This window comes from Trachurus trachurus (genome assembly GCF_905171665.1).
Source record: "Trachurus trachurus genome assembly, chromosome: 20".
NCBI lineage: Eukaryota > Metazoa > Chordata > Actinopteri > Carangiformes > Carangidae > Trachurus > Trachurus trachurus.
Window position 1 is genome coordinate 23,080,516 of NC_139911.1, and position 121,896 is coordinate 23,202,411.

At 42.2% G+C, this 121,896-nt stretch overlaps 3 protein-coding genes and 1 pseudogene across 4 annotated transcripts; 3 read left to right on the forward strand and 1 right to left on the reverse strand.

Moving 5' to 3' along the window:
* Positions 1-45,987: 45,987 nt before the first annotated feature.
* Positions 45,988-64,693, reverse strand: eci2 (enoyl-CoA delta isomerase 2). The gene is made up of 11 exons (XM_083995396.1): positions 64,464-64,693; positions 62,519-62,580; positions 55,061-55,164; positions 54,435-54,533; positions 52,120-52,311; positions 51,246-51,315; positions 50,528-50,627; positions 50,192-50,312; positions 49,951-50,040; positions 47,761-47,904; positions 45,988-47,148 (listed from the first exon to the last, which is right to left on the reverse strand). Exons 1-11 carry the CDS (start codon positions 64,517-64,519, stop codon positions 46,993-46,995), a joined length of 1,194 nt encoding a protein of 397 aa, XP_083851522.1. The 5' UTR covers positions 64,520-64,693; the 3' UTR covers positions 45,988-46,992.
* Positions 64,694-64,876: 183 nt separating this feature from the next.
* Positions 64,877-75,432, forward strand: rheb (Ras homolog, mTORC1 binding; the record flags this gene model as incomplete). The annotated part of the gene is made up of 8 exons (XM_083995346.1): positions 64,877-64,946; positions 66,392-66,463; positions 66,552-66,619; positions 67,173-67,255; positions 67,725-67,781; positions 70,425-70,472; positions 72,252-72,333; positions 75,340-75,432. Exons 1-8 carry the CDS (start codon positions 64,895-64,897, stop codon positions 75,430-75,432), a joined length of 555 nt encoding a protein of 184 aa, XP_083851472.1. The 5' UTR covers positions 64,877-64,894.
* Positions 75,433-79,094: 3,662 nt separating this feature from the next.
* On the forward strand, positions 79,095-81,976 carry crygn2 (crystallin, gamma N2; the record flags this gene model as incomplete). Its single annotated transcript, XM_083995348.1, has 5 exons — positions 79,095-79,115; positions 80,124-80,215; positions 80,526-80,682; positions 81,221-81,366; positions 81,841-81,976. The coding sequence occupies 5 exons, from the start codon at positions 79,095-79,097 to the stop codon at positions 81,974-81,976; spliced, it is 552 nt and encodes a 183-aa protein (XP_083851474.1).
* Positions 81,977-89,991: 8,015 nt separating this feature from the next.
* On the forward strand, positions 89,992-112,860 carry LOC311003902 (protein NLRC3-like; annotated as a pseudogene). The gene is made up of 8 exons: positions 89,992-90,119; positions 95,094-95,317; positions 95,527-97,351; positions 98,264-98,437; positions 99,382-99,558; positions 100,303-100,476; positions 112,513-112,703; positions 112,839-112,860. The product of its transcript is annotated as a protein NLRC3-like (transcript).
* Positions 112,861-121,896: the final 9,036 nt, after the last annotated feature.

Below are 121,896 nucleotides of genomic sequence, written 5' to 3' on the forward strand. Positions count from 1 at the left end.
CCTCTGCAGCTGGCAGTGTTTACATCAGCACGTGTGCAGCTATGACGTAAACGAGAAAAACAATCACGGTTGCAGTGTCCACACGCACCCGGTGAAACCAACCCCGGCCCAAAACCCCACCCTGGACTCCGGTTTCAAAAAACCACGGTTTCAGGGTTCCAAAAGCACGGTTGCGTGTGGACAGGACATACAACCGGGAACATATGTTCACGGTTTCAAAAATACCCGGGCTCGTGTGGACTAGGCCTCAGAGAAATGATTAATGTTTCACCTGTGTAGATCCACCTGAGGACCTGCAAGCTGCCAGGAGACGCTGGTCCAGAGCTTTCACAGTGTGTCTGGGAGTCTTCTATCTTCTGACACTGGCCACCATCTTTATTCGCTGTGAGGAGTTTTATTCATTAATCTTATGTGTTATTTCCCCATAAATACTACTTGACACTTCATGCATTTCTTAAAGTCTGACTTGACATCTTGATGCGTTTCCTGTTTACAGATACTATCTTGGTTAACGAGTGGCTGAGGGGCTGGAGCTTGTGACCAAGACTGACATGACACCAATCACGACATGACTCCTGTCATTTATGAATGCTAATGACAGTTGTTGTTAAGTGACAATATGCAGAGTTGACATTGTTTGAGATGTCTTTGTTATGACAACTTGACATAAACCAAGACAACATAACTTGTTATTAACATAACACAATAGACCAAATTGTCAAACTTTAAAAAAAACTGTTTAGCTGTCAGGGTGTGGGGAAACAGGACCCAAATGCAGACACAGGGAGGTGGCGAAGCAACGAAAACTATTTATTTAAAAAAATCAAACATAAAACAACACAGGAATCCAAAGTCCAAATGATGGGGAAAACACAAAGTATCAACTAAAAAGTCAACAGGCCTAAGTCCTCATAAAAAGTAGCAAAGGAAATAATTACAACACAAAAAGGAAAACCAAGGACTCACAGGGAACGTGGAACAACACATGGAACAAGACAGCACGAGGACGAGGACGATGACAAATGAACCAACATGAGACAAGGGAAAACACAGAGGTTATATACAGACACACACACGAGGAAACGAGACACAGGTGGTGCAATTAGACACAGGTGAGACACATGAGGTAATCAAGCAGGAGGGAGAACACAGGAAGACAAGAGAAGGAACTTCAAAATAAAACAGGAAACAACTCAACACAAAGAAACAGACACCAAGACCAGACACAGAGACACAGACCATGACATTAGCTTTATATCTTAAAGCAGAATTAAGCGGAATGTTTGTGTTAATATAAGTCTTAAATAGTTGTATCTTCCGACAGCAATCACTTCTATAGAGTGTTTGGTCTGAAACACGGGTCTGTCAGTCACTCTGCTCTGCTGTAAGCTGAGGAGAAAACTTTCCTTGTATCCTACAAGTTTTATCCAATGAGGAGAGAGAACGGCATAAAGGGGCGGTCCTCTCTGTGTGTGCAGCCAAGGGATGCGCGTGAATGTGGTAACGTAGGGACGAGGGCGGGGACTGATAACTACATCGGCTGACAGGAAGTTTGCCAAAACCACCGGATCGCTTACTTCTGCTTTAACATGACATTAAACTGTCATATGTGGTTGGTTTTGACATAGGCTTTCACAAGACCATTAGAATTGTGTCATGAATGTTGTCCTTTTCATTAAGATGTCATAAAGTGTAATTACATAGTCATGAGTGTTTCAAGTGGAACAATCTGAACTTTTTATTAAGATGTCATTAAGTGTGCACATGCTTCTCCGGCTCTCCAGTGTGACTTCAGGTTTGCATGTGCTACACTTTGGATTTTGGGCTTACCTGTGTCTCCTTTCTTGTGCAGTCACCTGTGAGCCTCCAGTGCCCCTGTGTCTCTGGACAATAAACACTCTTGAAAGACTATCTTGTCTCGCGGCCGTTTTTGGGGTCCAAACTCTAAATTCTAACAGCCTACAGTAACAACCGCAACAAAAACACGTCCCGTCACCTGTAATCTCTTGTTTATGACGGATACGACTACACAAATATACACATTGTAACATTGTATACTATAAATAACGTTGCATTATGGAGGGAATTTGGATTCAGTTGTTACTTTAAATCCACTGAGACCAAAGGCTGGCCTGACAGCAGGGACGACTGTCAGAGCAGAGGAGCTGATCTGGTCATCATAAACAGCCAGGATGAACAGGTCAGTGTGTGTGTGTTAATGTATGATTGTTGATTATAACTGTAAACCTGTATACTTTAGCTAGTCAGGTCTCAGACTGCTCTGCTGGTGTTTACTGTGTAGGCTTTTAGCTCTTTCATGTTTTGTACATACATGTAGACTTTCTTCACATTTGAAGAGAGAAAAAAGTCTTGTCAAGAAATGCATAAAGAATTCAAGAAGATATTAGGTTGTTAGGTTGGTAGGTTGGTAGGTAGGTAGCAGAAAAACTAAATGATCTTGTCTCTTGTCAACTGTCAGGAGTTTGTCACAAAGCTCAACACTGGGGAGTCCTGGATTGGCCTTAGACCAGTCTTGAAAAACCAGGGATATAGATGGGAATGGGTGGATGGATCACCACTCACACAAACGTGAGGCTGTTTTTGTTTCTGTTGCTTTTTTTCCTGATGCATCTGTGATCACATTTATGATGTGAAGCCTCCAGAGCTAGTTCAGGCAGACAACTCTAGCTGCACCTATCCCGATCAGCTGATCAGTGACATGCTCTCCTCATCCAAATAGGGCGGGCTACTTAAACCCCCCAGCTTACCTTACCTTACCTTATTATTATCCTTTTATTTTTGAAAAGATTCATTTCAAATAAGTAGTAAATTAGGATTAACTATTTGTCTAATGACGTGGACATCATCAAGTGGCTATAATTCTGACAAATGTCATGTAATTGCTTCACTTGACTGTTCTGGTTGTAAATTATATTATAGATATAAATATATTTGCTATATACTCATTAAAAAATATACACTTTCGTGCAGATTAGCTGTAATTTGTAGGGCCAGATGAGGATTTGATGAACTGATTTTATTTTAATCGGTGACAAATAAGTTGAAGCAAATAGAAGACGGGCTTCTACGTATATATTTACATTATGTTTGGGGTTGAACAAATCTTTTTACTGAGTACTCTCAAAAAACTACTTTTCTCTACAGCAGATAGGGCTTGGCGCTTGTCGACCTATTTCTTGGTCTACAGATGAATTCGGCGAGTGATTTGTGAATTCCACCATCTTGTGGTGGCGCTTTTGCTGCAGTGACATCAGTGTCAATCATTTTATTATTCTGTCATTGTAAACAACTCTCTACAATGACAGCATCATGAATACCTGGACTGACGATGTTAGACAGTGGCCTCCGGTAACTGATGAAGGTATCTTTAATGAATACAGATATGAATTTAGAAATGAATCATTTCTTTGAGTAATAAGCAGGAAAGATTAGAGTAATAGGGAGATTAAATACTGTGTAATATATCATACGTTACATGTTCTGACGTTAGCAAGCTAGCAGCGTGACATTTAATCATTATGGACAGGCTGTGTGACTAAAAAGAACAACACATTACCCAGGGGGCAAAAGGTTTGACACCAGTAATTATATCTAGGAACTTCAAGGATTAAAACCTGGGTGGACAACCCGGTCAACTAGCTGCTGGAAAGCTACAGAGGGCCAAAACCCCTTTCTTGGGTCATTTTGCTGGCAAAATTATGTAAATGGCTATGTAAGATAGCCTTTCTACTAGCTACTGGAAAGCTACAGGCTGTCTCCAAACAATGCAACACCTATTGTGAAAAACGACATGTTAACTGGCATGATCAGAAAACATTACAACAACAACTATTTCTGGTCTCCCCAAAAACAGATAGAGAAGACCATTGGCCACAGCAAGTGGGGCTTTTGAGATAGAAAGGCTAGCTTGGACTCAAATGGAAGCTTATGAATTAAGGAAGTTTTCTAATAATTTTCATGAGAATTTGTCAGGCGAACAGTACTTTTTTTTGGTCTTTTTTGGGATGTTGTGGGATATCTTAAAATCGAGTTGCAACAAACTGACTCTTTATGCCATTGTAGTACCTAAATATTTGCATTTACATAATTTCGCCAGCAAAATGACCCAAGAAGAGGGGTTTTGCCCCCCTATAGCTTTCCAGCAGCTAGTTGACCAGGTTGTCCACCCAGGTTTTAATCCTTGAAGTTCCTAGATATCATTTCTGGTGTCAAACCTTTTACAACGCTCCGTGTCTGTTTTCCAAAAAACTAGGATTTTGCCCCCTGGGTACGTGTTGTGTGGTTTTGTATTGATCACCTGGCCTCCGATGACCAGGAAAACTGCAGTTACAGGTCTCTGTTTTGCCATATGGTCGTCTATACCATATGTTAGCTGTTGCAGTGTATTATGGGATCTGTAGTTTGTGTCGTGTCAGCACTGTACGAGGGGTCATCAATAATCGAAATGTGAAATATTCTCGCAGGCCACATAAAATTGGCCCCCGAGCCTTGAGTTCGACATGTGTTGTCTATTTGAAAGGTTTTAATAATAAAATGTAATAGTCCTTCACTTAGAAATGTGGAGCATGAATGTCTGAATCACATGTCATCACAATCCCCCAATAATTATTGAGATATTTAAGTTTCAGTTTGCAAATAATGAAGCCATTATCTGCTGCAATCTGTAGAAAGCCCTTGGGATTCTGGATCATGTCAACCATCTAATTTAGACCAGTTGTGTTTGTGCTGCTCCGCTCTCACTGTTCATGTGTTGAAGTGTCTCTGTCCATGTTCCCTGCATGAGTGAAGGGAGAGTGTATCTGAATGCAGCGGGAGGTCGTGTGTGTCCACACGCAGCGCAGCAGTGATTTCCAGGGATATGAGCACATTTTCTGCTTCATAGCTGCGAGCGCTGCCACAGCGGAAACGGCCCGATTGGATTTAAAACCTCAAACATTTTATGAGTCCACAAAGTCGGTCTCAGTTTCAAGCCCGATGGAGGAGCTCAACGTTTTGCTGTCTTCGAGACGCCACGGGTAAGAAAAGAGAGACCCACCGAGCTCCCGTCAGCACAGGGATCACATGAGCAGCTTTAACTGGAACCAGGGTTTGTTCTGCTTCTCAGCTTTGGGTCTGAATTAAATGTTTCCACATCGGTAAGCTCTTTTTCTGTATATGAGCTCTAATAAAACACTGAAATACTTCAGCCAAGGGTTAGATAAGCAGAGTTTTTATAGCTGTGTCTGGGTACACAGAGTATACACAAGAAACTCTAAAAATAAGAGGCTGTCAGACCAGACCTACTAAAATCAGACCAACAGGCTGAAGGTGAAGGATGTGAAGGTCTGTCCAAGTCTTAGACTTGGTCCTCTGTACGGTAGTTCTCTGAATAATAAAAACACAAACAGTCAGCAGACAGCAATCTTTGGCTTAGAGGAAACGCATACGTCCAATTCACTGGCCTCCACCGACCCATAAAACACCGACCTGGACCTCCTGAGGAAAAAGAGACAGCTCTGTCCCTTCAGGTAGAGGACATCTGTGCTTAGGGACAGGTCCAGGAACTGTCCAGGTGCACAACCTCATATGCTGACTGGCTACAGAGTGGGCCTAGACCTCCAAAATAATAAAATCATAATATTGGACCTATGAAAATGTTGACTTGATGACAGCAATAAAAAGAGATTATTCATACTTGTGCTTATTATAACGCTGCTGTCCACATCTGGATCCAGAGTTTGTTTCATTCAGATCCAGACTAATAACTTAGGATTCACTGAGAATTATTACAGTAGGCTACATATGGACAAAACATGTCTTTTTCAACTGGCCTGGCTTACACATGATGCTACTCAGCCAATCGCTGAGACTTAAGTCAGAGAGTAAAACACACGGGAGAGAGAATAATTGTGTGAGTGGCACATCAGAGGGTCAAGTTTACTTTCCACGTGCACATCAAGGTATTTATAAGTGTAGCTACATCATCTCAGTGTCCTTCATTGGCTGACGAGTGGACCTAGACCTCTGAAAGCCCTTTGACCTCCTCCAAGACCTGCTTGGTCTTGGAGGAGGTCAGAAGGAGGCAGTTCTTCTTGCTCCATTCATTGAAGACCATTGTCAGATCCCTGTTCTCCTCTTCTTGTGTTGTTGTACTTGAAGTCTCTTGGAAACAGAGAGTCAGATCAGCGGTCCTCTGTGGAACCCCAGTGCTGCTCACCACTGTCCCAGAGACACAGTTACCCAGCCTGTTGGACTGTGGACATCTTGTCCAATCCAGGATTTGAAAAAGGGGTCCTCATCCCTTTGAGCTTGTCTTGAAGAATGGCGACTGAATTGTGTTAAAGACCCTCTCCCGTGAAAATCGTGTTTTTTGAGCTTTTCACATGTTCTTGTGGCATTTTTCTTGTGTTAGAGCACATATCAGCAGAAAAGGAAGTGCAAAATTGAATTTCTGAGTTTTTCTGCCTTCAAACTGCTGTGAACCAATAGCAGACGCAAACTGGCAGTTTCAGGGAGACTGGAGCTGACGTGTCACAGCTCCAGGGGAGTATAACAGGTATAGCTCGCCTGGTAGAGCAGCTTGCACTGTGAGCAAGGACTATATTCCAGTCTGGGATCGAATCCCAGTGTGGAGTTTTACGCTAAATGCGCTGAATCTGTAATTGTACAATGTCCAGCTGTCAGCAAGCGGGGGGTGGGGTGCGAGGAGGTGGCTGGGCGGGTGCAGAGCAGCGCAGTCTCCGCCCACCCTCCAGAGGTGCATTGCTAATGAGCTGGTTTTAAAATGACCGAAAAGGGTCGCGGGAGTGGGACTTTAAATGCACATGAAATTACATGATATGCACTGTAACAGCCTACCTCATCAAAGAAATGGTAAATGGTCTGTATTTATATAGCGCTTTACTATACCTGAACGATACCCAAAGCGCTTTTACAGTACATCACATTCACCCATTCACACACTGATGGCGGAAGCTACGATGCAAGGCGCGAACCACGACCCATCAGGAGCAAGGTGGGTAATGTGTCTTGCCCAAGGACACTACGGCAGCAACCTGGACAGAGCGGGATTCGAACCTCTAACCCTCTGATCATTGGACGACCCGCTCGACCACCCGAGCCACTGCCGCAAGAATGGGACTGGTGGAGTATAGACACTACAGTTTCATTCCACTCCAATAGGTTCCTTGTTGGCAAACTGTTGAATTAGAATCAGAATCACATTTATTTGCCATGTATCTGCAGACATACAAGGGATTTGACTCGGTTGTAAACACACACACATACAGAATGAGGACAGCAACAACTGAGCAATTGAACACATACAAGTAAAAATATCATTAAGTAGTAAGTGTCCGGTGGAATAAAGGTGGTCAATTGGTAATGCAAATAAACAGTGAGGTCGTAGTGCAATAAAATAAATCATAAATACTATACAAATATATGTATATTATATATTTTATATTATTTACAGCAGGGTTGTATTGCAATATCTACAGCAGGAAGGATATGGCTGTGACAGTGGAACATGAAATGATTCAACGATTAAGAAGTGGGTGGTCTGATATCAGTTGGTTACTGATGATGTATGACAGATTCAGGTGTTCAACAGAGCCATGGCCTGTGGGAGGAAACAGTTAATAGTGCAGGTTGAACCTGTATGGTCAGAGGATAGAGAAGCAGAAATGGGTGGTGGCAGGGTCATGTCTACCGCAGCCTTGGACACACACCATGCTGTAGGAGAAGCTGCATCTGTAGCAGTGGGACAGGGAACAAGTGAGATCACATCAGTTCTGTAGAACAGGTTGAACTCCACATCACCTGCCGTGGCCTGGCCTTTCTTCTCCTCATAGCCAATGACGGGCTTCATCCTCTTCTCCATCTCTCTGGCGGTGCTGTGCTGAGCACTGTGGCCACAGAGGAAGGTGACTAATGACGAAAAGAGAGTATTTCTGTCCAGTCTTCCTGGAACTTGTCAGAAAAAGGTCCAGTAGCTTTTACACTGATGCATAATGTAAGTGAGGCAGATTCCTGCGTCAGTCCAGCAGCTCTGAGGCCTCTCTGTCCCTCACACCTTCATTTAAACATGCTTCCTCCCCTCGTCAGAAAAAGCTCTGATGCATTATGTAGATGAGATGAATGTTTTGGGATGTCACTTCTAGCTTAATGTGATTTTACATCAAAGCTGATCTGAGAGCTGCTGGTTGACCAGCACAGAGCAGATGAGTTGACAGGGAGTACGTGTTTTCTTCAAGCAGTACCACAGACAGGACCGGCCTGTATTTGCCCTTGTGTGGCTTTATAACACCTTATGGCAACATGTGGTTTACCCATTACACTGACTGTTGTCCATTAACCATAGAACAGAACAGTGTCATGTGTGGAATCTTAGAGAAGAGAAATGCTCAACTCTAGTCACACTTGGTTTTGCAGCCATATGTGCACATAGAATAGGTGCACAGTGATTATTAAGATGGGACAAAACAGTTTTTCAAAGAAATCCTTTTCTTATTATTTTACTTATGAAACCTTTGTATAGATGGTATGCACATGAAGTCACGGTACTCAGAAGTCACTGTAGAACGCTCACTGAGTGGCAAAAAGACGAGGCAGAGCCGCCAAAGTTTTAAATTGACGAAAGTAACGAGGCGATTTTCTCTGAGCACATACCAGTCTGACATGTCTAACTTGTCAACATGTACAGAACTGCAAAACATTGTGAGGTTTCACGTGTAGGGGACTATTTCGCTTATTATTTCTGTTAGCCATGCTAGGTTTAGTTTATATGGCGCACAGATGTAGAATTGTATATTATGATTTATGCATCTGCAGAAATGTCATATTCATGATTATATTATTTTGTTTATTTTCCTTTTAGTTTCACACTTTACTTAAGCAATAAATCTGGCAGAAGCAATACCCAGAGTCTTGTTTGGAGTGTATAGCTGCCTGTCAATACATGCATGGAACGCATTGAGGACAGAACAAGCACTGTGTGGGCTGCACCACCTTGTGCCGTGCCTGCACCGGTACGAAAATTGGGCCCTTAATTAATTAATTTCTACAGTGTTTGTATCACATTACATCTCTTTATTCTACAGGTTCTACAGTCACTCAGTTCAATTGGCTAGAAAGTCCGCTATAATCACTTGTAGGACTGTACATTGTTCTAATAAAATGAAATTATATTTTTCTCCTGATGAGTCTTTTGGTTATGTGTACAATATTATATTTTCTATCCAAAAACCAGGCAGATATATTTTGTCCCAGAGTTTTAGATGACAGTAACTCCCACCTGACAACTAGGTCCATGTCCACAAAACTGGCCATTTAGTGTCCACCTATATATTCCTTGTGTGTCCACTTATAGACAGTGACAACTCAGGCATCAATAACAACTAGTATGTGTCCACAAAATGACAATGATGACCCACAGGGGTCCATTTAAAGACAAACTGACCCTAAAGTGTCCACAATAAGACAGAACCAACCTCAGGTGTCCATATAGGGTTGGTAAAGATGTGTCCATGTGGAGACAGCTGTCCACGCAGAGTTGACAGACTCTGATGAGGAGTTGCTCAGTGACTTTCTCCACCTCCCACTCCGTCATGTTGGAGTTATTGGGGAGAAATCAGGTCAGGGCGTTTTTTGCTAAATTAAAACCCGTGATCCTAGAAAATCTGAGGAAATATTTATGCTTCATATCATGTATCAAACCAGAGCTTCAGCAGGACCGCAGGGTTTCTTAATGGCTTCAGTTCATTTCAGTTCATGCTGTGAACTTATGTCGTCCTGTTAGTGCTGCGCCTTCAGGCTGCAGTATAGAAAGATGTGAGCCTCCATCACACTCCTCCTTTCTCTCCTACTCCTGCTTCTTTGCTCTTTCTCTCTTCTTTTCCTCATCTCCTCTCAACACCTCTCCCCCTCTTTCCCTGGTTGACACTCATCCCCTCCCTCTCTCCACTCATTTTGTATGTAGGTCAAATAGCTGTGTTAAATGTAAATGTCCCTCATGCATATCAGAGCAGGCAGACATACGGAAATACAGGGACTGAATGAGAAATCAAATCAAAAACACCTCCAGCCACTTCAAAAGTTGGGCCCGTGTGTGTGTGTGTGTGTGTGTGTGTGTGTGTGTGTGTGTGTGTGTGTGTGTGTGTGTGTGTGTGTGTGTGTGTGTGTGTGTCCTGGTGTGACCTGGTGGAGGCTGCAGTCATCTGTAGAGTCCATGTGAACCTGTTGAAACAGCTCAGCGGCTTTAATGAAGGAGTGTGGGGGTGGGAAGCCAGCGGGTTTACATCTACTGAGGTCACTCAGGTGCAACTAGGCACAGGTGTCACACCAGGACAAACACACTGTCATTAACAACTTAGAACTGATCAGTGAGTCTAAACTTTAACCACACCATTTGAATTTAAAGGGACATTGTGTAGGAATTACTCCCATCAAGGTAAATACAGAGACTGCTTGCTGAAAAACTGCCCCAGAAGGCAACACACATCAGCTGTTTTGCATGAATTTCCCTCTAAAACAACTCTGTCTGGTAACGTTGTGTTATTATCTCATAGCGTGGTGAATGTGCAGGTCACAACTTGTCCCCCAGAGCATTGTGGAGTTGTTGGATTGTGTATTTGATGAGTTTGATGAGGGAAACCAATAAATCCCATTAGCCTCCATATCGTAGCTCTGAGCAGCTCGCGGCTCTGCTCCGCCGTTGTAAAAGTAGGTTGCACCGACAAATAAAGGCAATGAACCTACTGCTATGACTATAGGGATTATGGTAATGGGACAATTTGTCAAAATCTTGAACTATCCCTTTAATCATATTCTTTATGTTGCATTCACATGGATAAACAAGTGGTCCATCAGCCATGAGGTAAAATGATACACACGTGACAATAGGCACATTTCCACTGCGTGAGTTCCTGGTGAAGAGAGTAGGGTAGGAACTTTTTTGGAGGCTTTCTCCTGGCGTCACATCCCGCTTTGGGTACTATGACCAATCAGCACCAAGTTTTTCTAACCAAGGAAAAGTTCCTGGAGATGGTCCTTCCTGAAGCTACAGGTAGATCAGAGACGTGTTGAACTGGAGACCATTAAATGTCTCCCTGACCAGTGGTAGGAGTTCAAAATGCAACACAGGAAGTCAAAGCATCACAGCATCAATAGATGTGGATTGTGCTCACCTGTGTTCTCGTGGGCAGTAGCCTACAAACAAAACGGGGGTAGATTAATAAAAATCCACTTGTCAGGGTAACCACGGCAACATGCATTGAACTCTGTAACCCTGACTGGACGTATGGCTGTAGAGAGACTGTGACAGGGAGGCCAACATCCTAATGAGGTGCTGCACCAACACGGTCCCTCATGAAGGTGATCAGGAATCATTTGATGGACTATAACGGGACATTCACACTAATAACTGATCTACAGCTCTTTGATGCATCCTCACATTAAACTGTTGCTGTTTGAACATGTGGTGTTCTTAATGAGGATGTCTCTTCATGACATCTGAGGGATTCATTGAGGATTGATGTGTGTGGGATAGTAGACTGGTGAGCTCCCAGTTTAACCAGTGTGTTAATGGAAAGTGAAACGCTTTGATCACGCTTCGATACCGGCTCCGAATCAAATCACAATGCACTGAAGTGAGTCGGTGAGTCACGGCTCCCTGTGTGCGCCTCAGGAGGAGGAGGAGGAGGAGGAGGGAGAAGAAGGAGCACCTGCTGTCTGAGGAGGCTGATTCCCCTCAGTAGCGGGTCAGTGGGTTTGAGGGTCCAGACTCTCTCTGAATCTCAATGAGGTCTCTCAAGGAACCTGAGATGACCGCCGGCTCCTTTCGCTGCTGCTGCTCTACTTCTTTTTTCTCCTTCTATTAACCAGCAGGTGACTGTGAGGACCAGTGCAGGCCACGCCTCCACACCCAGCAGGAGATCTGTGCTGTCAATCAAAGACATCAGAAGCACAAACTCACAGTCTGTCATGGTGTCAGTTGCACAAAGAAATTTCCCTTAAAGCCTAACTTAAAACTTACTTTAACCCTCCTGTTGTCCCCCTGGGTCAGGGAAGGAAGGAAGGAAGGACGAAGGGAAAGTAGGATGGAAGGAATGACAGAGGGAAAGATGGAAGGAAAGAAGGAAGGTAAGATAGAAGGAGGGAGGGAACAGATTGGGTTAATTGGGTCAAAAAGGAAGGAAGAAGTAAGGACGAAGGGAAGGAAAGAAGAAAGGAAGGGAAGGAAAATGAAAGAAAGAAAGGTGGAGGGAGAGAACAGATTCATTCAAGGAAGGAAGGAAGGACAAAGGGAAGGAATGAAGGAAGGGAATAAGGATTGTGGAAAGAAGGAAGGGGAAAAGGAAGGAAAGAAAGATGGAGGGAGGGAACAAATCAGGTCAGTTGGATCAAAATAGGAAGGAAGTAAGGACAAAGGGGAGAAAGGAAGGAAGGGAATGAGGGTTGTGGAAAGAAGGAAGGATGGTGGAAGGGAACAGATTGGGTCAATTTGACCTATAAGGACAACAGGAGGGTACATGAACATCCTAGGCTTCTCCTTAAGATTTCCTTAAAATGATCACTAAGTATTTAAGATTTGAGGTAAAGTTTAAGGGTAAAGCCTGTTACACAGAAGACTAACATGATAACTGAAATAAAGGGAGAGGATGAACATCTACATCAATAACAATTGGAAGAACTTGATGGACCCTCAACAACTAGGAATCAGTTTGGCTCAAATCTGAGATCTGAGTCAGTATTCACTCTAAAAGTCTAACTTGCTAATGTAGGAGAAAATCCATAGAAACAATGAGCATGACAGTGTTAACTTTAAGACTCATTGTTAGAGGGGGGGAGCCTCAGAAAGAAGGATTGCTGGTTGAACTATAGGGAAGAGAATGATCAGGACTCCTCCTCTGGAGATTATGAATGTTCAGACTGAGTTTCACCTTTGTATGTCTCTGTCCTATAAGACCCGACTGCAACTCCACACAGACAAACTTAAGAAACTGAGGTGGTCTTCTCTTCGCCCTGGTCGCTAATTAAACCCTGGTGATTCTGGTTTTAAATGTCAGGTGAGGACAAGCGTGAGGCTGTGATATCACCATCCTCCTCCTCCCGAGTCCCCGGCTGATCTCTGGGTACATTTACATTCCAGCGGTGCAGCAGCCTCTGTGCACTCATCTGAATGTAAATGTGGAGGTGATTGCAGAGCAAGCAGAGTCTCTGGTGGGAGGGGGATCTCTGCGACGTCTTGTCCTCAGCAGGGTCACCCAAAACCTGTCTGAAAACAAAACCAGCACCAGCTCTGCACAGGAAACCAGGGGAAGACAGAAAGACAGATGGTTTAAAAGATTGTTGAAAATCCCAACACAACAGGTAGTTTTAGAAATGATTCACTGTTTATCACGTGAATAGAACGATTCATGGATATGAATATGGTTTTTGGACAAAATGAGACATCAGAAGATGGTGAACAAAAATCATCAAAAGTTTCAATCAAACACTTTTTTTTGACATTTTACAAGCTGAATCAGACGATTTATCAGTAACAACACTATAAGTCTCAGCCATTTAAAGGGATAGTTCAGTTTTTTTTAAGTGGGGTTGTACTGTATGAGGTACAAATGGCTACTAATATCTGCAGTAGAGAGGTCTATTTTTCTATTTACAGTTTTAATTACATTTGATTACATTTACATATGTTGTTGTTTTTTATTTAACACAATTGTTATTTATTTTTTATATTTTTTAAACGCTGTATTTATTGTTAAATTATTTATATTAGGCTATTTTATTCAATCATTATTGACATTAATTCCATCTTATTTCTTGTTTTGGTATTTTCCCGTTTTATTGATTATACAACATTTCTAAATGTATTTTTTTCTACTTTCAGGTTTTATGTTGTGTTGAAATCTGGACTGTGGTTCACACCCCATGAATAATTAGCGTCATTACAGCACCTGCTGGGAACCTGTTGTCTCGTGTTTTCATCTCAAAAACAGCAAAAAAATATTTCCTCTCAATGACTTCATGTCTTTTATTTTCCCTCCTCCTCCTCCTCCCTCCTCCTCCTCCTCCTCCTCCTCCTGCCCAGTGCCCTGGTTTGAGGTGTGAAGGCCATTTCAGGTGAATCCAACTCTGTTTTGTTTTCCTGCTGAGAAGTTTCATCCCCTGCCTCCATTAAACAGTGGAGGAACTCAACCTAGAAATGCATCGATCTGATTGGTTCTTTAGGTGAGCTGCCCTGGTGTTACAGAATTGGAAGAAAACATCTCTCTCCTCGGCTAACCTCCTGTAGCGGCCGGTGGACTGAGCCCACATCCATACAGAGAGACCTGACTGCTGAACGCAGAGTCAGCTCAGGACAGACGTGGAGGAGAAGTCACCTCAGATCACTGCAGACTCACACAGCACAAAACACTGAAAACTTTTCTCTCAAGTTTTAGACTGCAGCTCCTCATTCAAACATGACATGGGCTTTCCACACTGCCTCCCCCCTCTTTTACATGTGATCATCGTCATGATCAGATCCAATCACCAAACACTCACATCTCTTTTCTTCTCTTATTTTGCACATGGCAATACAATCTTAGTGATAAACACAAATAAAGTCTCCTGAATGGGTTGATGTTCCCTGAACGCCTCACATCCATGTAATGCTATAGCTGCAGTGCACATCCTCAGGGGCCCAACATACGGGGTTTTGGGGCAACGACAGTGCATAGTCTAGTGCAGGGGTGTCAAACGTGTGGCCCGGGGGCCAAAACCGGCCCGCCAGAGGGTCCAATCCGGCCCGCAGGATGAATTTACCAGATGTAAAAATTACACAGAAGACAGAAGAGGCATTATGTTGTTGAAATTCCATGTATTTTTGTATTTTTCTCAAGAAATTTCAGGTTGGTCATAATATGTTTTGTAATAGGATAGTTCCTTAATGTAAACATCTTAACTCATTGAGTGCCAACCACTTATTTCTCGTTTTTCGTTCCCATGCGTTGAGTGCCAAAAACAAGATTTCTCGTTTTTTGCTTTTTTTTAAATTATGAAACTAGACACTTTAACACACCTTGGGCCGGATTTACTAAAGGTTTGCGTGTATTAAAACGTGTGCAAACGTGATTGCACGCGCAAACACATGTGGAACCTGATCTACTAACCGGACGCACCGAGGATTGCGTCCCTCACACGGGCAGAATAGCACGTGCAATCCATTTAGCGTGTTTGCCTTGATGAATATGTAAATATGGGCGTTTCAGCCAGAACGTGCAGAATACTGGGAGGAGTAGATGCAAATCAATTTATTTAGCGTGTGCAATGTGATTTACCAAACCAGGAAGAGATTGCGGTGGCTGTTTTTGCGTCTTTATTCACCACGTCTGAAAACCATGTACTAACTGATACAACTTTGCCAAAACGTATGTGTTTATTGGTTTGATACCTGTCAGAGCCCCGTGATCTTACATCTCTGCATTTCCTCACATCTGGGTAATTCTGTAACAGTTTTTCAGCCGTGTTAAAAGTCATTTACGCGCCTGCAGTGCGCTCCTCTCCTCTCCTCTCCTCTCCTCTCCTCTCCTCTCCAGTACCTGGCTGCTCAGCTCCGTCTCTCAGTCCCAGTCCCGGACTGAGACACGTCACCGCTGCCTTCACCCGTCTTTGATCCCTCTGGTCAGTGGTCAGAGCATTTAGATCCGTGTGTCCCACCTGAGCTCTCTATTAATCCACTCGATCATGGGCGGCACACACATATTATAGGTGCGTGATTGTCGCTGCAGCGGCTGCCTGTTCGTCACTATATGACGAGTTGGGCCCTGTAGCGATTTGTGTTTATTTATCTAAACAGAGCGCGAGAGAGATGAACACACATGCTGTCATTATGCATCGGATCAAATGTCATTCTGTCCCTTCGTCCGTCCAGCTCTCTGTCCACTCTCTCCATGGCGGAAACGATTACCACGCGCAAAACCCTCATTTACATATTGCGGTTTGCACGTGTTGTCATTTAGCGGGTTACTCTTAGTAGATCACCTGTTTTGCGTGCACTAACCAAACTCGCAATATTATAGCGGGCGCAAACAATATAGCGCCCGCTATCTGGGATTTTAGTAAATCCGGCCCCTTATGTGTAAATTTGGGGACTCTACGACGAGCAAAACTGAAATAGATGACGATCAAAGTATCATGACAGCTCACGATCTGGAAGTTTTTATCATAACTCGGCTTTTGCAAACGGAGTTCTGCATGTGGATGCAGCAGCTGCTCCGCTCTCACCCGCAAGGCTCCAGCAGCTCGGAGCCGAACCAGGAAGCTCTCAGCCGACAGTCCCGCCTGGTCTTCATCTCGAGCAACACCGTGTCCTCCCCAAGGTCCTCCCGCGGTAAAATGTGATGGTCTCTGGGCCAAAGCAGACCGGCATCACCGACCCGTACCACAGAAGGACCGCAACCACCGGTGGGACCGGTGTTCCCGACCTGCTGTGGCCGAGAGACCATCACATTCCGCGGCGAGAGGCTGTGCCACGGCACGGTGCGTCTGTGTTATGGCTGTTTAGTGCCCCCCCCCCCCCGATGGTGGATTTGTGAATAGAACAACAATTGTTGTATATATTTATCTTACACGAGCCCTTTGATCCAGAAATGCGAGTGTCAGAAGAGCGACAGGGCACCTTTCATAAAAGACGATCTCCTTTTCTAGAAAAAAAGCAGGGATTTTGGTGAAACCCAGCCATGTTTAGCTTGACTTTTCTCAGGAACAGAGGCACGTAGAAACAAACTGTTTGTGGCCATTTGAAGCATAAAGTTTCACCTTTCAAATGAGCCACAGTATGTGTTGGTGGCAATAATATAGAATACGCTGTGGCTCTACAAAAATCGTCAAAAATGGTCTAAATTGGCGGTACACTTGACTAAAACTTTGGAAAAGGGCACGGCACTCAATGAGTTAATAATGCGCTTCTTTGCACTAAAACAAAGAGAAAAGTTTAGTTTAGATTATTTATAGGATATTATGCTATTATTTCACCAGTCTGGCTCACTTGTCAAATTGCACTTAATTTGGCCCCTGAACTAAAATGAGTTTGACACCTCTGGTCTAGTGTCCTTATGGGTAGTTGGGTTTGTAGTTGTCGTGGAAACATATGTGGATATAGGGGCCACAAGGGGCCCCTTTTTCCCTTGGGGACTCTAAGATTTGCCTGGTTTGCCTATCCTAATATTTCAGGCTCCAGCTTCACCCACTCATGACAGCAGAATGTGCAGCTCTCTGATTGGTCAGTTTTAGGTTTCAGACCAGAACTTGTAAAATATTAAGTTTGTTCTTTTTGTCTTGTTTACTTTTCTCTTGGTTTTTCTTTTTCTTTTCTTTTTTACAGTTTCTCCTCTTCCTGTCCTCCGCTGCAGCTCCTGTTATTTCAACACAGTAAAAACAAAGTCCTCCCTCACTCTCCCTCCGTCCATCCCACTCTCTCTCTCTCTCTCTCTTCTAAGATTGACAACTCCCTACCTCTCTCGTCCACCTCTCACCTCTGTCTGTCTTTACCTTTTCCTCCCTTCTCTCTCCTTCAGTCATCCATCCATCAAACATCTGCTTTTTCTGTTTTCACCTCCTCCACCTTCTGCTGAACTCCACTGCTCGCCTCTGTCCTCTCCTCCCTAACCCTTCTTATGTGCTCTCAACTAATTTCACTCCTCCCTTCTTCTCCCTTTCCTTTTCTCTTCTATTGCTTCTGTCTCGCCTCTTCCCTCCTTCTGTTTTCTCCTGGAATATCCTCTCCCACCTTTCATTTTATCATCCCAATTCCTTTTTGTCTCATCCCTCTTCTTTATTCCCTTTCATTCCTCCTCTCCACCTCCCATCGCTTCACTTGCTTACTCCTTTCCTTTCCTCATTCTCTTTTCAGCTTTCAACTTTCTCTCATTCCTTTCTCTTTCCTCTTCTCCTCCCTTGTCCCCTCTGCCTCTCCTCTCCTACATCCTCTGCTGTCCGTGATCTTCTCTCTCTGCATGAGACGAGAAGAAAGAGGAGGAGGGATGATAAAGAACGAAAGAAAAAAACGAGTGCAGCTCCATCATCTATTTCGCCACCTGCTCGCCCTTTAAATCAAACTCCACCTGCAGACAAACAGAGGAAACGGTTTATTACCTCAGAGACAGAAGAGAGCTGAAGAAAGACGTATAAAGTGATGGAGGGAGGACAGAGAGATGGAGAGGGAGAGAGAGAGGAGGAAGCAGAACAGCAGCAGGCAACTTCTTCTCCCATCATGAACCTGTTCACCTCTTCCTGCTCCTCTGTCTCAACATTAATAAACTTTAAACTTCAATATTCTCAGCTCATATTAATGTTTCATTCTCAGCACGTCAGAGCAGCAGATACTGTTGCTCTGCTTTTTACTGAACTCATGAAGTTGGAGACTAGAGAGAATGTTCAGGTTCAAATCAATGAAATAAAGACCTGTCTCCAGGATCTGACAGGTCAAACATCACAGTAGAGGTCAGAGGTCAACTCATTCATGCTATTAATCATGTTTATATACATAACTCATTTTCAGCTACAACTTTTACAGATTTTCTTTTTGCTGGTAGATGTGGGCAGAGCAACTTTACCTGATACCATACACCTTAAAGGGATAGTTCACCCAAAATTGTCTTCGTAACAAAAAGACACACCAAAAACATCCAAATACCTCCATGCTGCTCGTATGTAATGTCTGTCTTGTATTGAAGCCCCGAAATGCGAAATTGTCCCGAAAAAAATTAAATAAGTCTATTTTTCAAGCTTGTTTGTAGCGGAAGCTTCTCGAAGCTCCTCTTCCCGGTTCGTCAAATTTGGACGAACTGGGAGAGCTGAAGAGGAGCTTCCGCTACAAACAAGCTATGCTCCTCCTTCTAGCAGATACCAAGGTGCTCTCAGGCCAGATGGGTAATGTAATCCCTCCAGCAAGTTTGCGGTCTACCCTGAGACCTCCTCTTGGTTGGATGTACCTGGAGACATCCAACTGAAATTGATTGATTCAACATTGAGAAGTAGAAGTAGTAGGTCTCCTCAGGTTCCTCAGCTTGTCTCCACAGCTGAGCCCAGACCCCTGTGGAGGAAAATCCTATCTGTGATGTCCCCTACATCAGATACTTCAACTTCCTCACTTGGGGCAACAGCTCACCCCCACCCAGACCAACAGTCCATGATGCACCAGCTGAGAACCATGGACTCAAACAGCTTCACATTAAACTATCACTTCACTCATCAAATTCACTTGTCCAGGTAAAGTGGTTGTGTAATGACTCACTCATTCCCTTCTCCTACTCACAAGCCAGAGAGTTCAGTGTGGAGTACAAAGCACGATGGTATTGTCTGCAGAAGACCCTTTCAGGATGCTTCATAGTTGATTTCATACATTTCCCAGCATGCATTGCACTATGGTTATATTTTTGCAGAAATCTACTTTATTCTTAGCTGAAGAAATGATGACTGATACGTGCCAGTTTTTTGGACTCTCAGACAGTGGTGTGGCTCCAGATGTACACTTGCCCACTGACCAGAAGGTTGGTGGTTCGATCCTCAGCTCCTCCAGGTATGTAGGGGAGGCCGGCGATGGTTGTAACACCTTTTCTCTTAGCTCCCATAACTAGCAGGGTGTTCATGGTAGGGCTCCCAAATTTTGACACAGAGTCCCCTCATTTGTTCTCTACAAATAGCAATGCCTTAAACTTCTCAAAGTGTTACCACATAATTCACTATTGATGTCAAATGTAAGGAGTGCCACTGTTACAACCTACCCAACTAGGTTGTAACACAACCTAGGGTCAATTTTAACAGTGAGATTAAAAACTAAAAACTGAGACCAAACCAAAAACACATGCATCTATGTAAGTTTATTGTGCATGTTCCAACACTAAAGCATCTTCCAATGGTTCAGTATGAACAAAAAGAACTCATCACTGATGGTTTAATGAAGAACAGTGACAGTGTTGTGGATCCTAACATTAGAAAGCTGTCTTCTGCAGTGAATGCTGAACATGTATGAATGGAGACCTTCACCAGGAGGTCAGAAGCAGCTCATATTCCATATCTAATTCCAGGAAATGGTGAAACTTAATAAAATAACAAAGATAAAAGGTGTTACAACCATCTCCACCCCTATCAGCCATTGTTTGACTAGCTGTACCAGCATGGTGGTTTGAAATAAACATTGATGAAATGACTCATATTTCACCTAAAAACCTGCTCTTTCATCTTATACAAGTAACCTGATTCAAACTTCTCCGGTATTGATATTAGTCAAAATTTTGACTTGGTCCAAAATATTAGTTTCTGACCTAAAAAATGTTTTTGGGCTGTAAAACCTACACACTTACTGACACAGCCATGTAAATTCACATGCAGTGTCAGGGAGTGAGTGGGTACACATTGATCATACATAACTCTAATGTTATCCCTTATTGGTCAAAGTGATGCTGCTGTTACAACCATTACCGGTCTCCCCTATAAGAAGATGCACGGCCACCATCTTCCATCAGTCTGCTCTCTCCCTCAGAGCATTATGCCTACAGTGCATGTTCGACTAAAATAACCAGAATTTGCTCAGTTTTGACAGATTTTCAAACGGTTCGCTAGATACAGTTATGATACTGCACATTCAAAACTACGAAAACATTTTAATCATGTACTTTTCCATGAAAGTAACACTATAGTAACATTATGCTAATCGTCAAAGTAATAGATATGGCCATAGTTAGTTAAGTTAAAGGGATAGTTCACCCAAAATTCAAATTTCATTATCTACTCACCCTCATGTCGACTAAGGGCTGGGAGAAGTCCTCCGTGGCTTCTCTGAGTTACAGGGGGTCTCGGCGCAGCACTGCATGTCCATATGACGGTTGAGAACGGAGCTCGCTTTTCTTTGTCCAAAAAGACTCACCAAAAAACATCCAAATACCTCCATAGTGCTCGTCTGTAATGTCCCTCTTGTATTGAAGCCCCAACAGGAGAAATTGTTCCGAAAAAAAAAAAATAAGTCTATGTTTTAAGCTTGTTTGTAGCGGAAGCTCCCAGTGTTGCTCTGCCGGAATCTCGCGCGATTTGCGGAGCCGTGAACTGGGTGTCAGTGCAAATCGTGCGAGATTTGGACGGACCAGGAAGAGCAGTGCTGGAAGCTTCCGCTACAAACAAGCTTAAAACATATACTTTTTTTTTTTTTTTGAACAATTTCTCATGTTGGGGCTTCAATACAAGAGGGACATTACAGACGAGCAGTGTGGAGGTATTTGGATGCTCTTTCCTGCTTCCCTCTGAAGCACTCGGATACACGAGGATTACTTCAACACGTGCCTACCTCATGATACGGCACTTCCACATCCTCTAGAACAAGTATCCAGCATTTTAAACATATTTAAAATGCAGAGCGGAGAAAGCCCCGCAGCTCCATCACAGGCAGGTGGAGTTAACACAGCGTCTGCAGGTTGAGGAGAAGTGGGTTCAACAAAGTGTGAAGAGGCTGGAAATAATTACGACACGACGAGAAACCTCCAGTCTGATGCTTCAAACAGGTTCAAACATAAACACTCTTCCAAGCCAACGCTTTTAACCAGTGAAGCTGTTCCGACAGATATTCCCAGCGGACACGAACGCAGCATTATCTGGTTGTGTGCTTCTTTGCTTTGAACCTGTTCACCCTCTGCTCTCCCCGCAGCATCCCGCCTCTCTGAGGGCCGCTCTGTACATTAGTGTTGATCTATGAGGTTATGTGTGGATGTTATGGAGGAAACGGTCCGTGTCGGAGCTGTACACGCCGTACCGGGCGCAGGCAGGAAAACAACATCTCCCCTGTAAGCTGTCCTACATAAAGTCACTGATGAACTTCACCTGAACTCGTCGTGTTGTGTTTAAGCGCTCACCTAGCAGCCCGCCGAGACAAACAGCCCATGATCGGCCACAGCGTTTACATAGGGACGTTTATCAACTCAGTAATTACTAGAAATTGATTTCCACAGGAGCGCTCCTGTCTCACTCCAATTCCAACTCATGATCCTTTGCTGCCACGGTTTCCTGTCACTCCCTCTGACTAAGCAAAAGAAAAAATGGTTGAGTTGTACATCAGTGGTCTGATCCTAACTCTCTCAGAACTTAGTTTTTCTCCAGATGAGGGGTCACCAACTATACTTGTTGAAGGGCCAGAATTTTTCTAGACAGACACCTTGGGGGCCGGACATTCAAACAAAATGAAATTAAATTCATATTTTGGCCTGATAATTTAGGTTTTCAATATTTTAATTTTCTTTTTTTTAGCCTTTGTCAGTCAGGCTCCAATCACCACCACAGTCGGCAACCAGGAGTGATTTAGATATTTTGACTCCATATTTGTGCTGGGCGTGCCCATCACCGACTCACAACGCCCAGGTTACGGACAAAACAATGAATACAATCAACATCATCAGAGAAAATTCAATACACAGCATTAATGGAGAATTCCGGCCATTTTTGACCCCTAAATCGTTTTCCTGATGGTCACCCAGTGACCAGAATTATAAGGCTACGAAAACCAAACAAATTTTATAGCATAGCAATTATACACTTTTACAAATTCATATTCATGGGTAGTATATTCAGATTTTGCAAATAAACCTTGTCAATTATTACACACTGGACCTCAACTGAAAAAAACAACATAGATTAAAATATATTTATCAGAAACAGGTCATCATGAGGAGCAAATTCTGGCCATTTTTGATCCCTAAATCGTTGTCCTGATGGTCCCCCAGTGTTGGGGGGAGAAAAAAATGCTAAAATTGATGCAGGCAAACCAGAGTTACACCATGGCTACCCACAAAGTTTATACCGTTTAGCCTATATGAGTTCGGTGGTGTCTCGTATTTGATTCAAGTCATGCACTGTGACAGTTCACTATGCCTCTGATGGATCATGTGCCCTGGCTACTTGGCCACAGGGATATCCCTTTGGTTGAATGGTCAGTGCACATGACTCTTCCTGGGAGACTAGGGTTCAAACCCCGCCCACACCCTCCTTTGTCCTGCCACATTCCATAGATATATGATTGTTTTTTGAGTGTTTGTTGTGGTTGAAAGAATTGCCCCCATAGGTTAGTGTTGTCGCTATCCCTAGCGCCGGGTAGCCATGGTGTAACTCCGGTTTGCCTGCATCAATTTTAGTCGCGTTTTTGCTCCCTCAACACTGGGTGACCATCAGGACAACGATTTAGGGGTCAAAAATGACCGGAATTCTCCTTTAAGCTCCTCACGATGACCTGTTTCTGATAAATATATTTAATGCTGCGTTCATAACAACTCGGAGGTCGGGATTCCCAACTCAGAAATTTCCGACTTCCGACATCATTGCGTTCACACTGCAGGAACTCGGAAGGAAAAAAAGATACCTGAAGGAAGTTTGGCGTATTGTGGCTCATAGCTGAATATGAAAAATAAATGCAGCAGTAAATTATATTTATTTTGGAGGAGAGGAGACGCCGCAGATGAGTGCACATGTTATAGCCTTGATAACAGTTGAATGTTATTTCCGTCACATACGAGGACCACAATTTCACACCATACAACAATCACAGCTTAATATAAACGTATTTCATATAGGCTACTGCAATAATACACAAAAATATGCATTAAAACCTCAACAAATAACTTAAATGTCTAAATTCTAACCGTTTAAGACAAGGGCTGCCATGTTTTGATGTTGTCGTGACGTCAAGCCGGAAAGTCGGAGCTCTGATATGATACCCAAGTTCCCGACCTGTAATTTCCGAGTTCGACGCCGTTCAATTCATTTTTTACAACTCGGAGCTCGTTTTTTTCCGGCTTCCGAGTTGTCTTGAACGCAGCATTAATCTATGTTGTTGTTTTCAGTTGTTTAATGGTCCAGTGTGTAATAATTGACAAGGTTTATTGGCAAAATCTGAGTATTCTACCCATGAATATGTATTTGTATAAGTGTATAATCGCTATAAAATAAAATTTGTTTGGTTTTCGTAGCCTTATACGGCAGGGGTCACCGCCATGTTTGTACGGCAGCCAGAATGGATAATCCAGCCAACCAGAGAGCAGGTTTCAAGAGTTCTGTGTTCATAAATAAACCAATGAAGAAGGTGGCGAAAGGAAAGAAGAAGGAGGAAACAGCAGACATAGAATCTTCACCTCATCGCTCCATGCTCCTGAAATACTCAGCTCAGCTGTTTCTATTGGATTCTCTTTAAGAAAATTGTTTTTACAGACTAATGGTTTTTGCCAAAAATAATTTCATAAAAAAGGTAGGAAGAAGAAGAGCAGTCAGATAATAGAAGATGGACAGATGCAGAAGATGAGGACAGGAAAGCCACTCAGAGAGGTCTTCAGTTGGGCGTTTGGAAACCGTGGTGACCTCTGACCTCTGAAGGCCAGCATCTCTCCTGGTGACCATCCATCAGCAGCTAATGGAGATCTCAGCTAATGGAGGATGAAGACAAATGACTTATCTTGGTCTTGTTTGCTCATTTTCGGTTTCTCCTCTTACTTCCTGCCTCTCTTTTCTTTCCCCTACTTCTCCTCCCTGCTCTCTTCTTTTTGTCATTTCCTCTCTTTTTCTCTCTTTCTCCATCTTCTCTGTCCACTTTTTTTCTGCTTTTCTATTTTCCTCCAAACTGCTGCTTTTTTCTTTCTACATGTTTCCCTTGTTCTCTTCCCACGCTCCTCCATCTTCATCATCTTTGACTTTATTTTCCCTCCTGTGTTTGTCTTTATTCTCCTGTGATTACCTTTTTGATGTGTTTATTTTAAATGTCTGGTATTTTTCAGTCAATGTGCTGGAAACTTTCCTCGTAATTTTCTCATTTGATGAAAAAGGATCTGGTGTTTAGCTGATAATTACCAGGATGTTTCCAACACAGTCTGGTCCTGATTACTGAAATGGAGAACATGTTAGTTTCTGTGGTCATTAGGTTGCACTTGGTATATTTGAGTTTGTAAGAAAATGTCAATACGAAGCTCAAGGAAGACTATCACTCTGTTGTTTCTATTCACAATTCTTACATTCTCTCCCTCTATCACTCTACTTCTTCTAATCAGTAGACTTCATGGTGTTTGGCAACCAATCAGATCACTATGATCTCAAACAGCCAATTGTGTCATTCCTGTCATACTCTCATTTCAGAATATTTGCTGCAGACAGTTGTACTCACCATGCATCACATTTGCATCAAAGTTAAAGGGATAGTTCACCCAAAATTGAAATTTCACTCATTATCTACTCACCCTCATGTGGACTAAGGGCTGGGAGAAGTTTCAGAGTCCTCCGTGGCTTCTCTGAGTTACAGGGGGTCTCGGCGTAGCAGTGCATGTCCATATAACGGTTGCAAATAACTGTCTTCGTAACAAAAAGACACACCAAAAAACATCCAAATACCTCCATGCTGCTCGTATGTAATGTCCGTCTTGTATTGAAGCCCCGAAATGCGAAATTGTCCTGAAAAAAAATAAGTCTATGTTTCAAGCTTCTTTTGTAGCGGAAGCTTCTCGAAGCTCCTCTTCCTGGTTCGTCAAATTTGGATGAACTGGGAAGAGGACAGACCCTGGTTCGTCCAAATTTGACGAACCGGGAAGAGGAGCTTCCGCTACAAACAAGCTTAAAAATAGACTTATTTAATTTTTTTCGGGACAATTTTGCATTTCGGGGCTTCAATACAAGACAGACATTACATACGAGCAGCATGGAGGTATTTGGATGTTTTTTGGTGTGTCTTTTTGTTACGAAGACAGTTGGTATCCATTTGCAACCGTTATATGGACATGCACTGCTACGCCGAGACCCCCTGTAACTCAGAGAAGCCACGGAGGACTCTGAAACTTCTCCCAGCCCTTAATCGACATGAGGATGAGTAGATAATGAGTGAAATTTCAATTTTGGGTGAACTATCCCTTTAAGCGATTCAGTAGTTGGGTACTTACAATACACCAGACCAGCTGCAGTGTGGTCCAGTATGTGGATGTGTCTTGGATTCAGTGATCTCCATCTGCTCCAGTGCAGTGACTCCTTCTGATAGCTCTGTTCTGACTGACACATGTTTTCAGGTGCTCTGCATTCCTTGTCAGACCTATAACAGGATGAACAGTAATGAAGTACATTTATTTATAATATTTTCATAATCAATAGCAGAATGTAAAGACTTTACTGTGAGCTCATCCTTGGCTGGAGCCTGATGAGCCTGGTTCATGTAGAACTTCCTCACCTGGTTGTCTGATTACCTCAGGCTGCTTCCTTCACCAGCTGATTGTCATTTGACTAACTGTCTCCCTGTGTTGTATGTGATGTGATGTTCTTAGCCCTGATGAAGGCCATGTATGGCCTAAACATGTTGGCTTATCTTATCTGTTCTATTATGAACTATAGCATTTTGATTAAAGCTTTTTTAGCCTTGGAGTTTAGGATTCACATATTTTTGATTCAGCTTATCCAAAGAACACCTTCTCACTCTTTAAACGCTGCTGCCCTCCTATTTTTGTTCTTTTATTCCCATGTAGTAGCCTAGAAATCTAGACGCACCCTAGCAGCAGCAAATATATTTGCTCCGTAGGTGGGTCTAGAAACGAGCCATAGGAACCGTTTGTGTTTACCAATCACAGCGCTCTATCTGTTTAGAGAGTCGTTGAGCGGGCTTAACGCGATGACGACATGATGAATGAAAACATTTTTGGCAAGACGTCCGTCTTGCGCCGGTCCAAGAATTTCACCATGCGCGCTGAGGCTCATGGTAAATGTAGGAAACACTTCACTTTCCAAAACTCCTCCTTGTCCCTTTAAACCAACACTAAGGAACTTTTCAACCTTCATAAAATATTTTCATAACTTTTGTGATGATACATCGACTTACAACAAGTTGAATGACACCTCTGTCATGGCCTGAGGGGGTCTGTATCTCTTTCTCTGGCACTAAGCAGCTTTGAGGAGCATGGTAGGAACCCTGCTCTCACTTAAGTTTCACTTTCACTTTTGCGAGTCACAACAAGGAGGGAACAGGCAAAACGGCACTTTAGCAATGGATTATGTTTGTGTTTTCACTTTGAAATGATCCACTGGAAACAGAAACTTCGTTTTGATGTCTTCTGTTAATTTTAATGCAGGATAATTACAGGGCTTCACGCTAGTGTTCATGGGAAATGGAGTCTTCCTTCAGGCAAAACACTACCGCTTTGGTCCACAGGCGCCGCCAAACTCAACCAAAACTGAAAGTTCTTTAGTAGGGGAGAGTGGGGTAATGTGAGACACCGGGTAATGTGAGACACCCCCTGTATCTAGAAAACGGAACACATTTTTGGTCATCTGACCATTATGTTTTCAAGCCCCTTCCATTTCCCCATGGTTATGAAGGAGAGGACCTCATGATGCTGTGGAAAGCATGTTTTTTTCACAAAAATATGATTTTTGCATGTAAAAGTAAATTTTCTTGCTGTCAACTTAATCAACTGTTGTGCCAAAGCAAATTGATCCAGGTAGAAAAACTTATATGATACATGATGATGAACTACCAACACATAAAACCATGTGATGATGCTGGCTGAAAATTAGCCTGAATTTCTAAGAGAGGTCGTTTTTTCTAAAATGGGGGTGTTGGGGTAAAGTGAGACAAATGCTGCGGGGTAAAGTGAGACCATGGATGTGTTATAATAAATCCAAGAGTGAGACACTGTGAGCACACCACACACAAAGATTTACACTAGAATCTCGTCCCCCAAGCCAGAAATCTTGCGTGATCAAACATGATCTGTAGCCACACTGATTTGTTATGCTGTGTGCTCTTCAGTCAGCTCACTTCTTTATTGGTTACATTCAATTTTAGTCACATTCCACTTTGTCGGCTCCCCCCACATAAAAGAGGACTTTTGATCAAAATGGTCACCATTGTCGGGGCCTACAATCTGACCCCCAGACTATCTAACTGGTTCTATCTGTCATTTGAATGTTAATTAAGACATTTTGTGTTGTATTTGATTTTGTTCTTGAGTCACTTTGTGTTGAGAAAAAAAAAGTGCTTAATGGACCAATCCCCATGATTCTGTTACTAGTCTGACATTAGTTCTGGGAAGTGTGGTTGTCAAGCTAGCTGTCAGGACTCTAACTGTTACAACATGTGTGGATCAGTTTACCCCATTGATTTCTCTGGTTTGTCTCAGTTTACCCCTGACCTGGGGTAAAGTGAGACACAAGACCACTTTTTTTAAAACAATCATATTTTCACTGCCCTTCGTCCTAAATACATTCTGATCATTTCCATTGCTAGGAAACATCCTGAATTAATGGGAAATGTGTAAATGTTACTGATAAATCATTTTAGCTCGCTTAGAGGGGAGCAAATGTAAAAAGTGTCTCACTTTACCCCACTCTCCCCTACTGCTTTAAAGCTTCAGTTGGTAAGTTGATGAAAGTGAAAGTAAACTCCACGACTTGGTCGGAAATTTCAAGACAATACACCGTCAGGTCCCTTATGAACCTCTGCCAAGTACCCCACACACACACAGACACAATGGCACACACACACACAAAGTAGCCATAAACGCAACCACAGAAGACAAGTCTTTTTGACAAAAGAAAATAATGATGTTGTGATCCATCAAATGAACTTCTGACATAACAATGGATGACTGCATGACCCAGACGAACGCCATCAACTCTCCCAACACCAACACCAGTTCTCCTCCAGTCATTTGACCAGTCAATGGAGCCATCTCCAGCTAGTCCTGTATATCGTCAGCTGATGTAGTTCTCCAGACCCCCACACTGTAAAAGTCATGGTCCATGAACTCACAACACCTCCAGCCCTCACATTACATCATTATGCATCTCATGGCAAACATAGTTCATTTGTGTTACTGTTTGCGTTGATAAAGTTCATCTCTAGAAATGACCGTTCTAATTTTGATGTGCTGCCTTCAGAGGCAAAAATAGTAATAATAAAAAACTGTTAGAAAATAACAAAATTTTCTTTTTTCTCAATTCTTGAGCAATCATCACCCCCCATGATTATTTCACAGCAGAGTGTTTGGTTCATTGTTCCTCTGGGTATTTGGCTTCTCTGCAACACAGAAAATAACAAGCCTTAAAAAATGTATGTAGAGTAAGTAATTATTATTATAATAATATGCAAGTACCTGTGTTACATTTACTTGTCAGGCTATAAATAAACCAAGAATATTTGCTATCAATATTCCAAGAAACTGCCTGATGATTATATAAAAACCATTACTTAACCACCATTTTTTATTATCAGATAGTAGATAAATATTTTGTCATTATCAGACAATAAGTAAATGGAATGATCTGCCGAACTGGGAAGACATGTTGGAAACAGTTCTGCACCAAAGCAACTGCTCGTGTTTTCCATCAAAAGGCGTCTGTAGCTCTCACTGACTGGTGGGGATTCTCCGGCATTATGCAGATACATACAGATAACTTTATTTATCCCCGAAGGGCAATTCAGTTTCTACTGTCCACCTCATACAATCATTCACACAACATGCATGATATGGCCTATGGGAACGAGTGCAGGTAAAATAATACAGGAGATGGGATAAAACACAGAGTACAGGCTAAAATAACAAAAGAAGAAAGAAGAAAAAATACTGCCCAGACTAGATAAATACAATCATATATAATAAGAAATGGAGAGACAATAAACCAAAAAATAAAAATAAAAAAAGAAGGATCAGATTACTTTGAGCAGGATATGTGACAACGTCCCAACGGCATTAATGCAAATTTATTATCCAGAATCTGTGAGAGATGTGTGAACAAAATTAAGAAAAACATTGTTGTGATAATTGATGAAATAAAGGAAAATAACAAGAAGACTGTTAAGATGAATTAACTTACAGTGGCATAGTACGAGTCTCTGGACATGGAGAACTGGTTGGAACTGGAGCGGCTGTCATTTCACTTTTTTACTTTACAGTCTAATCACAGAGCTGTTAAATAGTAATAGTCTGATTGGAGATGTCTATCATTTTTAACAGTAAGAATAACTTTATAATTCACCATCTGCAAACGCAGCATCCACCTCAGTGAATGCAGGAATTTCTATTGCGTAAAAGTGATACCCTTGTTTCTTTTAAGTGTAATATAAATTGAATTTCTTACCAACAATCCTCGTTCACTTTCCTCCTCTGTTTTGTTTGTTCTTTTCGGTGGAAATGAAAAATGAATGTATTCTCAACTGTGGACTATCCAGAGGACGGTGTTGTAGAAGTTGTCTGAAGGTTTGCACTTACTGCAGGATGTGTGTTTTTCACCTCTGAATGGTTTCTGTTGTTCTTGGACCTGTGTGGACGTCACGAAGGGTGAAGCGTGGTGACCTGCTCCAAGAAGCTGAAGACAGATATGGACAAAGACTGGTAAATTTCACAAGCAAAATAATACTGACACTTATGAATGAACTCATGAATGCACATTAATTTGAAAGATGAGAACACAATCTCATTGTCAGTACAGCTCCACATAGCTGAAACAACCGTCATAATATTGACACAGATGTGGAAAGTCAAAGAAAAAGGATTGTTCCACTCTCCAGGCTTTGTTGACTAGTGTTCTTAATGAGGTTTCTAACTGTAACAAGACATCTATGATACTATAGATGCATTAAATTAGAAAATTAGAAAATGGCTCAGTCTGGCAAACGCTATCGCTGAAAAATGTTCAATATTAGTACTAATTTAATACCTAAATTACAATACATGCTATGGTACAATTCCAATCACAGGCATTATTAGGTCTTTGTCCATTCATGCATTGGCTAACTGACAATTATGGGATTTACTCATAGCAACCCCCCATGCTCAGTATACAGTAAAATCATTACTATCCCTCCATAAAAGTATCAAGGTTTAAAGGCATAGTTCAACATTTTGGCAAATTGGCCCATTACGGAGTTGTTTTAGAGGCAAATTCAGAGACTGCTTGCTGAAAAACTGCCCCTGAAGGCAACACGCATCAGCGGTTTTGCATGAATTTACCTCCGTAGCGTAGCTCTGAGCAGCTCACGGCTCTGCTCTGCCATTCTAAAAATAGCTTGCACCGACAAATAAAGCTAACAAACCTACTGCTGTGACTATAGCGATTATGGCAATGGGCCAATTTGCCAAAATGTTGAACTATCCCTTTAATGCTCAACATTATACCTGACAGAACAAACAGACCATGACACAAAGGGACTTCTATCAGACATGGTGGTGGGTCTGTTATGCCACACTGACATTTCCTGATGATGTTACCAGCCAGCTGATTTTTAAGACTTTTTTTTTTGACAAGTTCTTGGTGGAAGGTGCAAAGACGCAAACGCAGTTTGTCCTGGTGTGATGTGGACTAAACCATCATGTGAGTAATATATGCAGGCAGCTTTACAGTAATGAGCCTTGTAAATGAACAAATGCATGTGAACACCACACCTCTCACAAAGTGAGGACCACCCAACCTTTTCTGCACAGGATGCAGTAATAAGGTGGTTAGAGGATCTGCAGTGATGTGGTAAAACAGTAGCTCGCATCGAGAGCCTGTAGAGTTGCAGGCAGAGCAGTGTGTGTAGAACATATCTTAAGCGACTTGTAGTTTTTCCAGTGGTAAACAGCGGTCTCGGAGTTGCAGTTGGTTTTGCTAGTTTTTCTCTCGCCTTTCCTCGCTTTGCTCACTTCGACAGACACACACAGACACAGACACACACAGACACACGACACTTGCCACACATTCATCATGGATCAGCGGCCGGCCGGCCGCCGGAGTCGGCTTTTTAGCGCCCGCGAAGCGTTCGAGCTGATTACCGGCGCGTCGGACGAGGAGTCCGCCCAGTCGTCGGGTCCGGATTCGGGCGACAGTGGAGAAGAAGCGGATTTCATTGAAGGGATCGATCGCTGTCATGATATGTAAGTATATTCATGGAATTGTTTTTGTTTTAGGGAAAACTCGAAATAATTACACATAATTATCATTCTCGTGATGGATTACGGTAGATCTAACACACCGTGTAACCTCTGTGTGCAGTGTTGATCATGCTGAGGAGGAGGAGGTGGAGGAGGAGGAGGTCCCCTGCTCCTCTGAAGCACCCTGTGCCCCAGATGGAGGCAGAGGAAGAGGAAAGAGACGAGCCTCAGCACAGAGAGGTTGCAGAGGGAGAGGAAGGAGTCACACTCCAGCAAGAGGCCGCAGCAGTCACTCCAGTTCAGAGACTGATGGAGCTGGCTGGAAAACAGAAGAGGAGCCTGATAGTCTGCCACATCCCCCACCGCATTTCATCCCTAAAAGAAATCCGGGTGTGCAGCCACCTCTGGGATGTGACAGTCCATCTCCATCTGACCTGTTTAGGTTGTACTTTGACCGGGCTGCCATCAAAACACTGTGAGCTCACAGAACCAGAGCTGTATCAGTACATTGGGCTGACCCTGTACATGGGGATTGTGAAGCTACCAAAGCTCAGGGATTTTTGGCGGACCACCTCAATTTTCAATGTGCCCTATCCTCAGAGAGTCATGTCCAGAGACCGGTTTCATATGAGTGACCCTGCCGAAGATGTCTCCAATGACAGGAGAAAAGGCACAGATGAGTATGACTGCCTACACAGAGTACGCCCCCTGTATGACAGTTTACGTGTAGCCTGCAAAGCTGTGTACCACCCCCAGCAAAACCTCTCCGTGGATGAGCGCATGGTAGCCACCAAAGCCCGGATTGCCCTGAAGCAATACATCAAGAACAAACCCACAAGATGGGGGATCAAACTTTTTGTGTTGTCTGACAACACAGGCTACACTGTGGATTTTAACATCTACACAGGGAGGTCCACTCTGCAGAATGGGAAGGGGCTGTCATTCGACGCTGTGATGTTACTCATCAACAAGAGCTTCCTGGGATCTGGTTATCACATTTATTGTGATAATTTCTACACCAGCCCAGCACTCTTCCACCACCTTCACCTTCACCACAATGCTCTGTGTGATTGTAGACAGGAACTGTCACCAGTCCTACCACAGCTCCACAGGTGCTATTGAGCAGTAGGCTAATGCTGGAATTGCACCTTTGTAAATAATGTATAACGTATGTAATGTATAAACGATTGTATTTCAATATATATATTATAAAAAAAAAAAAGATCATTCATCTGTTCTTATGTTGCCTTTTTGCATATTGTTTATTTCTCTATATATTTTTGCCTGATTGTATAGATAATTTGATATAAAAATGTGTTCATCTGTTCTGAAATGTGTTCATCTGTTCTGAAGTTTCAGCACAGGAAAAAAACGATTTTAATTTTTTTTTATTTGCACTTTTTATAGATGAATGTGGTTCTTATACAAAGATCTTTTATATGCTGAAAAGTATCTGGCACACATAGAGATTTGAATCCAGTATTGTAAATTATTTATTTAGATTTTTATCCTGTCTTTTTGCCAATTGTCCACAATGTGCATTTTATTTTCGTTTTTATAATATTGTATAAAAAGGAGTGTATCTCAAAAAGTTGGTTATGTACACACTCAAAATAAATTTTCTATGGTTTGAAATGATTTTGTTCAACTTTTTTACATTTACAATTTTGAGGGATAGAACTAATTAAAGACAATTAAATGAAAAAAGGTGCAATACAAAGGGATGCTGGGTTTATTGCCTTATTATCAAATCTGATCCATGGTTTTTCACAGATGTGTGAAGTTATTGTGATTAATGATTCTTTCTAAATGATCACATACCTACTGTTACATACAACACATTACTGTACAGCCATTTGGCAGATTAAATGGAGAGGTGATCTTCACATACAAAGGATGAGGTAAGGACAGTAAATAATTCAAACAAATATTGGTTTAAGTCAATGGTGTTTGAGAGCTTTGGGCTGTGTTCAGCCCCAGTGGGAGGTTTGGGAAGCTCCCCCTCCACAAACTAAAGCCCCAGAGGCTAACTGAAGATAACCAGATTGTTACCATTGTTGCATCAGGTAACTGGTTCAGTCGCATGATAAACAGACACAGAGACAAATATCTGACTTACAGAATAGAATGTTTTCCAGCTGAACCAAGAACATTTTTTTGGTAACACGTCACCTCTATCAATAGAATTAAAATATCGGTCTTTCAATTTCATTGTAAAGTTATTTGTAGCTGACTAACTTTACAACTTTATGCAGGGTGAGTTTTATAGATTCTTTTCCCAGTGGATCCATAAGAGACCAATAAAGTTACTACCAGACTGCAAAAAGACGACTATGAAATGTGATGTGCAAATGGTTTCCTCTCTGATTAATGTTGTTTAGGCCTAAACGTTACAACCAGCTCTCCTGAAAAGAATGAACAACCGTTTTTTTAAAATGTGAACACTGCTGAGAGCGGTTCAATGTAGGTGAGAGGTTTAAGGTTGAGACACAGTCGATCAAATGGAGTTAAAATTCAATGAGATTCAAGTTAATGACAACTGAAAAGTCTTATAAACACAGAAGACCTTTCCATTAGAAATGCTCCTTTAGAAACCCTGTTGAGGGTTGTACCTCCTCCCTGGGGTGACTCTTGTTAGGATGTCATCAATTCAAAAAGTATTAACTCAAAAGGAGAAAAATATTATTAACAATAATCACACAGAACAAGAAATGTTGCTCCTGCTCTACAAGAACATGCTGACTGGGTTTGGGGCCCAGATTCTTGGCAGTAAAGGAAATGACTTCATCCACACAGTCAGATCTAGATTTGGTAGAACTGGTTCAAGTCTTCATTTAGCACATGTTGTAATATCATAATAGCAAAGAGTAAATGTATAAGAAAGAGTGAACAGTAGAGCACTGAAGACCTTTCTCTGACAGATGGCGGGTCATCAGGGCGATGTCACGGCGACTGATGGATGATTGGTCCCTTCAGGGAGCGCCCATCATTCGGCTCATGTGACTGGCTCCTTGACAGTTTGAGGGAAATCTCTCCGCTCTGCTGATCTACAGTTACACCCAAACCGCGGGAGAGAGAAGGAATTAATTTGTTAGTTGAAACGTCAGCTCTTCCCATCACTGTCTAAGTGGATTCCAGGAAGAAATTCCACATGAAGAAACTCATCCAAATTAAAAAAGCTTACCTCTGTAGAATGTATCTGTGTTTGTCAGCACAATGAATACACTGAACATTAGCAGGAGTTCACGTGCAGGCAGAGACCGACAAGCACATTTACTGAAGAACCTCTGTATCTGTCACACAGAACATCTGGTTAGGCTTCTTTGGGAACTGTTGATTGGCCCACCAGCAACCAGGTAGCAACATCTACACTTACCTCTTTAGAAGTTAAAGGGATAGTTAAACATTTTGGCAAATTTGCCCATAGCCATAATCAAGAACAAAGAGTAGACGGTCGCGCACATCCAGTTCAATAGGTGCTGGCCTCAAAAATGTGGACATGAAAAGCGAAAAAAGGAGACCGCACACATCAGCTCCCTTATGTGCAGATTTATTAGCACATCAGTAGTGTTAGTCTGATGAAGAGCTATGAGCTCGAAACGTTACTACTACTGATGTGCTAATAAATCTGCACATAAGGGAGCTGATGTGTGCGGTCTCCTTTTTTCGCTTTTCATGCCCATTGCCATAATCACAAACGTCATAGCAGTAGGTTTGTCAGCTTTATTTGTTGGTGCAAGCTATTTTTAGAACGGCGGAGCAGAGCCGTGAGCTGCTCAGAGCTACACTACGGAGGCTAATGGGATTTCTTGGTTTCCCTCATCGAACTCATCAAATACACAATCCAACAACTCCAAAACGCTCTGGTGGACAAGTTGTGACCTGCACATTCACCACGCTATGAGATAATAACAAAACGTTACCAGACAGAGTTGTTTTAGAGGGAAATTCATGCAAAACAGCTGATGTGTGTTACTGTCAGCTGGGGCAGTTTTCCGGCAAGCAGTCTCTGAATTTACCTCTAAAACAACTGTTATTATCTCATAGTGTGGTGAATGTGCAGGTCACAACTTGTCCACCAGAGCGTTTTGGAGTTGTTGGATTGTGTATTTGATGAGTTTGATGAGGGAAACCAAGAAATCCCATTAGCCTCCGTAGCGTAGCTCTGAGCAGCTCACGGCTCTGCTCAGCCGTTCTAAAAACAGCTTGCACCGACACATAAAAGTAACGAACCTACTGCTATGACTATAGGGATTATGGCAATGGGCCAATTTGCCAAAATGTTGAACTATCCCTTTAACAAGCAGTCATACCAGACTTTTTGAGAGTTTTCAACTTCAAAAGTCACAGTTGGGAATTGGACAACAGGTCCAAAGTTCATCAGTTTTAGTGTCCTCTGGAAACACTTGATGGAGATGAAAATGTGTTTTTGAACTTACATGTTTTGTCTAAATTCACAGTAAAAAGTTGAGTTCTCAGAACCACTGGGTGTTGGACTGATTCAAAAGTGAACAGCTTGGACCTGGACAAGATGATGATGAAAATCCTATGGAGTTGCAAGGCTCTCCTGGTACAGTGCAGAAGAATGTACCACACAGGATTAGCCCCAACTCCAATGGCTTCTCTCATTGTCCTACCACAATAAGATTTAAGATTTTTTTTTATTTTATTTTTTTTTAAAGATTTTTAAGATTTAATTTATTTGCACAATTTAACAAGAAAGAAAAACAGCATAAACAGTAAACCAGATGTGCAGGTGAGATTAAAGGAGCAGTATCGCAAATACAGCAGTAATAGCATAAAATAAGATGAAATATGCAAAAGATGGGTCGGGGGGAGTCATAACTAAATTTACAAAGAAAATCGCCAACAGTATAGTGTCCGTGGGGCAAATGCAGAATTTGTCTTTGTTATGATCCAAGCCGGCCCGGCGCTTGCTGCGTTCAATTACACTCGGAACTCGCAAATCCGACCTCCGAACCGGAAAAATGCAACAGTAAATTGTAATGTAGCAGTGTCAGGCTGCTTACAGTCACTGAATCGCTCGGTAGAACACTTTGTCTCCACGTCCCTGTGTCTTTCTTCAGCTGTTCCCTCAGCGTTATTAAGGAGGAGGAAGTTGCAGTTGCTGTTGTTGTCGTTGTTGTGGTTGTGCGCGACGTAGAGCTGCCGCTTCCACTAGCGAGTTTTCTTTTTCCCGCGATTGCACGTCCATTCAGCCTGGTGAGGGAGGAGGGGGGGGCGGGGGGGGCGGGGGGGGGGGGGGGACTAAACGAGGCTGCTCTCTCTATCAGATATAAACAAGTGGGCAGCTGTCAGAGAAACTCCGCCTGGCTCCATCTAGTGGCCGAATTAAGAATTTGGATTTGCGATAATGCTCCTTTAAAGAAACCCAGAGGGGTTTATAAGAGAAATCTCACCTCATAGAAACAGAGATGAATATTCCCCCAAAATCACCATAAAAGACAGATGTTACCATCAGATGTTGCTGTGATTGTTGAATTGAAGGGGGAACTTACCTATTTTCATGTTGTCAAGAGGTTTCACTGAGGTTAGAGCAGTTTGTTACAGACCACAGATACAACTTAAAGGGATACTTCACCCACTGTCATGCCAATGAAGGATTGAGAGAACTTTCAGAGTTATCAAAACGCTTTTGGAGTTCCAGGGGGGATCTGGCTGGCAACAGATTTTCATACAATGGCGGCGGATAGAGTTCACTTTTTCAAAATATATTTTGGCTTTTTGCCTTTATTTGATTACACACAGTAGAGATAGACAGGAAAGGGGGAGGCAGAGAGATGGGGAATGACATGCAGGAAAGGTCTGCCCGACGCGGGATTCGAACCGGGGCCACCTGCGGTGAGGACTGTAGCCTCTACATGGGGTCTCCTCTTCACCCACTGCGCCCCAGAGAGTTTACTTTTAAAATCGTCCAAAAACACACACTAGGAAACATCCAAATACCTCCATACTGCTCATCTGTACTGACCCAAGTGTCCTGAAGCCGCCACATGAAAAAGTTGTTCGGAAGTTGTTAGAGTGCCTATCATTGTAAACACAGAACACATCCGTTGCTAGCTGGACCCCCCTTGGAACTCCAAAAGCGTTGTGATAACTACAAAAGTTCTCCCAACCCTTCGTTCACATGACAGTGAGGAGAAAATTGGTGAATTACCGATTTTGGGTGAAGTATCCCTTTAATGAAGACTATAGTCTTAAGTAAGGATTTGTCAGAAGACCACACAATGCTGCCTAGATGGAAACGTATTTCAAATGTATCTGTTCCTGACAAATGAAGCATAACAGCAGCTTCTAGTGCTGACCTTGGACCAAAGGGGATCAGTATCTGCTTTAGCAGGACGTAAACCCGGATGTCAAAACCCACCTCCACCCAGCCACCTTCTAACATGCTGCTGTATGGAACCTAGCACTTTCACGTTTCCTCTGAGATACATTTAAAAAACAGTGGTCTGGGATATAAATGTAATTTATAGGAGAGGGTGTTGATCCCTGACTGACTGTTGAAGTTTGAGACTCCAAACTTTAAACTTCACAGATGAGCTTTAGATTACCCACAGAGAGGTGGGACACTGATTTATGTTTTAGAACCGCGGCTCCTTGTCGGACACAGATGTCCAAGGTCTGATGTTTATACTGTAGTTTACAGCAGGACTCAGTCCACCTCAAGTCAACATCACTGCGATGTTAAGTAATTACAAATCCTGTCTATGAAACGGAAACAAGGATTTGCCTCAAACACCAACCACAGAGATTTAAAAGCAATTTTTGAAAGATTTGTAGACACATTTCCAGGGTAAAACCATTTTGCTATGAAGATAAAGGAAAACCTTAAAGGGATAGTTCACCCAAAATTGAAATTGCACTTATTATACTCACCCCCATGTGGACTAAGGGCTGGAAGAAGTTTCAGAGTCCTCCGTGGCTTCTCTGAGTTACAGGGGGTCTCGGTGTAGCAGTGCATGTCCATATAACGGTTGCACATGGATACCAACTGTCTTCGTAACAAAAAGACACACCAAAAAACATCCAAATACCTCCATGCTGCTCGTATGTAATGTCCGTCTTGTATTGAAGCCCCGAAATGCGAAATTGTCCCGAAAAAAATTAAATAAGTCTATATTTCAAGCTTGTTTGTAGCAGAAGCTCCTCTTCCCGGTTCGTCAAATTTGGACGAACCAGGGTCCATCCTCTTCCCAGTTCATCCAAATTTGACGAACCGGGAAGAGAAGCTTCCGCTACAAAACAAGCTTGAAATATAGACTAATTTAATTTTTTTCGGGACAATTTCGCATTTCGGGGCTTCAACACTCCTGTTTTCATAACTGTATTTTATTGTGTTGTATTGATGTTTGGTGTGTTTTTTTGTTACGAAGACAGTTGGTATCCATTTGCAACCGTTATATGGACATGCACTGCTACGCTGAGACCCCCTGTAACTCAGAGAAGCCACGGAGGACTCTGAAACTTCTTCCAGCCCTTTGTCCACCTGAGGGTGAGTAGATAATGAGTGAAATTTCAATTTTGGGTGAACTATCCCTTTAAAGGCAATTTTTGAAAGATTTGTGGACACATTTTCATGGTAAAACAATTTTTGCTATGAAGATGAAGGAAAACTTTAACTGTCGCACAAAAACGTTGAATTAACAAAAGAAATAAATCAGGAGAGATAAAGTATGTAGAAAGAAGGACCTGCAGAAGCCAGGTGTAAAAAGCTCAGAGGGCGTAGGTGGAGGAAGCCAAAGAAAAGCGATGTGACTGATGGGTCAAAGAACCGGAGGAAGGAAGGGGATGAGCGGATGGTGAAAGTGCAGACTTGGCAGCTGAGTTTTTTCCAGACACCTGTCTAGGATTTCATCTGAAGGCTGCGTTGGGCCACACACTGACTGACAGACAGCACACAGACCACATCCACAACACTCTCCTCCGCTCTCTTTACTAATATTTAACGGAACTGGAGGCGTACGTGATCGAACTCTGACAGAGTAATTATTCCCCAAACTGTAATCTCAGAAAATGTTCCGCCTGGATTGAAAACGCTATTCTACAGGAATATATTACATTTCTCCCTCTGAAGACACACTATTGGATCAGGCTGAGCAGCTGCTTTTGCTCATGTGCTCCTCGAGAGGTTGAGAAATTAATAAAAACATGTTTAACATGTAAATGTTTCATCGTAAACTTTTCCAACCTGATGCATAAAGACACAGGAATGTGCCCCACAGCTGCAGATCACTTTAAAATCAAAATTATCTCATGACTTTTCATTCTGATGTTCCCCTCAGGAGCTGGTGGAGACCAAACACAGAGCTACGGTGAAGGAACACTGGGCTGAGATTCACCAGGTGACACAAACACCACCACATATGGAGGAGATTGTTGCTGTGAGAGACGGCCTGGTCTGACCTGATGTAGCTATAGCTGCAGCAGATGAGCCACAGCAACACAGATTAGGAGAACCAAGGTCAACAGCATCTCACCTGGACTTTGTTTGCTAACATTAGAACCAGGGATGGACTGGCTGTAGGGCAATATGGGCAAATGCCACAACAGCTGTGTAGTGATGCGGCTGCGGCGAGGCAGGTGGCTGCTTGAAGATGCAGCTGTGCTGATGTGGCTGCATTAAAAAAAAAGAAGAAAATCCCACTATTGGACATCAATGCATTTTCTTGTCTTATTATGATCACTGCTATGTGTATACAAGCTCTGGAAAAAAATTAAGAGACCACTTCAAAATGATCAGTTCCTCTGGTTTTACTATTCATAGCTATGTGTTTGAGTAAAATTAACACTTTTGTTTCATTCTATAACCTACTGACAAATTCTCTCCCAAACAAAATTGGTGGAATAATCCCAATTTGTAATCGCAGCGCTGTTTTTTTTATTTATTTATAATCTTTCTTCCTCATTAAATATGATTTGGTTCAGGTGATCAGCTAAGTAGAGTGAGGTGTGCTTGTGTTGGAGTTCAATAGACACTGGAATCGATGGCTGCCACATGTAGAGAAGCTGATTTATTAACAACATTTTGGAGTGGTCTCTTTATTTTTTCCAGAGCTGAAGAGTTCATTTGCAAAAGCAGATAAGTGCCATTTTGAAAAGTTGAGGCTTTGTAATTATTCTTTGCATAGTGTTGTTTTCAATAAAACTTTTTTTTTTTTTGAGATACTGTATGTCTGTTTTGTTACATCTCAAAGTCACTCAACTTTGGTTTGACTGATATCACCTTATGTACATAAAAAATAAAAAATGAAGACTGTAGAATTTTTTAAAAACAGAGTTATCTGCTTTTGCAAATAAACTCTGTGTAATGTGTGGCCTGGCCTCTTTTTGGTGCCAGTCCATCACCGATTAGAACATACCGTATACATTGTATAATGATGATGAAGTAACAAGCAAACAGAAAGATAGACAACAGAGGTATAAGATGTCCTACATCTTACATTACATGTGTCTCTCAACAACAGTCCAAAGTCAATCCAGACTCCTGCCAATCACAGTCCCAGCTTTCTGAAGCAGCTGGTCCAATCGTGTTCGTGTTCAGCTGCTGCTCCATCAGACTGCAGCATGAAGCAGTTCACTAACCTCCACTGACTGATAAAACATGTGCAGTGTTTGACTGCAGAAGTCAGAGGACCTGGACCTCCTGAGGACCTGTCCCTTCAGGTAGAGGACATCTGTTCAGGGACCAGTCCAGGTTACTGTCCAGCTGCACATCCAGGTATTATGTGCACTGCCTGTGACTGTGATTTCAGGCAGTCAGTCCTCCCCTATAGCAGTAGGTTCATTACCTTTAATTGTCGGTGTATGTTGTTTTCAGATTGGCAGGAGAGAGATGGAGGCGCACGGTATTTCCACGTTCCCCTCAATCCAACAACTCCAAAACGCTCTTGTGGACAAGTTGTGACCTGCACATTCACCACGCTATGAGATAATAATGGAACGTTTTGAGACAGAGTTGTTTTCGATGCAAATGCAGCCGGAACTACATTTCAGACACGGCTGATGGGCGGAGTGATTGCAAAGCAAGTAGTTCAAGTAGTTCGGAGGCTCTCTGCCTTCCACCTAGCGTCTCTTAGCGGAAAGCATCCTTATAAGATCAGCACCGCCCCGGTGTCTCAGATCTCGTCTCGGTGGCACCACGACACAAACAGGCCCCATAACCTGTAATCTCTTATTATCTCGTATATGATAAATAACATTATCCACGGCTCCATGGATTGATTTCTCACCAGCTTCGTTGTTAACACGTGCACATGGAGGAAAGAGGGTTAGCAAAACAGTAGAAAAGAGACCGGACGTAGTTTCCCCTTTAAGTCTAAAGTTGGAACAGACATTAGTTAGACTCAGTGGCGGACTGGCACCAAAAAGAGGCCCTGGCAATTTTGACAGAGAGAGGCCACATTGCCTTCTCAGGTCATCTCAGGTCAAACAATTGTTTGTTGTTACACAACAAACAATTAATCCACACTCAAACCGACGCAACAATAATGTTAACTGTACAACAATAATGTTAACTGTACTCTACAAGCTATTATACAAGGTATAGCCTACAACAGATATGACAGGCAACCTTGTGTGTGTGTGCGTGCGCGTGTAAGAAAGAGAGGGGGAGAGAGAGAGAAAACTTTAAAACCTGCTAAGTTAACTGTTAGCTACCGTAGCTTAGGCGTTGGTTTCCGTCAGGTAAAAGCTGCCGTTTATTCCTCAAATGAAGTTAAAAAAGTTGTTGAGCCTCTCCGGTAGTGTTATCCATCACTGCAGTTGAAATACCCGCTAAACTGCTGGACGCAAAATCCGAGGGGGCGTCTGTTTGTTTACAATTCACGAAGGCAACGTAAACGTACGTGACGCTCACACTTGGAGTTACGCAATGAGGCAACGTCGCCTCCCTTAGCGTACTAGTCTGGGGGAACATACTGCGCATACACACCGTACGGGCAGGAGAGACAGAGCAGCTCTGTGCCTACATACAATGAGACGGCGAGTGGCTTCTACAGCCGCTGCCTGGCCGGAGTTAAATCATGAGTCCCCTGACCGCACGTCCCTGCTTGAGAGCTGTGTGTGCGTGATTGAATGAGTGAGACAACCTACAGTAACCCCCCCTCTCCGCCCCTTAGAATACGTTTTAATGTTGAAACATGTTAAGAGTTAGTTTTGTGTTAGTCCATGGCATAATTTCCGGCCGCCTATTAACGCAGCCGCTCCGCTTTATTTATTTAGCCTATTCATTATTTATTTATTTGCGGCCGCGGCCGCCTATTGATGCAGCCGCTCCGCTCCAGGCGGCCGCAGTGGCATTTGCCCACATTGCCCAATGGCCAGTCCGTCCCTGGTTAGACTTAATAGCCAAACCTCAAAAGCTTATTGTTCTAAACAAGCTTATAGTAAAATTCAAAGTTAGGCTCATGGTAAATGTAGTATGAAAACACTTCGCTTTCCAAAACTCCTTGTTGTCCCTTTAAGGCTAAGGTAGTTTGCTAAAAAAGTAACTTAGGGGCTAACGTTGGGATCTCGCTGTGTCTGACTTTCCAGTGAAGTCAGTTCTAACTGCTTGGGACATTTATCGTTTCATTACATTATATAAATATGACTTGACAGGGTAAGTTGTTCCCTGATTCTTAACTGAGGCCTCAGAGATGGATCTGCTCTGGGAATGGTCGGTGAAACCTTTGTTTTCTTCCTGCAGACACACAGTTGGAGGAGAAGCTCAGTGTTGTTTGTCAAAGCAGCGACACAGACAGTCACTGGTTTCTATCTTATTTCCACTTCCAGTCCAGCTCCAGGCGGGGAGCTGAGAGGAAATTTATTCGTCCGGGGTTTATGTCCAGTCCTCTGGGGGCGGCTGCAGACCCCAACACAATTCAGACCAAAGAGGAAAAAGAAAAGCTTGGTGACGTCTCTCATAAATAAATAAGAGCTAAAAGGCCTCCGCAGACCCCGCTGGGGTAGAAGTTTAGGACAGCATTGTTAAATTTGACAACAATGGAATTTAAGTACGGCGACCTGCGGGGGCCACAACTCACAGAGACGGAGCATCCTGCTTCCTGCACAGGCTGCAGAGCAGAGCAGAGCGAGGTCAGACGGACTGAGTGAAACAATCTGGACAGAATGAAGTCTTAAAGTAGGCCGACTGGAAGTTTTATACTGTATGAGGTGATTAAAATGCCACAGTGGCCAATCAAATGCATCTAAACACACATTCCTTTACCTTTACTCTTCATCTGTGAAGTTCGCAGATGAAGCGTAAGGACAGTTTAAAAGACAAAATGAATTACAGAGACAAAACGGACGGAGTGAAGGATTAAACTATCAGCCTCTGTGGATGTCCTGACTCTCAGTAAATCAGTTTCCTTCATAATGCCAGACTGCTCCATTAATACAGAGCAGTGCTGTAAATGGGATGGATGAGTGGGGGCAGCTGTTCCAGTCTATCATAGGGAAGGTGAGTGCTGCCACCTGGTGGATGAGCACATTCAGTCACCTCCACAGGCTCCACGACTGCTGGCTGGTTAAATATTAATGGATTGTACACGTTATATCATATGGTCTGTACAATAAACATCACTTGTGTAATCTGGTTTATTTACAATAGTATTTTAGTTTCTTTGTGTGTTTGTTGTAGTCTTTTCATAACTATTCATACCTCAAATTCCTCTTCCTAATTTTATAAAATATTGCGATTGCATTCACTTTCCCAACCACAGGAAGCTCGGCTCAGCTACCATCAAAACAAACCTGGTCATGCAATAAACCAGAAGGTTAAAGGGATAGTTCACCCAAAATTGAAATTTCACTCACCCCCATGTCGACTAAGGGTTGGGAGAAGTTTCAGAGTCATCTGTGCCTTTTTGGAGTTATGGGGGGCTCCGCGCAGCACTGCATTGCCATATGATGGTGGCGAACGGGGCTCACTTTTCTTCGTCAGTTCCCCAGTTCAAGGCTCTGCCTGCTACAAACAAGCTTAAAATATAGACTTATTTAATTTTTTTCGTAACAATTTCTCATGTCGGGGCTTCAATACAAGAGGGACATTACAGACGAGCAGTATGGGGGTATTTGGATGTTTTTGGTGTGTCTTTTTGGACCAAGAAAAGTGAGCCCCGTTCGCCACCGTCATATGGACATGCAGTGCTGCGCAGAGCCCCGCTGTAACTCAGAGAAGCCACGGAGGACTCTGAAACTTCTCCCAACCCTTCGTCGACATGGGGGTGGGTGAGTAGAAAATTAGTGAAATTTGAATTTTGGGTGAACTATCCCTTTAATGAGAACCCGAAGCTACCAACACTAAAGCTTCATTTCAAACCAGTTTTAGGCAAACACATTCAAGTCCTGCAAGTTCAACTGAAAACAGACCTGAATATGTTTGAGGAATTTACAATTGAAATGAGAAACAAACTGACAAGACTCAAGTATATAAACTGTGACTTTGCTAAAATAACTGTTGTATCCCCTTGCAGTCATATCCAGAATACTGATTTTATCTTAATGCAAGAAGTGGAGAGCGGGCTACATCCCACATGTTCCACAGCTGAACTAGAACAAGAACTCTGTCTTCTTGATGACCCATTAGTAACACAATCTACTACTGCCACCTGCGGGCTGCAGCCAGCTACAGAAACAACACACAATTGTGATTACTGTAATAAGCTGCACAATCCACAACAGCTCCACTTAAATAGAAACAAAAACCAAATCACAAGGAAGTCACTGCACAGCACAGACAATATCTGACCATAGATGTCAATCAACCTGATGGAGAATCTCTAAAAGCAAACATTTTGGCTGGGGAAAATGGTTAAAATATGAATTTTAAAAAGTAATTTTTATTAATGTGTTTTAATTCTTAATCAGAAGAAAGCAAGACATTATACCATTATATTTGAGTTAGTGTATTAGGGTTATGATAAATTGTTAATGCAGTAATACAATCTTGGAATATTCAATGTTGATGATGACAGGTTAAAGTCTTGCATCAGATGATTAATACAAACTTCTTTTATAGGTCGAAGAAATCTGTGTACATTTTTGAATTTCATACAAACTAAACATTTGAAAAGAGAACCCACCACTCTAAAAATGACAAATTCTGCTTTTATTGACCAAAGAGAGAAGACAATGACAAGCAGAATAACAGCTTTGCCTGTAAAGATTTTAAGATTTTACAAAGTGTTTAAGGCACTTTAACAAAACTGCAGTACTCTACAATCTGAATCATTAATGTGTCCACTTACATAGGAATACAACACAACATTAGATCATGATTCGAGTTCACCATTAGTATCTGAAATAATCTCTATACAGTGAAGGCAGGTCAGGCATTCAGCTCAGCGATGATGTGGCTGTTTTGATGAAATCAAACCCACAGCTTATACATGCAAACCTGCTGAGTCCTATAACCACTAAGTGCATTTATAAATGTGTTAGCACGCTAACATTAGCAGTGAAGATGAACTCCAGCTGAGGCTGATGGGAATGTCATTACATCTTCAGAAGTCAGAAAGCAGAGAACTGGATGAATTCAAATGAGACCTGATGGTGGAGCCAGAGGAAAAGTCAGAGTTCATCCTCAGGGGACCATGAGCAGCTGCTGAAAGCTTTCAGTCCAAGGTAAAGTGGAGGAGGCATCAACATGGAGCTGCTAACACTGCAAATTATACAGTTAGTTCATGGTCCAAGTCTCTGCATGGATCCAGACTGGGACCCAGCAACTGTCTCTACGGCACTGAACCTGAAGACAGAAGCAGAATCTTTCTTTTTCATCATCAATCATCCTTTTAGATGTTTGTCTGGCTTTTTAGGCCTTCATTGTGATAGACTGGGATATTTAATGTGCTTCATATCCTCTGAAATCACTCGTTTGTGTTGATTAACGACAAACAAGCTCCTTGTAATAAAACCTGTGGTGAAGAGTTATCCTGGAGGTAAGTTCACTGTGGGATGTCCAGCCCTGATCCTGGAGGACTGACCTTACAACATTGGACAGTGAATCATTAGTCCTCAGTTGTTCATGTCAGAAACACACACACACACACACACACACACACACACAAACACACACACATCCTGCCTCCCTCCCTCAGAGCTTGGCCTTGGCTTGGAAGAAGCTCATGATGGCACTGAAACACTCGTCTGACATCCAGCGTCCGATCAGACACTCCACCTCGGCGTCGTTGACGGCGTAGAGACGCTCCTTCTCCACCGAGCGGATCAGCTGCTTGGAGAACGCCAGAGACTGACACAGACAAGAGGCAGGACATTACATTCTAATTCATCTATGGGTTTACATGCTGTCATTTAAAGTCTTGCCAATAAGCACAACTGAACTGAAAAGGATTTTCCCATCCATGATTTTTCCCTGCTAGGAAGGCACATGATTAAAGGGATAGTTCAACATTTTGGCAAACTGGCCCATTGCTATAATCCCTATAGTCATAGCAGTAGGTTTGTTACCTTTAATTGTCGGTCCAAGCTATTTTTAGAATGGCTGAGCAGAGCCGTGAGCTGCTCAGAGCTACGCTACGGAGGCTCATGGGATTTCTTGGTTTCCCTCATCAAACTCATCAAATACACAATCCAACAACTCCAAAAACGCTCTGGTGGACAAGTTGTGACCTGCACATTCACCACGCTGAAATAATAATGGAACGTTTCCAAGGTAAATACAGAGACTGCTTGATGAAAAACTGTCCCTGAAGGCAACGCGCATCAGCGGTTGTTTCTATGGCACGCAACAGGGTGAAATCATGGGCACTGGTGCACTGTGTGTTACTGTGTACTACAGACAATTACAGGAGGTAGGGGTGTGTGTGTGTGTGTGTGTGTGTGTGTGTGTGTGTGTGTTTACATTGGGTGGCAGCTTGGCGTAGGCCTTCAGTCTGGTCCAGACCTCTGACTGGAAGCTGTTGTCAGGGAAGACCTCGGTGACCAGCCCCAGGTCACAGGCCTGAGCCGCCGTCACCTTCTTGTTAAACAACAGCATCTCACTGGCCTGGACAGAGACAGAGACACAGAGAGACAGGGAGAGAGACAGAGAGAAACAGAGGACAAACATGAGACGAGATGACTCCAGTTCAAGCACTTCCAGGTTCAATTCAGACGTTCATCAGCTCACAGCAGGGGACGGTTCATCTACATTTCTGTCATTCAGGCCAAGAGTAAAGCTTGTTTGCCTCCTTGTCTGTCAACCTGTCAGCAGCTTTCTGACCATTCTCTGCTCACTGTCACACATGGCCAGAGTGTTGCCAAGTCTAGGAAACCACTCAAGCTGCAGCTGTGGTTAACGAAGAAGACAATGATGAAGAAGCAAAAGAGGACAAAGGCGTAGAAGACAGGAGATGATGAAAAAGAAGCAGAGTGAGGAGAGGAGGAACATCAGAGATGTAGAAAAACAACAAGTAGAAGAAGAAAACAAAAAAAAGCTGATGTAGGAAGTGTCGAAGAAGAACAATAACAAGATAGATGATGAAGTAGGAACAGAAAACAAGGAAGATGCAAACAACCTGTGTGTGTGTGTACTTGTACACCTATATACCGTAAAACACCAAATAAGGGCCCGGGCGTTTATTTGCTTAAATCGCTCAAATCAACCGGCGTTTATTAGGGACCTGCGTTTATTTGGGACCTGCGTTTATTAATAGTGTTCAACCTGGACCTCCTTCTGGGGAAAGAGGCTTCACTCCGTGGCGGCGGTGGAATGATACGTGCGTTTCTCAAGGCATTACTGTAAATACGGCCAGGGCGGACTCGTTCTCGGTCTCGCTGACCTCCGTGGTCCTGGCACAGGTAGGCTACCAGGAGACTGAGACCCCCCGTCATGTCGGTCCTCCGCCCTTCTTGATCCGCCGCAAGTTGCAAAAACCCTGCGGACGCCCAGTCTCTCCACTCCTCTCTCACACTTCAGCACCTGTGTTGGCTTGCTCCACCGTCCTTTTTTTAAATTATTATTATTTAAAACGAGGAGCGAGCCGAGCCGACACGGTGCAGCCCAGGACAGGTGCTGAAGTGCGGATGAGAGGAGTGGACAGACCGGGCAGGAGCAACCAGCTGACGTCTCGTCAGTCCTCGGCCGTCTTTAACGTCACGAGACACCCGCTATATTTGCATAGAATATTTTTTGACAACCAGAAAAACAATGTTTGACCCGGCGTTTATTTGGGATGGGCGTTTAATATAAAAAATATTTTGCTACACCCGGCGGTTAATTGGGACCGGCGGCAATTTGGGACTCGGCCCTTATTTGAAGTTTTACGGTATGTGAGGACTAGTTTGACTTTGAAACCAGTGAGGACATTTTGGGAAAGTGAGGACATTTTGGCTGGTCCTCACTTACTCAGAGGGTTAAGACTTTAGGTTATAATTAGGTTTAAATTAGGTTCAGAGTGATGGTTAAGGTTAGGCATTTGTTTTGGATGGTTAAAGGACAATTCTGGGCAAATTCAACTCGGGGGTGTATTTTCCTAACATTTTAGGTCTAAAAGAAGGAATCTGAAGATTTTCAGTTTAATTGCTCCTGTTTTGCGGTAGTTCGCTCGGTGTATTTACATGCAGTCGGAAGCTCCCGTTTGTGTCATAAACACAGGAAACATTTTTTTTCCACAGACAGCGTCAGGTGGCTACTCAAACATGCACCGAGAAGTTTATTTACTTCAAGCAAGTCAAGAGTTGATATTCCTGCGTTTATGACACAAACGGGAGCTTTCGACTGCACGTAAACACACAGAGTGCGTCAACTTGGGTCTCACGCGAAACTTTGAATTCGATCTAGTTTTATAAACTTCTTGGTGCATGTTTAAGTAGCCATCTGACGCTGTCTGTGGAAAAAAATTGCAGCTTTGAGGGATGTAAACAGCCTAAGCAGGAGCAACTGAACTGAAAATCTTCAGATTCCTTCTTTTAGACCTGAAATGATAGGAAAATACAGCCCCGAGTTGAATTTGCCCAGAATTGTCCTTTAAGGGGCTAGGGAATACATTATGTAAATGAGTGTCCTCACAACGACTGCTGTACAAACATGTGTGTGTATGTGTGTGTGTACCTTGGCAGCTCCCATCATCTTGGGGAAAGTGTAGGAGGAGCAGCCTTCAGCGCTCTGCCCCAGCTGACTGAACGGAGTGTGGAAGGTAGCCTGAGACAGAGACAGAGAGGTGGAGTCAACTACAGCACAGCAACCATCTCCTCTGTGTGTGTGTCCATGTGTCTCTGTGGCTAGGAGACATTAATTAGTCATCAAACAACATATACTGTACTTTGAATGCTAGTTTGAGAGTTCACCCTACCCCCTCTGTGGCATAGACCAGGTCGAAGAGTCCCAGCACGGTGACGGAGACTCCTACAGCTGGTCCATTCACCACGGCGACCAGTGGCTTTGGGAAGTCGATGTAGGCCCTGATGTACTTCCTGTGGAGAGGAGACAGAGGGAATGAACAGAGTCCAGAGACCAAAGCTCTGTCCTGGCTTTCTCCTGATTATCTAGCAGCTCGGAATCTCATGCAGGGGAGAAAATGAACTGACACCTGTGATCGTTTCTCAGGTGGAGTGAATTATAAACAATAGTTTTATTTCATGAAATACTCCAAAATGTTGAATGAGTGAGCTGATGAGCTGCTGGTCACCTGAGCAGCTCTCCACCACGTCTGGCCATGTCCTCCACACCACCGTCTTGCATCTGGAAGTTGGTCAGGTCGTTTCCACTGCAGTAGAAGTCACCAGCTCCTGCAGCCAACAGCCAACAGTGTGTGTGTGTGTGAGAACATTTGAAAATGTAACCAGCTGCATTCACTGGAATATTCCTTTAGATAGAATCAAATCTCTACTCTATCTGAAGGAGTTTTCCACACAGTGAGTCATAATATATTTTACATAGTTTTATAAAACACACTTTTATAATGTACTTGAGTAGGTTCATTACCTTTAATTGTCAGTGCAAGCTGGTTTTAGATCAGCGGGGCAGAGACGTGAGCTCTGCGCGGCACTTTAGCCTTTCCCTCATCAAACTAAACCCACAATCCAACAAATCCAAGTTGTGACCTGCACATTTACCACAAATTTGGACACCACATGTCCAGATTTTTCCCTGTTAAAAGGGTTTTCTATGGAGTTTTTCCTCAGTGGATGTGAGGGTCTAAGGGCAGAGGATGTTGTTATGATGCCATATAAAGCCCTTTGAGACAAACTGTTAAAATGTTAAAAATGGGCTATCCAAATAAAATTGCCTTGCCACAGAGTTCCAACCTGTTTTCCTCCAGTTCGTCAACAAGGGAAAAAAGGACAAACAACACACAATCTGCCTGCAGCAACTGAAGGGCTGTGTGTGTGTGTGTGTGTGTTTACCAGTAAATACAGTGAGGACTGAATCATCTTTAGCTGCCTGCTCCAGGGCTGCGATAAGTTCATTGTACATCTGAGACAGAAAAAAAGAGACATGAGAGAGAGGCCAGTGTCAGCATTCAGGGAGTGAGGATGTGTTAGGTACCTGTAGAAATGGCCAATATACTAAAAACCTAACACCACTAAACAGCAAAGTGATCAGCATGAAGGATTCCATCACTGGCAAATCAAGAAATGTTGTTTTCATGATCAAATGTCCATGTGGAAAACTCTACTAACTAAATCAAAGAGGTGGCAATGTTGAGTTTACCAGGAAAAGAAAAGAAGCATTTTGATTTTCCATTTAAAACGTTTATTTCCTAGTGGCATGAGTGAAGATTTCTCAATTTATGACTTTATATACCGTAGTGTTCTTTTGTTCCTTATTATCTTTGCAAACAGTGGTTTTAGTGCAGTGCTTTCTGTAACGTGCTTATTGATGACCCTGATGAAGGCTATACGCCGGAACACGTTGGGGTTTTTTTTTAGCTACAAGTGTATATATAGATAAATATAAATATAAATAGATCCAGCTGATCCCAGATCTGCTGTACAGGTCTAGGATCAGCTGCTCACTGCTGTTTCACTGTCTAGAATTCCTGCCTTGCTGTTGTACTGTACCACCTGTCACTCAGACTGGTTTCAGGTTACGTCCCTGTTGATCCAGTCAGAACATATCCACCATTTGTGAGAAAAGTTGTCATATCTGCTGTGTGCAGTCTTAAGAGATGGATACAGTGTTGGACACATAATGAAATGTATATTCTAAACTATTCCGAACCTTTGTTAACATGACTTCCTGTCACTTCCAAATAATAAAAGATGTACAGACACACACCTCGGTTGTGATGGCATTCTTCTTGGCTGGACGGTTCATTTTGATGGTGGTGATGTTTTCCTCTGTGGTGACCAGCAGTGTCTTGTACGTGGCCCCGCTCCCGGCCGGCACCGCAGCCACCTCGGCCGAGCTCACACCTTCTGCCTCCAGCAGGGAACCAATCAGGTCGCAGTACTGCTGCCTGGCTTCCTCCTGAGGGACACCGACACGTACAGTGGATTTCTACACATTGTTTTTGTTGTGTTGTTGTTGAACTGATACCATCACTCACGGGTGAAGCCCCAGCCCGGCCCGGCCCGATTAATTGGACGTTTCAGCTATAATCATCATATTTTGATTAAATGATGAAGTTAAATATGAATTTCTCCTATTTAATGAGACTTGATGCACAGGTGCAGTTACAGACCTCAGACCTTATCTGAGCACTTTTAATGGCTCGGCCATTGGTATGTCTTGATTTACAAGGGTATCCTTGAGATGATTCCATTTTATTCATCATCTCTTTTAATCCTGAATAATACACAAAAACTCAAAATCTTTATTTCTTGTCAAAATGTCTCATTTCTGGTCAAAACTAATCTCTTTCCACTTAAAATAAGATTCATCACCTAAAAATTAACTTGTTTTTAGATCATTTTCACTTTTTTTCAGTTTTTTGTGCTTGTAATAAGGAAAAAAAAAAAACTTGCCCCACTATCAGATTATTTCAAGTGAAAACATGCTTGAAAGAAGTCAAAAGTGTCTAAAAACGTCTAAAAAAGAGTTCTTCATTGGTTATTATTTATTTTTAAATGCATTCACTTTAATTTTCCTTTATATTTAAAACAATTTATGATTCCTTATAGTACACAATACAGTCTTAGACATACAGATCATCTCTTTTTCCTTATTCCCAGAATATTTAAGGAATCTGGTCGTCGCTCATTTCAGTTTAAAGCTCCGTCTGACTGGAACAGTCTCCCATGCCAGCTTAGGGCTTCCACTTCTCTATCTAGCTTCAAAGCATCACTTCTAATTCATTTGCAAACTCCCTGTTCTTGTTTCTGATGATGTTTATTATTTATTTATTTATTATTATTATTTCCTATTACTTATCTTTCCTCTCTCTCATGCAAACTGTAAAAAAAAGAAAAAAAAAGAAAAATAATTCTTTCTTTGTGTGTGCGATTCTCTTATCTGATCTGATTATTTATTTAGGCTACTTAATTTTTATGATATCACAAATTGACTATTATTCCGATATCTGGTCGTTTGTGGATTAGCTGGGGTTAGGAGAGCTTTGTCTTGCGTGTGTGTGTGTGTGTGTGTCTGTGTGTGTGTATGTATGTAAGTCCTGCATTGTGTTACAATGTATTTGTTTTTCTTTTTATTTCTTTACCTGACATTGTATCATTGTATCTTTTTGTGGAAGGACCCCCTCGAAAATGAGATGATTCATCTCAAGGGGCTATCCTGAATAAATAAATTCAAATAAATAAATTCAAATTCAAATTCAATAACAAACTACTTTTGAATGTGATGAGTCTTATTTTAAGTATAATGAGATTTGTTTTGACTAGAAATGACATTTTGACTAGAAATAAGACAAATATTCTTGGTAAGATTTTGAGTTTTTGCAGTGTAGAGCCTACAGTCTCCGCTCTCAGGACTTTTTACATTTTACTGTTCCTAAGGTCAGAACAGAAATGGAGAAGAAAGCTTTTAGATTTTCTGCTGTAACTACATGGAAAATTTTGCAGTCAGAGCTCAAACTCTCAAAGTCTGGCATCACTGAATGTATTCAAGTCCATGTTAAAGCCCATTGTATCCAGGCTTCAGGAGTTCAAATGTTTTATTTGAGTGAAAATGTTTTATTTCTAACTAATTTTGGAAATGTTTGTATTTTTTATAACTATGTTTCATGTGATCATGTGTTGAAACTGTTTGTCACTTTATGTGCTGCCATTCTTGGCCAGGTCTCTCTTGCAAAAGAGATCTTGGATCTCAATGGGACAAACCTGGTTAAATAAAGGTAGAAGAATGGCATTGGTGTGTATACTTTGTTTCCTTTCAATATTAAGTTTATTTAGAAAATTGTTAGAAGCACCTTTTGGGTTGTTAAATTGATCATTTTGTTTTTTGAAGTGACTGAGCAGCACGATGCAGCTGCAGCATTACTTTCAGGGCCTTCCCTTGGTTCCAGATGGGGCCAAGTTGTAACTAATGATGAGTAATATTGTGAATATTTTAGGGTGGACCTCTCTTTCCAGCTCTTATCAGCTCATCCAGGTTCTGCTAAACATCTCACACTGATGACAACAGCAACAAACCATTACCTGTGATATGGAGCCCAGGGACTTCCACGCATCCCATTTGACCTTGTTGACAAAGTCCAGCATGCCTGGTTTGGGGGTGTTGCAGGGACCCTGGGTGGCCTGGAGAGATGGGGGGGGGGGGGGGGGGGGGGGGTAATCTGCATCAGTAACCATCTTATTTGACTTTTAGTTGTCAGTGCAGAGTACAGTAGATCATCGGAGATTAGTGGGCACATAATCATCATCCATTTCTGTAGATATTTGCTGTGTTGATTGGTGCGATTCAGAGTTGGTCTCAGATCAGTCAAACCCGGTGGGATCATGGAAAACAACCATGTGAATGCAATTTACTTCCTTTATCCTTGATGGATGGATGGATGGATGGATGGATGGATGGATGGATGGATGGATAGAAAGATGGATGGATGGATGGATGGATGGAAAGATAGATGGATGGGTGGACGGACAGATGGATGGATGACTAAACTCAATATCCACCTATATGTGTTTTACAACAGGAAGTGAATGTTTTTAACCACTGTTGACACTTCCATAGAAATAAATAACAGCTTTACAGTGAACTACAGTGAGTTGCAACACTGGAGGACATTCCCTGTAACAGCTGGAACATCTGGAGAATCTCCCACCTGTTTGAAGAGAGCGTAGATCTGTAGCTTGACGTCGTTGCCTGGGTCGTTCTTCAGCGCCGACATCTTGGACTTTGCCTGATCAAACTGCTCCACAGTCGCACCTGCAGAGATTCTAATAATATCACTACTGATGATCTGCAGCTCAACACCTCCATCACTGGGAATGCTCAATAACCTCTGGATCATACATCACATGAATTAGATTGGTTGCTTGTGTTTAGGTTTGGGACTATTGTATGAATTTAGGTGTGTTCGTAGGGCCAGCAGAAACCATCATCTGCTGTTCCACTAAACTCACCTCCTCCAACCAGCAGGTGACAGTTATATATTCCCCATTCTGAGTTACAGTGTTGAATAATAGCGTGTTTTTACACAACTTTATGATGGCACAGTTAAGTTAACATTTGACCTTCAGCCATGCTCCGAGGTCTTTCCTCTTGTTGGTCCTGCACATATACTGTAGGTCACCGTGATTGGGTAGGTGGTTTTAGCAAAGATAAATAGCCTTAGGTTGGGTCATGTTTTACATCATCTTCTTTTTCTGTCTCTCTTTTATATAATCTCCATAAACTATTTTAACTGCTTCTTTCTATTGGACAATTTCTCTCAAATATAATTTGAATTGATGAATATGTAGTTTGTTTTGTAATTAAATGCTGACCATCAGTATTGACATTTCAGCCTTTTTGGTTTATCTTAATCCAAGTCCAACTGAAAGAAAAAGACTTACGATTACACCCCTAGATATACTGTCCACCTGTTATCAGAGGTGGGTAGAGTAGCCAAAAATTGTACTCAAGTAAGAGTATAGTTACTTTAGAATAATGTTACTCAAGTAAAAGTAAAAAGTAGCCATTCAAACATTTACTTGAGTAAGAGTAGAAAGTACTTGGTGAAAAAGCTACTCAAGTACTGAGTAACTGCTGAGTAACCTCTGATTTGTTCGTTTAATGATCAGCGTGTAAATGTAGGCCTAATCAAATACACAGAAATATAATAGCAATGAAAAAATCCAGATATTGCCAAAGAACAACATTTAACAAGACAAAAGCCTAAATGACATTCTTTTTTTTTTTTTTACAAAGTAACATAAATGAAGACAAATTCAACCACAATAACTTACATAGGCCTATCTATGAAAGATCTATGAACTGTCCATAAGCTCTTTGTGTGGGTGTGGTGTCTGATGTGTGTCTATCTGTGACTGTGTGTGTGTGTGTGTGTATGTGTGTGTGTGTGTGGGGGGGTCCTATGATTGGTTCTAGTGAAACCAAAGTCACATGACCACACCCCCGAAACTGGAGGGGTGGTCATGTGACTAGGAGTCACATGTCTCCAGGTGTGTATGGGGTTTAAACTTCCTGGGGAGGAGGAAGATGACTGAGAACCTTCACGGACATTATCCACTATTAACCACAACGACATACCAGGGCTGACGTCATCCTAATCATTTACTAGCCGCAGTTTCTCAAATTTGAGGCGGACTGGCCGCCCTGTTTACCGCGGAGATTTTGATTTTGTGTGCAGTCATGTGACTGTCTGGCTCTGTCTGATTGGTTACACGGAGGCAAACGTCGCGAGTGGCTACATCTGATTGGTGAAACGCAGTCATGTGACAGAGGCTCAGAAGTATCTCCATTAAAACATAAACAGACAGATCGCACATTGGATCAATAAGAAAAAGTAGTGAGTAGCGACCGGAATGAAGCTCAATGTAACGGAGCAAAAGTACCGCTTCTTCTGAAGAAATGTACTCAAGTAAAGTAACAAGTATGCTGCATTGAAACTACTCTTAGAAGTACAATTTATCCAAAAAGTTACTCAAGTAAATGTAACGGAGTAAATGTAGCGCGTTACTACCCACCTCTGCCTGTTATACAAAATGCGCCAAAAAGAAAGAAAAAAAAAACTACGAAAATAAACTTTTTATGCTTTTGGATGAAATCAAAACTACTGAGAAAACTTGCCCAAGAGTGATGTTTTTGGTATGTATTTTGGTCTAACTTCCTGCTTTGCTTGAGAGCAGACGCTTCACTCCTTTGCTCTCCGCTTCACTCTCTCTTTTTTTTCCCATTGCAGTCTTTTCCTTTTGAAATTTATTTGTATTTTTTCCTGGATACCTACATATCACTGGGAGCCTAATTTATGATAGTTACTGGAGGCAACGACTGTTTTTTAAACTGTTTTACCCTGCGAGTGTGGCTTATCAGCAGCACAACCCGGCACTGTTGTGACCGGGATTGAGGAGCTCAGCTAACAGAAGCTAATTAGCAGCAAGATGCCTCCTTTTTCCACGGAGGACTACCACAAACTGGTCCAGAAGATAGCAGTACTGGAAACAAAAATGCATCGGCTCGAAGTGAACGTGGAGATAAATGGACAATATGGAAATGATACTACTCTGCCGATATTCCAAAACAGTGAAAGGGAGCAGGCTAACACAAGGCTAACGGGCACAACCAAGGCACGGCCGGAGCCAGGTGTAAATGGGAGTAAATCAAACAGTCCTCCCTGGAACTCTCTTGGTGCAAAGCCAAAGCACCACAAAATACCTCCCTCAAACATGGGAAGACGGTTATCGGCAGAACTCAGCACCCGGAGATGGATTACGACACCGAGTTGCCTGCATTGCCATCACACAGGACTGTCTCCTCAACCCCAAAACCACGGAGAAAACAACCACGGACCAAGGCTACGAGCAAACTGCCCTAAGACACAGGGATTCTACTTGTGAACAGATATGCTCCACTTTCACAGGACCCAGACTCCCCAAAAGAAGGCTCATCTCCCAGGACCAGAGAAAGGTATGAGGCTAAATCTGATGCTAAAGGGCTACAGAGAGAGCTAATTACTGGGCCTCAAACTGTGATAGTGGGTGACGGAGCTGTGAATGACATAAAACGCTTTTGCAGCAAGAACACCACCAAGGTACTGTGTTTTCCCAATGACATGGTGTCTGATGTCTCAAAAAAGATCCTGAAGATTGTTGCTGAGCATCCAACATTGAAATCGCTCATCATACACACAGGAGCCCTTGATGTTGTGAAGCAACAATCAGAGCTATTAAAACGAGACTTCATGGAACTGATAAACAAAGTTCAGTGTTTAAATACTGAGGTGTTTTTCAGTGGACCTCTGCCAACAGTTCGGCGAGGAGATGAGAGATTCAGCAGGCTGATGATGCTGAACAGATGGCTTAAAGATACATGTACTGCTCAATCACTGAACTTTATTGACAACTTCAACATCTTTTGGGAACGCAGGCACCTCTTTAAGGCAGATGGATTTAGCCTTAACAAGTCAGGAGTACAGCTGCTAAGTGCCAACATCTTTTACTTTTTGCGTCAGGCACCAGCAGTCCCTGTCAAGGACAAGACACAAGACAATCCAAAGCAACAGATAAGACGGCGCTCTGGTGAGGGCGCTGAGTTAAGGATTGACAACGGAGGACAGCAGACTCAGAAAGAACCTGCAACGTCATCATCTGCACCCCAGCAAGTGGATTATACACCAGCCCCAACAGCGTCATCATCTGCACCCCAGCAAGTGGATTATCCACCAGCCCCATCAACACAACACAAGGAGTCTCCCTTAGCCCCAAAAGGGGAGTCTCCCCCGGCCCCAACAGGAGACTCCAAACATTCAACCCCCCGGACCACATCCAGCCACCAAGTCTCTTCTTCATCTAGTCCTGACTCCCCATTTCTGGATTTCCCTGACAGGATGAAGAGCTTCATCACTACTGGAATCCAACTAACACCACGCCAGGGTCTCATATTTTCCCCCATTAACCCCCCACATCGTCCACCCCCTCCCATTCCACCGCATCAGAAACAACCCTCGACCAAAAGCAACCGAGCCCCCCCACCTCCTCTGAATCATCATATCATTGAGTCTGAATGATATGTGACGGGTCCAGGCTGCAATACTGATATCAAGAATGTTCTTTCCCAGGAAAAGTCAGGACCCTATGGAGTTCAGGCAGCTTTCTCAATCCCTGTGGTGACGGGTAACAGAAAAGTGATCAAACTGGTGAGAAATAAAAAGGGTTCAATTAAATCTACCAATCTAGTGAGTATAGCTTGTCAGCCTCGAAACTCACCAGTGTCTCCTGTTATCTCCACAAGGTTAGCTCTACTTAGCCTAATATCAGATCACCAGCCAACAAATCCTTGTTAGTAAATGACATCATTATGACCTATAATCTAGATTTCTTACTTCTTAGTGAAACATGGCTGACTGAATGTAGCTGTGCTACCATTCTCAATGAGGCTGCACCAACAAATTTCAGGTTTATGAATAAGTGTCGAAGTGGTAAGAAAGGCGGGGGAGTTGCTGCCATTTTCAAATCTGTATTTCAGTGCAAGCAAACTATATTTGGTGATTTTAGCTCTTTTGAATATCTCTGTTTTTTAGTAAAGGGGGATCCAAAAGTTCTCTTCCTAATTATTTACAGACCACCAAGATACCCAGGAAAATTATTTGATGAGTTTGCCGAACTGCTGTCAGTTATCTGCACTGACAACAACTTTTTTTTATCATAACAGGGGATTTTAACATTCACATAGACAATAACATGGACACAAATGCCAAAGAACTTTGCTCTCTTCTTGACACTTTTGGCCTCTCCCAACATGTGAAAGGGCCCACACACACCTGAGGCCACACTCTGGATCTGGTTATCTGTAGAGGTGTTGACATTACTTCTGTTGATATCAAGGACTTGGCTCTTTCTGATCATTTGTGTGTGTTCTTTGACTTACAGATAACTCCGAACATGCAGTTACCCTCTGTATCTGTTAGGAAAAGGTTCATAAATGAGAATACCAGTGTTAAGTTTATGGAGGCTATAGTCATGTCACCAACTGTGAGTGCAGAGACAGTTCATGAACTCCTGGATAATTTCAACTGCAAAATCTCATATGTCATTGATACCATTGCACCTTTTAAAACTAAGATGACCTTGGCCAGACAGAGAACACCATGGAGGAACACTTTGATGGTAAAGGCTCTGAAAACAGAATGCAGGAAAGCTGAGCGTAAATGGAGAAAAACTAAACTTCAAATCCACAATGACCTCTACAAACAAAGTCTTTGTAATTTTAACCATGGGTTATTCAAGGCTAGACAGCAACACTTTAATGAAATGATTAATAAGAACATCAACAACACTCGTGCTCTGTTTGCTATGGTTGATAAGCTTACAACCCCCCCAAAAGAGATAGCTTCAGAACTCAGAACTCTTTTCCACAGAAAAATGCAATGAATTTGCTTACTTTTTCAATGAAAAAATCAAATCTATAAGGCTAAATATCAACACAAATCAGCAAAATAATACAATGATGCAATCCCTAAAATCACCTAGGTATAAATCAACTGTAATGTCAGAGTTTAATACAGTTGACCAAAAAACCTTAGAAGAAACAGTTCAGCATCTGAAAACATCGACATGTTGTCTTGACACAATACCATCTGACTTTTTTAAAACTATTATAAGCTCTGTCCAAACAGATCTGCAGCAAATAATAAATTGCTCACTTCAATCAGGCACGTTTCCTAAACCCCTGAAAGTAGCTGCCATCAAGCCACTCTTAAAAAAGAGAACATTGGATACTACCATTTTAACCAATTACAGACCCATCTCAAATCTTCCCTTTATAGCCAAGATCATTGAGAAAGTGGTTTTTAATCAACTCAGCAACTTCTTGAACTCCAGTGAACTCTTTGACAAATTTCAATCAGGCTTCCGACCTCACCACAGTACAGAAACAGCTCTTATTAGAGTGTTAAATGACATAAGGCTGAACACTGACTCAGGCAAGGTGTCAGTTCTGGTCCTGTTGGATCTCAGTGCTGCGTTTGACACTGTGGATCACAGTATACTGCTGGACAGGTTGGAAACCTGGGCAGGACTCAGCGGGACAGTCCTAAAATGGTTCAGGTCCTACTTAGAGGAACGGAGTTATTTTGTGACCATTGGTAGTTATCAATCCGATCGAGTGGCTATGACATGTGGAGTTCCTCAGGGGTCAGTCCTCGGACCCCTTCTGTTTAACCTGTATATGCTGCCTTTGGGTCAAATTCTACAGAACTCTAATGTCAACTATCATAGTTATGCAGATGACACAGATATATCTCGCACTGTCTCCAGATGATTGCAGTCCAATAGAGTCATTATGTCACTGTTTAGAGCAAGTCAAAAATTGGATGAGCCAAAATTTCCTTCAGTTAAATCAAGAAAAAACTGAGGTCATTGTTTTTGGAAATAAAGAGAAGAGGGTTGCTGTCAGTAAACACCTTGAGTCACTGTCTTTAGAAACTAAAGACCAAGTCCGAAACCTTGGCGTGCTGATAGACTCAGATCTGACCTTCAACAGCCATATCAAATCAGTCACCAAATCAGCCTTTTATCAACTTAAGAACATATCCAGAATTAAGGGTTTTATGTCCCAAACTGATCAGGAGAAGCCGATGCTTTTATCTCCAGTAGACTAGACTACTGTAACGGTCTTCTGACTGGTCTCCCCCAAAAAAGCATCAAACAGCTGCAGCTCATTCAGAACGCTGCAGCTCGAGTTTTAACCAGAACAAAGAGATCAGATCACATCACCCCGGTTCTTAAGACCTTACATTGGCTCCCAGTCAGCTACAGAATAGATTTTAAAGTTCTGCTACTGGTTTACAAATCACTGAATGGTTTAGGTCCAGAATACATGAATGACATGTTAGTAGAGTATAAACCCAGTAGAGCTCTGAGATCTACTGACTCAGGTCAGATAGTGGAGCTCAGAGTTCAGACCAGACATGGTGAAGCAGCATTTAGCTGTTATGCTGCTCACAAGTGGAACAAACTACTAGCAGAACTGAGATCAGCCCCAACTGTAAGCACTTTTAAATCCAGGTTAAAAACATTTCTCTTTTCACGTGCTTATAGCTGAGAACTTAAAACTTTATCTATTTTCTTTTACTTTTATTTGCTCTTGCTTTTAACTCTGTTTTTAGTGTTTTGTTTGTTTTTATTCTGTCTTATGCTTCTTTTTTTTAATGTTTTGTCTTTATGTAAAGCACATTGAGTTGCCTTGGTATGAAATGTGCTATATAAATAAAGATGCCTTGCCTTGCCTTGCCTTGCCTTGCAGACACACCTACACTCTTATTTTTTTTTCTATGCAAAACTTATATCAGCTTATGAAACATTCATTACATCCATACAGTTTGGGATCTTTTTTATCATTATTAATTTAGGGTTGAAAAATAGGTGAATTGTTTTCAGGTGGGATGAAAAATCACATGTTAAGAGCTAAACAGTTTTGGATCAGTGAATGACACATGCAGCTGTTGGATTTTCTTAATGACTCCCTCTGGTGTTGGAGATGTGACCAGTGTGACAGGATGCCCCGGTCTCTGCTAAAACATTTATTTTGCATCTGCATGGATCTGTGTTTGTTTACTCACCCATCATAGGAGAGGCTGTGGTGTGGAACTTCAGACTGGGAATCCTGGAGAATCTGACCAAGCTGGTGACCCACAAGGAAACATTCAGTGCAGTGACCTACAGAGAGACTGAGCTCAACCCTCCCATACATGAAGCCAACTACAAACTAAATCACTAGACATTATCATCCCCTTAGAATTGCTGCACTGTTGTGGCATGCAAAGGTTTAAACACCCCTGGGCAAAATTTCTGTTAATGTGAGCAGTTAAAGGGATAGTAGCATGTTTTTAAAGTGGGGTTGTATGATCTACAAATAGCCCCTTAGTACTTTAATTGAAGTAGAAGACTCTGCACTCCTCCCGTTAGCAACGCCAGCCCATAGCCCTGCCCAGAGATTTACAACATACATTGTTGACCCAAAGAAACGGCCTATTTACACGGCCTAAAAGAGGTTTTACCTGAAAAAAAAAAATAAACAGTTCCATTGTTTGCTATAATATAATTTTTTCCAGCCCTTCAAAGTGCAGGAAAAACACAGTTTTTATTTGGACCTAACCAACTCACGTATCCCTCCGCCCAGGGTTAGCGCCCGCCGATCAGCAGTTGGTTAGGTCCAAATAAAAACTGTGTTTTTCCTGCACTTTGAAGGGCTGGAAAAAATTATATTATAGCGAACAATGGAACTGTTTTTTTTTTTTTCCAGGTAAAACCTCTTTTAGGCCGTGAAAATAGGCCGTTTCTTTGGGTCCATTCACAACAATGTATGCTGTGGAGTGCAGAGAGTCTTCTACTGCAATTAAAGTAGGCTACTTAGGGACTATTTGTAGATCATACAACCCCACTTTAAAGAAATGCTACTATCCCTTTAAGCCAGTGGCATCCAAAAGGCATTAAGTTACACATGAAACAGTCTTTTTCAATATTTTAAATCAATATCAGTGTATTATTTTAGTTGTCTACAGTTTTAGAGTAAAAAAGGGAAACAAAGCAGCAGCCTATAAAGCCAATATGCACCGGCTTAAAGCAGCAGCCTGCAAAAGAATGGGCAGGCGACTTGAGCTTATAGGCTAATACATTTACTATGGCCAAACCTTTGCTGTGGACCCTTTTCCTTTTCGGTCAGTAAATGTAAAATATGAAAATATAGAAAAATTTGATCAAAATGTTCAAAATGTAATAATATGTCATGTGTAACTTTTTTTCATCTTCCTCTTGCTTCACTGTTCACATTAACAGACCAAGGGTGCCCAAACTTTTGCACTGTATAGCCTACATTCACATAGACATAGCAAGTATTACTGAATACCGATAATAATAATAATATTATAATAATATAATAATACTGTATCACTATCCTAGTTCAAGATGAGTGCCTTAACATTCACCTTTTTTTCATTTGTTTTTATTAGCCTATTTGTTCTAGTTTCTGGTTCCTCTGAGTCAGTCCAGTCAGGTAATGTCAGTGTCTCCACCTCTGGGAATATGGAGCAAAGGTCACAGCTAACCTTAGCCTACTTTAGCTGCTGTTGTTTAACAGACAGAGAGTTTTCTTCGATGAGGACATATCGGAGCAGTGTCTCAGTGGTCTCAGTACAATACAAACTGAAGGAAGGACTGAATTATGCAACTATCACCCTCATCATATAGTGTAGATGTTATTTCCCATTCATACTCGGACAGCCTGAGGCAGCCTTGTTAGCTTGTCTTACTGACACTGGTTTCGCAGCAGGTCAGGTGTAACAGACCGAGAACAGCAGAAGTTTACAGACTAACCCTCTGACAGACTCTACAGACTCTGTGTAGCTGCTAACAGAGCTAAACTAACCAACAGTTGGCCTGTAAATGTTGTAACCGAGTTTAAAAGCTCCACAACGTCAAAGTCAACGCCAACACCACCTATAATCTAAGTTAGCACCGAGACAGAAACGTGAATATTATCGGACATGAGGAGTTTTGTTGTCTCACCTTCTTAACTTGACACAAAGCCAAGGAGCGGAACGCTGCAGGGCGACGCCGGCCATTTAAACCCAGGACAAGAGGTCCAAAGTGCAGGGGACTGAAGAGCAGGAGGTCCGGAGAGAGGACGGACTGGGCCAGGGAAGGGTTAACTAGCTTTACTCCGAGCTAACAGAGAGCTGCTGTTTATACCGCTGCTCCCGCCCACTCTGCCGTCTTCCGCTCTCCTATTGGTCAACGTACAGAGTCCCGTGTCAGCGGTGCGTTCCTTTAAACCAATTGGAACGAACCCTGATAACGAAGGCCCGCCTCTGTGCGTGCGCGCAGCCAATCAGCACGAAGCGCTCCTTAACAATTCGGCGAGTCGGTGCTGCTTCGGGAAGCGATGATGCAGGAGCCCTGATGATGCTCGCCTCTGTCTGGATGCTCCAACTAAAACCATGCCGCTGCCAAAATCCCGGAAAATCGCAGTGTTGGGGTACAGATCGGTGGGTAAGTCCCCGTCACGTTACTTCCATAACATTAAGCAGGGTTTTGCCACGGTGCATGTCAGTCTGGAGTGGACCCACGCCATTACTATTAGTTGACATAAAGCTTTGTCCTTCAGGAATGTGTAGAGACTGTCCATCCTGGTGTTAGTCCATGTGAAACATGAAGACAGCATGGAGTGAGAGAGGGGCCGTTCCTCTCCCCACAGTATTGTAAATGATACAACAAACTTGAAGTCATCCCCACAGCCATAATTGGGTATAAGCAAGGATTGGTTATCTGACAGCCAATCAGATTGTGAGGCAGGTGTGGTCCTGATGCTGCGTCCTACAGCATGGCGCTATAAGGCCTTCGCATCATCATCTGATACTAATTTGGTGTAGGGTAGAAAGTAGTGTTTTGTTACACACGCACACACACACACACACACACACACACACACACACACACACACACACACACACACACACACACACACACACACACACACACACAGACACACAGAGAGAGAGAGAGAGAGAGAGAGAGAGAGAGAAACGAGGAGTCATGTAACCAAAAAGAGCTCCAAAGTAAAACAGCAGCATTTGAGCATTTACCTACATTCCTGAATGTAATTTATTAATTTTTTTAACATCTGCCTTTTCCTCCTCTAGGCCTATGAAGGGACCAATAAATAGCCTCATTAATAATGTTTAATAACAAACAATCTATATTCATATTTATTAAGCATGTTGATAACAATATTGTTATTTGTCCACTACTACTACTACTACTACTACTATAATAATAAATATTACATTCATTAATCATGTCAATTTCCTGCACCTGTCTTAGACGTCCAAAAAAGTGACCTAGCCGGACGTCCAAATGTTCAACTGCATATTGAGTCCAAGTTGGGCCATGATCGACGTCCAAATACTGGACCGTCGTGTAGACGTCTGATGGACATGATCTGCATGTCCATCAGACGTCTAATGTTTAGTGGGATATTTTGTTTTTGACCTTACTATATTTTGAAGAAGTACTCTTACTTTGAATCACCTTTGAATCAGTGAATGAATTGTGGTTGAAAAAGTGACAGGCCTGAAGAAAGGAGCCAAATCTCCAGAAAAAATATATTGACGCCGTCACATCATGTGTTAATGTGATATTAATACAGGCTTTCCTGTAGGCACAAGTTAGTAAATCATCAGTCAGGATCTGTAAATGTCAATACCTTTTAAACATAAAAATATAATGAATTGTGTAGTAGGATGCCAGTTCCCATAATTCAGCATCTGGAACAAAGATTTTATTCAGTCATTTATCAGATTAGATGAAGTGATTAGTCATCACAGAGCTGTGAACCGAAGGAAGCCCAGTCATGCTTTCACTCCCATTAATGCTGTTACTTATGTTGTATTACACACACAAAGAAACACACTTCACTGAACTGAGTGTTTTTGTAGGGAAGTCCTCTCTCACCATTCAGTTTGTGGAGGGGCAGTTTGTGGACTCCTATGACCCCACCATAGAGAACAGTAAGTCTGTGTTGTTACTGGTTCTTCACTGGGTTGGGAGGGGGTTGAATGTCACACACTCTAACGTGGTCCCTCTCTGTCCCCTCAGCCTTCACCAAGACGCTGACAGTGAACGGGCAGGAGTACAACCTGCAGCTGGTGGACACGGCCGGACAGGTGAGCTCTGGAACTTCTCTGTGGCTCTATTTGCTGCTGAAAGTGGGAAAAGATGCAGGTGACTCTGTGCAGCACCACACACGTCTCACTCACCTAAAGACAACCAAAGTGTCACTTATTATTCCTTTAATCCTGTCTACTGTCCACCTGCTCTCAAAGACACACCTGTCTTATACTCAACTCCTCACACACCCATCATACCTGCTCACTTATTACTGTCCTGTTTATTACAACAACGACAACAATTTTATTTATAAAGCACATTTTAACTCAATGTGCTTCACAAAAACAAAACAAAGCAGAACATTACAGAAGGAATACATGTAAAATACATATAAATGCACAAAAAGAAGGAAATGTTGCAAATTAAAAACTAAAAGCTTGTGAGAAAAGAAATGTTTTTAGTCTGCTTTTAAAAGAAGATACTGTTATTTCTTATCTGTCTCTGTACTTCTGTGTTTTTTGTTTTGTGGTTGATGCTGCAATTTCCACTGGAATCAGTAAAGTATTCTCCTGAATGATCTGTTGGTCTATTATTGATCTGTCTCTCTAGGATGAGTACTCCATCTTCCCTCAGAGTTACACCATCGACGTCGATGGTTACATCCTCATCTACTCTGTCACATCCTACAAAAGGTAACTCTTCCTGTCTTTTTCATTCCATTATATTTGTATTCCTCCACGCCAGCGGTAGTCAAAACAGAGCCAGACGTAACACCTTGAAGGAACTTGTTCAGACCTTGCAGAAACATTCATTAGGGCTCATGGATGAAGAAATAAGGCTTCCTGGCTTAAGGTCAAAGGTTAAGACCACAGCAACCTCACAAAACATGCTTTTGTCTTGTGAATTTTGCACAAATGTTCACATTGACTAAAAGACAGACTGATTAGATCTTAGTGGTCAAAGGTCAGTGGACAGTGTGACCTCACAAAAGACTTAAATTCTATAAATTACGCCAAAATGTGACATGAATGGTTAATATTTTATGACTCGCAATAAACTTGGTGAGGATTGTAGATGATTTTATTTTTGCTTCTTTCATCTTCATTCACTTTTGTCTGGACTAACAGTCGGTCAGTGTGTTGTTTTTATGCCTCTGTGTAGTTTCGAGGTGGTCAGAGTGATCCACGAGAAACTGCTGGACATGGTGGGAAACGTACAGTACGTACACACACACACACATTTTCTCTTGAATAAGCAGAGACAAAGGCCTAATGATGCGTTCATGACCCTTGCTACAACTCCATTTTAATGGAGCTTTAATTGTTATTTTTTCATCGTCTCAGTGGATAAAAGAAATCAAACCATAACTTTTACAGCTATAGCTCCCATAATGCATTGTGGATGTGAATAACATTTATTTAATAAGCATTTCTCAAGACCTGAGATGACAAGTGCTTCATAAGATACAAAATAATAAAACACATAAACCTCCATAATAACTAATGTATGGATAAAAATAAAGATAATACATTTTGCAGATCAGGTGAACCAGAGGTTCAGAGTCAGTGGATCACTGTGATACTGAAGGAAAGTTAAAGGGATAGTTCAACATTTTGGCAAATTGGCCATTGCCATAATCCCTATAGTCATAGCAGTAGGTTCGTTACCTTTATTTGTCGGTGCAAGCTATTTTTAGAACGGCCGAGCTGAGTGGTGAGCTGCTCAGAGCTACGCTACGGAGGCTAATGGGATTTCTTGGTTTCCTCATCAAACTCATCAAATACACAATCCAACAACTCCAAAACACTCAATTGACCCTTCGCCAACTCCTCCCACAAACGGCTATTGTCCAATCCTACGTTAGCAACCGTAACTATAGGCCTGGCAAGCTTTCCGCAGTGAGTCATGACGTTTGCTTTTGTGGACACATTTTGAGACTAGGACGAAAAACATTTGTTTGTAGAGGAGGATGTTGTTGTTGCTGCTGCTACTACGGCGGTGGCGGCGGCGGCAGCAATATAGAGATGTTCAGATACGAGCAGACTTTTATTTCGACTTGAGCAAGTGTAAATATGGGGATAACCATATGTTCACCTCCGAAATGACAGCTGTACTTTTACCGCGTTTACCTGGGCTTTCAGGCGAGGGATCCTCCAGGCAGGGACTGCTTTCACTGACTGATACAGCGGTGGGAGAAAACAAAACAGCAGCGAAAGCTGTATGTGGTTCACAATCGCCCAAAAACTTGCAGTTTGACAACGTTTCATGACCAGTGAGATGACCTAAGTCTTGGTGGGTTGATAGACGGTAAAATGACCAGCCCTTACTGCTGCTCTGTACATTGTCCAGTTGTGTCGTTGAACAGATGTTTTATCCTCCTGCGCGAGTCACGTCACTGAAAACTATGAATGATCTTTGTGACTTCTTCTCTCTATTATCTCAGAACAGTTTATCCAGAAATTTTCTGATATTTCCTTTGAAATCGATACCAAATATTGCCAGGAGCATGGCTGGGAGTGAAAGCCTGCCCGGCGTAGCAACAGTAACCAATGGGGGAGGGGCTTACGTGAAGGGTCAATTTGTCCACCAGAGCATTTTGAAGTTGTTGTATTGTTGATGAGTTTGATGAGGAAACCAAGAAATCCCATTAGCCTCCGTAGTGTAGCTCTGAGCAGCTCACGGCTCTGCTCCGCCGTTCTAAAAATAGCTTGCACCGACAAATAAAGGTGACAAACCTACTGCTATGACTATAGGGCAGTGGTTCTCAAACTTTTTTCACCAAGTACCACCTCAGAAAATAGTTGGTTCTCCAAGTACCACCATAATGACCAGTATTAAAATACAGTAGCGTAGTAGGCCTAAGTATTCATTAAAAACAAGGCGGAGGTTTTATTTAACAAGTATATTTAATATTGTTGGCTACTGTAACTACACACAGTTTGAACAGTAACACTGTGTTCAAATATAGGAAAATAAAACTCTGTACTTAAATAATGAATCAAATCAAATTAATTGCACATGAAAGTGAAATAAACATTGTACTAAAATAAATATTAAAAGACAGTTCTTATAGGGATTATGGCAATGGGCCAATTTGCTAAAATGTTCCACAGCCTTTGTTCCTCCTCAAACATCCGTTCCTGGATGTTTGTTCATGAGATTTACAGATAGTGGAATTTACACTGAATCTGAAAATATGTTTCATGTCTGTGTGGTGAGATCTGATGACTCTGAGAAGGAGGAGGATTTGGAGCAAACTGCCTATGAGGTTAAATAATTAAAGATCCATTCATCTCTTACAGCTCATGAAGTTTCTCTGTGTCTGTCAGTTAGACTGTATTTGTAGAGCACTTTTCATGCAAACAATGTAACACAAAGAGCTTTACATAACAAAAGCTTTTGAAATGAACAAACAACGCCCACCTGTATACACACACCCATTAGCACACAAAACATTGCAGGTAAATAAAAACAATGCAAATATGACAGTAATAACATATGCAGGCACTGAAGACTGGAAAACAAAGATTACAGTGCAAGAGATGAAATAATGAAATACTAAAACAGAGGACATAGGGTTAGGTTAAAATGCTAAAAGAGAAGAGATGCTTGCAAGGTGTATAACCAGAAATAAAATAAAATAAAATAAATAAATAAAAGTAGGCTATTACTGTAAATGAAAACAGTCCAGAAAATGTCAGTAAAGCCAGTAAAACTGCATAATTTATAAGAAAAGAAATTCAAGAAAGAAAAGAGTCAGACATATTGTCATGAGTCGATCATTTATCTCCTGTCAGACTCAGCTCTGGCTTTAATACTGACTTCTCTCTCTCTCTCTCTCTCTCTCTCTCTCTCTCTCAGAGTACCAATTATCTTAGTTGGAAACAAGAAAGACTTGCACATGGAGAGGTGAGATACATACATACACACACACACACACACACACACACACACACACACACACACACACACACACACACACACACACATTTCAAAAGTACATGAGATTTTCCATCATACTCACCCACAGTAACAGTAACTAGGACTGTGTTGTTGTAGACTGTTTCCCATATTACAGTAAAAAAGAACTTGAACACATCATGTCGATATCAGACCAGCGTGCACACACAGAGTTCACACACATAGATGTGTGTAGGTGATGGGGGAGGTGGTGGAGGGTAAACATGAGGTGAAACATGTTCCTCGGATGATCCTTCAATTTGTACCACATCCATGACCCCTGGACGGAATTTAGATATCAGTTACTCCCAAAATATTTGTGATACATATACAGTAGGGCTGGGTCTTGACGAAACATGAAAATCACTTTTGACATGGGTTCCAAAAATTTTAACCCCTTCCTGGCCAGTTGTTTTTGCTGCAAAAACACAACATTTCTATGGGGCTTTAGGGCTGGTCTCATTTACAGAGTGATAAAAAGAGATATCCAAAATCCCCTCGGTGATTCTGACTCTAATATGTCAACAAAATAAAACAAGAATTTTGAAAGGGGCTTTATCCATTGTTCAGATTTCACTGGAAATGAGTGCAGATTTCATTAGATATCGCCTCATTTACATATTTAAACATAAAATTTGACAAAACTTGTAATGCAAAAAATATTTGTCTTAATGTAAGTGATAAACTTGGGAAGTTTCATGGTGATATCTGTTTTTTTTTTAACTTTAAAATACTTTTTTTTTTTAAACCATAGGCGGAGGTGGATATTTTTGTCCACTTGAAGGGTCATGGGTGTGGTTAAAATGCATTACGGGTCCAAAAAATGGACTTTCATTCTGAAATTCGGGACATCCAGCGTTTACCCAAAGATACACCTCCTTGCCAAAAAACAGGCCCCAGTGACCTTTCATTTGACCATGGGGAGTTGGGAAAGTGTGAGAGGTGGATAAAAATGTCCAGGGGTAACAGGAGGGTAGTATCAAAGGCCCATTAATGAGCCTCATTTTAAATAATCGAGACATAAGTCACTTATAATGAGGATTCAGATATCAGCCCTGATGATGATACATGTGATAAGTCTAGCAGCAACCACACCCATAGTTCCTGCATTAGTGTGTGTGTTAGTGTGTGTGTTAACAGGAGGATATTGCCTGTGTGGACAGTAAATGTCTAAAGTGTGTTTTTATGGGTGAAAAACACACACACACACACACACACTGCGGCAGTTTGATCTAAAGGCTAACACTGCAGCTCCAATTACTAGTGTGTGTGTGTGTGTGTGTGTGTGTGTGTGTGTGTGTGTGTGTGTGTGTGTGTGTGTGTGTGTGTGTGTGTGTGTGCTCAGAGATCCAATTAGAGCAGGAGAACAGGCTTTTACAGCAGGAATGTGTTTGAGGAGCGATGGAGAGTGAAGGAGGAGGAGAATGATGAGTGACCACAACATATGAGAGGATGAAAGTGAAAAGCTGAAAAGAAGGATGAGAGGATGGGAAACAGAGCAAAGAAAAGACAATGAAGGGAAGGAGAGGAGTGAAGGAGAGAAAAAGGGAGGAGGATGAAAACCATAGAGAGAGAGAAGAGACATGATATTCACACCGACATAAGAACTGGAACCCGATGTGAGCCAGACCACTTTTGTGAATTTGAGGATGTCAGGATCCAGATCACATTTGAACAGCAGGTGTAAACAGGAAGTGATGTCACATCTTTGACTCTCTTCCTCTGTAGGGTGATCAGCTTTGAGGAGGGGAAAGCTCTGGCCGAGTCGTGGAACGCTGCCTTCCTGGAGTCTTCAGCCAAAGAAAACCAGGTGAGGTCCAACAGGCTCAGCCCGGCCCCCTGCAGGCAGACAGCCTCACTGCAGCAGCTCTGACAGGAGACGCTGACTGACGGCCTGTCCCAGTATGCACACAATCACACTTGGGGCGGCACGGTGGCACAGTGGTTAGCACTGTTGCCTCACAGCAAGAAGGTCCTGGGTTCCTTTCTGTGTGGAGTTTGCATGTTCTCCCCGTGTCTGCGTGGGTTTCCTCCGGGTGCTCCGGTTTCCCCCACCACTAAAAACATGCCAGCTAGCCTGTCAGTGCCCTTGACCAAAGGCACTGGCTCATAATCTTTGTTGGTCCCCGGGTGCTGCACCGTGGCTGCCCACTGCTCCTCAGGGATGGGTTAAATGCAGAGTACTAGCTGTATATGGGACAAATAAAGTCTATTAGTTATACTTCAAAAATAAAGGACGGTGGAGCGAGCCAAGCTGTAGCCCAGGACAGGTGCTGAAGTGTGGGAGAGGAGGGAGAGACTGGCAACTTGCAGCGGATCAGGAAGGGTGGAGGTCAGCGAGACCGGGGGGGGGGGGGGGGGGTACGGTGGTTGACTCTGAACGCTCACCGGGCAGATCTCTCCAGTTACGGTGCGGTGCGTGTCGGGGGGGAGGGGGGCGGGACGAATCCGCCGTCCGGTCTCCTCCGCTCCGGTGTAACACCGGCACGGTGGCTGCAGTGTCACCGGCTGCGCATATCAGACTAAACAAAAATAAGGCTATAGCAACCTATAGCGGTCCTGAAGCGTGTACACGTGGGGGAGAGCCGGGTCGATTGATACACGGGACGATTGATACACAGCGATTTCCTCGAAAACCACACAAGCTTGAGCCGTCAGATTTTGTCACTATGTTCAGCACTCAACACCGACCAATCCTGGGAAAGCTTGTGAAATGACGTCACGCCATTCAAAAGTTATTAGCGCGAACCGGTTTTTGACTACGGAAAGTAAAATGTTAGGTGCGGTAGTTTTTTTGTGATCAAAAGTTGTATTGTGTGTTTAATGCAATAATAATATGACCTAACAACAGATGAATTCGTACATAAACAGGTCCTAAATTATGAAATGTCATAGTTTTGAAGTTTAGAGGCAAAACAGGTTTTATTGTCAGTAGTCGCTGCAGGGACGATTGATACAGCTGTTTCAAATGTCCCTCACGCCACCGTGCATAGTGATTGTGGTCACACTGCGCGATCAATATTAGATTAGATTAGAAAACTTTATTGATCCCCAAGGGGAAACTGCTTTGAAATATCTGTATATAAATCACGAAATTAATAGCCTAACTGTTTTGCAATGAACAACAACCGATTTGAATGAACAACATGTATTTTTAATAAACACCATATTTTTAATGTTCGTGTTTATGACGTGAATCAACAGATATTCAGCAAAGTGAGGGGAAAATGCCGAGGGAAAAATGACAATATGTTCAACTGTGTATCCATAAACATGACTTAGGGCAGGGAAATAAGTAAATTAAATGAAAATGCAGTTGTCCAACAACTCGTACAAAAGAAGAAAGGCGAGTTTAATCGAAATGCGGATCTTGATAATTGCGCACGGGACAAAAATATTTATTTGACCTATTTATATTGTGAGAAATTATGTGACATTTTGGCAATAACGAGTACACTAGTATGTTGTCCGATATGCTGCATAAAAACTAGAGTAATGTCAGTAGTTTCTGTTTAAAACATGCTGTTTCAACCGTCCCTCCTCTGTGTCTCAAACGACCCGCATAGGTGGGGCGTTTGAGACAAATGTCAACTTACGTTCAAAGTTATAAAACAGCGCGATCATCCAACATATGTGTTAAATTACACTTGTAACTAAGAGAATACACATGTGAGTTGTTGATCACATGATAAAAATGTTTGTGTAGGCCTACATAACGTCATCTTTGAAAAAGACGTTTAAATGAAAAGTGTATCAATCGACCCGGCTCTCCCTACACGAAAAAAAATGCACAGTGTACACGTGTACATATTTTCGTACACGTTCACATCCCTAATCTCTATTGATTATAACTTATGTAAATATTTTTGATCACGCTCTGTTTAATCCTATGCGTTTATCTTTTTTTTTTCTCACGGAGTTGGATTTACACATTTATGTTTTGAATCTTGCACATAGAGACACTTTTGGAGTAGATGAAACTCACTGTGATCCAGCAGCACTGTTTATTACGGTTGCTGTTCTGTGTGTGTTGGAGTTGTGCTAGTGTGCACAATGGCACTCAGATGACAGGCTTCACTTTTCCAGTTTGTCCTGAATTGCTTATAGGAAATATCCCTGCACGTTTGGCCACTTAATACATGCTGCACACTATGAGCAAATGTACGTTTTTTTGTTTTGTTTTTCCGCACCAATACAGAATAACAAGAATAGGACACATTAAAATACATTGACAATAGGTGCTAGCCGAGACAAGAGACCCAAAGGGCCTATACAAGGCCTCAGCTCAAGAAAAAAAAAACAATTACCAAAACAAGCAAACAATATGTATACCCATGTATACACAGACACACACAGACACACACACACACACACACACATGCATACATACTAGACAGTGAGAGTAGAAACACTACTCATCTTAAAAATAATATACTAAAAAATCACAATGCTAAGAATAATATTAATTAACGAGACAACTCAAATCACTCCAATATTAACATACAGTCACTTAGTAGAACATTTATAAGTCTACATTTGAGCACTGAAATAGACCTACACTTAGTAATTATATATGAGGTATAGAATTCCAGATTAAAGGACCTCTGAATTTAATACTAAACTGCCCTAATGTTGTACGAGAAAATTTACGATAAATATGATTAGCTTGTCTGGTTGGGTATGAGTGAATAGTGGAATTTGCAACAAAAAAGTCATTGAAAACAATAGGAAAAGATGCATTTGTAGTGCAATTAAACATACAAATACATATTTGATAAGTGTTACGTTCCACTGACTTTCTCCTCCTCCTCTTCAGACAGCGGTGGAGGTTTTCAGGAGGATGATCCTGGAGGTAGAGAAGATGGAGGCGGGTCAGCCCCCGAGTCGGACACCTTGCTCCATGATGTAGCTTCCATCCCGACCTCAACCCTCTCCGGCCCCGCCCCCCCAACACCCAACACCCACACCAGGAGGTCCAGGAGGTCCAGTTACTCTTAGCTTCCATGTTCGTCCTGATATTTACACCAAACTCAAGTGAAAAATGATCAGATTTAATGTTGATCTGCATTTTTTGGAAAACTAGAGCACAACTCCTCAGGTTTTCTGTTCATTATCCCAAAGAAACGCTGCCAACGCCTCATTGGAGATGTAGTTGTTAAATACCAACAGAGTAATCACTGTTTCATCTTTGTTCCACGAGATGGACAGAAAACCTCAGGAGCATGTTTTTCTCCCTGACCTCAGAGCTGATGTTTAAAACTGAACTGTGATCTGTAGACTTCCAAAACCTCAGCAGTGAGTCATGGAGGGAAGTCTGGTGGTGTCCGGTGGATGTACAGCGATGGTGTTTCAACTTTTACAACCTCTTGCTCCATGAAAACAAACAGGCAGCAGGAAGCAGCTTTGAAAGTTGACTTCAGTGGAATAAATACATTGAATTAATGATGAGCTGAATTTACTATAAGACTAGGGATGTCTTTTTTCACCACATTGGAATTGTGGGTAATTTGGGAAACAAATAAATTACTCTGTTACTAAATTAACAGATTTTTCAAAAGATGTTTGGGATAAAATATTTGCCTGTCACATTATCTGAATCTGAGACCAGAACCTATTTAGATGCAGCAAAACACAATGTATTTATTTATGAAATGTTGTCAATTATATATAAGATCCCACTGTATATTATTCAGATTCTTTAGGGTGGAATTGGATGTTGTAAATGCCTCTTCAGTGAAAATTTTATTTTAAAATGGATGAATTCTGTTTATATGATTAAATTATAATAATAATTATTATTATTATTATTATTATTATTATTATTATTATCATCAGGTATTGAGGTTACATTAGATGCATAGATGGTTTAAAGGGATAGTTCAACATTTTGGCAAATTGGCCCATTGCCACAATCGCTATAGTCATAGCAGTAGGTTCATTACCTTTAATTGTAGGTGTAAGCTATTTTCAGTACGGCGGAGCGCAGCAGCAGGCTGCTCAGAGCTACGCTATGGAGGCTAATGGAATTTCTTGGTTTCCCTCATTAAACTCATCAAATTCAACATCCCAAAACTCCACAGCGCTTTTGTAGACAAGTTGTGAGCTGCACAACCACCACGCTATGAGATAATGACGGAACGATACGAAACGGAGCCGTTTTCGAGGTAAATACAGGGTAAATACGGAGACTGCTTGCTGAAAAACTGTCCCTGAACGCAACGCGCATCAGCGGTTTTGTATGAATTTACCTCGAAAACGGCTCCGTTTCGTATCGTCCCGTCATTATCTCATAGCGTGGTGGTTGTGCAGCTCACAACTTGTCTACAAAAGCGCTGTGGAGTTTTGGGATTTTGTATTTGATGAGTTTGATGAGGGAAACCAAGAAATTCCCTTAGCCTCCATAGCGTAGCTCTGAGCAGCCTGCTGCTGCGCTCCGCTGTACTAAAAATAGCTTACACCTACAATTAAAGGTAACGAACCTACTGCTATGACTATAGCAATTATGGCAATGGGCCAATTTGCCAAAATGTTGAACTATCCCTTTAACAATTTCCTGACGTTGACAACACTGTCTGCTGCTCTCCCTCAACTGATCACTCTTCTATATTAAGAAAGAAAACACTTTTTATATGTAAAATAAAAAGAAAAAAAAGAAATGTTTCTGTTTTTATGATTGTTCTCATTAAAGCTGTGTTCTGTTGTTTGGCTAAAAACCTGCTCTGTGTTTTATTCAAACTGATAAAAACAAACACACAGAAAGTTCAGTTCATCTGGATCATGAATATTTTCATTATCATTTAATGTGACACTCAAAACTGCAGATACTCAGTTTACTCTTGTTAATTTTATTAGTTTTATCAACCAGTGATTTAATGGAGCAGCTCTATTGGCGCTACATCCAGTGTTGGTGGTGTTGTGCTCACCCAGACCAGCAGAGGGCAGCATCAGCCCAGCAGACAGAGGTGTGTAGTCACCAACATCTCTCCATTTTTACTGGCTATTAGGATCTTTATAAGGTGACAGGTCTCATTGATCTATAGGTGTTGACCCCCTCCAAAGGGTCACCAGGTGAATCTGAGGGGTTATCAGAAGAATCAGATGTCAGCCTCCTTTCCTCCCATGAATCATCTCAGATCTAGTCCAGACCCATTGGCCTGCCCTGAACCATCTGACTGGGTTCAACATGGTTAAAGCAGCTAGGTCCTATAATAAGTTCATGGTCAAAATAAAACCCTGTTCTTGTCCAGTTTTATTTTGAAGTCCCATGTCTTGTCTTCCTATCCTCTCCCGCTGTGATTACCCCGTGTGTCTCAGCTGTGTTGATTGTCCCGCCCGTATCTTGTTTCTCCTTTGTGTATGTTACCTCAGTGTTTTCCCATTGTCCTTGGTTTGATCTAGATTCCGTCTGAACTGGGGACTGGACCCAAAAGCAGACACCAACATGGAAACCAGTAAGGTGGAACGAAAAAATAATGTATTAAACTTGCAGGGAGAAAAAGAACTTGCAGATGAAACGGAGCAGGGAACGAACGTAGAGAAAATGAGACACAGGTGTAATCAACAAAGGTGAGACACATGAGGTGACAGGAGGGAGAGGACAAGATGAGACAACACATGGAACTTCAAAACAAAACAGGACATGGACAGGGAACAGGAGACAAACCATGACAGTAATGAACTGACAGAGGATCAATGATCTGATCACAGATCAGTCCCAGGAAGCACTTGACCCTTTTGTAACTTGAAGTACATTTGGCCAATAATATTTCAGTACATTTTTTTTTGATGATGCCATGTTTGACAACTTGAGTAAAATATCTGAGTTATTTTTTCCACCACTTGGGACATGAAATATTCTGTAGTCTGGATGTATAGTTCCTATTCATGGGGAAAACAAAAGCTGTGACACCTTCAGTTAGCGTGTGAGGGTTTAAGCTCATTAATTTCTTCTCTTCCTGTCTTGAATATTCTTGTGTTGAATCTCAAGTTTTAATAAAGCTATAAAATCAAATGTATGATTTCCTCTTTCCTATAGGCAATGCAAGGCTTCTTTATTTATATAGCGCATTTCATACCAAGGCAACTCAATGTGCTTTACATTAAGACATAACATTTAAAAAGAACAGCATAAAACAAAAAATAAAAATAAAAAACAAATTGTTAACATTAAACACTATAGGCTATAGGAAATGTAGTGTATGTTGTATATGAGAACACTGACTCTCAGAGCTCTGTAGGCGTCCCTCACTGTCTCTATAGAAGCGTGGTATGTGCAATATCATTGACCCTGCAAAGTTCAGGCCAAGCACATTCTATTGAGACACGCATACACAGACACGCGCACACACACATACACACACACACAGCAGAATCAGCAGACGCATCGGGATGAAGGGAAAGCGTTGAGGCAGCAGAAACCTTTGAAGCCCGTCTTTTGTCTGCCGGGCCTGGACCTCACCCCTCGCTCGTCCCTCACTCGACCCCTGGCGTATATATTGGGGTGTCCAACTTTTTCTCGGTTACACTGTGTGTGTGGTTGTAGGCCAGGTTGGAAAACATCCAGTGGGCAAAATGTCACAGTATTCTGGAAAGGTGAGTAGGATGGTAGTGGCTGTAGGAGGCTGCTGGTGAACGCAGCAGGATTTGAATGTTTAAAATGTAAAGATTAGAATGTGGATGTTTGGCTAACCCTGTGGTAAATCTGATACAGATCCGAGCTACTGGAAAACATGTTATTTAATTCTCAAAGTTAAATCTTTATGGGTATAACTGTATAACTGACCTTAAAATATTGTTGGTTGATAAAACTAACCACTGGAAGGTTTATTCACACAAGGTTAGGATTCATTTAGGAAATGGAACCAACCAGCTTTTCTTAATCGTGTTGCAGCATCCAGATGTAGCACCTGATCCTCCTGCTGTTGAGTTACAGTTTATCTGTGTAGTTGGTTGTGTGATTAACTATTGTGGAAAAGCTAGTAAAGACTACTTTGTAGTTTAGTTTAGTTTTGGTAACTCAGCCTCTTGTTTTTTGATATTTACTGGTTTCATTTCTCACAGATTCAGATTAATTTCTCAGTGATGTGGAAGTGTACTCTAGGGTGTGGCAGTACAGTGTGACATCACCGCTGGGCGTGGTCACAGATGCAGCTGAGAGGATGTTACATGTTAAACTTCTTGTTATTAACTCAGTCCTTACACAGGACTGGATGCTGCTCTGTGTTGTCACTCAGACATGAAAATTAATGAAGTAACATTGGTCTCTTCTGGTAACTCGATTGGTAACTTCATTACAAAACGTCTGTGTCTGTTTCTGGCCTGTCACAGATATTACTATAAAGGCTGTTGAAGTTTAACATGTTAAAAGACTTAGGAGTCTGTTTGATCCTGGTTAACTCACAAGATGTAGAGGAAATTGCAAAAGCAAGATGTCTGACTTCAACTAAATCATCTTATTGAACCTTTAAATCCAAATCTCTTCCACATTTCCAGCTGAATCTACTCTCACAGTCAGGAACTGCTTTTTAAAATCACTCATTACAGACATGTAAAGGCAGCAGGTACAGGTCAGTGATCATATGTCTGTATTTCTTCCTCCAGATTACCTTCTATGAGGGAAAATGCTTCACTGGCAGGAAGCTGGAGGTCAGGGGAGACTGTGATAACTTCCAGGACCGTGGCTTCATGAACAGGTGAGAGAAAATGTCTTAAAATGTCTTATTTCATCTTTGTTTATCAGCCTTGGCATCTTTGTTTGACATCATGTTGCTAATGTAGCAACCTCATATCAGAACAGAAATATTGTGTTTGGTGGTTATGTCTTCATGATAGCTGCATTGAGAGTAGCAAGGATTTGATCCAGAGGATTCTACAGCTTCTGTGCTGTAGAAACCCATTGATGATTCCCATTTTTCACATTGAAAGCTTAGAAATAAAGAAAAGACCACAAGTCTCCTAAAAAATTGGAGGATTTCTGAATCCTGATCCTTGGTGTCCTTTCAGGGTGAACTCTATCCGTGTGGAGAGTGGAGCCTGGATCTGCTACGACCACCCTGACTTCAAGGGCCAGCAGTACATCCTGGAGCACGGAGAGTACCCCGAATTCCAGAGGTGGAACTCCCACAACGACCACATGGGATCCTGCAAGCCCATCCGCATGGTAAACACCTCTGACAGGCTTTGTGTTCTTTACTAACCAACACGACGTCCCTTGGACACATGGTTTGATCCACAGTGAAAGGAATCTTAGATTTACAGCACATTCATGTTCCCTGGAGAATGATCCCTGTAGATCCAGAGCTCTGTCTCTCACAGTTACGTGATAGTGGATTTCTGGGAGTTTCTGTCCACTGCATATCTCTAGAAGTTTGTCTTTCCAGATGTTTTTATGAACTTCAACTTGTGTATTCAAAATAGGAGTCTATACATATAATGTTAAGAAAAGAAACAAAATCCTAATTTGATGAAGTTTTGTTGAAAGCTGCACCACATTCAAATCATAACGTGACCTGTAAGAGTTTCTAGAGTGGTGGTCATGTTCCATTGAATCACACAGTTTTATGTCTTTTCACTTATTGGAAACAAACTGAAAATTCAGGAGTGATCCCCATGGAAACAGAGCTCTGTTAGAAAACTACAACAGTAGTCCTTCTCTCTTTGAGACCGATCTGACCCGTGTCCCTTCCCTGTCCCATCAGCACGGAGAGCACTACCGTATCGAGCTGTTCGAGGCCTGCAACTTCTCCGGTCAGTGCGTGGACATCTGTGACGACTGTCCCTTCCTGCAGAGCCGCGGCTTCTCCAAGAACTGCATCAACTCCGTCAAGGTCTACGGAGACGGAGCGTAAGTTTAACATACACACACGGTTTCACTGCACCACCATGGAGCCAGGTCTGTGGACAGGCAGTAAGAAGGAGATTAGCAGTAGCATATTGGCATATTAGCAGTATAAAGGCAATAGGCCTGAAATCAAACACACTAAACTCCTATATCAACTTAGTGAACTCCATCTATAGATCCTCAGCATTTAGAGCTGAGACAAGAAGTCAGTGAATCAGTCAGTTAACAAGGAACTGTTTAATGACTCATTAGTCTCATAGCTATTTTTTCTATACAAAACAAAGAGTCACACATTCTTTGGTTCCAGTCATTGCCCAGACATCAGAGCACATTCATTCATTTAAATATGTTTGAATTTTTATTTTTCTACTTTCTAACACTTGATAAACCAAACAAATAAATGATTAATGAGATTAATTCATATTAACAGTGCCATAATTGAACAGTTTTACGAAACTCTTCCTCCTCTGTCCTCAGCTGGGTGATGTACGAGGAGCCCAACTTCCGTGGTCGCATGTACATCGTGGAGCGTGGAAACTACTGCAGCCATAACGAGTGGCAGGCCCAGAACCCCAACATCCAGTCCATCCGCAGAGTTGTCAACTACTTCTAAACCTCCGCCTCCCAAACTCTTCTGTGACTTCCATCACTGCTGTAATCATGTACAATAAATAAACCCAAGCTAAGATAAGAAAAGAGATTTTTTATCAAACACTTTCTGTGTGTGTGTTATTTGTGTGGCCTCAGTGGGCTTGATATTTAAACTGATGCTTCTCGACCTGACGACTGGGACCGCGACAGAGTGTCACAAGATAAAGCTTCATTTTCCAGCGAACTCTAAAAGACCATGGTTAAAACTACTTACTGAATAAGTTAACTTGATAGGTAGGTGTCAATCACATATAACCATGCTCTAAAACCTACCCTCTTAATCACCTTTGGCAGTGGTTCCACAACTGTTTTGGCTGTGCACCCCATTCACATTTCTTAGCTGACGCACCCCCAGTGCCTGACATTAAAAAAAAGGCAAAGGCCCGTCTATTAAAGGGACAACGAGGAGTTTCTCCATCGACAGAACGAAAAATTCCGCGACAATAAAAAAAGTCTCACATTAATGTGGATGAATCTACGCTACCCACACTTGTTAATGGGCATTTTAGATAAATATATCGTTTTGTCTCTATCGTTATTTTGTTATTATTAGTGGTGGTGGAAATGCTGGGCGAGCCGACCAGCGTTTCTTTACTTTTGGTTTCGTGGCGAGTCATGAGAATAACGCCGCCGAATCGCCGTTTATGGTGGGAACTATGACGGTATCTGATCATCTTCGAACCTCTGACTTTAATTCTTGAAAACATGAGTCTGTCTTGCGCCGGTCAAAGAATTTCACGGTGCGCGGAGGCTCATAAATGTAGTGTGAAAACACTTCGCTTTTCCAAAACTCCTCGTTGTCCCTTTAAATATGAAAGGAAGATGAAAATCACATGACATGTCTGTTCTGAAGATACAAGTCAGTGGTCCTGAAATATGTGTTTCTCTTCTATAACACACATTCTACATCTCAGAAGCAACATCTTTCAACATACAGGCTTCCTTCACCTTTCTAACGTGACAGAGCTCCGTGGGAAACAGTAGGAGAGACACAGCCTGAGGGGGAACCAGGATCTGACATAGCACCGATGGGAGGAGCCGGTCCAGGGAGCTGTACATCGCAGACGTGTATGGAAAAACAAGCATGTTGCATTGAGTGCACGCCGCTACAGCATCGTGTTGGCCTTTGCCTTAGATAGGCAGGGAAAACCCTTCTATTTGTAAAATATAACACCATACCGCCTTTACCCTATTCATGTCACACACCCTCTAGCAGCAGTTTGCGCACCGGGGGTGCATGCACCATAGTTTGGGAATCCCTGGTCTATGGAAACATAACTTAAAAAATGAACATCATGTTGCACTGAAGAAGATGAGAGAGAGAGGTCAGTCAGTTGATGGGAAAGGGATGGTTGCTTTCAAAAAGGTATATAGTCTTTTGTATAGCAGCTGTAAGGGTTAGGCTGTCTGTGTACATTTGTGTAATATGTGTGTGTGAGAGTGTTTGTATATGTTGGACTTTGACAGTACAGTAATTTCTTTTCAATAAAGGTCAGTCAGTAGTGTAAGTATGATCGCAAAAAAAAAAAAAAAAAAACAAGAAAGGAAAAGAAAAGAAAAGAACAAGGGAGAGCATCTGAAACAAGCTTCCCTCCGGAGAGAAATGTGGAGGATTCAAAAAGCCCTGGGAACACTGGGCTCAGGTGTACAGTACCCAGGTAGCAACTACCTAGCAACACCCACTGAGATCTAGAAGAAAGAGAGGAGCACAGCCATACAGGACAGGGTGTCACAAAAAACAGCATCAGCAGCGTTAAATGACTTAAAACTTTTTTTCAAGCACGCTATGCTGGTGTCCCTGTGCAACCAAAAACTTGTTTTCCTTCTCCACACATAAACGTGAAAACGGCATATTGAAAAGTATACTGCCTGAAAGGGATTTTTGAAAATATCCATTTTAAGGACCAAAAACGCTGTTTAGGTGTGTATGATAGAATAGAATAGAATAGAATAGAATACTTTATTTAAGGCACAAACGCATAGAAAAGTATCCAATTTTGGGCCGTTTGTATTCACGTGTGGACAGGGCCTGAGTCTCATAATTCCAGTTCCCTCAAAACCTGAGGTGGAGTGATGGTGGTACAGAGAACAGAGGGAGGGGCAGGGAGGCTTTAGAGCAGGTTTGGCTGGCAGACGGTGAGGATAACTGAAGCATGGCAGGCTCAGGTTTCAGTTCAGGAGGCAGATCAACAAGGTGGAGTATTACAACATGAGCAAGATTAAGAAGTAGACAGCAGACCACTGAAGTGAACAGAATGATCTGGCAAGAAGTAGAGATCTGAACCCACTTCTTATACTGCAGCAGTTTGACTAGTTGCTGAGGCACAGATGAAACAGGTGAGTTGATTGGAGAAAGAGAGGGGAGGGGCCAGGGAAACACATGACAGCAGAGGAACAGTCCTGTCAGACTGGCCTTTACAAGTTGTGGCTTGAATTCTTCATGCCAGCTGTTTCTGTTCATTGTAGGTGCAATAACTGGAGGCTTTAGGCTACAGGATAAATTCATCCATCTGCAAACAGGACAGAGAGGCTCCAAGTGAGGTAGCTTATTACACATAATAAGCTACCTTATGAGTGGCACATGCACACATTAACTACTGTAATGTAATTTGGTGCAACACCTACACTAGCTATTTGAAAAGATTAGAAAGCCTTCAAAAAAAGATCATTCGAGCTGTGTCATGGTCCGAGTTCAATGCCCCCACAAGACCTCTATTTCATTGCTTCGGTCTCCTCCGGTTAACTGAAATTAATGTATTTCACAATGCCTGTGTGATGCATCAAATTATCCATAAAACCAACCACAGATTGTGTGAGCTTGTTCCGGTCTGCGGTCCTCGGCATGCGTATAATACCAGGAAAAAACACATAATTACTGGGAAAAAAAGAAGATTAAAAAGAATGAGACTGTCTTTTGCATACAGAGGGCCGCAGATCTGGAACGAGCTAGATGAGAGCTTGAAGGTGGAGACGTCCACCTCCATTTTCAAGAAAAAGCTAAAAATTAAATTACTTAGTTTATATATATATATATATATGAGCTGCAACCATTGAACATCTGAACCATAGTAAATTGAATGTAAATTGTATTATCATCTGCTTTCTTATCTACATCTTATGAAAAGCTTCTGTTGGTACGCTTGGGGTCCACGTTGTCTAATGTCTGTTAATGTTTCATGTACTGTATTGTTAGTTTTGTACGTGCTTTATTGTTGTGTGTGTGTGTGTGTGTGTGTGTGTGTGTGTGTGTGTGTGTGTGTGTGTGTGTGTGTGTGTGTGTGTGTGTGTGTGTGTGTGTGTGTGTGTGTGTGTGTGTGTGTGTGTGTATCATACTGTTAATGTTTCATGTGTATTGCAGTCTTGTGCTGTATTGTTTTGTGTTGTATGTATCCAGGCTCCCGCAATAAGCTTTTGGTAGCTTCAATGGAAGACCTGATTCACACAAAGTAGGCTACGTGTTGTACAATGTGTGTGTGTGTGTGTGTGTGTGTGTGTGTGTGTGTGTGTGTGTGTGTGTGTGTGTGTGTGTGTGTGTGTGTGTGTGTGTGTGTGTGTGTGTGTGTGTGTGTGAATAAACATGGCATTAAGACATTTGCAACAAACGTTTCCTGGACACGATGCACAGGGCTTATGAATTTCATATTGAAGGTTTATCCTTTTCTCCACAGAGCCTCCATAGAGGGGAACCATTTTCAATGTGTCATTTGTTTCTCTTAGTCGTGTCATTGAGTCTTGATTCTGAGCCCAGACAGTTTTCCTGTAAACAGAGAGGGGCAGAGCCAGCCAATCAGGTGTCAGGTGATCGAGGTACCTGAGAGGAGGGAGGGGGCGGTTGAACATTAACTTGAAGTTGTCATGTCAGATACTGTACAGTAGTTCAGACTCCATTTTACCTGGGCAGAGCATGGGGGGGTTGAAGGCGGAGGCAGGTGAGTGTTGATACAACATTATTGATATTTTACAGTCTGTGCATGGTCAGAAGTACAACCAGAGACAGCTGCTGTCCACAAGAAGACACAGAGAGAAGAGGGAGAGATAAGAATCTGTGTGTGTTTATGTCTGTGTTTGGTATTTGGGCTATGACTTTTTTGAACAGACCTGTTTGTCCTCATGTGTGTGAGCTGACAGTCACCGTCTTTGGCTGATTCAAGGCTGAGATGAGAAGATGAGTGGGTGTGTGGAGGAAGAGGAGGGGGACAGAGCAGTGTCTCCAGTCCCCAGCTGTCTGTCTGTGAAGACTCACCTGTCCAGAGATGAACCTCTGTACTTCAGAGACAAACCTGGACACTCACACACACAGTAAGAGAACTTTTACAAAGCCATTCATATTCTTATTTTTTAAGTTATGACTCAAATATTTTTAAACTTAATTGAAGCTATAGCAATTAATTATTTTTTACATGTATGTTTAGATATGATATCTATGTTTGCGCATGTAGTGCCTGCATATTCACCATGTGAAATGTATATAAGTGAGCTACAATATAAACCAGTGTAGTTCTTCTCACTTTCCCTTCTGCCTGCCTGTTATTGGTTGGATGAGTGACATGTGAGGAGGAGAGACAGGAAGTTGATGTTGTGAAGTGATGTGGTGTGCAGGACCATCTCTGTGCTGCTCGCTGCTCATGCACTGTTCATGTAGTGATACTGTAGTGACACCTACTGGTTACTTATGTCACTACTGCCTTAGTGCAACAGTGTATTCTGAATTATACATAGACATAGACACATATATAAAACATTTTGACATTAAAAGAAAACTCATCCATTATATGCCAGAAATAACTATCGTCATGTGATCTATTGTGCAACATGTCACTTCCCGTTCCCTCAGTCCTTTTATGATTCTTGTGTGAGAGCTGACAGTCAGTGGTTTCCCTCTCAGAGTGACTCAGGACCAGAGGAGGAGGAGTGACTCTATGGAGGAAGAGGACAGAGCAGTGTCTCCTGTCCCCAGCTGTCTGTCCATGAAGAGTGACCTGTCCAGAGATGAACCTCTGTACTTCAGGAAAGACCCTGGACCCTCACATACACAGTAAAGGATTTCTATGGTGCATCAGTGATTGAGGACAAAATGATTTACATCCATGATGCTGGATTACCTCACCAAATGTTATTTCTACAGCAAAACACTGGATCGTTGATTTATCTTTACTCTGATGTTTTATGTGTTTGAGCAGGTCTGTTCTAGAGGATTGGTCATCAGAAGATAAGAATCAGAATAATAATAAAATAAAGTGAATAACACATGTTTGTGTTTGCAGAGGTCAGAGCCACAGAGTGAGAGCAGTGTCTCCTGTCCCCAGCTGTCAGAGTGACCTGTCCAGAGATGAACCTCTGTACTTCAGGAACCAACCTGGACCCTCACACACACAGTAAGTTAAATGTTTTAAAATGATTGATAAAAAATTTAAAAAAAGTTTTCTACATAAATCTAATGATTATAAACCACTGACTATCCACCTGTTATTTTCTCTGACAGCTGTTAGTCACATAATAATACATAGTGTCAACTGGAAGAGGATTTTGTATTTTGTATTTTCATTATTATTTTTCAGTTTTGGCCTGTGACGTCTCTTAGAAAATTACAGTAAAAATGGGAAAATCCTCAGAATGAAGTAAAAAAAAAAATCCACATGATGCATTCTGAATTGTATTAGTTGATCCTTTACCTCCTCTTCCATTTCCTGTTGATCCAGCTCATCAAAATATTCATTATACATCAGTTCTATAGTTCATGAAACCAGGCACAATACCAATACCAGAGTCTTATAGGCTACATGAAGTGATGATACTTTGAATGATGAATGTGTGAACTGTGGAACAGCTGTCCTCTCACTTTGAACTCCCTGCATTGTGTGAGAAAGAAAAGTGTCTGATGTGGTGTGGGAATCTCAGCAGGAAGTTGTTGTGGTTCTACAGTAGGCTATGTGACTGCATTGGCCTCCTGCTCCCTCTAACCGTACTGCTGAGACTCATATTCAACAGACTTATTAAATGAACTTATTTAAATAATTGGAATTTAAACCTCTAAATCTGTATTTAAAAAGAAGTCTTGAGGAAAAAAACCATGAGTTAACAGTATTATGAATTTAGGATTGAAGACAGTAGTGAAAGTGAAAGTGAAAGTCAGTTGTCCAAGAAAACACTGAACAGGGCAGAGCAGAAGAAGGGAAGTGAATGTTAGCATTTTACTGTCACAATCTCTGAGTGAGGGTAGGGGTTAGGGGATGAGCTTCTGTCTTCACAAAGACACTGAAAGAACACATGGTGTTACTTTTTGTTTTCTCAGTTTTCATGTGATTCTTGTGTGAGAGCTGACAGTCAAGTTTCCCTCTCAGAGTGACTCAGGACCAGAAGAGGAGTGACTCTATGGAGGAAGAGGACAGAACAGTGTCTCCTGTCCCCAGCTGTCTGTCCATGAAGAGTGACCTGTCCAGAGATGAACCTCTGTACTTCAGGAACCAACCTGGACCCTCACACACACAGTAAGAGACTGTTTCTACTGTAAACTGACCTGATGGAAGATGAGACAGACTAAAGACAAAATGATCTACTAATAGATTAATATCATTGGTTGTTACTTTCCCAGGGAAGTCAGATAGACAGATACTTCTGTAGTAAACCACTTGAAAATATTCAGAATTTACACTTTTACAAAACATTGATTTGTCTTTATCTTTATGTTTTACCTTCCTCCACTGCTGCGTGAACTGGTCTGCTCTGTTCAGAAAAAGGTGGAATAAGAATCATGCTACAGTAATGTGAATGTGTTTGTGTTTACAGAGGTCAGAGCCACAGAGTGAGAGCAGTGTCTCCTGTCCCCAGCTGTCAGAGTGACCTGTCCAGAGATGAACCTCTGTACTTCAGGAACCAACCTGGACCCTCACACACACAGTAAGAGACTGTTTCTACTGCAGACTGACCTGATGGACAAAATCACTTTTATCACTTTGTGATAAAAGCATGACATTTGGTACATTTATAGCCAAAAGCATTCTGAAAACAATTGGATATGGAACCATCTTGGGGGTGCAAAAGCAATTTAGAATGGTAGCTATAGTAAATAAATGTAACTGATTATGACCTCGGTATCAAATTATATCCATCACAAATAAGAAAACTGTTTGGTGACCCTTTTGAAAAATGGCTGCCATGGCCACCATATTGAAAATTCAAGATGGCTCCATATCCAGTTATTTTCAGAATACCTTTGGCTGTAAGTGTTCCAAATGTCATGCTTTTATCACAAAGCTAAGCTACTACACTATTTTAGATTGATATTTACGGTTGATACATTTCCCAAAAGGGTCTCAGGAAACGGGGCAGTAACCATAGATACAACAGGAAGTGGCAAAACAGAACAGAAAAAGGAATACAGATTCAACAATGAATTTCTGATTCTGCATAATGAGGAACTATGAAAAAGCTAACAGAGAAACAGTAGGTAGCTTAGACTTTACTAAACCGAGATAAACCAAATTAACAACAACAATCAATCAAAAAGACTCATTGCTACCTATCTGTTATAACCCAACTCAGCAGATGGTGTCACATAGAATAATGAATAATCTAATCTAAACTAAGAGGATGCTAAAACACTGAGGAGATAATACAGTTTGAGGTGTGTTTGTAGTGATGCACAGAATGATAACACACAGGTTCGGTTTGGTCCGACACATTTAATGACACTTTTTACTGTATGATGTTAAATGTTGTTGCAGCTCTCAGCATTATCTGCTTTTATCACAGAGATCCTCATTCTGACACCCACTCGTTACCGTCACTACCGCCTAATTATAATTGTCAATGCATCACTGAATCCTGAATTTCATAAAAACATATAACACATGTTCAAATAACCGTTTTAATGTGACCTATTGTACCACATGTTACTCCCTGTTCTCTCAGTCCTTGTGGGATTCTTGTGTGAGAGCTGACAGTCTGGTCTCCCTTAGAACGACTGAAGCCCTGGACATGAGGGATTTGGAAGAAGAGGAGGACAGAGCAGTGTCTCCTGTCCCCAGCTACCTGTCCATGAAGAGTGACCTGTCCAGAGATGAACCTCTGTACTTCAGGAAGGAACCTGGACCCTCACACACACAGTAAATTAGTTCTACTACCTAATGAGATAATGCATGAATGGACAGAATGATCCTCTAACAGATTTACATTCATGATGATGAACCATTAGGCTGGATTGCCTCACCAAAAACTACTGATGTTATTTCAGAGGTCAGAGTCACAGAGTGAGAGCAGTGTCTCCTGTCCCCAGCTGTCAGAGTGACCTGTCCAGAGATGAACCTCTGTACTTCAGGAACCAGCCTGGACCCTCACACACACAGTAAAGGAGTTTTACTACCTAATATGAGATGATGCACTGGGTGCATCAGTGATTGAGGACAAAATGATTTACATCCATGATGCTGAATGATGCTGGATTACCTCACCAAATGTTATTTCTGCAGCAAAACACCTGATTCATTTATCTTTACTCTGATGTTTTGCCATCTATCACCTGTGTTTGAACAGGTCTGTTGTTGGGGACTGTTCAGCAGAAGATAAGAATCGGAATAATACTAAAATGATACAAATGACACATGTTTGTGTTTGCAGAGGTCAGAGCCACAGAGTGAGAGCAGTGTCTCCTGTCCCCAGCTGTCAGAGTGACCTGTCCAGAGATGAACCTCTGTACTTCAGGAACCAACCTGGACCCTCACACACACAGTAAGAGACTGTTTCTACTGTAAACTGACCTGATGGAAGATGATGCTCTGAGACAGACTAAAGACAAAATGATCCACTAATAGATTAATATCATTGGTTGTTACATTCCCTAGGATCTTGGGTCTCGGGAGACATAAATAGTAGGGACTGGGTAATACAGAAATGAAACAGAATAGGTACTCTGAATAAACTTTAGTGAAACTTCATCATTGGTTCCATGCTGCTACTTCGAGTCCCACACGTACACAGATAGACAGCTGCTGATTGGTCCATTCTGGCACCAAGCAGGCCTCAAGGCTGTGTCCATACTTCAGCAATTAGAAAACTAGTCTCCTGCTGGAGAAAAAAGGGAGGGTAGAGGGCAAACAGCACAAATACAACACATCACAATGATGTCAAAGCATTAATATTGACCCTTTAAACTAAGAAGGGTGTTGGGTTTGCTCAACAGAAATGACAGATACTTCTCTAGTGAACCACCTGAAAATATTCAGAATTTACACCTTTCCAAAACATTAATTTGTCTTCGTCTTGATGTTTTACCTTCTTCCACTGCTGCTTGAACTGGTCTGCTCTTGAGAACCGTTCAAGAAAAGGTGGAATAAGAATCATGCTACAGTAATGTGAATGTGTTTGTGTTTACAGAGGTCAGAGCCACAGAGTGAGAGCAGTGTCTCTTGTCCCCAGCTGTCAGAGTGACCTGTCCAGAGATGAACCTCTGTACTTCAGGAACCAACCTGGACCCTCACACACACAGTAAATGAGTTCTACTACCTAATGTGATGATGCATCAGGAACGATTGAGGACAGAATGACTCACTAATACATTTACACTGAACCATTAAAGAGGAACTAAATCCGGAACTAAATCCGGTCTCTTGCTAACCCTCCTCCTGGCCATGTGCATTTGTTTACAACGAAGCCGGAGACAAATCAAGACATGGAGCAGTACATAACGTTACATAACATATATGATGTTACGACATGTATATCTGTGTAGTCTTAACTGTCATAAACAAAAGATTGCGAATTTGTGTCGTGGTGCCACAGAGACGAGAGCTGGGACACCGGGGCGGCGACCAGGTATTACACTGATGTTGCAAGGTTGCAGCTGTGAGACGCCAGGTCAAGGCAGAGAGCCTCCATTCTCACTCATAACAAGTCACAAGTCATGTAGTTACTGTAACTATTACAATTACTCAGGAGATTTTTAATTAAGATAAAAATGTAGCATAACCACGGGAAAAATCCTGTTTAGTTCCTCTTTAAGCTGGGTCTCCTCATCAAAATTGATTTATTTCGGCAGCAAAACACCTGAAAACCCACATGTGAGAATTTACACCATTGAGAATCATTCATTTATCTTCACCCTGATGTTTTGCCCTCTACCACTGGTGCTTTATTAACAGGTCTTCTCTTGAGCTCTTGAGAATGAAAGCATGTTTGTGTTTGCAGAGGTCAGAGCCACAGAGTGAGAGCAGTGTCTCCTGTCCCCAGCTGTCAGAGTGACCTGTCCAGAGATGAACCTCTGTACTTCAGGAACCAACCTGGACCCTCACACACACAGTAAGAGACTGTTTCTACTGTAAACTGACCTGATGGAAGATGATGCTCTGAGAAAGACTAAAGACAAAATGATCCACTAATAGATTAATATCATTGGTTGTTACATTCCCTAGATTATTGAGGCTCAGGGATCAGTAAACTGATGATGATGCACTGAGAGAGAATGACTTCTAACAAAATGATCCTCTATATTCATGATGATGAACCAGATGATGCTCTGAGAACAGTTTGAAACAAAATGACCCACTGAAACATAATCCATCAGTGCAATAACCTGCACAAATGATACACAGTTTCACCGTATCACAGTTTAATTAATTCCAACATTAATGGCTAGTGATGCAGGGGAGAAGCCAATAATGTTGAAGTTGAAAAGACCAGCATTAGAGGACGGGGAACAGGTAGCAACCATGCAGGGCAGAAAACAAATACCTATTATAGTAATTGCCAAATGATGCAGGGGAGACAACCATTGATGCATGAGTGGAAAGCTGGCAATAATTCGGAAGAGAATGAATTATTGATGCTGCATAAGAGATGTTCATAACGATGAGTAACAGCAGAGGAATGGAATGTGTGATCATAGAAGAGGATGAGGACAAGGATATGCATATGAGAGGCAATGATGATGAGGTTGTGTGTAATAGCCAGGCCTTATAAAAGGCAGGCAGCAACCTTTATTATTGTCACATAACACCCTATTGCCAGTGATGACCCCAGATGTGGCAGGCAGCTGCAATGGGACAGAACCTGTACAATGCTGAGGATAATGTAGGCCTTTGAAGGACACAAAATAGGCTAGGGTGAAGATGTGAGGCAGCAGAGAGCTTCTGACAATTCATTAAAAATGACAAGTCCCTCCTAAAATACTGTGAATAACACAGTAGCAGTGTCTCCTGTCCCCAGCTGTCAGAGTGACCTGTCCAGAGATGAACCTCTGTACTTCAGGAACCAACCTGGACCCTCACACACACAGTAAGAGACTGTTTCTACTGCAAACTGACCTGATGGAAGATGATGCTCTGAGACAGACTAAAGACAAAATGATCCACTAATAGATGAATATCATTGGTTGTTACATTTCCTAGGATCTTGGGTCTCAGGACACAGGGAAGTAACAATAAATAGTAGGGACTGGGTAATACAGAAATGAAACAGAATAGGTACTCTGAATAAGCTTTAGTGAAACTTCATTATTGGTTCATGCTGCTACTTCCAGTCCCACACGTACACAGATAGACAGCTGCTGATTTGTCCATTCTGGCACCAAGCAGGCCTCAACCTGTGTCCATACTTTAGCAATTAGAAAACTTTTTTCTTTTTTCTCCTGCTGGAGAAAAAAGGGAGGGTAGAGGGCAAACAGCACAAATACAACACATCACAAAGCATTAATATTGACCCTTTAAACTAAGAAGGGTGTTGGGTTTTCTCAACAGGAACGACAGATATTTCTGTAGTAAACCACCTGAAAATATTCTGAATTTACACTTTTACAAAACATTAATTTGTCTTTGTCTTGATGTTTTACCTTCCTCCACTGCTGCATGAACTGGTCTGCTCTTGAGAACCGTTCAGGAAAAGGTGGAATAAGAATCATGCTACAGTAATGTGAATGTGTTTGTGTTTGCAGAGGTCAGAGCCACAGAGTGAGAGCAGTGTCTCCTGTCCCCAGCTGTCAGAGTGACCTGTCCAGAGATGAACCTCTGTACTTCAGGAACCAACCTGGACCCTCACACACACAGTAAGAGACTGCAGACTGACCTGATGGAAGATGATGCTCTGAGACCAAGTGAGACCACCTGAAAAAACATGGACACAGCATCTGTGGAAACTGAATGAAACCGGAGGATTTTACTACTTTGTTGTAGAAAAAAGATAAATGGTTCTGCTGATTCAGCAGCAGCAGAACACCAGAACTTAAGTTTGGAATGGCAGGTCTCAACCAGCAAGATTTAGTTGTGAAAATTTGGATCTGAAGAGATCACACTGACTGGCAGTGTAACGTCAAGTTGCAGCAGAGAGCCTCTGACAATGAATCAAGTATCTACTGAAATACTGTGAATAAAACACATGTTTGTGTTTGCAGAGGTCAGAGCCACAGAGTGAGAGCAGTGTCTCCTGTCCCCAGCTGTCAGAGTGACCTGTCCAGAGATGAACCTCTGTACTTCAGGAACCAACCTGGACCCTCACACACACAGTAAGAGACTGTTTCTACTGTAAACTGACCTGATGGAAGATGTATACATGTATATATATATATATATATATATATATATATATATATATATATATATATATATATATATATATATATATATATATATATATATATATATATATATATATATGGGTATAGGTATAGGGATATAGGTGTGCCACAGTCATGAGGTACCAGTAAGGAGAAGTGACAGGTTGTGCCGGTTAGCGGTACTGGAAGTAAACTCACTCACCCATAAAAGACGTGCTAACCCTCTTGCCAAGCGGTTGTTAACCTCTTGGCGAAACAGTTAGCATCGTCACCTGCGGTGCGGGAGACCGCGTGTTTTTCTCCTGGAAGGCCACAATATTGCTCCAGGGGGCAGAGAAGCAGGATACAAAATAACTTGCGAGTGCTTTGAAAGCACTCGGAAAAAAAAAAAGCGCACAAGTTTCATTGCGCGGTTTATGTCAGTATTCTATCCCCATACTAAGTAAATTACTTGAATTCTTGAACAGCAGCTGCATTCTTACGTTTCTCTTTGACCTTCCAGATATTTTTCAACAACAAATCATATTGGTCTTTACAGAGAAAACAGGAGTGATGTTCCAGAGGAGCAGCAGATGTCCTGCTGTGCTCTGTGTCAGGACGTCCTGAAAGATGCAGTCTCTACCAGCTGTGGACACTTGTTCTGCAGACAATGCCTCACTTCATACTGGGACCAGTCTTGTTCATCAGGAGACATATCCTGTCCCAAGTGTGGACAAACGTCCAGAACAGGACCTGGACTGGATCAGTCCAGCACCATACAAAGTGAGACAGTACTACTACGCCATGACTTCTGAGACAAGGACTTGTTGTATTATATAGTGTCATTTTTTACATCACATACTGTATCACTGACATTGAAGATGATCCTAAATACCAGAACTTTAACAAATTTTCTTTTGCTTGTCTTGTTTTATCTGTAGCAACTAGATTCTCAGATTCTCTTCAGTCTGACGTTGTCTCTTCTCTTTCAGCAGGTCTGGAGGAGGTTTTAGATCAACATAAGATCAGTCTGAGGAGCAGATGTGAACGTGTTACTGAAGGAACTGATGGAACAGGAAGTGGAACCCTCCTCAGTGAGATCTTCACTGAGCTCTACATCACAGAGGGACAGAGTGAAGAGGTCAATACTCAACATGAGGTCAGGCAGCTGGAGACAGCTTCGATGATGAGGAACCTCCATGAAACTCCAATCAAGTGTCACGACATCTTTAAAGCCTTACCTGACCAACAGAGGCAACACATCAGATTTGTTCTGACCAATGGCGTCGCTGGCGTTGGAAAAACCTTCTCGGTGCAGAAGTTCACTCTGGACTGGGCCGAGGGCTTGGAGAACCAAGATGTCAGTCTGCTGGTTCTGCTTTCATTCAGGGAGCTGAACCTGATCAGAGATCAGCAGTTGAGTCTTCTCAGGCTGCTCCATGTTTTCCATCCAACATTACAGAAGGTGACAGCAGAGCAGCTGGCTGTCTGTAAACTTGTCTTCATCTTTGACGGCCTGGATGAAAGCCGACTGTCACTGGACTTCAACAACAGGGAGGTTGTGTCTGATGTCACACAGACCTCATCAGTCAACGTGCTGCTGACAAACCTCATCCAGGGGAATCTGCTTCCCTCGGCTCTGGTCTGGATCACCTCCAGACCTGCAGCAGCCAATCAGATCCCTCCTACATGTGTTGACAGGGTAACAGAGGTCCGAGGCTTCACTAACACCCAGATGGAGGAGTACTTCAGGAGAAGGTCCAGTGATGAAGAGCTTTCCAGCAGAATCATTTCACACATCAAGATGTCCAGGAGCCTCCACATCATGTGTCAAGTCCCAGTCTTCTGCTGGATCACAGCTACAGTTCTGGAGCACATGTTGACCACAGACCAGAAAGAAGAGCTGCCCAAGACCCTGACTGACCTGTACTCACATTTCTTGCTGGTCCAGACAAAGAGGAAGAAGAACAAGTATGATGGGGGACAAGACACAAGTCCACAGGAGCTGATGGAGGCTGACAGGGAAGTTCTTCTGAAGCTGGGGAAGTTGGCGTTTGAGCAACTGGAGAAAGGAAACATCATGTTCTACCAAGAAGACCTGGAGCAGTGTGGTCTGGATGTCACAGAGGCCTTGGTGAACTCAGGAGTTTGTACCGAGATCTTCAAAACAGAGAGTGTGATCTTCCAGAGCACAGTCTACTGCTTTGTTCATCTGAGCATTCAGGAGTTTCTGGCTGCAGTCTATATGTTTTATCGTTACGTCAACAGGGATACAATAGTACCAGACGACTACGATGAAGATGAATCTTTCCCAGAAGATGGTGACGACCAATGTTCTGACGGTGCAATTGACTATATGTTGGATTATTTTCTGGCTGATAACATGGAGGATTCATTCAAAAGTAAAAATGGTCACCTGGACCTGTTTGTTCGCTTTCTTCATGGCCTCTCTCTGGAGACCAACCAGAGACTCTTAGGAGGTCTGCTGGGTCAGACGGAGAATGCCAGAAGCCATCCAGAGAGCCATCAACAACCTGAAGGAGATGAGAGTGAGGACATCTCTCCTGAGAGAAGCATAAATATCTTTCACTGTCTGATGGAGCTCAACGACAACTCAGTTCATCAGGAGATCCAAGAGTTCCTGAGGTCGGAGGACAGATCAGAGAGGAAACTCTTTGAGATCCACTGCTCAGCTCTGGCCTACATGCTGCAGATGTCAGAGGAAGTTCTGGATGAGTTTGACCTGAAGAAGTACAACGCATCAGAGGAGGGATGACGGAGACTGATCCCAGCTGTGAGGAACAGCAGGAAGGCTCAGTAAGTCCTCATGGGATTGACAGTACTCTAAAGCCACCAATTGTAAAGCAAACAGAGCATGTGTAAAGTAACTTTCTCTATCACATCTTGAAATTCACAGAGTATTTGTTTTGCTTGTTGCCAACAATATGAATGTTTTGTAAGAATAGCTTCATGTTTAAATTTGGATGTTTCCAACCTTAGGATTTGTGCTGACAGTGTTCTGATGGTCCAAATTTCATGACATTTGACAAATACTACTAATACTAAAAGCAGACAGTGCTTGCAGACAGTGCACTTAAGCTAAACCTTCGTTAATTTTCCTTTCCATTTGGAAAGGAAAGTTGAAACACTGATGTCATATTCACTTGTGGCCACAGCAAATAATCAACATTTTCTACCCCATCCCCTCCAAGTGCCACAAGAACTGGTAGGTTTGCAGGACTTACATGATGCAGATGATCCACCTATACCTGTCCCTCACCATAAAACCCCAATGTTTCTACATGGATCTTGGCCAATTGGTCCAAGAAAGCTGGGTATCATTGATGACGAACAACTCTTCTTCTCAAACCATGTTAGGTCTTTCTCTCAGTCATGCCACCTTGGTCAAACACCACGATTTTTCTCTTTTTAAGGATACAGATCAACCTCATAGATAGCCGAGTAGGACTCATATGGGCACTGATATTTTTGCAGTTTTTGCCCCTTTTTTTTTTAGGATATCTAGATTCTGTCCTTTAGCCAAAAGTCTTTATAGGTTCAGTGTTCTGCTCCAGGATCTGGGCATGTGGACAGGGGGAGTTCCTACTGCCAATCTTTTGACTGACTTATGATACACTGTTTCTCATTTCAATTGGATTTCTCCTCAAAATGTATAGCCTAAAGCAATTTCTATCCACAATTAAAGCTATATATTTTTCATCATCACAGACTTTCTGGCTGTGGACTCTCAGAGATTCACTGTGAAGTTGTGGCCTCAGCTCTGAAGTCCATCCCCTCCCATCTGAAAGAACTGGACCTGAGTAAAAACAACATTGAAGATTCAGGAGTGTCACTGCTGACTGTTGGACTGGAGAGTCCAAACTGTCAACTGCAGATTCTGAGGTCAGTTCACTGATCAACCCAATTTGAATCTATAACGTCCTCCTCACATGTGTCATCGAGGTACTTCATACTAGAAGGGGATTCTAGTTCATTTAGGGGTGGCAGAGTTCTTAGGAAGTCTTTTCATGCTGAGGGTGACAGGCTTTGATAAATTGTGGGCCTGATCCCAATTGTCAACCCCCATTAGTTATGAAGTCAACCAGCCCTAGCCCAGAATCTCAGCCCTAAAACTTAGCTGAGAGTTTACCTTCAAGCATGTGTGGGATCAGACCAGTTGGATTTTTTATTTTAGTTCATAAACAGGAATCTCATCTTAAAACTCAGTTTCCAAAATTGTATCTAAATAAAGAAAGAAACAAAAAGCGGTAGTAGTCAGGAAAGTGGGGACATATTCCACTGTTTTATGTCAATGTACATTTGTACAAAGGAATGATTCATAATTTTAAATGTGATGTTACAGCACTAATCCTAATCCTTGTTACACAACATCCTTTTACTAGAAGAGGCCTTGAGCTGAACACAGCAAATTTTACTTCCCTTTTTACTTTAGTAACTGAAGTTACAAAAAGCCTACTATTCGACACCATGATAATAATATTTTTGTATAGTAAATGATGAAATTGTAATATGTGCGATTACATGACTGTCAAGGCAAACAAAACAAAGATTGACTCATGAGTATCCAGAAAAGTGTATTGCTATTTACACCACCTTAGTTATAAGATGAGTCAAACCCTAAGTCAAACTCTTCCTCATTTCAATACAGCAGACACTATTATTTGAAAGAAAACTGGAGGAATTGTTTGACAGATCTATAGGCAGGAGTCAAGTCCTGACAATGTATTTACTCTCTTGTATCAAAGTTCAGTATTCAGTTTTTTATGGTATGGAAGAGCTTGATTGGAAAATTGGATTGCAAATATATATTTTTAATCTTCATTCAGATGTAGGGAATGTGATTTGTCAGAGGTCAGCTGTGCCTCTCTGGCCTCGGCTCTGAAGGCCAACCCCTCCCCTCTGAGAGAACTGGACCTGAGTGAAAACGGCGATGTGCGTGATGCAGGAGTGAAGGAGCTGTGTGATTTTCTGGAGAGTCCAAACTGTAGACTGGAGACCCTGAGGTCAGACACCACGTTTTATTCCTGTAATGAGATTAATGTGCTGTCAAAGTTGTATTGGATCGTCATGGTAAAAAAATCAAATTTCTTCCTCTCTGGTTTATTCTAGTGACTGTGGCAAAGAAATGTTGAGCCACAGCAGTAATGTAGGAAATAGTGCCTCTGTTTAAATGAGATCAAACTCAAATTGACAAATTAGTTGCGATCAAAAATTTTGGTTTTCGTCTTAAATGCTCAGATATCCGATTAAATTTACTCTTGTGCATGATGGTTCATGTTGCACATGAACACTATTGTAGCCATGATATATGTATATAATATAATCACAGACTATCACAAACACTATTATTACCAGAATTGTCAATTAAGAATTTGTATTTGTCTGTTTTTAATCTTTATTCTATTTGTTTATGTTGGAATTTCATTTTTAGAGTGAGTTGGTGCAATTTGTTGGAGATGAGCTGTGCCTCTGTGGCCTTAGCTCTCAAAGCCAACCCCTCCCATCTGAGAGACCTGGACCTGAGCCACAACTACCTGCAGGATTCAGGAGTCAAGCATCTGTGTGATTTCCTGGAAAGTCCAGACTGTAACCTGGAGATCCTGAGGTCAGGAACCATTTCTTCAGTTGTGGGGACATATTATGATCATAGTCAGATTAACACCTTTATGTTGGGGTCAATTATAAGATTAGGTTCAATCCTATTGGATTACATATGTTTTTGTCTATGTTTTCTATTCTGTATTCAGATTGTGGTTCTGCGCTTTGTCAGAGGTCAGCTGTTCTTCTCTGGTCTTTGCTCTGAAGGCCAACCCCTCCCATCTGAGAGAACTGGACCTGAGTGAAAACAAGCTGCAGGATTCAGGAGTGAAGGAGCTGTGTGGTTTTCTGGAGAGTTCAGACTGTAGACTGGAGACTCTGAGGTCAGACACCATGTTTCAGTTCTGTGCTGCCAAGATATACAGTACAGTATGACCATCAAACATGGGTTTTGTTATAGCCAAACCTTGACTAGTACAGTCATCCAATAATAAAGCACCACTCAGGTTTAGATCAGTAAGATCATTCATCCCAATCATACACTTCAGATTTCTCCATTGTTGTTGCCCACATGAGTGTTGAAGTTGCCCAACAAAGCTATGGAGTCCTCATACCCTTGCCAGAGAAGGGCTCAGAGATTCCCAGAAGGTCTGACACTCTGAGCTGTTGTTGTTATCAGGGTTAAAACACCTCCATTAGAGGGTCAGGGTCTATGTCTTGCTGCCATTAATGTCAGTGACAGCTGTCTGTCACGGTTTATGTTTGACTTTTTGGTAACACTTTACTTGACACCTATCTCTATAACGCATTATAACCATACTTATAATTATAATGCAGTTATAGCACTGTATAACTATAGTTATAAACACTCATAAATGATCATAATGCTTTATAACAATAATCATAACACACTATAAAGCTTTTTATCTTGACTTTTTTTATTTTTTATTTCTCCTTTATTTATTCAGGGAAGGTCAATTGAGAGCAAGCTCTCTTTTTCAATGACGCCCTGATTACAAAAACACAATTATACAGTATACAAGGTCATGATTCACAATTACATACAGGTTGAAAAACATTTGATAATACGTTTTTAAAACTATCTAAGGAAATAAGATGATCCAGTTTCAGACAGTTTTGTAGATTATTCCACTTTTGGGGTGCATAAAACTGAAAGGCAGTCTTCCCCAATTCTGTCCTGATACTTGGAATTTGTAAAACCAAGGTGTCCTGTGAACGAGTGTGTAAGTTACAGACTCTAAGTGAGATTAAGCTAGTAAAATAAACAGGTAAAATTTCAAGTAAGGCTTTGTAAATAAAGACCATGCAATGTTGTTCCCTCCTTACACTTAAGGATGGCCAGCCAACCTTATTATAAAGAACACAGTGATGGGTTCGGAACACATCTCCAGTAATAAAACGAAGAGAGGAGTGATAAAGTGCATCCAGGGGTTTCAATGTAGAGAGAGCAGCATGCATGTAAATGACATCACCATAATCAAGTGCAGATAAGAAAATGGCCTGAACAAGTTCTTTTCTACATTCCATTGACAGACAAGATCTATTACGATAAAAGAATGATAATTTTCCCTTAAGTTTTTTGGTAAGATCAGAGATATGAGTTTTAAAAGACAGTTTGTCATCCAACCAAATGCCCAGATATTTGTAACTTGACACTCTCTCAATTTGAGTCCCGCCAGCTGTTGAGATACCACCATGTGATGGCAAGGAAGAGTGCAATCTGGTGAATATCATGTATTTTGTCTTTTTTGGGTTAAGTGTTAATTTAAGATTAATTAGAGCTTGCTCTATAGTACTAAAATCAGACTGTAGTCCTTTAAGAGCTAAATCAGCAGTTGGAGCAACAGAGTAAAGAATTGTGTCATCAGCATACAGGTGAATAGAACTATTAGCCATGCCGATGCCTAAATTGTTGATATAAAGGGTGAATAAGATAGGGCCTAAAATGGATCCTTGAGGAACCCCTTTAGTTACACGCACAAAATCTGATTGATAGCCATCAGCCAATACTGCCTGAAATCTGTCATTTAAATAATTATTAAACCAATTACCAGTTTTTTTTATCAAAACCAATAGTTTCCAGGCGATTTAAAAGTAACGAGTGGTCTACTGTGTCAAAGGCCTTTGAAAGGTCAATAAAAAGAGTAGCACAGACCAGCTTGTTATCTAAAGCCTTGACAATGTCGTTAGTAACTTTGACTGTTGCTGAGAGAGTACTGTGAGCAGATCTATAACCAGACTGACAGGGATTTAAAATGTTAAAAGTAGACAAAAATATTTTTAATTGATTATTAACTAGTCGCTCTAATACTTTAGCCAGGCAAGGCAGTTTAGAAATTGGCCGATAATTATTTAAATCATCTGCAGGACCACCTTTGTGAGAGGGAGATACCAAGGCAGTCTTCCATACAGTTGGAATACTCTCAGTGATCACAGTCAAATTAAAAATGTGCGTCAGCGTAACAGTAATAATAGGAGCAGCCAGTTTTAAGAGTTGTGGGTCCAACTGATCGGCTCCAGTAGATTTCTTTGGATCTATCTTACACAGAGCATCAAATACTTCCAGATCAGAGAAAAGTCTAAACGAGAACCTACAGGGCCCAGAGCTACATCCAATAGCAGGACCATCACAAGCTGGGTCAGAAGGTAATGAACTTGACTCAGCAAAAAGGTTACCCACAGCAATAAAATGTTCATTGAAGGCATCACACTGTTTTTGTTTATCAGGAATTTTTGTAGAGGCCCTGGTCACATAGTTTGGCAGTGTTGAAGTGTTGCAGTGAGATAATGTCTTAACAGTTCTCCAAAATTTAGCTGGATTTCCTCTACATTCAGAAAGGGAGGACAGGTAATAAGATGATTTTGCCTTGCGAATCATGGCAAGACAATGATTACGCAGACAACGAAAATTCTGCCAGTCAGATTGTGAACCAGAGGCACGTGCTTTGCTCCATGAAATATCCCTAGCTCTAAGTTTTTCTGCCATTTCCGGAGTGAACCAGGGATTACTCCTATCTTTTATTCTAAGTTGCTTGAAGGGAGCATGCTTATCAGCAACAGAATTAAAGGTTTCAATAAAGTGATTTAACGCAATATGTGGATCAGAGATAGAAACAGAGTATGAAATATCACTATTATACAAGTCGTACAAAAAGGCATGATCCACAAAATTTCTAAAGTTTCTTTTTACAACGATACGAGTTTGAGATTTCTGCTGTCTAGTATCCCTAATGCAGGCAATGGGACAGTGGTCACTGAAATCAAGTGGGAGAACACCACTGGATTTTATTTTATGAGGTCTATTGGATAAGATGAGGTCCAGTAGAGAACCATGTCCAGGATTATTAGTGTCAGGCCCTGTTGGGGCAGTAATTAACTGCACCAGATTTAATTCATTACAAAGATTTTTTAGACCACTGGACACATCTGTTAAGAAATTTAGATTCAGATCACCTAATAACAATATTTCAGACTTTTCATGATTGGATAATAACTTAAATATGTTTTCAATGGCACCAGACATTGCAGAAGGCGGACGGTAGGCCCCGATAAGAATTATTTTTTCACTATTTGCTGCATTTCCCAGACAGACATTCAGTGATAAGTATTCAAAACAATGAGGCCTAGATATAGATTTGACAACAGAGACACATAAAGACTTTTTTACATAAATAGAAATCCCACCCCCTTTTGCGGGACCCTGCCTGTCAGCCCTAAAAACATTATAACCATCAATTGCAATATCCTTATCATCAACAATATGAGACAGCCACGTTTCTGAAAATACAAAGACATCAGCATTTGTTTGTTTAGCCCAGACATTGATGTAATCCAGTTTTGGTACCAGACTACGAACATTCATGTGTATGACGCCTAAACCTTTTTGTTTGATGAAGTCAGCCTGAGACTCTATAGTTACAGGCACAGCTGTTAGATCAGAGTGTGGTCTAAAACTTTTATAGAATTTTAAGGCATGAGGTTTGGTTAAAAGTATAAGATTATTTCTATCTACGCCCCTGCCACTATGAGTATTAGCTGATCTGACAGATACAATGGGTGTAATAGTGTTTTCAAACAGAGTGATAACAGGGTTGAGTGAGACTGGTTGCAACGATGTTGAGGGCCTGTAGGGGGAGCTGTGGGAGGCGCAAGGGGAAACTGATTCAGCGACCACCGAAGAAGAGGCTACAGAGGGGGTGTGTCGCGAAGACCGTCATTCTGTGAATGTAGTGGACTGGACAGCTAGCAGTGTGAGATGTATGTTCTGGGCCAGAAGATTGGATCCTGAGTGGTTTAAATGGAGGCGATCCTGCTTGAAAAGGTCCGGTCTGTGAAGAAAAGTCGTGAAATTGTCCACATACGGGATGCCAGCCCTATTGCATGTAGTAGTTAGAACCACTTGGTAAGGCCCATAATAATTAAGACAACTGTTAGAGAGTAACACTTTCCTTTTTTTAATTTCAATAGAGATCACATTCAGTACTGTAGGTGGAGGACAGAACAATTCAACTGGGCAATATGAAAATAAAATAAGGAGGACACTTCATGCAATTAAAACACACTAATAAAACCATGCGAGTAAAAGCTTCATATGCCCAGTCTCTGTCTTTCTATAAATCAACCACTACAAAGAATGCTTTGGCTTAGGTTAAAAGTCAGTAAATAAAATCAATAAAATCAAAGAAATCCAAACTAAAACAACGGCTGACAACACCATGCACCAATCTCCTGGAATGACAAAATATAAGTTACTCTCTGAGAATTCACATAAACAGGGTTACAAGCATTTAAACAAACATTTAAAAAACATCATTACCCTGATTGATTGTGACCTGCCGTTTGCTCTGTTCTCTGCCTGACGGTGCGATAGGCCTCCGTCACTGTGGTTGCATAAAACAATGTTTAAATCCCTATCAGATTATTTTAATGCAATTCAAGTGTCCTGCTGTACATACCCCTTTTTCGTGGCTTTTCTGCACACAAGCAAACAAAGCTCCCAGCACCTTGCTGTCTGGCAGCACAGCTCCTACTGGTGTGAGGGATTGGAATCAGACACACCTGGTCTTAATCACCTCCTCCCACTTCCCCTGGTCACATCTGTACCCCCCCAGTTGCATCGGCGACCCGACGATGGCAGATTTCATTTGTCTCTTTGAACCGTCACTAATGATTGGGGCATTCTATGGGGATTGGGATGATGACCTGCATTTGTCCTTCCTGTACGCCTGGGTGCAGGTGGTGATACAGGGTTTGGTGTCTGAGGATGGGGACTAGCAGGTCTACTGACATCAGGTTGTGCTCTTTCCGATGGTATCCTAGGCAACATGACCCACTCTCCTTCATCCGAGTCGCTGTCCACATCTGGCATTGCATCAAAGAATCAAAGCCAGCATCTGTGACTTGGTCATTGTTGGCCTGGTTCCTTTGTTCTGCTTTCCTGGTCAGTAAATAAAATCAATAAAATCAAAGAAATCCAAACTAAAACAACGGCTGACAACACCATGCACCAATCTCCTGGAATGACAAAATATAAGTTACTCTCTGAGAATTCACATAAACAGGGTTACAAGCATTTAAACAAACATTTAAAAAACATCATTACCCTGATTGATTGTGACCTGCCGTTTGCTCTGTTCTCTGCCTGACGGTGCGATAGGCCTCCGTCACTGTGGTTGCATAAAACAATGTTTAAATCCCTATCAGATTATTTTAATGCAATTCAAGTGTCCTGCTGTACATACCCCTTTTTCGTGGCTTTTCTGCACACAAGCAAACAAAGCTCCCAGCACCTTGCTGTCTGGCAGCACAGCTCCTACTGGTGTGAGGGATTGGAATCAGACACACCTGGTCTTAATCACCTCCTCCCACTTCCCCTGGTCACATCTGTACCCCCCCAGTTGCATCGGCGACCCGACGATGGCAGATTTCATTTGTCTCTTTGAACCGTCACTAATGATTGGGGCATTCTATGGGGATTGGGATGATGACCTGCATTTGTCCTTCCTGTACGCCTGGGTGCAGGTGGTGATACAGGGTTTGGTGTCTGAGGATGGGGACTAGCAGGTCTACTGACATCAGGTTGTGCTCTTTCCGATGGTATCCTAGGCAACATGACCCACTCTCCTTCATCCGAGTCGCTGTCCACATCTGGCATTGCATCAAAGAATCAAAGCCAGCATCTGTGACTTGGTCATTGTTGGCCTGGTTCCTTTGTTCTGCTTTCCTGGCAATTTGTTGTCTGACATGCTCCTGGGTTGTCTTCAGCTGGTCCTGATGTTGTTTGACCCAGTCCTCGGTCATGGTCACTTCAGCGTCTGTGGTAGGTACTGGGGCCAGCGTCTCTTTTTCTCTGGAGGCAGTGTTCTGAGTAAGTCATGTAAAGTACGATTAAAACGTTCGCACTGACCGTTACCTTGTGGATGGTATGGTGTTGTGCGGCTTTTCTGAATTCCATACACCTTACAGAGTTCTTGAATGAGTTTGCTCTCAAAGTTTTTTCCTTGATCGGAATGGATCCGGGCAGGTACTCCAAAAAGGTAGAACCAGTGTCGCACCAAGGTTTCAGCTACTGTGCTGGCCCGCTGGTCTTTGGTAGGGATGGCCTGGGTATACTTGGAGAAAATATCAGTAATGATTAACACATTTTCCCTACCATCAGTGGCTGGTTCCATCACAGTAAAATCAATAGCCAATATTTCATGGGGTCGGGAGGCCTGGATACTGCCAAAGTAAGAGCGCACTTTAGGTTGTATAGCTTTAGCAAGAATACATCTCTCACAGTTACGACACCATGCTTCAACGTCTTTTGACATACCTGGCCAGTAGCAGCGGCTACGTGTGAGTTGTAGTGTCCTGTCTACACCCTGGTGGCCATGAGCGTCATGCACACTTGAAAGAACTTCCCTCTGGAGAGCCTGGGGCAGCAACAGCTGGAATATTTCCTTGTTAGTTCCAGGTTGATGGCTGGATCGGTAGAGGGCACCGTTTCGCTCTACCAGGTTCTCCCACTGACTGAGTACCTTTTTGCAAGGGGCAGGCAGCTTGGCTCTTTCTTCAGGGTTGGGTGGGTGACCGAGGCGCCATGCCTCCCAGACCGGGCCGAGGACGGGATCCTTCTTTTGTAGAAGTCCCAGGTCAGTTTGTGTGCGTCCTGACAATGCTGCAATTTCATTGTGGTGTACTGTTATGGTGGGTTGTGGGCTGGTCCCACTGCTCCTCATGTCTTGTGGTACCTCTGTTCCTGCTGCTACTCTATCCAGGTACTGTCTGGAGAGCGCGTCAGCGTTGCCATTACTTCGCCCTGGACGGTACTTGATTGTGAAGTCAAACGCAGCCAGCTGAGAGGCCCAACGTTGTTCTACTGCCCCGAGTTTAGCAGTCTGGAGGTGGCTCAAAGGGTTGTTATCAGTGTACACCACAAAAGAATGTCCCAAAAGATATTCTCTAAACTTCTCTGCCACTGCCCACTTAAGGGCCAAAAACTCTAGTTTAAAGGAACTGTAGTTGTCCATGTTTTTTTCTGTGGGCCTTAAACTACGACTGGCGAAGGCTATGGGGCGTAGTTTACCATCCATGTCCTGTGATAACACTGCTCCCAGGCCTGAGTGGCTAGCATCCACCTCCAAGACAAATGGCTTCTGAAAGTCAGCATATACTAAAACAGGTGAGTTGACAAGTGCTACTTTCAGCATTTGGAATGCTGATTCACACTCTTTAGTCCACAGATGATGTAATGGTGTTTTGGGGGTCTTACCCTTCCTTTTTGAGCTGCTCACTTGTGTTGCCAGACGGTTCAGTGGGGCTGCCAACTTCGCAAATCCCTAGACGAATCTTCTGTAATAGCTAGCGAATCCTAGGAAGGATTTCAGCTCCGCTAGATGTTTAGGACGCTGCCACTCCTGCACAGCTGTCACTTTGTCGGGATCTGTGGACACTCCCTCCTCGCTGACAACATGGCCCAGGTATTTGACTCTTTTCTGAAAAAAATGACATTTTGAGAGTTTAACTTTTAATCCTTGTCCATGAAGCCGGGAAAAAACCTCCTCTAGTCTCTGAAGATGCTGTTGCACTGTCGAAGAAAACACAATTACGTCATCCAGGTACAGCAAAACAGAATGATGTCTCTGGTCTCCAAACAACCTTTCCATTAAACGCTGGAATGTGGAAGGGGCGTTACACAAGCCAAATGGCATTCTATGCCATTCGAAAAGGCCAAATGGGGTACAAAAAGCAGTCTTAGCCTTGTCCTTTTCTGCCACTGCCACCTGGTTGTATCCACTGGCTAAATCAAGAGTGGAAAAATACTTTGCACCACTGAGAGCATCCAGAGACTCTTCGATTCTTGGAAGCGGGTAAGCATCTCTGCGCGTTTTGGCATTTAACTGGCGGTAGTCTACACATAGTCTCAATGTTCCATCTTTTTTTGTGACAATCACTATCGGTGATGAGTATGGACTACTACTTTCTCTGATTATCTTGGAATCAAGGAGCTGTTTAATATGAGATTTCACAGTCTCATACTGGGACGGTGGAAGTCTACGATAGGGCTGTCTCACTGGTGTGTGTTCTGTCAAAGGGATTTCGTGTGTGATCAGATTAGTGCATCCCAAGTCTCCCTCTCCTTTAGAAAACAAAGCCTGATACTTTAAGAGGAGAGCTTTAGCTTCTGATGCTTCTGCTTTAGAGAGACCCTCAAAGTCAGGAAATGTGAAAGTGACTTGTTCTGCTGACTGTGATGAAACCGAGGCCAAATATTGTGTCTCTGGGGGGTCTGGAGAAGTAGTTGCAGAGTTGGTAATGTCTATCCACTGTACCGTGGCTACCACTTGATGTGGGTGTAATGTGGCGTCAACAGTGCCTACGTTGGTGATTGGGGCAAACAGAGTACCTCCAGTTGTTGTGACGAGGCATGGAGACACTAAAAGGCCATCAGGGAGAACTCCTTCATCAGGTCCAAGTGGCTCAAGCAGCCAACAAACAGGGTCATTTAGTGGTACTTGGGGGCAGGTCACTGGAATCAGGGATAACATACCTGCTGATACCCTTATCTGGGATTCCCCTTGTACTCGAACAGGAAACGGTGATTGGGCATTGACGACAGCTTCCATCTTTTCACATGCACGCAGGGCTTGTTGCCATGCTGGGCCGGCTGCTAGCACCTGGGGGGACTGGAAAAGCTCGGGACCATATTCTTCATACAGTTCTTTGAAGCAATATGTAATGACATTCATACCCAATACTCCAGGGACATGAGTTTTCTGTTCATTTAAAACTGTACTCACAGGGTCTTTAACAATCAAAATGCCCCGTTTAGTTACAATCTTCTCAAGAACCTCAATGTCTAGTTCAAGGTAACCTAAATATGGTAGCTCTAACCCATTTGCAGCTGTGAGGCCCAACCAGTTACAATCCCTGAGACCCCGGGTCCCTTTGTTAGCAGAAAAAACTTTCTGTGATAGTGGTAACCATTGAACCAGAGTCTAGCAGGCAAGTCACATTTACACCATTCATCTTTACATTTACTGTCGGGCATGTGCCAACCAACTTTGAAAATTCTTCAGAGCCTACAGTTCCCCTTTCCAGTGTGCGGCTCGACCTACTGGAGGGTTCTAGTTTTCCGACTGGTTATTTGATGTCACTTGAGTCGTGCCACTTAGCCCCTCAGTTATCTGTGAGTAACCAGGTGACGTTTGGTGAAAATCATGATCAAAATCTGCTTGCAGAGAGTTAATCTGTGGCTGCCAATAACGAGATTGTGAAGAATTTACGTTGGATTGGCGGTAACTGTTCTGTGGAGGGTGAGTCCTTTTACAATAACGGGCAATATGACCTGGTAGATTGCATTTTAGACAGATAGGTTGACCATCAGGTGTGCGTTTATACTGATTACTCCTTTTCGGTTGCCTAGTTTCTTGACCATAGATAGGAGTGAAGTGATTAGAAGGATGGGTAGCCTTCAGTAACTGGTCCAGTTGGGCCTGTTGTTTTAGTACGAGGGCTTTAAGTTCTGTTAAATCAGACACTTTAGCTGTGACAGCTTCACTACTGGTTGTCACTTGAGCTTCACGGGTCTGAACAGCATGTCGTGTGTACCTTTCTCGGGTAGGTTGGCCCTCCTCAACCCATCGAAGAGCCTCACGGCGGACATCAAGTAGAGACAGATCTCCATCTTGTCGCACCAGCCTCATAAGCTCTCTGCGCAGGCCCTGGACACGCACATTTTCACAGAACTGGTCTCTCAACACATCCTGGGGTTTTGGCACGCCCGATGGTCTAACCTGTAAAATTTGGTCCATTAAAGCCATTAATGCATGTGAAAATTCTTGTAAGGACTCACCCTCATGTTGTTTCCTGTCAAAGAACTTTTGTTGCAATGTTACAAAGGATTGTGAACGCCCATAGACTTCTCTTAATGCCTTGAAAATCTCTTTTGGGTCTTCTCTCACGATGCTAGGCCTATATTTAATCTCATTGCGGGCTTCACCATCTAAATGATCATAGACAAACAATGCTTTATCTGTAGTTGACATGTGTCTGCCCCTTATGCAAGCTTCAATCTCCTCAATCCACTCTTCTAAACTCAAGGAACCTTTAACATGAGCAGCAGAGAATTTAGAGCATTTACGCTCTCTAGGAAGGTATAGTGATCTAGTTTCAGTGCTAGAGGCTGAAACAGAACTCGCAGCAGATGCTACGCCTTGTTGCGACAGTCTCTCATTCTCGGCTCTGAGGGCCTGTATTTGTTCACGCAGGGACTGTAGGTCCTCCATTTTGTGTCAGGAAAGTCTTAAACAGTTCAACAGTTCCTATGTGGTCCCAGTTGGACCTCCGCAGAGACTCCTTCTCTTCTCTCTGTGGTCCTCTTCGGGTTGCCAGCCGTTGTTTAATACCACTAAAAAAACTGAACACACACCATTGCCAAAGCAAAAAATAAAACACACACCCTCTAACAATATGGGCTTCTTATCCTGCCAACAACGCCAAAATGTAGTAGTTAGAACCACTTGGTAAGGCCCATAATAATTAAGACAACTGTTAGAGAGTAACACTTTCCTTTTTTTAATTTCAATAGAGATCACATTCAGTACTGTAGGTGGAGGACAGAACAATTCAACTGGGCAATATGAAAATAAAATAAGGAGGACACTTCATGCAATTAAAACACACTAATAAAACCATGCGAGTAAAAGCTTCATATGCCCAGTCTCTGTCTTTCTATAAATCAACCACTACAAAGAATGCTTTGGCTTAGGTTAAAAGTCAGTAAATAAAATCAATAAAATCAAAGAAATCCAAACTAAAACAACGGCTGACAACACCATGCACCAATCTCCTGGAATGACAAAATATAAGTTACTCTCTGAGAATTCACATAAACAGGGTTACAAGCATTTAAACAAACATTTAAAAAACATCATTACCCTGATTGATTGTGACCTGCCGTTTGCTCTGTTCTCTGCCTGACGGTGCGATAGGCCTCCGTCACTGTGGTTGCATAAAACAATGTTTAAATCCCTATCAGATTATTTTAATGCAATTCAAGTGTCCTGCTGTACATACCCCTTTTTCGTGGCTTTTCTGCACACAAGCAAACAAAGCTCCCAGCACCTTGCTGTCTGGCAGCACAGCTCCTACTGGTGTGAGGGATTGGAATCAGACACACCTGGTCTTAATCACCTCCTCCCACTTCCCCTGGTCACATGCAGTAGCCTTTAAGCCAGACATGAAGCTGCCTAAGTCGGCTGAACTTTACGTCACCGCAAGAAGGAGGGGGGAGGGGCCCGGAGATGATGCATTGCTTATTTGATTGAAGAGTGTTATCAATGAGGCGCCTGCAATCATCCCTGAGCTTCACGGATTGTTGCAGTTTGGCGTCGTTAATTCCTCCCAGGTGGGCCACAACAGTACGGGCCGGGGGGTGTTTTTCTAACTTGTTATGCTTATTGTTATAAAGCCTTGTGATAATTCATGAGTGTTTATAATGATAGTTATACACGTTTATAAGCCAATTATAACACATTATAACTATATTAATAATGCATTATCGATGTGGGCATTGTCAGTGAATTACTAACAATTATAACGTATTATAATACCTGACCTTATAAGTCATGATAAAATGCTTTATAGTGTGTTGTGCTTATTGTTATAAAGCATTATGATAATTTATGAGTGTTTATAATTATAGTTAAACAGTGCTATTACTGCTTTATAGCTCATTATAAGTATGGTTATAATGTGTTATAGAGATAGGCGTCAAATAAAGTGTTACCAACGTTTTTTAATCTGCATCCTGTTGATTCAGATTTTTGCTCTAAACAGATGATGAAAACCTGAGCAAGTTCAAGTTCAGGGCTTGACCTGACCTGCTAAAGTGACATATTTTATTCTCTATTCAGGTTGAATTCCTGCAGTTTGTCCGAGATCAGCTGCTCTTCTCTGGCCTCAGCTCTGAGGTCCAACCCCTCCCACCTGAGACACCTGGACCTGAGTGGAAACAAGCTGCAGGATTCAGATGTGAAGGAGCTGTGTGATCTTGTGGAGAGTTCAGACTGTAGACTGAAGACTCTAAAATCAGTATAAGGATGGGGTCAGTATTCTTACTTCAGAGAAGCATTGATGAAGTTGCTTGATGATCTTTATACATTCCATCAGTCAGATCTTCAGTGACAGCCTCCATGTTTATTTTTTTTATCCATCACCTCTCTTGTCTTCTCCTCTGCAGGAAGTGATGCTGTCCAGTCTCCATTAGCCCACCTCCTTGACCTGGACTTTGCACTTGCAGCCGATTGCTGCTTGGGCTCAAAGTCTTCTTGTATTGAACAGAACTTTGAGAAAGGGTTTGTTCTGTGAGAACAGCCGTGTACAGCCTGCCTTACTCACCATAAATCAGTGAACTCAACAACAGACACCACTGCCAATCGTTGGAGCACCAAAGAGGAAAACTGTGGAGAAAAACATTTGTGAAGAACGAACTGACCTCTGAACAGAGCAGCTTCTCAACGTTTATGCTGTGATTTCCTACATTTACATTTTTTAATAAGAGGACAGCACAGGTTCTCACAGATGAGCCTTTATGGGGTTTCCAAGTAGCCCACTGCATTAAAGACCCACTCCCGTGAAAATCGTGTTTTTTGAGCTTTTCACATGTTCCTGTGGCATTTTTCTTGTGTTAGAGCACATATCAGCAGAAAAGGAAGTGCAAAATTGCATTTCTGAGTTTTTCTGCCTTCAAACTGCTGTGAACCAATGGCAGACTCAAACTGGCAGTTTCAGGGAGACTGGAGCTGACGTGTCACAGCTCCAGGGGAGGGCACTAGTGCTACAAGCTCCCGCCCCACTCTGCATCTGGCTCAGAGGTGAAAGGCTTCACAGCTCGGTGAAGCTGTCCAGGTATAAATAAATGCGCTGAATCTGTAATTGTACAATGTCCAGCTGTCAGCAAGCGGGGGGTGGGGTGCGAGGAGGTGGCTGGGCGGGTGCAAAGCAGCGCAGTCTCCGCCCACCCCCCAGAGGTGCATTGCTAATGTGCATGGCTAATGAGCTGGTTTTAAAATGACCAAAAAGGGTCGCGGGAGTGGGACTTTAACTCATGCTGACTGTTGCTGCACCCAAGGTGTGTGATTCAGTGCACTGTATATTTTCCAGTTTTCTGTAGTTTTTGTGTGGACTGTTATTATTTTAACCTACTTAATTTATAGCACATGTTTGTTGTATTGTTTACCAAATCACTTTAATAAACTACTTTTTGCGAAGGGCTGCTGTATAACTCTCTAAGTTTAAAAAGAAACAACAGTAAAATACCACTGTCTCCTGATACAGCTGCTAAAATGGACATGTGCAGAACACACATCCTCTCTCTTTCTCTTGCGCACACACTTCCCGTAAACCAGAAGGGAGGAGCAACTGTAACTGGGCATTTTCTTTTAGTTCAGATTGCATTGCATTCTGAGTCAACAGAGCATTAGGAAGACACTGAAGGCTGAGGCAGGTGAGTACTGCACCCCGCCTTTCCGAAGCCCCGCCTTTCCGACAATAGACTTCCATTCATCGTAATAGCGGGGTTTTCTATTTTTTCTAAAGACCCCGCTATTCCGAAGAGGCTATTGGGGGAAACCCCCAGAGCACAGTGCGCATTGATCCTTTTTTCCTTTTTGGGGTCGAAATGGATCATGTGCATAATTAACTGCAAAACAAGCAAATACTTCATATTAATGACATATAATGTTCATTATGCTTCTAGCCTGTCTAGCCTCTACCTGGTCTTTTTACTAAACTTAACCAACTCCTTTCTTCATTGCCTAAGCCCAACCAAAGCCTCTCCCTCAGTCAGCTGTCAGCACGAGCGGCGGCTGCAGCAGCCTCGCGCCCGTGTGAGCTCAAGCCGGGTTCAGCTGCGCGCGAGCGGAGCAGGGGGGGAGAAAAAAAGTGTATTTCTATTACTGTGTGGGAGATCTCCAACAACGGAGTCGGGGAGAAAGCAAGTGGGACAGATCTGCCCAGTCCCTGAGCAGCGCACGTTTCACAGACGAGCCACAAAACAGAATGTAAACAACGTCACGCGGTTCAGCACCTTGGACATTGGACAGCTGCGGGGGGGACTGTGTCGGAACAGCGGTGTTTCGAAGTGGGGGTGTGTCGGAATGGAGAGCTGTCCCCTGCCTAAGGGTCTGATTCAATTTTCTCCCTGTGGACTGTTGAGGGAAGAAGAACCAGAATAAACAAATGTTTTGCCTGCTGATAAGCCAATAAACCTGATGAGGTGTTTTTTTATGTTTGCTCTATCAGTGTGTTTCTGCGTGTGGTATTTTCTTAATATGATCTGGTGTGTCTCTTGAACAGACTTGTCCTGACTTGTGTGTGTGAGCTGACAGTCTTTCTGGTTTAGAAGATGAGTGCCTGTGTGGAGGAAGAGGACAGAGCAGTGTCTCCAGCACCCAGCTGTCTGTCCATGAAGAGTGACCAGTCCCAATTTAGATCTCCGAACTTCAGGAATGAACCTGAACCCTCAGACACACAGTAAGAGAAATGCTGTTTAAATGTGCAACTTGTCTTGACAAAGATAGGTCTATTATTCCTGTTAGTCACACAGAATAATGATTAATGTGATCAAATCTAAGAAGGAGGAACATACAGCAGTAGTTTATGTATTTAGAGCTACAGAGATAGTTTTCATGAGAACTATTAATAATCATGTGATTTGAATTAAAACACATTTGTGTTTACAGAGGTCAGAGCCACAGAGTGAGAGCAGTGTCTCCTGTCCCCAGCTGTCAGAGTGACCTGTCCAGAGATGAACCTCTGTACTTCAGGAACCAACCTGGACCCTCACACACACAGTAAGACAGGGAACAAACACAAAATGATCCACTAATTACTCAAATTATTTTATCGCTTCAGTTATTAGGTTGATGTCAATTTTAATGAGTTGGTTTGTGCTTGTTGTTTATTTATCTATTTACTTTATCCTATTTATTCATTCTTTTTTATTCAAATACTCTTGTGTATTTGCATATGTACACCGCCGTTTAACTGATTTACTGAAAACTGAGAGCTGAGTGTCAGAAATTATGCTGGCCTCCCTCTTGTGCCGAAGTGGTTATCCAGCTAGCCCAAACAATCGAGAATCCCCAGAAAAAGACTCATAGACCGGACTGTGGCGTTGATCTTTACTGAAGAGGTCACGAATGTGAAACTGTAATACAATCCAAAGATACAAGTTTTGTCAATGAAGTTACACAAGCAGAATAATCATGGTAATAAATGAGGTAAGTACAGACAATATTGATATGCCCAAAAAGAGAAAACACCTCGAATGAATCAAAACAGCATCTGAGCTACGTGGCTAAATTATGTATCATACATGGCTGAATTATTACAATGTACAAAATGAAAATGATAATGGAAATGATTGTAACACACAATCTTCATTTATGAACTTATGAAACATAAAAATGGTCTTCTGCGGCTTCAATACCAAAGAAAAGTCTTCCCACAGCTCAACAGACAAAGAAAATGGTCTCCAGCACTCCGGTGGTTTGTGAGTAGTTAAGGAACACAAGACAGTAACATACGAGTCGAGCCAGCTGTACCAGCCCACTGCTAATTCAATTCAATTCAATTCAATTCAATTCAATTCAATTCAATTCAATTCAATTCAATTCAATTTACCTTAGTTATAGTAATTAGTTAGATTACCCGTTACTGAAAAAATAATGATGTTAGTAACGCCGTTTATTTTAACGGCGTTACTAACATCACTGCTGTTCAACAGTAGCTGCGTTTCCATTACAGATTTTCGCAAAATAAAAGCGACATTTCTGAAACTTCGAAAATGTGCAATTGCCATTTGCGGGTGTTTCCATTGAAACGTATTTTGCGAATGAGCCGTAATGCGTCTTGCGTTTCTATGGTGACGGCACAGCGATCTCAGCTGCCTACAGCTGTTGCTGTTATTGTTTTTAACTTTGACGAAAACAGCGCTTGATTATGTTATGTTATGTTTATTTATTTGATATGGACATCACAAATACATTAAGACTGTTCCAGTGGACAGACCAGATGCTTTGCTTGAGTGTGTTTAGCACAAGTGCTAATTTTCAACACCAGTCCATAGGCGGCTAATCTAAAAATACAGAACATATTATCAACAGTATGAGATAAAACCAAGTGCATGACACTACATCATGACAGTAGCAAACAAAAAAATACAGAGCACAAGATCAACGAGAGGAGATTGAGTAAACTGAATCATGATCGTAACAGTAAAAATAGTAACAATAAAAAAAGTCCATATTTATACATGTGAGCATTGTTGTTTTGCTTTTAACCATGCTTTTAGTCCTCTGTAAAACTAGTCAGTCTCCAGTTTCAGGTGAAACTGAAAGGTTTCAGATTGCTGAAAGGCAAAGCCCGTGTGGCGCCGGCAGCGGCCACAAATAAGGACGCACTCACACTAGGGCCAGTTGTTCCGCACCGTGCTGAAGCCCGAATGCCCCCTCCCCAGCCCCCCTGTAATCCTCTCAGCAGGCACGCCGATTTTTTCCAGTGGCCACCCGTGGTACTGCAACAAAAAATCCCATGCGGCCCAGAAAGGATTTTTCCCATAGACCGCAATAGTAAAAGAGAGGCCTGTAAAACTGTTCACAGGACACCTCCAGCTGTAACCTCCGTTAATTACTAATCTTTGTATTCTATATTTTTAAGTCATGGACTTTTTATCCGTCAAAATGTTTTCTAACGGCCAGAAAAGCCACAGAAAAGTCTCATTTCTGGCCGTGACGTCACGGCTGTGACCGTGCACCAGCAGTGCGCGGTCGTGTGTGTCTCGGGACCGAGGATGCCTGAAACTACTGAGACGCTGTCCGGCGCTAAAGTCACTCAGAAAAGTGGAAAACACCGCTCAAAGGTGAGTTTTTGTTTGGTCACATCGAGTTAATTTAACTTTATGATAGTTAATGTCTGTTATTAGTCTCTTGTCAACTCGTATTCTTAAACGTAACGTTTAAATTGATGAGATCGCCTCGTAGTGACTGCATTTACTGACGTGAAACCGGACTGTTTTACATTGCTGCTCCTGTAAAACTCATATTTTTCAGTAATTTTAGCTTGATAAGTCATTTATGCTGTATGTGTTTGTGTGTCAACAGTGTCTCATCGCGGCTGATGTTCTACACCTGTTGCTCCGTTCACGTTAATTTATTTTACGGCTTAATTAATGCCACGGTGGTAAAATGTAAACTGAGACTTGTCCAGACTTCTCCATGGTCGGTGTGTGTCGTGTGTGTCCTGACGGTGCAGCTGCTCCCCGTCTTCCACCGGGGCCGGAGGAAGAACCGTGGACGTCCTCCTCCTCCTCCTCCTCCTCCTCCTCCTCCTCCTCCTCACCGTCGTCAGTGTGTGTTTGTTCAGTGTCAGTATGCTAAATTATCACTTAAACTCATAATCATATTATTAAATTGTTCGGAAAAAAAAACATGCTTGTGACTTTTTTCTTCTTCTACCAAATCCATCTGCAACTGTGTCTGGGGCATTCGTGTTTAATTAAAATGTCTGGTTCTGGTTCTGTAACAGCTGTATTAGTGGACACTGATATTCTGCGTGTTGAGGAAATATTGTAAGGTTAAACTGTTGAATTACAAAGAGTCTCATCCACCTGAAGGCTTAATGATGATGATGAAACTATGAACAGCCAGTACAGACAATTATTAAAAGGAAGATGCATTTGCCAAAGAGCTCTAACTTTCTTTAATCACAGCTGTGGTTGATAAAAACAAAACACGTGTGACTAAGTTTATAATACCTCCACCAACATCCTGTAGATACAACTGGTGAACTGTGCAGCAAGTTCAATATACTATTCAAAAAGGTAAGAGTAAAGACTCATTACATTATTTGAGGTGTTCTGGGGTCATCTCTGTCATGTTTAACAAAAATACAGTTAATTATGATTTATTTTCCATTGTGATTTAAGCTTACAGGTTCGGACTAACTTGTTTTCAGTGTAACATCGTATATTAATTAACTGTCAAAACGATTTAACAATCATATAAACGACCGTAGTAAACCTACGACCGGCCGTCTTACTTTTTAAATCATTATCTTTATTTTAAAGTCCGTATGAGTCCTGTAAAAGTCTTAATACTCATTCCTTAAATCCACAAGTAACACATACATGAACGCGCAGCGCCAAAACTAGAACGGCGGTTGCTCGTTCTCATTGCCCCAGGGCATGATGGGAGGCCGCAAAGCATTATGGGGGGTGACTCAACTGCGCATGCTCTATGGGCCGCATAACGCGGAAGTAAACCCGGAAGTCAGAAACTTTTTCGGCGTATGCGCCAGGCGAGCAACTTCCATTGAAATGAACGGCGGCCATTTTCCGGTCCGGTATCCAGTTAATATAATACATCCATGCCCCTCCCCTGTCCGCCGCTGGCCCGCACTCACACCACCTCCAACCCAAGCTGCTCAAGCACGGCTGCCTCCGTTGATATAGAGAGATTTGTTTACCAACACGGCGGATGTGTGCTTTAACCTGACTGCAGAAAGAACGGAGCCTTTTAAACACCAGCGGTGATGAGGCGCTGACAACAATATAGGTGGTTGTGTCCACACACCCGTACTGGTTTATGTGACTTAAGGTGACATGTCGGCGTAGGAGGGAGTGGGAGCGTGGATGCGAGCCAATCTCCTTCAACCATGCAGGGAAAAGGGGAATGGTAGAAAAGGTTTTTCTAATTTAATGAGAAACAATGCCCAGGTCAGCAATGCATGACAATAAACATGTGGTTCATTTGTCCCCTCAAGTCACATAAACCAACACAGCTGTGGATACGCACAACTCCGATGACGCCGGTGACGTGTAGAAAAGCGAAAAAAAGTGTTTCCATAGTACTTTTGCGATACACATTTGTATCGATACGTCTCAAAAACCACCTCATGAGAGCGTAAAAACTTTGTAGCGATATTTGCCTTTGTCATCACTGTTCTGATTGGTCGGTCTCTTCCAGGTGGTGCTTTAAAGATGTCTTCTCGTCTGATGCTTGTTTCTGGTCTGTCTGGTCTCCTGGATGCTGTTTCAATCTGTCTGACCTCATGTTCATCATTGACCTGTCCAGTCCTTCCCTCTGTGATGTAGAGCTCTGTGTAGATCTGGTTCAGAAGAGTTGGGTTTCCTGCTTTAGAGATCCCCTCAAACACACACTGGAACTTCTCCTTCAGGGCAGATTTAAGTTTACGTCCACAAACTGGAGCAAAATATTCTGAAAACACAAGAAAAGAGATCAATAATAAAAGATAACATTTTATTTCCTCTAAATAATGACTATATGAACATGTTTCCCTCAACGTCACATGATGGACACATCATGTTGAATCTTTAGAGAAATCCTCTTACTGCTCTGCAGACGCTCAGCCAGCTCCTCCTGCTTCATCCTCCTCAGAAAGTTCACTGTGATCTTCACTAATGCCTCTCTGCTGCTCCTCCTCTGCTCCTTATCCTCACCGTCCAACACCTCCTCATCCTCCCACTGACTCCCTGAGCATTCTGGGTAATCTGGACTCAGAGCCTTGTGGATCTTCTTCAGCTCATTCTTGACAAAAGTGACCATGTTCTCCTCCAGCAGCTGGAACAGAAACTCTATGAGTGACAGCATCAAACTAAAACCATGGAGCCAGACATCAGATCCATGTTGGACAGACTGACAATCCACTGGTGTCAAAGTGCAGCATGGAGATGATTGTGAACACAACAGCTGTAACAGCAGCTGTTGGACATGTCCTCACCATAAATATGGAATCCAGGTGTGTTTGATGCTGCTGGGCAGACTGACCACTGGGAACCTCTGAGCTCTCCTGGTCCACTCTGTGGAGGAATCAGTGTCAAGTGAACATCAGTACAGAGAGATAAGACAAGATGGACTTTATATGTCCCCTGAGGACATTCATAACAGACAGAGACACTTTTAGTTTTTAGGTGTTTAATTTATTTATTTATTTCATTCATTTATCGAGCATAAAAACAAAAAATAAAATAAAACTCATGTTTAACAGTTTTAGGTTTTCAAAAGGAATTCTCTGCAAAGTTATTTTAAGGGTTACAAATGTGAATGACTTCCGTTTCCTACATTTTGTAACGTTCAACAGAAACTCAAGAACTTTGAAATGTAGTTTTGTCTTACATCTGATCAGCTGATCCATGTCCTCCTTCAAAGGTAATGGGAAAGTGCTTTGACTGGTCGCTCTTTAAAGACAGACAGCTGGGTTTAGGAGAGTCTCGTCTCTGCTGCTGGATCCTGAAACAACAACACAACTGATAAATGTGCGTGTTGGAGAAAAACTGATGAAAAATATCTTCAATCTTTTAATAAACACAACAACTGACTTTTATGTCCCTCTGTCCCACTGGCCAAAAAAACAGTGTAAACCCGCTAACAATCGGCTTTTGGTGGCAGTGGGAAAGGCGCACCGACCCGCATCAACCCGCGTCAAATGACGCAGCAAGCGTCCGATCGGCTTGCAGTGGAAACGCCAGACCTGGGTCAACCCGCTAATTTACGTGATGACGCTGAGCGTTACACCACGTCATCGCGCCGGTCGTGTCTCATATCACGTACCAAAACAAAGCTCTGCTCTCATTCGAGACTGGGATGAAAAGATCAAACAACACTGACCAAAAACGATTGAAAAAAAAGAAGCGACAGTCTGACGTGTTGTGCCGCGGACGTCCGTCATACGGCCGCGGCAGACTCGCTGTCCTCCGCGGTCCTGGTGCTCCAGGTCAGCCAGACATCTCGTCTGCCTCAGCCGCCAGAGCTCACACTCGGCGGCGGGCGGCTGTGGCATGACCACATGACATGGTGTTTCTCCCACCGCGGATGAGAGCAAGGCGACTGGTTTATGCTCTGTCTGATCACCCAGTGGGGGAGACAGAGCTCGGCTCATTTTGGTTGGTGGGAAAGGAGCCAAATGCCGATTGTTAGCGGGTCGACCCGCATTTAAAAAAACAGCGTCAACCCGCTAATTTTAGTGGGAAAACTGTGGAGCTAGAACAGTCTCATAATGAACACAGAAATTAATAAATGCACAAAAAAGATTCACAAATGTATTTGGGGATTTGTATATACATGTGACTCAAAACACAAATATATTTTCAATGCACACACAAATATGTTTCATTTCATATGTAAGTAAAAATTATTCACATATAAAAAATAAGATTCATGAACATATCCACACACAAATCTAAAAAAAAAATCACAAATACATGAATGTTAAAGTAT

Bases quoted from the DNA above. Each gene is read 5' to 3' on its own strand.
- eci2 (XM_083995396.1), bottom strand. From the start codon at position 64,519: ATGGCCGGCGTCGCCCTGCAGCGTTCCGCTCCTTGGCTTTGTGTCAAG. The intron at 55,165-62,518 runs GTGAGTAAACAA...GAATCTCTGCAG, and splicing joins CACAGCCTCTCCTATGATGG to GTGCGACTGTGGAGCAGTTT. The intron at 52,312-54,434 runs GTAATGGTTTGT...GGTGTCCCTCAG, and splicing joins CCCTGGGCTCCATATCACAG to GAGGAAGCCAGGCAGCAGTA.